The 144,179-nt window shown below is 42.2% G+C and overlaps 1 protein-coding gene and 1 non-coding gene across 2 annotated transcripts; both read right to left on the minus strand.

The window, feature by feature from the left end:
• Positions 1–2,394: 2,394 nt before the first annotated feature.
• Positions 2,395–116,553, minus strand: LOC124553495 (coagulation factor IX-like). Its single transcript, XM_047127349.1, has 5 exons — positions 116,548–116,553; positions 100,276–100,456; positions 61,281–61,476; positions 19,074–19,304; positions 2,395–2,506 (listed from the first exon to the last, which is right to left on the minus strand). The coding sequence occupies exons 1-5, from the start codon at positions 116,551–116,553 to the stop codon at positions 2,395–2,397; spliced, it is 726 nt and encodes a 241-aa protein (XP_046983305.1).
• Trnat-ugu lies at positions 94,774–94,848 on the minus strand. Its single transcript has one exon. It is a non-coding gene; the product is annotated as a tRNA-Thr (tRNA).
• Positions 116,554–144,179: the final 27,626 nt, after the last annotated feature.

Below are 144,179 nucleotides of genomic sequence, written 5' to 3' on the forward strand. Positions count from 1 at the left end.
CTGAGTGGTCAGCGTGACAGACTGTCAATCCTAGGAGCCCGGGTTCGATTCCCGGCTGGGTCGGAAATTTTCTCCGCTCAGGGACTGGGTGTTGTGTTGTCCTAATCATCATCATTTCATCCCCATCGACACGCAGGTCGCCGAAGTGGCGTCAAATCGAAAGACCTGCACCAGGCGAACGGTCTACCCGACGGGAGGCCCTAGCCACACGACATTTCCATTACCAGTGGGCCGATATGCAATACAGGCGAGACAATCTTCTTTTGCAGGGAACACACTTAACTCCTGTTGTGCAGCCATAATCACGTCGGAAACCTTTTCACGAGTCACCTGAGTACTACAAATGACAGCTCCATCAATACACTGCCCTTTTATATCTTGTGTATGAAATACTACCACCATCTGTATACATGCACATTGCTATCCCATGATTTTTTTCACCTCAGTGTATCTCAATTACTTGTCATCTGTAGAAGTTAAGACAGTCTAGGTCTACTCGTCTGATAGGAATATTTTAATCGCATGAAAAATACTTATTAGTTACAAACTACTTCAATGTTGTTTCCTATTAAATGTTTTAAGGGGCTCCGGAAAGGCTCAGAATCATGAAAAGTTCAATTTTTACTTTTTTGCGTTTTCTGAATCTGCAGACTATTACCTTTTAAACGATATATAATTTATTCAATTCCGAAGACTACAACTATTTTTAAATTTTTTTTGAAATGTGTTCTACATGGGCGTGACCCACTGTGGCGCTGTTAAACTGCTGTCAAATGGTGTTATTATTAACGTCCGTGTTCATCAGGTACATTTTAGTGATGTGAGATAAAGTATGTGTTGTGGCTAACCTGTGATGGTTCAATATATATCGCTGGTGTGATTGTCGATTGTTTCATGTTTATTTACTCTGTCGTTATCTCGAAAATATTCGTAATTAATTCTGTTTCTTGAGTCTCTGTTTTGTTGAAGTATAATAATGAGTAAAAGTAAAGTTATTAGAAATCCTCTGAAGGCTTTTAAGAAAAGGAGAAATGTTGGAAAGCCAAAGGTATGTGTTATTACTGTAAACAATAAAGACGATAACCAAGTGAGTGAACCTAACCTCTCAAGTACACCTGCCCATAGCAGTCAAAGTGGGAAAGAAAATACTTCACAGAAGAAGCTTGGTTCAATGAGTGAAAACTATGATTGTTTTATGGGCAAATCGGATGTGAATGAAATATTTGATATGTCGGTTCTCAAAGGAATTGCTAGTGAAATACAACTGAAATGTGATAAGTGTTCATACATGACCACCTTTTGGAACAGTGTTGCAGTAACTGCAACTGAAGAAAATGGTAGCAAAATCTATGAACACAACAACGAGCGATGCTTGCTTTAGACAAGGAACGCCTTCGGGCTGCAGACAGGGCTGTAAAGAGTCTAGAAATACAAGCAAGAGTAAACAGGAGGAGGAACAAGAGGAAGCTGGAGGAGGAGTTTGCAGAGGATGAAGATAATCCATCCTATGGACCTGGAATGCACTAAAAAGTTAATCCAATCTTTGTCGCTTGATTCCCAAAACTTTTATTTTCTCATACTAATTACATGTTTTCTAAGGATCTTCCAAACATATTTGTTTCAAACTTTCAGTAAATGTTACACAGTACCTTCTGCATAATTTAACACAGCCTTTTTCCAAAAAACTGTATATTTTTGAATATATAAATAAAAAATTGCAAAAAAATGTTGTGAATTTTCATTACAATTGAAAAAAAAAATCATCTTTAATAACTGAACAAAAATTTTGTAAAATCCCTGTGTTAAGTTGTAGCCCATATTCCAATAAATAATCTACCTACCTCAAATACTTTGTGAGGAAAGATGTAATTTATAAGCGTTATTTTAACATTGCCAGTATAGGGCATTCCGGAGCCCCTTAAGTGTTTTGGAAGTTCCAACACGGCCTGCTGTATGCACCAGTAGTATCGTGCCTTGTCAGGTGATGATCACAGTCTCTCTTAGTGTGGTAAATGCAAAGACATTTCTTTATATTACTGCGTCGCTCATACTTGAAAATTAGTTGTAGAGTTTTTGGTACATATAATAATGACAATGCAAGTAACTTCGTAATCTTGGAACACCCTTTTACATAAATCATAACTGAAATTGAAACAGAGCCCTTACTAACTTTTTTAAGCATTTACATTAAATGCTTACTCAGATTCCATGTGTGAGCTAAGGACAGTCTAGTGAAAACTACACCACACAAATTTACTCATAATAAAGTTTTATCATTCAATTTTGCCAAATAAGCCAAGGCAAGTATGATGGCCACAAGTTTCTCAACATAATGCTTGTGACTGCAGTCTGTTTGCCAAACTGTTTTCAGCATAATTAAAATTATAGGTGTACTCACGCATAAAATCCAACAAACTGAAAACCACTGGCACGACCCGGAATTTTGCAATGATCTGGCTGCTCCTCAAGTCCGCTGTACCCAACCTCTGATATTATACCATACAATCTGCAAAAAGATGCAAAAATACAAATAAATTACAATATGGCAACACAATTTTTCTATGTATTACTCACTTAGTCATCAGAATGTATGTGTGTGTGTGTGTGTGGTGTGTGTGTGTGTGTGTGTGTGTGTGTGTGTGGAGTGGAATTTTGGCCAACTACTGATTTTTCCTTTTAGTATATGATAAATACTGCATTGCAGAAACAACTTCCTTTTTTTAATGCGTTTTTCTGCTGAACTCTGCTGAAATTAATCCATTAAAACTGTGGTAATGCATTTTTGTATTGGGCCAATTGGTGTTACCTCGCAACACGTTTAGGCTATGTGATGTCAGCGTCTCATCACACGACGTTTTTGGCACATTTGTCTTCACCTCTGCACTGGAGCGAAATATTAAGAGTTTGTTGGTTTAGTGAACACTGGACAGAAAAATGATCTGCACTTTGATAACACTTGTTTAAACATTGGTGTGCACTTATCTCACAGTTCTATTTTTAAGAGGCTACCCAAGAATTGGAAAATGAGAATTGCAAATCACACATTTCTAATTCTCAGTTGAAAGATTCCCATTCCGGATGTTCATTTAATTACATACACAAGTTCCTAGCATTTGGTAAGGGTCTTTTGACAGCACTTATAAAAGCAAAGAAGGCCAGTGCTGACAGGTCTGAATATTACTGAACCATCAACCACAGGTCACAGTACATGTCATTGTACAGAATGATCAAAGGACAAATAAATATTATTATTGGAATTAAAATACTAACATGTATTAGTTTCAGAAGACTAGAAAACTGATAGAAGCAAATCAGTCTCGGTTCTGGAAAATGCACGAACATGTAAGGTAATTCTGACCCTACAACTTACAATATGTGGTCAAAAGTATCCGGACACCCTCAAAAACATATGTTTTTGATATTAGGTGCATTGTGCTGCCACCTACTGTCAGGTACTCCATATCAGTGACCTCCATACTAATTAGACATCATGAGACAGCAGAATGGGGCAATCCACAGAACTTACAGGCTTCGAACGTGGTCAGATTGGGTGTCACTTGTATCATATGTCTGTATGCAAGAGTTCCACACTCCTAAACATTCCTAGGTCTATTACTCTCGATGTGATAGTGAAGTGGAAACGTGAAGGGACATGTACAGCACAAAAGCGTACAGGTCAGCCTCGTCTATTGATTGACAGAGACCGCCGCCGACAGTTTAAGAGGGTCATAATGTGTAATAGCCAGACATCTATCCAGACCGTCGCACAGGAATTCCAAGCTGCATCAGGATTCAAAGCAAGTACTATGACAGTTAGGTGGAAGGTGAGAAAACTTGGATTTCTTGGTCGAGCAGCTGCTCATAAGCCACACATCATGCTGGTAAATGCCAAATGATGCCCTGCTTGGTGTAATGTGGTGATCCAATGGCAGGGTGTGGTATGGCGAATGCCCGGTGAACATAATCTGCCAGCGTGTGTAGTGTCAACAGTAAAATTCGGAGGTGGTGGTGTAAAGGTGTGGTCATGTTTTTCATAGAGGAGGCTTGCATCCCTTATTGTTTTGCATAGCACTATCACAGCACAGTCCTACATTGATGTTTTAAGCACCTTCTTGCTTCCCACTGTTGAAGAGCAATTCGGGGTTGGCGACTGCATCTTTCAACATGATTGAGCATCTGTTCATTAATGCATGGCCTGTGGCAGTGTGGCTACATGACAATAACATTCCTGTAATGGACTGGCCTGCACAGAGTCCTGACCTGAACTGTTTTGGAATGCCGGCTTCATACCAGGCCTTACCGACCGACACCAATACCTTTCCTCACTGCAGCGCTCCGTGAATAATGGGCTGCCATTCCCCGAGAAACCTTCCAGCACCTGATTGAACGTATACCTGCGAGAGGAAGCTGTAATCAAGGCTAAGGGTGGGCCAGTACCATATTGAATTCCAGCATTACCAATGGAGGGGGCCACAAACGTAAGTCATATTCAGCCAAGTGTCCGGATACTTTTGATCACATAGTGTACCTTAAAAGACAGGTTAAAGAATGACAGACCTACATTTTTAACATTTGTAGATAAAAAGTTTTTGACACTTGATTGTGATACACTTTTTGTTATTCAAAACAATGTTTCCACCTCTGTGGAAAATAATGCACACTCTAGTTCAGAAACAGCAACATACACTAAGCTACTGTGGCGATTTTTCTATACAAAATAAAAGGACTACTCTGTAAGGAAGTATTTACACTACTGGCCATTAAAATTGCTACACCAAGAAGATGACGTGCTACAGACGCGAAATTTAAATGACAGGAAGAAGATGCTGTGATATGCAAATGATTAGCTTTTCAGAGCATTCACACAAGGTTGGCAACGGTGGCGACACCTACAACGTGCTGACATGAGGAAAGTTTCCAACCTATTTCTCATACCCAAACAGCAGTTGACCGGCTTTGCCTGATGAAACATTGTTGTGATACCTCTTGTAAGGAGGAGAAATGCGTACCATCACGTTTCTGACATTGATAAAGGTCATATTGTAGCCTATCGCAATTGCTGTTTATCGTATCGCGACATTGCTGCTCGCGTTGGTCGAGATCCAATGATTGTTAGCAGAATATGGAATCGGTGGGTTCAGGAGGGTAATACGGAATGCTGTGCTGGATCCCAACGGCCTCGTATCACTAGCAGTTGAGATGACAGGCATCTTATACGCATGGCTGTAACGGATCGTGCAGCAACGTCTCGATCCCTGAGTCAACAGATGGGGACGCTTGCAAGACAACAACCATCTGCACGAACAGTTTGACAACGTTTGCAGCAGCATGGACTATCAGCTCTGAGACCATGGCTGCAGTTACCCTTGATGCTGCATCACAGACAGAAGCGCCTGTGATGGTGTACTCGACGACAAACCTGGGTGCACGAATGGCAAAACGTCATTTTTTCGGATGAAGCCAGGATCCGTTTACAGCATCGTGATTGTCGCATCTGTGTTTGGCGACAACGCGGTGAACGCACATTGGAAGCGTGTATTCGTCATTGTCATACTGGTGTATCACCTGGCGTGATGGTATGGGGTGCCATTGGTTACACATCTCGGTCATCTCTTGTTTGCATTGGCGGCACTTTGAACAGTGGACGTTACATTTCAGATGTGTTACGGCCCGTGGCTCTACCCTTTATTCGATCCCTGGGAAACCCTACATTTTAGCAGGATAATGCACGACCGCATGTTGGAGGTCCTGTACGGGCCTTTCTGGATACAGAAAACGTTTGACTGCTGCCCTGGCCAGTACATTCTCCAGATCTCTCACCAACTGAAAAGTCTGGTCAATGGTGGCCGAGCAACTGGCTCGTCACAATACGCCAGTCACTACTCTTGATGAACTGTGGTACCGTGTTGAAGCTGCATGGGCAGCTGTACCTGTACACGTCTTCCAAGCACTGTTTTACTCAATGCCCAGGCGTATCAAGGCTGTTATTATGGCCAGAGGTGGTTGTTCTGGATACTGATTTCTTAGGATCTATGCACCCAAATTGAGTAAATGTAGTCACATGTCAATTCTAATCAGTTTATCATCTGCATTTCTTCTTCGTGCAGCAATTTTAATGGCCAGTAGTGTATACAGATGTAAAAGATTGCTTCAAGAAAGCCAGACCAGATGTATAAATAAAAATGTAAATGTTTGTTTGTTCAAAATTTTAAGTCCTTGAAAGTTTTTCACCAGTTGCTTTGAAATTTTGACACAGGTTGCACTTGTAGACAAACCTGTTCCTATTTACTTTTTTTAAATACAAAAATTATATGCAAAAATATGTAATATTTAAAGGAGGAATGTTATTGTCAAAAATCTTGAAATGTTTTTGATCAATTTTCTTAAAAATTTTAATTGTTACTTTAATGAACATTCAGATGGACACACACACACACACACACACACACACACACACACACACACACACATATATATATCCATTCCACGTAGGAAAAATATATCTAAAACAAAGATGTAGTGACTTACCAAATGAAAGTGCTGGCAGGTCAAAAGACACACAAACAAACACAAACATACACACAAAATTCAAGCTTTCGCAACAAACTGTTGCCTCATCAGGAAAGAGGGAAGGAGAGGGAAAAACGAAAGGACGTGGGTTTTAAGGGAGAGGGTAAGGAGTCATTCCAATCCCGGGAGCGGAAAGACTTACCTTAGGGGGAAAAAAGGACAGGTATACACTCGCACACACGCACATATCCATCCACACATACAGACACAAGCAGACATATTTAAAGACAAAGAGTTTGGGCAGAGATGTCAGTCGAGGCAGAAGTGTAGAGGCAAAGAAGTTGTTGAAAGACAGGTGAGGTATGAGTGGCGGCAACTTGAAATTAGCGGAGATTGAGGCCTGGCGGATGACGAGAAGAGAGGATATACTGAAGGGCAAGTTCCCATCTCCGGAGTTCGGATAGGTTGGTGTTGGTGGGAAGTATCCAGATAACCCGGACGGTGTAACACTGTGCCAAGATGTGCTGGCTGTGCACCAAGGCATGTTTAGCCACAGGGTGATCCTCATTACCAACAAACACTGTCTGCCTGTGTCCATTCATGCGAATGGACAGTTTGTTGCTGGTCATTCCCACATAGAATGCATCACAGTGTAGGCAGGTCAGTTGGTAAATCACGTGGGTGCTTTCACACGTGGCTCTGCCTCTGATCGTGTACACCTTCCGGGTTACAGGACTGGAGTAGGTGGTGGTGGGAGGGTGCACGGGACAGGTTTTGCATCGGGTGCGGTTACAAGGATAGGAGCCAGAGGGTAGGGAAGGTGGTTTGGGCATTTCATAGGGATGAACTACCAGGTTACGAAGGTTAGGTGGACGGCGGAAAGACACTCTTGGCGGAGTGGGGAGGATTTCATGAAGGATGGATCTCATTTCAGGGCAGGATTTGAGGAAGTCATATCCCTGCTGGAGAGCCACATTCAGAGTCTGGTCCAGTCCCGGAAAGTATCCTGTAACAAGTGGGGCACTTTTGTGGTTCTTCTGTGGGGGATTCTGGGTTTGAGGGGACGAGGAAGTGGCTCTGGTTATTTGCTTCTGTACCAGGTCGGGAGGGTAGTTGCGGGATGCGAAAGCTGTTTTCAGGTTGTTGGTGTAATGATTCAGGGATTCCGGACTGGAGCAGATTCGTTTGCCACGAAGACCTAGGCTGTAGGGAAGGGACCGTTTGATGTGGAATGGGTGGCAGCTGTCATAATGGAGGTACTGTTGCTTGTTGGTGGGTTTGATGTGGACGGACGTGTGAAGTTGGCCATTGGACAGGTGGAGGTCAACGTCAAGGAAAGTGGCATGGGATTTGGAGTAGGACCAGGTGAAACTGATCGAACCAAAGGAGTTGAGGTTGGAGAGGAAATTCTGGAGTTCTTCTTCACTGTGAGTCCAGATCATGAAGATGTCATCAATAAATCTGTACCAAACTTTGGGTTGGCAGACTTGGGTAACCAAGAAGGCTTCCTCTAAGCGACCCATGAATAGGTTGGCGTACGAGGGGGCCATCCTGGTGCCCATGGCTGTTCCCTTTAATTGTTGGTATGTCTGGCCCTCAAAAGTGAAGAAGTTGTGGGTCAGGATGAAGCTGGCTAAGGTGATGAGGAAAGAGGTTTTAGGTAGGGTGGCAGGTGATCGGCGTGAAAGGAAATGCTCCATCGCAGCGAGGCCCTGGACGTGCGGAATATTTGTGTATAAGGACGTGACATCAATGGTTACAAGGATGGTTTCCGGGGGTAACAGATTGGGTAAGGATTCCAGGCGTTCAAGGAAGTGGTTGGTGTCCTTGATGAAGGATGGGAGACTGCATGTAATGGGTTGAAGGTGTTGATCTACGTAGGCAGAGAGACGTTCTGTGGGGGCTTGGTAACCAGCTACAATGGGGCGGCCAGGATGATTGGGTTTGTGGATTTTAGGAAGAAGGTAGAAAATAGGGGTGCGGGGTGTCGGTGGGGTCAGGAGGTTGATGGAGTCAGGTGAAAGGTTTTGCAGGGGGCCTAAGGTTCTGAGGATTCCTTGAAGCTCCGCCTGGACGTCGGGAATGGGGTTACCTTGGCAAACTTTGTATGTGGTGTTGTCTGAAAGCTGACGCAGTCCCTCAGCCACATACTCCCGACGATCAAGTACCACGGTCGTGGAACCCTTGTCCGCCGGAAGAATGACGATGGATCGGTCAGCCTTCAGATCACGGATAGCCTGGGCTTCAGCAGTGGTGATGTTGGGTGTAGGATTATGGTTTTTTAAGAAGGATTGAGATGCAAGGCTGGAAGTCAGAAATTCCTGGAAGGTTTGGAGAGGGTGATTTTGAGGAAGAGGAGGTGGGTCCCGCTGTGACGGAGGACGGAACTGTTCCAGGCAGGGTTCAATTTGGATGGTGTCTTGAGGAGTCGGATCATTAGGAGTAGGATTAGGATCATTTTTCTTCGTGGCAAAGTGATACTTCCAGCAGAGAGTACGAGTGTAGGACAGTAAATCTTTGACGAGGGCTGTTTGGTTGTCCTATCCAAAGGCCTCACCTTCAGCCCCACTCCCAGATTCAAAACCTGTCCCATGCACCCTCCCACCACCACCTACTCCAGTCCTGTAACCCGGAAGGTGTACACGATCAGAGGCAGAGCCACGTGTGAAAGCACCCACGTGATTTACCAACTGACCTGCCTACACTGTGATGCATTCTATGTGGGAATGACCAGCAACAAACTGTCCATTCGCATGAATGGACACAGGCAGACAGTGTTTGTTGGTAATGAGGATCACCCTGTGGCTAAACATGCCTTGGTGCACAGCCAGCACATCTTGGCACAGTGTTACACCGTCCGGGTTATCTGGATACTTCCCACCAACACCAACCTATCCGAACTCCGGAGATGGGAACTTGCCCTTCAGTATATCCTCTCTTCTCGTCATCCGCCAGGCCTCAATCTCCGCTAATTTCAAGTTGCCGCCACTCATACCTCACCTGTCTTTCAACAACTTCTTTGCCTCTACATTTCTGCCTCGACTGACATCTCTGCCCAAACTCTTTGTCTTTAAATATGTCTGCTTGTGTCTGTATGTGTGGATGGATATGTGCGTGTGTGCGAGTGTATACCTGTCCTTTTTTCCCCCTAAGGTAAGTCTTTCCGCTCCCGGGATTGGAATGACTCCTTACCCTCTCCCTTAAAACCCACTTCCTTTCGTCTTCCCCTCTCCTTCCCTCTTTCCTGATGAGGCAACAGTTTGTTGCGAAAGCTTGAATTTTGTGTGTATGTTTGTGTTTGTTTGTGTGTCTATCGACCTGCCAGCGCTTTTGTTCGGTAAGTCACCTCATCTTTGTTTTTATATATAATTTTTCCCACGTGAAATGTTTCCTTCCATTATATATATATATATATATATATATCGCCCTTCAGCATATCCTTTCTTCTCGCTATCCGCCAGGCCTCAATCTCCGCTAATTTCTAATTTCAATTTGCCGCCGCTCATACCTCACCTGTCTTTCAACTTCATCTTTGCCTCTGTACATCCGTCCCGACTGACATCTCTGCCCAAAAAATGCCCAAACTCTTTGCCTTTACAAATGTCTGCTTGTGTCTGTGTATGTGTGGATGGATATGTGTGTGTGTGCGAGTGTATACCTGTCCTTTTTTCCCCCTAAGGTAAGTCTTTCCGCTCCCGGGATTGGAATGACTCCTTACCCTCTCCCCAAAAAACCCATATCCTTTTGTCTTTCCTTCTCCTTCCCTCTTTCCTGACGAGGCAACCATTGGTTGCGAAAGCTAGAATTTTGTGTGTATGTTTGTGTTTGTTTGTGTGTCTATTGACCTGCCAGCGCTTTTGTTTGGTAAGTTTCATCATCTTTCTTTTTAGATATATTTTTCCCACGTGGAATGTTTCCCTCTATTATATTCTCATATATATATATATATATATATATATATATATATATATATATATATATATATAATGGAAGGAAACATTCCAAGTGGGAATAATTATATATAAATACAAAGATGAGGTGACTTACCGAACAAAAACGCTGGCAGGTCGATAGACACACAAACAAACAGAAACATACACACAAAATTCAAGCTTTCGCAACAAATTGTTGCCTCATCAGGAAAGAGGGAAGGAGAGGGGAAGACGAAAGGAAGTGGGTTTTAAAGGAGAGGGTAAGGAGTCATTCCAATCCCGGGAGCGGAAAGACTTACCTTAGGGGGAAAAAAGGACAGGTATACACTCGCACACACGCACATATCCATCCACACATACAGACACAAGCAGACATATTTAAAGACAAAAAGTTTGGGCAGAGATGTCAGTCGAGGCAGAAGTGTAGAGGCAAAGAAGTTGTTGAAAGACAGGTGAGGTATGCGTGGCGGCAACTTGAAATTAGCGGAGATTGAGGCCTGGCGGATGACGAGAAGAGAGGATATACTGAAGGGCAAGTTCCCATCTCCGGAGTTCGGATAGGTTGGTGTTGGTGGGAAGTATCCAGATAACCCGGACGGTGTAACACTGTGCCAAGATGTGCTGGCCGTGCACCAAGGCATGTTGAGCCACAGGGTGATCCTCATTACCAACAAACACTGTCTGCCTGTGTCCATTCATGCGAATGGACAGTTTGTTGCTGGTCATTCCCACATAGAATGCGTCACAGTGTAGACAGGTCAGTTGGTAAATCACGTGGGTGCTTTCACACGTGGCTCTGCCTTTGATCGTGTACACCTTCCGGGTTACAGGACTGGAGTAGGTAGTGGTGGGAGGGTGCATGGGACAGGTTTTGCATCGGGGGCGGTTACAAGGATAGGAGCCAGAGGGTAGGGAAGGTGGTTTGGGGATTTCATAGGGATGAACTAACAGGTTACCACCCCAAACCACCTTCCCTACCCTCTGGCTCCTATCCTTGTAACCGCCCCCGATGCAAAACCTGTCCCATGCACCCTCCCACCACTACCTACTCCAGTCCTGTAACCCGGAAGGTGTACACGATCAAAGGCAGAGCCACGTATGAAAGCACCCACGTGATTTACCAACTGACCTGTCTACACTGTGACGCATTCTATGTGGGAATGACCAGCAACAAACTGTCCATTCGCATGAATGGACACAGGCAGACAGTGTTTGTTGGTAATGAGGATCACCCTGTGGCTCAACATGCCTTGGTGCACGGCCAGCACATCTTGGCACAGTGTTACACCGTCCGGGTTATCTGGATACTTCCCACCAACACCAACCTATCCGAACTCCGGAGATGGGAACTTGCCCTTCAGTATATCCTCTCTTCTCGTCATCCGCCAGGCCTCAATCTCCGCTAATTTCAAGTTGCCGCCACGCATACCTCACCTGTCTTTCAACAACTTCTTTGCCTCTACACTTCTGCCTCGACTGACATCTCTGCCCAAACTCTTTGTCTTTAAATATGTCTGGTTGTGTCTGTATGTGTGGATGGATATGTGCGTGTGTGCGAGTGTATACCTGTCCTTTTTTCCCCCTAAGGTAAGTCTTTCCGCTCCCGGGATTGGAATGACTCCTTACCCTCTCCTTTAAAACCCACTTCCTTTCGTCTTCCCCTCTCCTTCCCTCTTTCCTGATGAGGCAACAATTTGTTGCGAAAGCTTGAATTTTGTGTGTATGTTTGTGTTTGTTTGTGTGTCTATCGACCTGCCAGCGTTTTTGTTCGGTAAGTCACCTCATCTTTGTATTTTTATATATATATATATATATATATATATATATATATATATATATATATATATAATGGAAGGAAACATTCCACGTGGGAAAAATTATATATAAAAACAAAGATGAGGTGACTTACCGAACAAAAGCGCTGGGAGGTCGATAGACACACAAACAAACACAAACATACACACAAAATTCAAGCTTTCGCAACAAACTGTTGCCTCATTCCCTCTTTCCTGATGAGGCAACAGTTTGTTGCGAAAGCTTGAATTTTGTGTGTATGTTTGTGTTTGTTTGTGTGTCTATCGACCTCCCAGCGCTTTTGTTCGGTAAGTCACCTCATCTTTGTTTTTTTATATATATATATATATATATATATATATATATATATATATATATATATATATAAACAAAGATGATGTGACTTACCAAATGAAAGCGCTGGCACGTAGATAGACACACAAACAAACACAAACATACACACAAAATTCTAGCTTTCGCAACCAACGGTTGCCTCGTCAGGAAAGAGGGAAGGAGAGGGAAAGACGAAAGGATTTGGGTTTTATGGGAGAGGGTAAGGAGTCATTCCATTTCCGGGAGTGGAAAGACTTACCTTAGGGGGAAAAAAGGACGGGTATACACTCGCGCGCGCACACACACACACACACACACACACACACACACACACACATCCATCCACACATATACAGACACAAGCATATCTCACCTACTGACAGACGCTGTAGAGCACTGCAGAGAGTGTTTGTAAGAAAATCACAAGAAATTGCTGGAATGAATCATCTGTGAGTTCCAAAATGCCACCAGCAGTCCACGTAAAACTCTGACTGTGCACAGGGGGGTTCAAAATAATGGCATACAATGATCGAGCAGTGCCTTGTGAGCTACACATTTTTGTAATAGATGCTAAGGGACGTTCGAGATGGTATAAAGAGATGTAACTGGACAGGAGATGATGGAGTAAATGATTTGGAGTTATGGGTCACATTATACCCTGTGGCGATCTGATGGGAGAGCTCAGGTATGACAAATGTCTTGAGAATATTACCTGCCATAATGTGTAGTGCAGAGGAGGTGGTGTTACTGTATGGGGGTGTTTTCCACGGTTAGGGTGTGGTCCCCTTATTGAGGTTAAGAAAACGCTAAATGGAGATGGCTACAAACACATTTTGCAGCACTGTGTGCCGCATACAGTAGAGGAATGTTTTGGAGATGAAGATCATATAACATCAGCATGAAAATATGGCCTCCCTGCCATAAAGCAAGATATGCGAGGCACAGTTTATGGACAATAACATTCTGAAATGGACTAGTCTGCCCAGAGTCCTGATCTGAACCTAACAGAATATGTTTCAAGCGAGTTAGAATGTCAAGGTAGGTTCAGACCCCAGCGGACATCACTGCCTTCTCTGGTTTCAGATCTTGAGGAAGAACTGGTTGCCCTTCCTTCACAGACACATCACTGAAAGTGGAGCAGAGTCCAAGCGGTCAAAGGTGAAGGCTGGACACATCCTGTATTAACATCCACTAGTAGATGTCTAGATATTTTTTATCAGGGTGCATTGTGTGGGTATTGAACTGGGGACCTAGAAACGACAGAGAGGCTTCGTCTCATCGTAGCCCTCAGTGGTCCAAAACAGCCCACAGCAGTCCACCCACCCCACTGCCGCCCCGCTCCGAACCCAGGGTTATTGTGTGGTTTGGCCCCCAGTGGACCTCCCCTCCCCGGGAACGTCTCATATCAGACGAGTGTACGACAAATGTTTGCGTGGTAGAGTGATTATGACATACACGTATGTGGAGACAGTGTTTGCGCAGCAATCGCCGACATATTATAACTGAGGCGGAATAAGGGGAACCAGCCCGCATTCGCCGAGGTACACGGAAAACAGCCTTAAAAATCATCCACAGGCTGGCCGGCACACTGGACCTCGACACAAATCCGCTGGGAGGATTCGTGCCAGGAACTGCTAGACTGCTTGGCTAGCCGGAAGGGGGGCCTTTTATCAGGGTACTCTACATTTGTAGATTTGGAAATTTTTATCATGTCGAACAGAATAAAATATTTTACTTTCTGAAATAGTGTGGTGTGAACTATAGAACGAGAGTCCACTCACTCTTTATGCGAAGCCTAAAAGCAGTCAGCATTGACAGAATAATGCCAAAGACTAAAGTCAGGAAAGGTGTGGGGCAGGGTTGTATAGGGTTATTGTAAATGATGGGCCCATTTTCAGAACTTTGCACTTATTCAAGTACAACTCTAAAATGAACAAGCTTTATATCAATGAAAAGAGGAAGTTTCAATTTTTTTTACATAATGTTTGATATCCATTTAATAAATTTAATAATTTGCAGTAATTTGTAATTAATTTGTTTTTTAATAATTATTTAACAATTATAAATGTGATAAATGTTCAATGTGGTCACCATTGGCTGCACGGCAAATGTCGATGTAGTAGCCAAACTCGTCCCACACACGCGAAAACATACCTGCTGTTATCGAGTGTGTGGCAGCAGTGATCCGGTTCCGCAGATCATTCAGAGCGGTTGTAAGAGGTGGGATGTGAACAGCTTCCTTCACATAACCCTGTAAGAAATAGTCGCAGGGTGTGAGAGTGGGAGAGCTCGGTGGCCAGACGTGTGGAGCTGTGTCCTCGAGTGCTCTGTAACCAATGTAGTGCTGAGGAAGAGAGTCATTCAAAAACTCTTGTACATCACGGTGCCAATGGGGTGGAGCTCCATCCTGTTGGAAAATGAAGTCCTGCAGATCTTCCATAACTTGAGGGGACAGCCATTGTTCCAACATGTCCAGGTACAAGATTCCCATTACAACTCTTTCCACAAAGAAAAATGGCCCATAAACCTTTGTACAGGATACGCCACAGAACACATCGATCTTCGGTCAATCTCTTTTGTGTTGCAGTGGTGAATGTGGATTTTCCAAACCTCATATGCGAACACTGTGTCCGTCGACTTTTCCACTCAGTTGGAACGTCGCTTGATCGCTAAAAATTATGTGCTGTAGAAATGCATCGTCCTCCATCTTTGCTGGCACATAACCACAAAATGCGAGATGCTTCTGTTTGTCATTGGGGTCGCGAGAGCCTGCACAAGTTGTAATTGGAAGAGCTCGTACAGCAAACGCCATCTCAGAACTTTCCATACAGCTGGTTGGGGTATCCCAAGTTCTCAACTCGCTCTATTGGTATACTTACTGGGACTGTGCACAAAACTTACTCGAATCCGTCAGACATCATCCTCTGACGCACGCAGTCGGCCTGTGCTTTTTTCCTTTGCACACACTCCCGATGGCTAATGCTTTTGCGAGTTGGTAGTCGAATACTGAATTTGGTACAAAATGCTTGCTGCACTGCAATTTGCAACTCACTTTTCGTGAACTCGAGAATGCAGAAAACCTTGTACTCCACGGTCACCATCTCACTCACAAGTCACAACTGACAGTGAAATAGAATGACATCCCTATAGCCGCGCGAACTCTACCGGCCGCTTCAGAAACTGTCACCTCCCGCCAGCTGCTGTCTGCCAAAAACTTTGAAATTTCCTCTTTTCATTGGTATAAAGCTTGTTCGTTTTAGATGTGTACTTGGATACAGATGAATTTTTGAAAACGGGTCCATCATTTAGAACAACCCTGTATATTGAAGAGGCAGTCCAGGAAGTAAAGGACGAGCTTGATGTGGCAGTTGTTTGCCACAAAAGAAAATTTGCACAATAGGGCAAATTCTGGTAGCACTGAAAGATTCATGAAAAGTTAAACATTCATGTTCTGAGCTCAGCTCTCTACGGATACAAACTGTGGACAATCGAGAAGATGACATGAGCTTTTAGAATGTGGTAACTGTTTAAGATCAAGTGGTTTGATCATTTAAGTAACATATGTCTTATGCAATGAGTCACTGAAAAACAAATAGTCTAATGAAGAATATAACAATTTGAAAAGAAGAGATGGTTGGGCACACATTATGATACGAGTTGTTGCTGATAACATTAGCTGAATGGATGGCATATAGAAATAACTGCAGGAGCTGTACGAGGGGTGTTTGAAAAGTCCGAGAGATGGCACCACCAGCGCATATCCAGGCCATGTTTAGTTAGTAGTATCTTTGGAAAGAATGCATGCCTAGTTTCAGCCATATTGTCAAAAAATGGATGAAAAAGAATTTCGTGTGGTGATTAAACATTAGTTTAAGAAAGGCAAAACGCATCAGGAAACTAAAGAGAAGCTTGATGAACATTATGGTGACTCTGCACCTTTGATTAGAACAGTTTAGAAGTTGTTTCAAAATTTTCAGTGTGGCCATATGGGCACAAGTGATGCCGAACGTTCTGGACGCCCTGTGGAGGTTACGACTTCAGAAATCATTGATAAAATTCATGATACGGTGATGGATGACAAAAGAGTTAAGGTGCGGGAGATAGCTGGTGCTGTGGACATCTTGAATGAACGGGTACATAATATTTTGCATGAACATTTGGACATGAGAAAGCTATCCGCAAGATGGGTTCCACGATTGCTCGCGCTTGACCAAAAACGGAATCGTGTGAAGTGTTGCAAGGATGGTTTGCAGCTGTTCAGGAAGAAGCTGCAGGACTTTAAGCATCGTTTCATCACTGTGTATGAAACATGGTTGCATTACTATACTCCTGAGACCAAACAACAATCTAAGCAATGGGTTACCAAGGGAGAAGCTGCACCAAAAAAGGCGAAGACCATTCCTTCGGCCGTAAAGGTTATGGTGACTGTCTTTTTGGGATTTGCAAGGGATAATCCTCATCGACTATCTGGAAAAGGGTAATGCTATTACAGGTGAATATTATTCATTGTTATTGGACCATTTGAAAACCGAGCGCCAAGAAAAATGCCAGCAATTGGACCGTAAAAAAGCCCTTTTCCATCACAAAAATCCACCAGCACACTCCTCAGCAGTTGTGGTCACAAAATTAATGGAAATAGGAGAGGAGGAGGAGATTATGTCTAATGTGCCGTCGACAACGAGGTCATTAGAGACGGAGCACAAGCTCGGATTAGGGAAGGATGGGGAAGGAAATCGGCCGTGCCCTTTCTAAGGAACCATCCCAGCATTTGCCTGAAGCGATTTAGGGAAATCACGGAAAACCTAAATCAGGACGGCCGTACGCAGGATTGAACCGTCGTCCTCCCGAATGCGAGTCCAGTGTGCTAACCACTGCGCCACCTCACTTAGTAAATCCAACTCGTTTCACATCCCCCTATTCTCCAGACTTGGTTCCCTCTGACTGTTATTTGTTCCCCAATTCGAAGAAATGACTGGCGGGACAAAGATTTTATTCAAATGAGGAAGTGATTGTAGCAACTAATCGCTATTTTGCAGACTTTGACAATTCCTATTATTCGGAAGGGATCAACAAATTAGAACAGCGTCGGACGAAGTGTATAAGTCTAAACGGAGACTACCATATTTACTCGAAACTAAGCCACACTTTTTTCCGGTTTTTATAATCCAAAAAACCACCTGTGGCTTAGAATCGAGTGCAAAGTAAGCGGAAGTTCTGAAAAATGTTGGTAGGTGCCGCCACAATTAACTTATGCCGTCAAATATATGCAGCGCTACATAGGCATGCTTTGCAGGCACAAAGACAAATACTGGCGCCAAAACCTCTGTGTCAGTAAATAAATTAAAAGAAAAGGTAGAAGAATGTAAACATTATGCCGTGTATTCTTTAGTGTTTGCTGCTATATCATTTAAATCCTATCTGCCTAATATACTACGAAACTAGAGTGAGACAATAGCAGAAGAATATACATATCATATCATGTTTATATTCGTATTATTCTTATGCTGAATAGTGATACAGTCAGAAATGAAGCACGGCAACTGAATAGATTTTTAAATCTTAGGTGGCTCTAATTTCTGTGCAGAATGTAATGTACTAAAGAGGTGTCTGTAAAGATTTTCAAACGGAGAAAATTTTTCGCTAAACTCTGGTTCAGAACATCTTCTATCATACACAGTCTATTATTTGGTTCTTGTTGATCATTATCAAAGAAAGCAGCCGTGCAAGTAACAACAAATAGCAGTCTCTTGCCATTGTTTCACTTATGAGACAATTCCTCTCCTTTTTTTATTGTAAGCCGCGATAGTGCGCACAAAAGCAAGCCATGCCGCGAGCGGTGACAGGTCGTAAACACTCATTATCAGAATGCGACAAACAGTGCATGACACAGTACAATAATGCATTTTCAGCTTAAAGTGGTGTAAACACCGGTAACAAAGAGAATGGCACTTATCAATTCAAAGCAAAATAAGCAATCGATTCAAACTAGACGAAACACGTGAAAAAGGAACGGTACTCGTATAAATACGGACGGAGCGCCCTACACATAGCAGTGGCTACTCGGTAAAGCTTAACTGCTAAGCTTACGACTCGAACCAAACTTCTGTAGCTGTATCTTCATCCATGCGACCTAAATTGTGTCTCACGTAACAATGGACCTACTTTGTTTCGATTTGGAGGTGCGGCCTAAAACTTTTCTTTCACCTCGATTTCGAGTATCAATTTTCATGTGCGGCTTAGATTAGAGTGCTGTTTAGATTCGAGTAAATACGGTATGTCAAAAAATAAAAACGGTTTACCCCAAAGACGTAAGTAGTTTTTATTTTTGGGCGGACTTTTCAGATGCCCCTCTTATGTTGGTCGGTTTTATGGAGGATAAGGGACAAACCTACCTCTCATCCAGAAAACGTGCCTCAAAAGGATAGTGTCACTCGAGCGACTCGCAGCTCATCTCGGCCACAGAGGGAGGAAGATGTGACTGCGGCAACGAGCAGTAGCACTTACTTGTCCTCGGGCTCGGTGTCGCAGAGTACGGAGCCGCCGAGGTCGCCGACACAAGGCGCGCGCAAGTCCTGGTCGAAGGTGCACATGCGGTGCTCCTGGGCCGAGCTCAGGCACACTCGCCAGTTGCCCATCCACATGTCGGTCGAGCGCACCACCTTGCTGTCCTCCCCCAGGCTGCTGCCGTACCCCAGGCCCGACACGTTGCAGTACGGTGTGAAATACATTGGCAGCCTGCAGAGGGGCACAGTTTTATAATCACAAGAAGGCAGAGTCACAAGCAAAACTGATTAAAATTATTTTGGAAATTAGTAAGCTACTACAAACACAGAGAAAAAAATTTAAAACAGTACTATGGCCCTGAAAAAACACACACGTTTTTAAAAGATTTTTCTAAAATTAAAAGATTTTGTTTTCTGCAGTTTTAAATTTGTCCAGATGTTTTGGTTTATGTTTTTATTAGACGGAACAACAGAAGCTGCTTACTACTTCTGTTATTCTGCAGCTTCTCTTTGGGTATTGTTACTATCAATACTCTTCAATCTGTTTTTGAATTATAATGTTTTGCATTATAATCTTTCCATGTTTATTGTTTTTAAATGTAGATACAGCATTTTCAACTACAGTGTTAGAGTAAGTCAATAAAAAACAAACTAGTATTTTTCTTCAAATGTCAATGGAATTGTTTGTGGCAGCTGATGAGCAACTGAAATCAAAAACGAAATCTCCAAGAAGCTTGATATTACCTTCTGTGCATTATACAGGGTGTTACAAAAAGGTACGGCCAAACTTTCAGGGAACATTCCTCACACACAAAGAAAGAAAATATGTTATGTGGACATGTGTCCAGAAACGCTTACTTTCCATGTTAGAGCTCATTTTATTACTTCTCTTCAAATCACATTAATCACGGAATGGAAACACACAGCAACAGAACATACCAGCGTGACTTCAAACACTTTGTTACAGGAAATGTTCAAAATGTCCTCCGTTAGCGAGGATACGTGCATCCACCCTCCGTCGCACGGAATCCCTGATGCACTGATGCAACCCTGGAGAATGTCGTATTGTATCACAGCCGTCCACGATACGAGCACAAAGAGTCTCTACATTTGGTACCGGGGTTGCGTAGACAAGAGCTTTCGAATGCCGCCATAAATGAAAGTCAAGAGGGTTGAGGTCAGGAGAGTGTGGAGGCCACAGAATTGGTCCGCCTATACCAATCCGTCGGTCGCCGAATCTGTTGTCGAGAAGCGTACGAACACTTGGACTGAAATGTGCAGGAGTTCCATCGTGCATGAACCACATGTTGTGTCGTACTTGTAAAGGCACATGTTCTAGCAGCACAGGTAGAGTATCCCGTATGAAATCGTGATAACGTGCTCCATTGAGCGTAGGAGGAAGAACATGGGGCCCAATCGAGACATCACCAACAATGCCTGCCCAAACGTTCACAGAAAATCTGTGTCGATGACGTGATTGCACAATTGCGTGCGGGTTCTCGTCAGCCCACACGTGTCGATTGTCAAAATTTACAATTTGATCATGTCGGAATGAAGCCTCATCCGTAAAGAGAACTTTTGCACTGAAATGAGGATTGACACATTGTCAGATGAACCATTCGCAGAAGTGTACCCGTGGAGGCCAATCAGCTGCTGATAGTGCCTGCACATGCTGTGCACGGTACGGAAACAACTGCTTCTCCCGTAGCACTCTCCATACAGTGACATGGTCAACGTTACCTTGTACAGCAGCAACTTCTCTGACGCTGACATTAGGGTTATCGTCAACTGCACGAAGAATTGCCTCGTCTGTTGCAGGTGTCCTTGTCGTTCTAGGTCTTCCCCAGTCGCGAGTCATAGGCTGGAATGTTCCATGCTCCCTAAGACGCCGACCAATTGCTTCGAACGTCTTCCTGTCAGGACACCTTCGTTCTGTAAATCTGTCTCGATACAAACGTACCGCGCCACGGCTATTGCCCTGTGCTAATACACTGGACTCGCATTCACGAAGATGACGGTTCAATCCCGTCTCCGGCCATCCGGATTTAGGTTTTCCGTGATTTCCCTAAATCGCTTCAGGCAAATGCCGGGATGGTTCCTTTGAAAGGGCACGGCCGATTTCCTTCCCCATCCTTCTCTCACCTGAGTTTGTGCTCCGTCTCTAATGACCTCGTCGTCGACGGTACGTTAAACACTAATCTCCTCCTCCTCCCGTGCTAATCCATACATCAAATGGGCATCTGCCAACTCCGCATTTGTAAACATTGCACTGACTGCAAAACCACGTTCGTGATGAACACTAACCTGTTGATGCTACGTACTGATGTGCTTGATTCTAGTACTGTAGAGCAATGAGTCGCATGTCAAAACAAGCACCGAAGTCAACATTACCTTCCTTCAATTGGGCCAACTGGCGGTGAATCGAGGAAGTACAGTACATACTGACGAAACTAAAATGAGCTCTAACATGGAAAGTAAGCGTTTCCGGACACATGTCCACATAACATCTTTTCTTTATTTGTGTGTGAGGAATGTTTCCTGAAAGTTTGGCCATACCTTTTTGTAACACCCTGTATATGATGATTCAAAACACACACACACACACACACCACTGTCCCCAGGCACTGGAGCCCGACTGAATCTGCATCCAATGTGGGTAACAAGTGGAGCTGGAGAGCTAGCAGAGTAGGGGTGGGGAGATGCTGTGCAGTCTGTGGGCGCACGCAACTCCCCAGCGCTACCCACCTATCCCTTCCCACCCCATCCCACCTCTTACTCAACCCAACCACCCACCCCAGCAGACTGCTGCCCATATCAGATGCATACACAGTCAGGCTCCGACACCCGGAAATAGTGGCCACGTGGGAGCTGCATTTGTGTGTATTTCGGAAGAAGGGCTCTGTCTGAAAGCTCGAGGGGGGTAGGACGTCAAACGGGCCGACTTGGAGCGGGAGAGGCACCACGGGACATTTTATTTTCTACTGTCCGTGCTTTTACAAATAAATTCGTAAAACTTTGTCAGCGTGACCAGGAAGGATTCAGGATTCACACTCATAGCAGTGGAAGTGCAAAAACATAACAAAATAATTTTTTTTTTAGATATGAAATTTCATCATTTTTTTACTTACTGTTGGCTGCATTTGTTGCTATAGGTACATTTTTCTTCACAAGTAAGAGAGATTCTTGGATGAATTTTGCACAGCATACAAACCATACTTACAGGTGTATGAGAGACTAGAATTTTCCAACTCTATTAAAAACTGTGGTAAAAATTGAGGTAATTAACTACAAAATTTGATTTTTTTCTAAACATAAAGTTTAAAACGCAACAGCTCATTAATTTTTTCATAAATTAAATAGATTATAGAGTTTCAGACACCTGTAAGTACGGTTTGTGTGCTGTGAAAAAATTCATCAAACAGTCTCTCTTACTCATGAAGAAAAGTGTACCGATAGCAATAAATGCAGTCAATAGTAAGTGAAAAAGTCATGAAATTTCACATGTAAAAAAAAATTATTTTGTTACGTTTTTCAACTTCCGCTGCTACGAGTGTGAATCCTGAATCCTTCCTGGTCATGCTGACAAAGTTTTATGGATTTACTTGTAAAAGTATAGACAGTAGAAATTAAAATGTCCTATGGTGCCTCTCCTGCTCCAAGTCAGCTCGTTTGATGTCCTACCCCCCTTAAGTATTTTCACGGTCTTTTCAATGTGCCTGTCTGCAATGTAACACCTCAATTTGCTGAGTGACAATCCTTCCCATATGGCTACAATTCAAATTAGAGATTTTAAAGAAATTCCTGAGGGTAGTAAATCTGAGACTGAGAGGAAACTTCTCAGCATGTACAAACATGCAATTGAAGAGTCTGTATTACTCATTGGTTCAAACAAATCATGTCTCAGAATGCTGACACATCAGAACCTTTAGTGCTGGGAAGAGCTGACGAGCTTGAAAAACAAATGGCTACTCAATTTTTACAAATGAAAATTGGGTGGAACATGTTGAGAAATGGTATGGAATAATGTTGGACGATTGTTTACCATTGAGCTAACCAAGAATTACCAACACTGACTACAAACTGGTTGCAGTCTATGCTGCTTTCAATTTTCTAACAATGTGACATGAAAGATGCTTTCCAACACTGGTGAAACTGACATTTTACTGCTGCATATCCAATAAAACTATGTTTTAAGGAACAATCATGTTCAGAGGGGAAAATCTAGGAACAGTTTAAAACAGCAGTATTTTAAGAATGCAAGAAGATTACTAGTTTGAGTATATGGCGAAGAGAAAAGCATGGATGATGGCCACTATGTTCACTGACTGGATTCTCAATTTAAACAAGCAATAATTGATTCCACCCCCTTAAAACAATAATATACAATATACAGACTTTAGGTATATGATATGTACCTAGAAGAGTAAATTTTAGTATTGTATTGTATTGTACTCTAACAAAATATGATAAGATTAAAACTACAGTAGTTTTCTTTTCTTTATTCTTTTCTTTTTGCTTCTTTTGGAACAAAGTTCTTTGACGTAACATATTTTGGCCTCTTCAGTTTTGTTGTTATTTCTGTAGATCCATTTGTGTGTGTGTGTGTGTGTGTGTGTGTGTGTGTGTGTGTGTGTGTGTGCGTGCGCGCGCGCGTGTGTGTGCGTGCGTGTCAATACAAAAATGTGTAATGATTTGACACAATATTAGCTACATAATTTATATTCAGATACAGAGATACAAGGAAACGTAATTCAGACATTTTCCAGTGATAAAATGAACACTGTTTTGGTCATTACAAGTTCAAAGAAACTTCCTTATGAATTGTACAACATAGAAAAATATTATTAATCTTGTACAAATAAAATGGAAAAACAAATTAAAACTCAAACAGCAAAATTAGAGAATGTTGGGGAAAAGCCTCTTGTCTGTTCCTGAGGGTAGTAAGTCTGAACCTGAGACAAAACTTCTCAGCATGTACAAACATGCAATTGAAGAGCCTGTATCGCTCATTGGTTCAAACAGGTCATATCTCCAAATGCTCTGATATTAGAACCTAGGTGCTGCGAAGAGCTGATAAACTTTAAAAACAAATGGCTACTCAATTTTTACCAATGCAGGTTGGGTGGAACATATTGAGAAATGGTATGGAATTGTGTTGGAAGACTGAAGAATAACTAGTTTTTTTCCATACAAAAAATTCCTTTAGCTTACTTTTCAATAATTTTTTATTACGTAGCAGGGATAAATGTTATTTGTAAATGTGATTCAGATTTTGATGCTATTGAATTTCCTGAGTCTTTGTGCAAGACACAAATTTTTCAGGTCACAGTGTATATCACTTCCTTTTCTATTATGTTTAATTTGTTCCACAGTGAGTAGGATTGTGAATTATCAGTCACACAGGGTGTCTGTGTCTGTGTGTGTGTGTGTGTGTGTGTGAGAGAGAGAGAGAGAGAGAGAGAGAGAGAGAGAGAGAGAGAGAGAGAGAGGGGGGGGGGGGATATAGGTGAAAGGGAGGAGGAAAATTAGCAACCTTCCAGTAACATTTAAAACTTTTCAGTAAAAATATGGAGAAATAGAACCCAAAATCCTTTATAATCCATACTAATATTATAAATACAAAAGTAACTGTCTGTTATGCTTTCATGACTAAACTGTCTTGTGACAGCCAGAGCGAGAGCACCAGCAGCAGCGAGTACTGTTTGTATAAAGCGTTTATTATGCATTTTGTTTACGACCTTCCACTAAGGAAGGGATTCTATTTGTGTTTATCTGCTCTGCATAGTAACTAACAGTTCTTGATAAAACTTTACGTAGTTTTCGTGTTAGATTTCTCAGTGTTTTCTTGATCGTTTAGAACAGAAAGCGCCCTAAAACCGTCTTTTGTTTGTTTCGCGGCCGTTAGCCACTAGTCACTTGAATCAGCAGTTGTCTTGTGACAGCCAGAGCGAGAGCACCAGCAGCAGCGAGTACTGTTTGTATAAAGCGTTTTTGTACTTATTTGCTGCGCTTAGCTTTTAAATAGTTTTTCTGGGAAAACCTAGCGTAGTTTTCGCGTCTCGTATTTCAGTGAGTGTTTCTTGATTATCAGAGTAGCTCATCAGAAGATTATCTTGGGAATTTGTCACCGTATAGAGTAGGGTAAACATAGTCATGTGTAGGGACTGTGGTTGTTGTGAGCGGACGCAAGAAGAATTGGCCACTCTTCGGGGGCAGGTGGAGGCTTTGTCTGTTAGGCTCATCGAGCTCGAGGCGCAGGCGTCGGCTCGTAGTGGCGTTGGGGCAACTGTGGTGAGACCTATGCCTACTTCGGTGGCCTTAGAATCACATGGAACCCCTGATGTCGCTGCGTCTTCCGGCAGTGAGCATCTTACCGGTCAGCCATCACTCCAGGGTGAATGGCGGACAGTGGTGGGCTCGCGCGTGCCTGGCCGAAAGGCGAAGGTGGGATCTGGCCGCGTGGCGGCTGCCTTACCCCTTTCCAACAGGTACGGGGTGCTTCCTAGTGGTGATGACATCGTTTCCGAGCCACCACAGGATGCCTCGCCTGTTGGGCCAGTGGCCGATTCTCCGGCAAGGTCCCGACAGTCACAGAGGGCAGGCCTATTAGTTATAGGGAGCTCCAACGTTAGGCAGGTTATGGAGCCCCTCAGGAAAATAGCGGGTAGGTCGGGGAAGAATGCCAGTGTGCACTCGGTGTGCTTGCCGGGGGGTCTCGTCCGTAATGTGGAGGAGGCCCTTCCGGCAGCTATTGAACGCACTGGGTGTGACCGGCTGCAGATAGTAGCACATGTCGGAACGAATGACGCCTGCCGCTTGGGTTCTGAGGCCATCCTTGGTTCCTTCCGGCGGCTGGCTGATTTGGTGAAGACAACCAGCATCGCACGCGGAGTGCAAGCTGAGCTTAATATCTGCAGCATAGTGCCCAGAGTCGATCGCGGTCCTCTGGTTTGGAGCCGTGTGGAGGGTCTAAACCAGAGGCTCAGACGACTCTGCGACTATAATGGTTGCAAATTCATCGACCTCCGTTATTGGCTGGAGAACTGTAGGGCCCCCTAGACAGGTCAGGCGTGCACTACACACCGGAAGCAAGCAGCTACTAGGGTAGCAGAGTACGTGTGGCGTGCACACGGGGGTTTTTTAGGTTAGAGGGACCCCCCCTTGGGCGAAACGATAAAATACCTGACGGCTTACCAGAGAGGACATTATCATCGTTGATAAAGAACGTCCGTCCTCAGAGACCAAAAACAGGAAAAGTCAACGTAATATTGGTAAACTGCAGGAGTATCCAGGGCAAGGTTCCTGAATTAGTATCTCTTATTGAAGGAAATAGTGCGCATATAGTATTAGGAACGGAAAGTTGGTTAAAACCGGAAGTGAACAGTAACGAAATCCTAGACACAGAATGGAATATATACTGCAAGGATAGGATAAACGCCAATGGTGGAGGAGTATTTATAGCAGTAAAGAATTCAATAATATCCAGTGAAGTTATTAGCGAATGCGAATGTGAAATAATCTGGGTTAAGTTAAGTATCAAAGGTGGGTCAGATATGATAGTCTGATGCTTCTATAGACCACCTGCATCAGCAACCGTAGTAGTTGAGCGCCTCAGAGAGAACCTGCAGAACGTCGTGAAGAAGTTTCGTGATCATACTATTGTAATAGGGGGAGACTTCAATCTACCAGGTATAGAATGGGATAGTCACACAATCAGAACTGGAGCCAGGGACAGAGACTCTTATGACATTATCCTGACTGCCTTGTCCGAGAATTACTTCGAGCAGATAGTTAGAGAACCAACTCGTGAAGCTAACGTCTTAGACCTCATAGCAACAAATAGACCGGAACTTTTCGACTCCGTGAATGTAGAAGAGGGTATCAGTGATCATAAGTCAGTGGTTGCATCAATGACTACAAGTGTAATAAGAAATGCCAAGAAAGGAAGGAAAATATATTTGCTTAACAAGAGTGATAGGGCACAAATCGCAGAATATCTGAGTGACCACCATCAAACGTTCATTTCTGAGGAAGAGGATGTGGAACAAAAATGGAAAAAATTCAGAAACATCGTCCAGTACGCCTTAGATAAGTTCGTACCGACTAAGGTCCAAAGCGAGGGGAAAGATCCACCGTGGTATAACAATCATGTACGAAAGGTACTACGGAAACAAAGAAAGCTTCATCATAGGTTTAAGAGTAGTCGAATCATAGCTGATAAGGAAAAGCTGAACGAAGCGAAGAAGAGCGTAAAGAGAGCAATGAGAGAAGCATTCAACGAATTCGAACATAAAACATTGGCAAACAATCTAAACAAGAACCCTAAAAAGTTTTGGTCATATGTAAAATCGGTAAGCGGATCTAAATCCCCTATTCGGTCACTCGTTGACCACGATGGCACCGAAACAGAGGACGACCGAAGAAAGGCAGAAATACTGAATTCAGTGTTCCGAAACTGTTTCACTGCGGAAAATCGTAACACGGTCCCTGACTTCAGCCGTCGCACGGACGCCAAAATGGAAAATATTGAAATAAACGATATCGGAATTGAAAAACAACTGCTATCACTTAGTAGCGGAAAAGCATCCGGACCAGACGAGATACCCTTAAGATTCTACAGTGATTATGCTAAAGAACTTGCCCCCTTTCTATCAGCAATTTATCGTAGATCGCTGGAAGAACGTAAAGTACCTAGCGACTGGAAGAAAGCGCAGGTAGTTCCCATTTTCAAGAAGGGTCATAAATCAGATGCGAATAATTATAGGCCTATTTCGCTTACGTCAATCTGTTGTAGAATAATGGAACATGTTTTGTGTTCTCGTATTATGACGTTCTTAGATAATACAAATCTCCTTCATCATAACCAACATGGATTCCGCAAACAGAGATCATGTGAAACTCAGCTCGCCCTATTTGCCCAAGAAATTCACAGTGCCGTAGACACTGGCGAGCAGATTGATGCCGTATTCCTGGACTTCAGGAAGGAATTTGATACGGTTCCGCACTTACGTTTAGTGAAAAAAATACGAGCTTACGGAATATCGGACCAGGTTTGTGATTGGATTCAGGATTTCCTAGAAGAAAGAACACAACATGTCATTCTTAACGGTTCAAAATCTGCAGATGTAGAGGTAATTTCGGGAGTACCGCAGGGAAGCGTGATAGGACCTTTATTGTTTACAATATACATAAATGACTTAGTTGACAACATCGGTAGCTCCGTGAGGCTATTTGCAGATGACACGGTTGTCTACAAGAAAGTAGCAACATCAGAAGACTCGTACGTACTCCAGGAGGACCTGCAGAGGATTAATGCATGGTGCGACAGCTGGCAGCTTTCCCTAAACGTAGATAAATGTAATATAATGCGCATACATAGGGGCAGAAATCCATTCCAGTACGATTATACCATAGGTGGTAAATCATTGGAAGCGGTAACGACCGTAAAATACTTAGGAGTTACTATCCGGAGCGATCTGAAGTGGAATGATCACATAAAACAAATAGTGGGAAAAGCAGGCGCCAGGTTGAGATTCATAGGAAGAATTCTAAGAAAATGTGACTCATCGACGAAAGAAGTAGCTTACAAAACGCTTGTTCGTCCGATTCTTGAGTATTGCTCATCAGTATGGGACCCTTACCAGGTTGGATTAATAGAAGAGATAGACATGATCCAGCGAAAAGCAGCGCGATTCGTTATGGGGACATTTAGTCAGCGCGAGAGCGTTACGGAGATGCTGAACAAGCTCCAGTGGCGGACACTTCAAGAAAGGCGTTACGCAATACGGAGAGGTTTATTATCGAAATTACGAGAGAGCACATTCCGGGAAGAGATGGGCAACATATTACTACCGCCCACATATATCTCGCGTAATGATCACAACGAAAAGATCCGAGAAATTAGAGCAAATACGGAGACTTACAAGCAGTCGTTCTTCCCACGCACAATTCGTGAATGGAACAGGGAAGGGGGGATCAGATAGTGGTACAATAAGTACCCTCCGCCACACACCGTAAGGTGGCTCGCGGAGTATAGATGTAGATGTAGATGTAGATGTAGAACTGCTGCACTGATTGTAATAAAATCTGGTGTGGAGATAGCTTGAATGCTGCGGAAGAACAAATGCTATTTTAAAAAGTGTGTAGTACTACATATTTATTTATTTATTTGAGAAATATAATTTGAAATATGGAACAATAATTACTCTTCCATGGAGAAGAAATAGAAGAAATAAAAACCTTGAGGTTTGCCGATGACATTGTAATTCTGTCAGAGACAGCAAAGGACTTGGAAGAGCAGTTGAACGGAATGGATAGCGTCTTGAAAGGAGGATATAAGATGAACATCAACAAAAGCAAAACGAGGATAATGGAATGTAGTCGAACTAAGTCGGGAGATGCTGAAGGTATTAGATTAGGAAATGAGACACTTAAAGTAGTAAAGGAGTTTTGCTATTTGGGGAGCAAAATAACTGATGATGGTTGAAGTAGAGAGGATATAAAATGTAGACTGGCATAGCAAGAAAAGCGTTTCTGAAGAAGAGAAATTTGTTAACATCGAGTATAGATTTAAGTGTCAGGAAGTCTTTTCTGAAAGTATTTGTATGGAGAGTAGCTATGCATGGAAGTGAAACGTGGACGATAAATAGTTTAGACAATAAGAGAATAGAAGCTTTCGAAATGTGGTGCTACAGAAGAATGCTGAAGATTAGATGGGTAGATCACATAACTAATGAGAAGGTATTGAATAGAATTGGGGAGAAGAGGAGCTTGTGGCACAACTTGACTAGAAGAAGGGATTGATTGGTAGGACACGTTCTGAGGCATCAAGGGATCACCAATTTAGCATTAGAGGGCAGCGTGGAGGGTAAAAATCATAGAGGGAGACCAAGAGATGAATACACCAAGCAATTCAGAAGGATGTAGGTTGCAGTAGGTACTGGGAGATGAAGAAGGTCGCACAGGATAGAGTAGCATGGAGAGCTGTATCAAACCAGTCTCAGGACTGAAGACCACAACAACAACAACAACAGCAATTACTCTTCAAAATAGCTACTTACTCTTTGACTTTTGAACTTTTATCATATTTACGAAAATGTTTTTATTGTTTGATATGTTCCACATAATGCAACAAATACAATGTTTATACAATTCTCTGTGTGTTTAATCCATATTTTCAAACTAATATCAGTCCCAAACCCATCACATTTTAGTCCTGAGTTTCATGCATCTCTTGTAACTTCTTTATTGTATTTAAATTTGCATGGACAGCTTGTCGTCATGTGGTTAGCACTGCTGTTACACGATCATGAGTTCTTGGATCAATTCCCACCCGGGTTGCTTTACTTTCCTGCTCAAGTCTGGCCTGTGTGCATTGTTGGTTGTTGGTTGGTTGGTTTGGTGAAGGAGACCAGACAGCGTGGTCATCGGTCTCATCGGATTAGGGAAGGATTGGGAAGGAAGGCGGCCGTGCCCTTTCAGAGGAACCATCCCGGCATTTGACTGGAGTGATTTAGGGAAATCATGGAAAACCTAAATCAGGATGGCCGGACGCGGGACTGAACCGTCGTCCTCCTGAATGCGAGTCTAGTGTCTAACCACTGCACCACCCCGCTCGGTGTGTGCATTGTCCTCACCATTATTTTACCATCATCGACATGTAAGCCACCAAAGTGGTGTCAAGTAACAAGACTTGCATCAAGCTCTTAAACATCACAGCTGGGTTCTCTTGGCCAATAAAGCCATACACGTTTCACTTCAGTGATATGTGAGTGCAGTCATAGATAACAGCTAGAATACAATGCTTATACATCCTCAATGTGTTTAATCCATGCCAATCCATACTCCCACACTAATATCATGAATGTGAAAGTAGCTGTTACATTTTTACGACTAAATAGGTGAACCGATATCATGGAATTTTGTGTGAGATATTTCAGACCTGAGAAGAACCATAGACTACTTCAGAAAATTGAATCTTTTTGAGTTCACATTTTTAATCATGGTATTTGTGAATGGCATGCAGACAATGCTGGTGCAATCGTTGGCGACTCTAAAGTGTCTATAGACTATTCCGTGACCGTGTTGGTCAGTTTGGCGGATTAAAGGAACCAGACTGCTACGGTCATCGGTCCCTTTCTCCAAAACTTAAAAACACCCACACAGAATAAAAGCGAACAAGGAAAAGATGACAGGCGACACAGGACAAGAGAAACTTAGACAAAGACCAGACAAAACTAACTAAAATCACACAGTGTGTGACGGTGGTTGGCCGACCATAGAGAAAAAAAAGGAAAAGCCAACCACCAAGAAACACAGTAAAAACTCAATCTAAAATCGTAGACCAAAGGCCAGACTCAACATAAAAAAACATAACACTCAGATTAAGTGATAAAAACCCCCTGCCCGAATAAAAGGCAAAACTAAGCCTGACATGGCAGTGTCATTTGTTAAAGGGGCAGGGGGGGTGTCAGGCAGTGCGAACGACTTCCCGAGCACAGCTAAAAGTGGACACTCCAACAAAATGTGGACCACCATCAAAACGGATCCGCAGCGACATAAAGGTGGGTCCTCACGTCGCAATAAGTGGCCGTGCGTTATCCGCATATGCCCGATGCGCAACCGGCAGAGGACAACAGACTCCTCGCGAGAGACCCGCAAGGAGCAGCACCACACACCGGTATCCTCCTCGATGGCCCGAAGTTTGTTTGGTGAAAGCAGGGCATGCCATTCAGTGTCCCAAAGTTCGGAAACTTTGTGGCGCAAGACAGCTCGCAAATCAGTCTCCGGGAGGCCAATGTCCAAAGTCGGTTCACTGGTGGCCTGTTTGGCCAGGCGGTCAACACGTTCATTGCCCGGGATGCCCACACGACCAGCGGTCCACACAGAGACCACAGAGCGGCCGCAATGGGCAGAGTACGGAGGGACTCCTGGACAGCCATCACCAGACGAGAGCGAGGGAAGCACTGGTGGACAGCTCGTAAACTGCTCAGGGAGTCGCTACAGATAACGAAGGACTCACCTGAGCAGGAGCGGATATACTCTAGGGCACGAAAGATGGCGACTAGCTCAGCAGTGAAAACGCTGCAGCCAGCCGGCAAGGAATGTCATTCGTTGTGGTCCCCTAGCGTTAGAGCATAACCGACACGACCGGCAACCGTCGAACCGTCAGTATAAACAACGCCAGAGTCCCAATACGTGGCAAGGATCGATAGAAAGCGGCGGCAGAAGGCCTTCGGAGGGACCGAGTCCTTCGGTCCGTGTGCCAATCCGAACCGAAGGCAAGGGCGGGGCACGCACTACGGGGGTGCATGCAGAGGGGCCCAGAAAGGAGGTGGAAGAGGGCAAACCTCAAGCCCTGAGAGAAGCTCTCCGACTCGGACCGCGATCGGACAACCCGACCGGGGCCGACGTTCTGGTAGATGGACGACCGACTGTGGGAACAGAAGACGATAATTTGGATGCCCGGGCAAGCTAAAAATGTGGGCAGCATAAGTGGCCAGTAAACGGTGCCACCGTAACTGCAGTGGAGGGACACCTGCCTCCACAAGTAAACTGTTCACAGGGCTGGTCTGGAAAGCACCAGTGGCGAGGTGTATCCCGCTCTGAAGGACTGGGTCCAGCACCCGCAATGCAGATGGGGATGCCGATCCGTAAGCCAGGCTCCCATAATCCAGACGCGACTGGATTAATGCCCGGTAGAGCCGTAAGAGGGAAGATCGGTCGGCACCCCAGCCGGTGTGGCTCGAGCGTAGCAGAGCATTTAGATGCCGCCAACACATCTGTTTAAGCTGCCGAACATGAGGCAGCCGAGTCAACCGGGCATAAAAATCCACACCCAAAAACCTACGTGTCTCCACCACAGCAAGAAGTTCGCCGTCGAGATAAAGCTGCGGCTCCGGGTGAACAGTGCATCGCTGGCAGAAATGCATAACGCAGGTCTCGGCAGCCGAAAACTGGAAGCCGTCGCTACAGCCCAGGACCGTGCCTTGTGGATAGCGCCCTGCAGCTGACACTCAGCAGCGGCAATGACAATGGAGCTATATTAGAGGCAGAAGTCGTCAGCATACAAGGAATCGGAGACAGACGTTCCCACCGCTGCAGCGAGCCTGTTAATTGCAATTAAAAACAGGCAGACACTTAAGACTGATCCCTGTGGTACCCTGTTCTCCTGAACTTGGGAGGAACTACGGGAGGCCGCGACTTGCACGCGGAAGGTACGATGCGACAGAAAATTGCGTACGAAAATCGGCAGCGGACCCCGAAGACCCCAATCGTGAAGTGTAGAGAGGATGTGATGGCGCCATGTCGTATCGTACACCTTCCGCATGTCAAAAAAGACAGCGACGAGGTGCTGATGGTGGGCAAAGGCCGTACAGATGGCGGACTCCGGGTCCACCAGATTGTCGGCACCAGAGCGGCCTTTACGGAACCCACCCCGAGACGGAGCCAGGAGGCCCCGAGACTCTAGTACCCAACTCAATCGCTGGCTCACCATCTGTTCGAGCAACTTGCAAAGAACGTTGGCGAGGCTAATGGGGCGGTAGCTGTCCAACTCCAAAGGGTTCTTGCCAGGTTTCAAAACAGGGAGGACAATGCTTTCCCGCCATTGCGACGGAAACTCACCCTCGACCCAGAGACGGTTGTAAAGGTTGAGGAGGTGTCGCTTGCAGTCCACTGAAAGACAGCGACGACAGTGGATGTGGTCTGGCCCGGGAGCGGTATCAGGGCAAGCGGCTAGGCCACTGTGAAATTCCCACTCACTGAATGGAACATTGTACGATTCTGGATGGTGGGTGCGAAACGAAAGGCTCCGATGTTCCATCCACTCTTTAATGGAGCGGAAGGCCAGTGGGTAATTCGCAGAAGCGGAACTCAGAGCAAAATGCTCTGCCAAGCGGTTGTCAATTACGTCGGAGTCAGTACAAACTGCTCCAATCAGTGAGAGCGCAGGGACGCTGACAGGGGTCCGATAACCATAGAGGCGTTGGATCTCGGCCCAGACCTGCGATGGAGAGACATGGAGGCCAATGGTGGACACATACCGCTTCCAGCACTCCTGCTTGCTTTGGTGGATAAGGCGGCGGGCCGGCGCACGCAGCCGTTTGAAGATGATGAGGTGTTCAATGCAGGGATGTCGCTTGTGACGCTGTAGCGCCCGCCGGCGATCTTTAATCGCTGCAGTGGTCTCAGGCGACCACCAAGGCACAGTCTGCCGCCGAGGGGACCCAGAGGAACGGGGAATGGCAGACTCGGCGGCAGTAACGATGCCGGTGGTGACCGATTGAACCACCGCATCAATGCCATCATTAGGGAGAGGATCAATAGCGGCAGTGGAGGAGAACAAGTCCCAGTCAGCCTTATTCATAGCCCACCTGCTAGGGCGCCCAGAAGAGTGACGCTGTGGCAGTGACGGAAAGATCGGAAAGTGGTCACTACCGCACAGGTCGTCATGCACACTCCATTGGACAGAAGGTAAGAGTCTAGGGCTGCAGATGGAATGGTCGATGGCAGAGTACATGCCGTGCGCCACACTGTAATGTGTGAAGGCACCGTCATTTAAAATGGAAAGACCGAGCTGTGCCAATATGTGCTTAATGGTGGTGCCTCGATCTGTTGCCACTGTCCCACCCCACAGAGGGTTACGGGCGTTGAATTCGCCCAGTAATAAGAAAGGTGGCGGCAATTGGGCTATCAGCGCAGCCAGGACATGCTGCGCAACATCACCATCTGGTGGAAGGTAAAGACTGCAGACGGTAACAGCCTGTGACGGCCATACCCAAACTGCGACAGCCTCTAAAGGTGTTTGTAGAGGGACAGACTTGCTGTGAAGTGAGTGAAGGACATAGATGCAGACGCCACCAGACACCCTTTCATAAGCTGCCCAGTTCTTATAATAACCCCTATAGCCACGGAGGGTGGGGGTTCGCATTGCTGGAAACAAGAGTTTCCTGAAGAGCAATGCAGAAGAAATGGTGAAGGCTGATAAGTTGTCGGAGCTCAGCTAGATGGTGGAAGAAACGGCTGCAGTTCCACTGGAGGATGATATTGTCCGTGGCTGAGAAAGGCGTGAAGGGACTGGGAAGGCAGATTACGCCGCTGGGCCACCTGCTGCCTCCGATTGAGCACCTGTGCTAGTGCTATCCACGGCGTCTGAGGGACTGACGAGATCAAGGTCCTCAGCGGACACCAGAAGCACTACCTCGTCCTCAGACACAGAGCTGGAAGGTTGCGTTGGGATGGGTGCCACCGCGAGTTCCTTGGGCTTAGAGCTCCTCTTCTTGGATTTCTCCACCAGTACTTCCCTCGCTCTCGTCGGGTGACAGCTGTCCAGGAGTCCCTCCGTACTCTTGCCCGTTGCGGCCGCTCTGTGGTCTCTGTGTGGACCCCTGGTCGTGTGGGCATCCCGGGCAATGAACGTGTTGACCGCCGGGCCAAACAGGCCACCAGTGAACCGACTTTGGACATTGGCTCCTTGGGTTTCACTAGCTGGGAGGGCTTCACCGATTCAGTCTCCAGGACGGAGGAGGATCGCGAAGCCCTACGACCGGCTGATTGTGGGCACTTACGCCGCTGTCGGTCGTCAGCCTTCCCGCTTGTGGAAACCTGGGAAGGGAGGGACCCAAGCGACCCCTTGCAAGCATGAGAAGCTGAAGAAGTTTGAAACTTCTCCAGCTTAGAAGCGGGGACGGATGAACCCGGTGTGTGTGTGTGTGGGTGTGTGTGTGTGTGTGGGGGGGGGGGGGGGGGGTGTTGCTCCCGAAGTAGATGGCGCAGGAGCAACAGGGGGGATAGTGCCCCCCACAGGCAAGAGGGCATGTGGAGTTGTACGGCTCTGTGATTTGGTTGGAATATGCTGAACTGATGGGGCTAACACTGTTGTCATTGCAGCAGCATAGGTGGAAGTCATTCGTACCGGATGTAGTCGTTCATATTTCCGCTTGGCCTCAGTATAGGTCAGTCGGTCCATGGTCTTATATTCCACGATTTTGCGTTCTTTCTGTAAGATCCTGCAGTCTGGTGAGCAAGGTGAACGGTGCTCTCCGCAGTTGACACAGATGGGAGGCGGGGCACACGGAGTATCGGGATGTGACAGGCGTCCACAATCGTGACGTGAAGCTGGAAGTGCAGTGGGAAGACATGTGGCCAAACTTCCAGCACTTAAAGCACCGCATCAGGGGAGGGATATAGGGCTTGACGTCACATCGGTAGACCATCACCTTGACCTTCTCCGGTAATGCATCACCCTCGAAGGCCAAGATGAAGCCACCGGTAGCTACCTGATTGTCCCTCCAACCCCGACGAATGCGCCAGACGAAATGGACACCTCGACGCTCGAAGTTGGCGTGCAGCTCGTCATCAGACTGCAAAAGTAGGTCCCTATGGAAAATAATACCCTGGACCATATTTAAACTCTTATGTGGTGTGATGGTAACGTTAACATCCCCCAACTTGTCACAAGCAAGTAACCTGCGTGACTGGGCAGAGGATGCCGTTTTTATCAAAACTGACCCAGAGCGCATTTTGGACAAGCCCTCCACCTCCCCAAACTTGTCCTCTAAATGCTCTACAACGAACTGTGGCTTCACGGATACAAAGGATTCCCCATCAGCTCTGGTACAGACGAGATACCTGGGCAAATACATCTCACTTTCATTCATTGCCTTTCGTTCCTCCCACGGTGTGGCCAGGGAGGGGAACAATTTGCGGTCATAAACGTTAGATTTAAAATGAGCCCTCGAACACTTAGAGACTGCTGGTGGCTGGCCACCAGCAAGAGATGATGTGCCACGCTTCATTGCGTGTCATCCACCCTGATGCCACCTACTCCGACCAAGGGCCCTCCCCACGGACGCCACCCAGCCACAGTAAAGGCCACCTGGCAGGATGGCCGTTGCCGGGAGTCCTGATGCCCCAGAGAGATGGACATCTACTCCTCGGCATACGTGGGGAGTTAATGGCGCAAGTATCAGTAGAGCGATCCCTGTGTTGTCAGGGGGCTACAGCCAACAGGGTACATAGCGGCCCCACCACAACGGACTGGCTACCGTGCTGGATTTTAGGTGACATGTAGTCCGCGGTCACCGTCAGTGCAGAAAGTGGCACTGCACATTGCATGGCGGAAAGTGCACGCAGGAACGTATCCATGCCCAAGAGATGGAGAGCAGGCAGGACTGCAATTCAACGACGAGTAAGCTGGCGAAAGTTCTCAATGCGAGATGGACACAATGCACCAAGTAAGGCCCCCTTCCCCAATCGGCTCGCTCTTCAGAAAAATTTTGAGATACGGAGGTCGAACCCAACAGGGGACCATCACATAAGGCCGAAACGGTTGAGACTCCTTTTAGTCGCCTCTTACGACAGGCAGGAATACCGCGGGCCTATTCTTACCCCCGAACCCACAGGGGGTTTCCGTGACCGTGTAAATCCAATGTTAATGTATGCGTGGTTTATGACACTGAGTTCCTACACCACCTGGCATAGCTGGAGAGTTTTGGTGGAGATGCAATAATAAAATCGGGTGGTAAGCCGAGAACAATATTTCAAACTATTACTGTAAGCCTTGCATATGTTAAGTCTGCCTTAGTGCATAGTTCTAAGAGCTCAAGCTGCAGAAGTAACTCACACCCAACAAACCTCAGACCAATCTCATATCTGCCAGAACTTGGATGTGGAATGTCAGGTGGCCTTAAGAGCTACAGAGACATTAGAACAGTCACAAGCTCGTCGCATTTTCGATGCTGAGCATCACGCATACCTTGTAGCTGCCAAGATCCTTGAAGACTCACGACAGAAAGTCATACCTTTACGCGTAGAACTTGCGAGGCTTTCGGTGAGGCTGCATTTGATTATTATCTATTAATCGACTACAATTAGTCATCACGGAAGGAAGGATCAAAAACGCAGGCATCGTAATGCATTAAAATGGTAGGGAGAAATGGTTGGTATGTGTTAGAGAACCCACTAAAATCTCTACTTCTGCGTGGATTTAATGAACTGAGGCATTTTTTAAGATAATTAGAAAATATAATGCATGGCTTTCAGATTCGACATACAGCAAAATAATAGAAACACATTCATTATGTATATACATACTGGCACTGAACGCATTTTTATACATATATCTCTACACCACTATATCCATAGCCATCATAAATTTACTTACTTACACGCCATCATTCACCATAACAAAACTGCTGATATGTGAGAGAAGCAGCGGGTAACAGCCAGTAAGTAATACAGTAGTGACACAAAGTGATGGTTTATCTCCCTTCCAATTATTTTCAACTGTGTTCTGGAAAAAATCTCAGCAATATGGAATACAAAATTGCTGGAACATATTTGATCAATGATACTGGGGAGAAAGAATAGAAGTGTTCAAGTAAATGTTATAGCAAATGACGAGTTTGCTCTATTTTCACTGTCTGAAAAATATCAATTGGATGGAGGGGGTAGCCAAGAAAAGCTGCTTACTAATCCTTGTAGGGGAAGGGGGCGACTTTCCACATATACGAAATAGATATTGGTCATATGGACAGAAAAGTCAAGTACTTGAGAGAAATAATCCAAGAGAATGGTTTACAATAATATGCTATGAAGGAAAGAATACAAAAGATGGAAACATCTAATGATATCAAGAAGAATGTTTACAATGGATGCTGCTTACCTAGGATCTTAAAGTGAAGCACTGCAACACAATGCTGAAACTAATATGCCTATATGCCAAGTGAAAGGTTAATATGTCAGTCCCCTAGGTCTGACAGTGTACCTTTCCTTTGGACAAAAATCAATGCATGAGAATAGAAGTAACAAGATTAAGACACAAATGTTTATTAAAACATTCAATACAAAGATAGGGATCAATATTCAATACAAAGATAGGGTTTTGATTTGAACATATAACAAAAGGTAACCATCTGTTTAGGGAATTTTCTAGCTGCACTGAATCTGTGTTTTTAATGATGACTAACTGAAAACCTCAGCTGCTGACAGGTGTTGTTGATATACCTCGATGTGGACAGCTGAAAATGTGTACCCCGACCGGGACTCGAACCCGGGATCTCCTGCTTACATGGCAGACGCTCTACCCATGTGAGCCACCGAGGACACAGATGAATAGCGCGACTGCAGGGACTTATCCCTTGCACGCTTCCCGTGAGACTCACATTCCCAACTGACCACAATTCTACATATGTAATGTACCTTATAGACATTTGCCCAACCACTCCTTACTCGCGCACGCTTTGGCAATTCCCATAAGAGTTTTCAGTTAGTCATCATTTACTCCAGGGAAAAGCTGCACGGTCATCAACAGTAAATGTTTTTTCGAGAACAAGTTACTGTCTTCATATGTATAGTTAAAAGCTACCCAGCCATTGACCTTCGTCTGTGTGAATGCGTACAGGTTGCCCAAACTCTTACGGGAATCGCCAAAGCGTGCGCGAGTAATGAGTGGTTGGGCAAATGTCTATAAGGTACAATACATATGTAGAATTGTGGACAGTTGAGAATGTGAGTCTCACGGGAAGCGTGCAAGGGATAAGTCCCTGCAGTTGCGCTATTCATCTGTGTCCTCGGTGGCTCACATGGATAGAGCATCTGCCATGTAAGCAGATCCCGGGTTCGAGTCCCGGTCGGGGTACACATTTTCAGCTGTCCATATTGAGCTATATCAACAACGCCTGTCAGCAGCTGAGGTTTTCAGTTAGTCATCATTTATTCCAGGGAAAAGCTGCACGGTCATCAACAGTAACTGTTCTTTCGAGAACAAGTTACTGTCTTCGTATATGTGTTTTTAATTGTGTTTGTCTTTTGACAGTTAGAACAATATCTATGCACTTTTTGCATCTTTCCTTCCTTTTTGTCCAGCTGGTATTTGCATCTTCTTCTGTTGAGACCGACTGAAGTTTCTTCATGAATGCCATGTGGGAGCATCTGCCAACTGTTCCCAAATTACTACGATTGACACTTTCTGTTCTGACTCATCTCGGAGTACTTACAACAACACACACAACTGTGCCATTGAAAAGGAAATCGAATGCTAACTTTTGATACCATTTTACTGTCTTTCTCAATGGACTTCTATATGCTCTCATCTGATGAGAAGGTCGGTACCAGTTTTTCCGTTATAGTATTCAGTAACAAATTTTGGTTTTTGACAAACCCCTCTTCCGGTTGTCGCATTTTCCATTTCACTCGAATGCACATGTCAGTTGGTTGCTGGCACATGGGACTGCTGCATTTGTGGAAAGCCCAGTAAAATCAGCTTCATGCTCAATGTGTTAATAATACTGCATTACAAGTGGGAAAAACTAGAAACATTTCGATGAAGAATTATATTGAGGCCACTAAAAATGAAAATAATCTGGAAAATTATGAGGCAATGCTGCAATATATCACTGTAGGAAATGTAACGAATAATAAGAAAGAGGAGACTGATATTTTATGGTGATTTATATGGAATGGATGCTAGCACATTAACTAAAAATATCCTCAAATACCTCTGGCAAGAGAAATTAGATTCAAGAACTCTAAGATTTACAAAGATATATACAAGTAGAAGGAACAACAGATAGTAATTTTAGAACAAATGGAAGGATGATTTTTTTCCCCTTTTTGTTTTTGTATGGATAAGGAACAAACAAAATGGCAAAAGTCAGTTCTTCATTCCTTAGTGCACAAGCTGACTATGTCTCTTTCACATAGTCATTGGGAGCACTGTTTTAGGTAACCAATGAGAGACAACATGAAGAGAGGTAATGCATTACAAAAAACAAATCTGAAGTCACTGGCTGTACTTAGTTTATTCGTGACCCCAACAGGACAAGGTATGTTGCCTTCAACCACTGACGCCACAGTTTCCATAAATGAATGAAGGTAGTGTGGATACACCAATTTTCATTGTAACTCGAAATCTAGTTAGACTGGAAGATGAGAGTTTGGTTGTAAGTTGGAGAAGCCAAGTAATCAATGACCTTAAAAAAAGTTTGAACACAGTGATCTCTTGGAACAAGTAATTTTCTCCATCATTGCATCATAACTGAAAGCAAGGGGAAAATAACTTCATTTACTTCTCAAGGAAGTACCGTTGTACCATATGGTTTTTTGATTATGACATCCACTGTGGTAAAATATCCGAGATATATTAATAGTCCCCTCTTGTCGGATGAAGGATGATGCTGTTATACAGAAAAAGCAAATCTGGTGTATGTTGATGCGTGGTATATTAGACCCCTTAATTGGGTAAGTAGGTTAGAGAATTTAAAACAAGAAATGGCTAGGATGAAGTTATATATGGTGGGAATTAAGACAAATGCAGTGGCGGAAGAATAGGACTTTTGGTGATGTGAGAACACAGATAGCAACACAAAATGAAGGAAAATGGTAATGCTGGTGAACTACAATGAGCAACATGACAAATACATTACTGTAGCCAAGATGGGACACGAGGTCAACACTCATCACAGTGGTACAAGTGTATGAAACTCTGCAGATGAATGGACTGAAACAACGTATGATGGGGCAACAGCAATTATTCTGATTTAACAGTAGGAAAAGGAAGAAATGGAAAAATAGTGGCACATGGACTGGGAGAAAGAAATGAAAATGAAGGCAGCAGAGGAACATCAAGGCAGAAAAAAGAATATGCAATAGGAACCTCTGAATGACAAATGTAGTATAGAATTTAACTGATGGAAGGAGAAAATGTAGACATGCAGCAAATGAAGAAGATAAAAAGAAATACCAACTTATAAAAAAATGGCTTATAGAGTGCAAAATGACAAAGGAGGAATGGCCAGTGCATTAATGCAAAACTGTAGAAGCATGCATATTTATGGGAAAGATGGATTACACGTATAAGAACATGCAGATGAGATGGGAGATGTGCTACCAGGAAAACATGTTAACAGAACACTGAAAGTTATAAGTCAAAACAAAGCATCTGGAGCAAAGGATATTCCCTTGGAATTATTAACATATTTATGAGAAACAAACATGACAAAAAGTATTCCACCTGGTATGCAAATGGTTGGCAAAATACCAAAAGACAGGTAAAATATTGTCGAATTTCAAGAATGTAACAATTCCATCGCTAACAAAGGCATGTCTGACAATTATGAAACAAACTGCTTTATACGTCATGCTTGCAAAACACTGACAGGAACTATTTAGAGAAGAATGGAAAAATAACTGGTAAAGCAGATCTCAAGGAAGTTTAGAAGAAATGCGGAATATGTGAGGTAATTAACTGACCTGCTAAATTAGACCAATCTCTAACACTAGTTTGCTGCAGAATTTTTGAACATATTCTCAGTTTGAATACAATAAATTTCCTTGAGACAAGCTTCCACCCACAAAAATAGGTGAGTGTCTTGAAGAGTTCTAACAAGAGAACCTCCCCATCACAACCCCCTCAGATTTAGTTATAAGTCTGCACAGCGGATAGGCCTTGAAAAACTGAACACAGATCAATCGAGAAAACAGGAAGAAGTTGTGTGGAACTATGAAAAAAATAAGCAAAATATACAAACTGAGTAGTCCATGCGCAAGATAGGCAACATCAAGGACAGTCTGAACTTGGCAGCGCCGTGGTCCTGTGGTTAGCGTGAGCAGCTGCGGAACAAGAGGTCCTCGGTTCAAGTCATCCCTCAAGTGAAAACTTTAGTTTTTTATTTTCAGACAATTATCAAAGTTCAGGCACTCACACATAATCAACTTCGCTCTCCAAAATTCCATGACATGTTCACATTTGCTTGGACATATGTAGGATTTGACGGTCTACACACGGAAAAATTTGAAAACGTTAAAAACGTATGTTTTGACAGAGCACAGGGAAAACTGTGCGACTGTGAACTGTTGCGTTCATTTGTTGCAGTTTATGTGACAAAATCTTATGTTTTCATCACTTTTTTGGGAGTGATTATCACATCCACAAGAAAACCTAAATCGGGCAAGGTAGAATAATCTTTTTACCCATTCGCCAAGTGTACAAGTTAGGTGGGTTGACAACATATTCGTGTCACGTGACGCACATGCCGTCACCAGTGTCATATAGAATATATCAGACGTGTTTTCCTGTGGAGGACTCGGTTGACCTATGACCCTGCGATCAAATGTTATCGGTTCCCATAGGAGAGGCACGTCCTTTCGTCTACTAATCGCACGGTTTTGCGGTGCGGTCGCAAAACACAGGCACTAAACTTATTACAGTGAACAAAGACGTCAATGAACGAACGGACAGATCATAACTTTGCAAAAATAAAGAAAGTAAACTTTTCACTCGAGGGAAGACTTGAACCAAGGACCTCTCGTTCCGCAGCTGCTCACGCTAACCACGAGATCACAGCGCTCCTGAGCTCACACTGTCCTTCTTGCCTATCTTGCTAATGGACTATTCAGTTTGTTTATTCTGCTTGTTTTTTTCATAGTTCCATACAACTTCTTCCTGTTTTCTCGATTGATCTGTGTTCAGTTTTTCAAGGCCTATCCACTGTGCCAACTTATAACTAAATCTGTGGGGGGTGCGATGGGGAGGTTCCCTTGTAAGTAATACGACCCAGTGCGTTCATCAGAGACAAAGTTAGCATCAGGACTGCACCAGGGAAGTGTAATAGGACTGCTATTATTCTCAATATACATAAATGATATGACTGACAGGGTGAGCAGCAAACTGCAACTGTTTGCTGCTGATGCTGTGTTGTACAAGAAGGTGTCATTGTTGGGTGACTGTAAGGGAATGTGATGAATGGCAGCCATTAGTAATGTGCTACTTGACACAGTCAGGTCAATTAAGTATCCAGGAGTAATGCTGCAAAATGAAATGGAACGAGTGTGTAAGGACTGTAGTGGGAAAGGCAAACAGTCACGGTTTATTGGGAAGAGTTTTAGGAAAGTGTTGTTCATCTGTAAAGTAGTAGTTCTTCTGGTCTTCAGTCCTGAGACTGGTTTGATGCAGCTCTCCATGCTACTCTATCCTGTGCAAGCTTCTTCATCTCCCAGTATCTACTGCAACCTACATCCTTCCGAATCTGCTTAGTGTATTCATCTCTTGGTCTCCCTCTACGATTTTTACCCTCCACACTGCCCTCCAGTACTAAATTGGTGATCTCTTGATGCCTCAGAACATGTCCTACCAACCGATCCCTTCTTCTAGTCAAGTTGTGCTACAAACTTCTCTTCTCCCCAATTCTATTCAATACCACCTCATTAGTTATGTGATCTACCCATCTAATCTTCAGCATTCTTCTGCAGCACCACATTTCAAAAGCTTCTATTCTCTTCTTGTCCAAACTATTTATCGTCCATGTGGCTACACTCCATACAAATACTTTCAGAAACGACTTCCTTGCACTTAAATCAATACTCGATGTTAACAAATTTCTCTTCTTCAGAAACGCTTTCCTTGCCATTGCCAGTCTACATTTTATATCCTCTCTACTTCGACCATCATCAGTTATTTTGCTCACCAAATAGCAAAACTCATTTACTACTTTAAGCGTCTCATTTCCTAATCTAATTCCCTCGGTATCACCCGACTTAATTCGATTACATTCCATTATCTTCGTTTTGTTTTTGTTGATGTTCATCTTATATCCTCCTTTCAAGACACTGTCCATTCTGTTCAACTGCTCTTCCGAGTCCTTCGCTGTCTCTGACAGAATTACGTTGTCATCAGCAAACGTCAAGGCTTTTATTTCTTCTCCATGAATTTTAATACCTACTTCATTTGTTTCCTTCACTGCTTGCTCAATATAGAGATTGAATAACATCAGGGAGAGGCTACAACCCTGTCTCACTCCCTTCCCAACCACTGCTTCCCTTTGAAACCTCTCGCCTCTTATAACTGCCATCTGGTTTCTGTACAAACTGTAAATAGCTTTTTGCTCCCTGTATCTTACCCCTGTCACCTTCAGAATTTGAAAGAGAGTACTCCAGTCAACATTGTCAAAAGCTTTCTCTAAGTCTACAAATGCTAGAAAAGTAAGTTTGCCTTTCCTTAATCTAGCTTCTAAGATAAGTCGTAGGGTCAGTATTGCCTCACGTGTTCCGATATTTCTACGGAATCCAAACTGATCTTTCCCGAGGTCAGCTTCTACCAGTTTTTCCATTTGTCTGTAAAGAATTCGCGTTAGTATTTTGCAGCCATGACTTATTAAACTGATAGTTCGGTAATTTTCACATCTGTCGACACCAGCTTTCTGTGTGATTGGAATTATTATATTCTTCTTGAAGTCTGAGGGTATTTCACCTGTCTCATACATCTTGCTCACCTGATGGTAGAGTTTTGTCAGGACTGGCTCTCCCAAGGATGTCAGTAGTTCTAATGGATGTTGTCTACTCCCGGAGCTTTGTTTTGACTCAGGTCTTTCAGTGCTCTGTCAAACTCTTCACGCAGTATCATATCTCCCACTTCATCTTCATCTACATCCTCTTCCATTTCCATAATATTGTCCTCAAGTACATCACCCTTGTATAAACCCTCTATATACTCCTTCCACCTTTCTGCTTTCCCTTCTTTGCTTAGAACTGGGTTTCCATCTGAGCTCTTGATATTCATACAAGTGGTTCTCTTTTCTCCAATGGTCTCTTTAATTTTCCTGTATGCAGTATCTATCTTAACCCTAGTGAGATAAGCCTCTACATCCTTACTTTTGTCCTCTAGCCATCCCTGCTTAGCATTTTGCACTTCCTGTTGATATCATTTTTGAGACGTTTGTATTCCTTTTTACCTGCTTCATTTACTGCATTTTCATATTTTCTCCTTTCATCAATTAAATTTAATATTTCTTCTGTTACCCAAGGGTTTCTACTGGCCCTCTTCTTTTTACCTACTTGATCCTCTGCTGCCTTCACTACTTCATCCCTCAAAGCTACCCATTCTTCTTCTACTGTATCTCTTTCCTCCATTCTTGTCAATTGTTCCCCTATTCTCTCCCTGAAACTCTGTACAACCTCTGGTTTAGTCAGTTTATCCAGGTCCCATCTCCTGAAATTCCCACCTTTTTGCAGTTTCTTCAGTTTTAATCTACAGTTCATAACCAACACATTGTGAGAAAACACCATATATGGGACACTAGGGCGAGCCATTCTTGGTTAGTACTGAAGTGTTTGCGATCTCCTCCTGTTCGGATTAAATAGTTCAAATGGCTCTGAGCACTATGGGACTTAACTGCTGAGGTCATCAGTCTCCCAGAACTTAGAACTACTTAAACCTAACCAACCTAAGGACATCACACACATCCGTGCTTGAGGCAGGATTCAAACCTGCGACCGTAGTGGTCAGTTCGGATTAACGAAAGACATTGAAGCAATCCAGAGGCAGGCTCTAGGGCTTGTTACCAATAGATTCAATCAACATACAAGTATTACAGCAAAGCTTAGCAAAGTAACTGGGAATCCCTGAAGGTCAGGTGACATTCTTTTCGAGGAATGCTATTGAGAAAATTAAGAAAACCAGTATTTGAAGCTGACTCCGAACAATTCTACTTTCACCAACATACATTTCATGTAGAGTCCACGAAAATAAGATAAAAGAAATTATGGCCCAAACAGAAATGAATAGCTGAGTGGAATGGGAAGGGAAATCATTAGTAGTGGTTCAAGGTACCCTCCACCATGCACCGTACGGTGGCTTGCGGAGTTAAGTATATAGATGTAAATGTAATACTGGGCTTACAACTTACGTTAGAAGATTAACTGAAAAGACCCAAACCTATACTCATGGAATTTGTAGATTCAGAAAAAGCTTCTGACAATGCTGACTGGAAATTTTGTATTTATCAGGGATGAAATGCAGAGAGCAATTAACGTGTGCAGAAACCAGGCTGCACCTAAAGAGTCAAAAGGACCAGGACCCACAAATGAGGCAGTATTTGAGAAGGGAATGATTAGTTGTAGCCTAGCCCACCATGTTATTCAATCTGTACATAGAGCAAGCAGTGAAGGAAACCTAAGAGAAATTTGGAAAAGGAACTGAAGTTCAGGGAGAAATAATAAAAACTAATGAAATTATAATTAAATCAAGACCCTACACTGCCAACGGGCGTCTAAGGTTTGTTGTTGACTTCATCTCTGACAGAATTACAAACAACAGATAGCGTCTTGAGAAGAGGTTGTAAGATGAACAGCAATGAATATACAAGATCGGTGACAGAATACGGTTCAAAGCCACTTCAGTTGTCTATAAGAAGGTAGTAATGCCTGAAGACAGAAGTGAATTGCAGGAAGACCTGCAGAATGTCGATGTTTGGTACAGGGAGAGGCAGTTGACCTGAACGTACTTAAAGATAATGAACTGCCCATAAACAGACAATAAAATACACTACTGCACAGCTCCTCTACTGACGACAAATTACTGTAAGCAGTAACTACCATAAAATGCCTAGGAGTAACAAAATGGAGCGACCTAAAATGGAATGACCACATAGGATGAACTGTAAGCAAAGCAGATGTCAGGCTGCCATTCATTATAAGAATACTAAGAAAGTGTAATTCATGCATGACAGTGTCTTGCAAAATATTTGTTCAATCACTTCTTGAGTATTAGCTATTTAGGAGACAATCTGAGCAGTTCTCTCAAATTTTTTGCAGATGATGCCATCACTTACTCTCCTGTAATGCCATCAGATGATCAGTACGAATAAGATATCTGTATGGTGCAAAAAGTGACAATCGACTCTTAATTCATGAAAAGTATGAAGTCATCCACATGAGTGCTAAAAAAAGAATTAACTAAATTTCAATCACACCGTGGATCATTAGAGATGGGCAAAACTGTTCTTTTCAGAGATTGGATCAGAACTGTTCACTCCCTGAAATGAATTAGCTCTTTTTCATGACTCACCACTCATTTACAATAGAAAATAAATGGAAGGCACATTGTCCTTTAAACTTGGTTTATTCCAGTACTACACCTGTATTTTGATCTTATTTGATCCTATTTTTAAGTAACACAGATAATGAGTAAGAATTTTGTATTGTTTATTGAAATTTCCACGATATGACAAAGTTTTTGATTATTGATTTATTTTGCACTATCGTGGTTTTTTGGGTGATCGGAAAATGTTGTAACTTGAGATTTACATTAACAATATATTTGGCTATAATGTATTAAAATTTCATTAACCTCATACAAATTCATCGCAAGCCATATATTTTTAAAGTGAACGTTTCCTTCCGAAGACGCCTAAAATCGCAAAATCCGTACCAGAATAAGAAAAAAAATATATAAATTTGACTGTAAAACGAAAGTGCTGCATATAGCCTTACGCAGAATAAAACAAGGAAAATATTGGTGTATCACATTTTGCGATACGTTTATCGGTTCGCTCGTAATTAAAGCGTAAATTCGAGTGTCCATAATAAAAATCCTATAGTAAGAGGAGTCATCAGGAACCTAATCTAATCAGTTTAAACAAACAAAAATAAAATAAAAACAATTGATGTATACATAACATAATAATGTAATATACATAGCGGTATTACTACGAAGAACAATATCCAGTAGGGACGAACTCCGATGCAGAGGCGCTGAGTCAAGCAGGTCGAGCCGCGAGCTGTATTACTGCGTGAGCCGAGACCGCAGAGACCAGAGTGACACCTGAGTCGCTTTGCTCAACGCTCTGGCTAGAGTCGAGGATGGTGGGGTGAGCGTTGAGCGGGCGAGTTCCGAGGGTGGGGGGAGCGGTGAACTCACCCGCTCCGAAACAAATCGTCCGTTCCCTTGCGAGCAGGTTGTTGCCAGTAGTTCCTATGTTATCCGCTAAGTGGCTCTCTGTCCTGCTGCTCGCATCAACTGCCCAGAGGGCAGGACGTGCGACTGAAACGATCGCCGACAGAGTGCGATGCGAAGTTAAGCTGCGCCAGACACTGCGCGCGGCAGACGACGCACATGGGCGGCACGGCATATGTGAAACACAAAATCCAATGGGGCACTGCACAATGCAGGCAGCCAAGGTAGAAGCAGGGCAGAGGCCGGCGCTGGCTGTGTTGTGTGGCGTGCACTGTGCTCTGACCAGCAGAGGCGCTGCTGATATGCTCCGTCTCTCTCTCTCTCTCTCTGCCGTGGGAAACGTTTGGAGCTACCGTTCTTTTTTTCTGAATCACTGATTGTTCACTCCTTTGAAAGATTCAACTCTATGAATTAGTTCAAGAGCGTATCCCCCATCTCTATGGATCATACAAACCTAAAGGCTGCAAACTCAACTAAATACAATTACGAATAACTTACATAGGAATGATCACATCTGTAAACTCAACTAAATACTTAGGGATTACAATTATGAAAACTGAAATTGGAACAATCACTTATGTAATGTTGTGGGAAAGCAAATCAATCGCAATCTTTAGTTTGCTCTACCCACAATATTATCTATGTGATTGTTCCAATTTAGGTTATTTGTAACTGTAATCCCTAAGTATTTAGTTGAATTTACAGCCTTCAGATTTGTGTGACTTATCGCGTAATCGAAATTTAGCTGATTTCTTTTAGTACTCGTGTGAATAACTTCGCACTTTTCTTTATTCAGGGTCAATTGCCACTTTTCACACCATACATATATCTTGTCTAAATCATTCTGGAAGTCGTTTTGATCATCTGATGACTTTACAAGACGGTAAATGACAGCATCATCTGCAAACAATGTAAGACGGCTACTCAGATTGTCTCCTACGTCGTTAATATAGATCAGGAACAATAGAGGGCCTATAACACTTCCTTGGGGAACGCCAGATATTACTTCTGTTTTACTCGATGATTTTCAGTCTATTACTACGAACTGTGACCTTTCTGACAGGAAATCACAAACCCAGTCACACAACTGAGGCGATACTCCATAGGCACGCAGTTTGGTTAGAAGACACTTATGAGGAACCGTGTCGAAAGCCTTCTGGAAATCTAAAAATATGGAATCAATTTGACATCCCCTGTCAATAGCACTTATTACTTCATGAGTATAAAGAGCTAGTTGTGTTTCACAAGAATGATATTTTCTCAAACTGTACTGACTATGTGTCAATAAATTGTTTTCTTCAAGATACCTCAAAATGTTTGAATACAGTATATATTCCAAAACCCTATTGCAAATCGACATTAGTGATATAGGCCTGTAATTCAGCGGATTACTCCTACTTCCCTTTTTGGGTATTGGTGTGACTTGAGCAATTTTCCAGTCTTTAGGTACGGGTCTTTCTGTGAGCAAGTGGTTGTATATAATTGTTAAATATGGAGCTATTTTATCAGCATACTCAGAGAAACCTGGCTGGTATACAATCTGGACTGGAGGCCTAGCTTCTATTAAGTGATTTAAGGTGCTTCATTACTCTGAGGATATCCCTTTTCTATGAAACTTCCTGGCACATTAAAACTGTGTGCAGGACTGAGACTTGAACTCGGGACCTTTGCCTTTCGCGGGCAAGTGCTCTACCAACTGAGCTACCCAAGCACGACTCACGCCCCGTCCACACTCCGCTGCAGAGTGAAAATCTCTTTCTGGAAACATCCCCCACACTGTGGCTAAGCCATGTCTCCGCAATATCCTTTCTTTCAGGAGTGCTAGTTCTGCAAGGTTCGCAGGAGAGTTTCTGCAAAGTTTGGATGGTAGGAGACGAGGTACTGGCAGGAGTAAAGCTGTGAGGATGGGGCGTGAGTTGTGCTTGGGTAGCTCAGTTGGTAGAGCACTTGCCCGCGAAAGGCAAAGGTCCCGAGATCGAGTCTCGGTCCGGCACACAGTTTTAATCTGCCAGGAAGTTTCATATCAGCGCACACTCCACTGCAGAGTGAAAATCTCATTCTGGATCCCTTTTCTATGTTTGTCATCTTGGCAGTTGTTCTTGATTGGAATTATGGAATATTTACGTCATCTTCTTTGGTGAAGGAGTTTTGGAAAAGTGTGTCAAGTGAAATTTTGACTGGACTGAGGAGGAGGAGGTGGACATTAATGTTTAGCGTTCCGTCGACAATTAGGTCATCAGAGGTGCAGCACAAGCTCAGAGTTGGGAAGGACAGAGAAGAAAATCGGCTCTGCCTTTTCAAAGGACCCATCCCGGCATTAGCCGAAGGCAGTTTAGGAAAGTCACAGAAAACCTAAATTTGATTTGGACGGATGGAGAGGGTTTTAAGGGCGCACGACGGCAAGATCTTCAGCGCCCGCTCAGTAACAGATTGAGATGAGTGTCAAGAAAAGACTCAGAACAATAAGGTAAAACAGAACGTAAGACACAGGAAACTAGCTCGGAAAAATATGTGCCTACCCACACCGAAGCGTGGGACGAAGCATGCCGCCAGCAGTAAAACGTGGACAACACGGGAAGAAAGTGGTAGAGGGAGCTAAAACAATATAGCAGATGGCAGTGGCTGGCTGACCACAAGGAAAAAGGGAGGAGCCAGTCACTTTGCAATACACTAAAACCTCCAGCCTAAAAGTTTAGGCCAGAGTCCAGACACATTACAAAACTTTAAAACCCTAGACACACACGTCTCAACATTAGCTAAAACACAGGGCAGATCCCCATCAACTTGTGCTTCTGCCCTCGCATCACGGTATAAAATGGAGTCTGTTAAAATGTGTCGGACAGAGATGTTCACACCACAAGCATCACAAATCAGGGGATCCTCCCGCCGTAATAGAAAGCTGTGTGTGAGAGGACAGTGCCCGATCCGAAGACGCATGAGGGTCACTTCTTCCCGCCTGAGCACCCGGCAGGAGGTACGCCACGGCCGAGTTGTTGACTTCACCGACCGCAGTTTATTGGCCGTCACTGCCAGCCATTCTTTCTCTCACAACTCCGTGCGCTTCTTGTGGAATGCAGAAATGACAGACTGCAAGGGAATAGGACACTGGACCACATCCTGCTCTCTGCAGGACTCCTCGGCAGCTCGATCGGCCTGTTCATTGCCTCATATTCCTACACGACCAGGCACCCAGCAGAAGGACACTTCCTTACCCTCCCGTTGGAGCAAGTACAGCTGGTCATACTGGGTGGTCAAAAAGTCAGTATAAATTTGAAAACTGAATAAATCACGGAATAATGTAGACAGAGAGGTACAAATTGACACACATGCTTGGAATGACATGGGGTTTTATTAGAACCAAAAAAATACAAAGGTTCAAAAATGTCCGACAGATTGCACTTCATCTGATCAGAATAGCAATAATTAGCATAACAAAGTAATACAAAGCAAAGATGATGATGTTTACAGGAAATGCTCAATATGTACACCATCATTCCTCAACAATAGCTGTAGTCGAGGAATAATGTTGTGAACAGCACTGTAAAGCATGTCCGGAGTTACGGAGAGGCATTGGCGTCGGATGTTGTCTTTCAGCATCCCTAGAGATGTCAGTCGATCACGATACACTTGCGACTCTTCAGGTAACCCCAAAGCCAATAACCGCACGGACTGAGGTCTGGGGACCTGGGAGGCCAAGCGTGATGAAAGCTGAGCACACGAGCATCAGCAAACGAAGTGCGCAAGAGATCTTTCTCGTGTCTAGCAATATCGGGTGGAGCGCCATCCTGCATAAACATCGTACGTTCCAGCAGGTATTTATCAGCCAGGGTGGGGATGATGCGATTCTCTAACATATCGGTGAACCTCTCGCCCGTCACGGTAGCAGTTACTTACGTTTTGCTGTCCAGCGCCTCTGTCGAGCATTTAGTGAACTTTGTGGTTTTTTTTTGTTCTAATAAAACCCCATGTCATTCCAGGGATGTGTGTCAAGTTTTACCTCTCCGTGGTTTATTAAGTTTTCAAATTTATACAGACTTTTTGATCACCCGATATATCAGCTGGACCATCTCCTCAGTCGGGTACAGATTCTGCAATGATTGTAAGGCACTAAGAGAATCGGAGCAGAGGAGAAATCTATTGCCCTGAACACGATTCATCCGCTCCAGTGCCTTCAGGATCACGTGGAGCTCTGCTGCGAAAACGGTATATTCATCAAGAGGCGAATCCAGGTAACACGATCAGGGAACACTACGGAACAGCCAAGGAAATTCTCCTGTTTGGAGCCATCAGTGTAAACGACGGTAAAACCGTGATGCACACCTAAAATGTTAAAAAACTAAGATTGGAATGTAAAATCTGGCGTACTATCTTTCTTTAAATTAATCAAATCTAAAATAATTCTGGGTCTCCAGAGGAGCCAAGGTGGAAATCTGCTCCAACCGCGACAGAAAACATGAAGACCAGCCATATCCATCGCAGAAAGGCAATCATGTGCACGAATCCCATAGGGCCACGTCGTTCATTTCCGGTTATGAAATAGCCATGCCAGAGGAAGCTGAGCAACGGTATAGTATGCAGGTGTGTACGGTGTGGACAAAGTTTTATACACCTAGCGCACCGTAAGTAGCCGTCGCCGCATATGAAGTGGCAGTTCACCAGCCTCTGCACAGAGGCTCGGTATGGGGCTAGTTCTGAATGCCCCAGTGGCCAACCGAAGCCTTTCACGGTGCATAACATCCAACATCTTTAAGTAAGAAGGCCTCGCAGACCCATACACCGTGCACCTATAATCGAGCCGAGGTCGCACAAACGCCCTCTAAAACTGGAGCAGACAAGTCCTGTCGGCTCCCCGTGTACTGCGGCTAAGACACTTTAAAATACTTAAAGCCTTAAGTGACCATCATTTCAGGTCTCTAAGATGAGGTAACCACGTAAGCTTCGAATAAAGAATGAGCCCCAGAAATCTCACCATGTCTTTAAAAGCGAGGACAGTGTCCCTCATCATCAACTCAGGAAATGTTAAAATCGAATGAGAACGGTGAAGAAGAACACACACGGACTTCTCGGTGGAAAACTTAAAACCACTCTTCTGTGCCCAGTCATCTAAACGTCTAAGAGTATGTTGCAACTGACGCATTGTCGTCGCAAGGCTTGAAGAAGAGCAAAACAAAGAGAAATCATCCACAAACAAGGAACACTGGACAGGACTTTTCACTATGGAGGTAATGCTATTAATAGTGATGGCAAAGACAGTCACACTTCAAATGCTACCCTGAGGGACACCTTCTCCTGCTCAAAGCGGTCAGACATGATGTCACCAATTCGGTATCTAAAATATCGTGGCGAGAGGAAAGACTGAATAAAAAGAGGAAGACAACCACGAAAACCCCATTCGTGAAGCTGCTCCAGGATGAGATGCCTCCAAGTGGTATCGTGGGCCTTCTCGATGTCAAAAAATACACCTAGAAGGTGATGACGGTGTAGGAAAGCTTGTTGTATAGCCGCCTCCAGGAGGGAAAGATTATCGAAGGTGGAGCGAGATCTCATGAACCCACACTGAAAGCGACTAAGGAGTTGCCGGGATTCTAACATCCAGACAAGGTGGCGGTTGACCATCCGCTCCAAAATCTTTCCCACGCAACTAGTGAGGGCAACACTACGGTAGCTACTTGGGCTCGTCAGGTCTTTAACAGGTTTTAAAAAAGAAATTAAAACTGCCTCACGCCACGAGTCAGGAAAGTGACCTGATGTCCAAATGGCATTAAAAAGTGTGAGGAGGATTTCTGTGTTGGGCCTTGTTAAGTGTCCTAGCACACTGTAATGGATACTGTTGTGACCACAGGATGTGTCAAGAGCTACAGACAATGCAGAATCCATCTCCCACATAGAAAATGGGCAGTTGTAAACATCATGAGAGGTGGGCTGGAAGTCCAGACTACACCTCTCAACAACCGCTCTATGGTGCTGGAAACCCGGATCCTGACTGGCTGTTGCAGTAATCGTGGCAAAATACGCTGCCACAGTCTGGGCAATGTCTCGCGGATCCGTGTGGAGAGTACCGTTAGCCATTACAGAAGCCGTGGGGCACCTCACTCCTCTCCCAGAAATTCTCCTGATGGTCTCCCACACAATCGAACTTTTGGTGGAATGATTGATGGTGTTCAGGAACTGTTGCCACGACCTCTTCTTGCTCTCTCGAATAATGCGGCGACATTTCGCACTCGCCACCCTAAAGGCTGCAAGATTCTCAGCAGTCGGCCAACACTGGAACCGACTCAGAGTCGCACGCCTGGTCCTGATTGCAGAATGGCATTCGGCACTCCACCAAGGGACAGGCTGCCTCTTCCAGTGGCCTGTGGAATGGATGTTTCAGCGGCGCGGTGGACCATTTTGGTAATATGATCCACCCGTGCCTCAACATTCGCACAGTGTTCAAACTGGGCCAACTGGCTATAAAGTGTCCAGTCGGCCCCACTGAGCACCCACCTTGGTGGTCTCCTTTCGGGGCCCACGCCATCTAGCAGGTGAATCCAGATTGGGAAGTGATCACTGCCGTGCAAGTCGGCAACCACTTCCCATTGAGCACTGGCGGCAAGGGCTGGAGAGCGAGGTGAGAGATCAATGGCTGGATGCGGGTTTGAACTATTGTCCTCCCGAGAGCGAATCCAGTACACTAACCACTGTGCTACCCTACTTGCTGCGCTGGATTGAGGGCTTTTTTTCATCTTGGATGGAGAGTCATCACCAGATGTAGAAGTAACTTCGAGTAAGCCCCAGGAAAGCGTGTTGGGACCTTTGCAGTTATTGTTGTATATTAATAACCTTCCTGACAATATTAACAATAACCCTCAACTTTTTGCACATGATGCAGTTATCTATAATAAAGTACTGTCTGAAAGAAGCTTCGTAAATATTCAGTCAGATCTTGATAAGGTTTCAAAGTGGTGCAGAGATTGGAAACTTGATTTAAATGTTCAAAAATGTAAAATTGTGCACTTGCAACGACAAAACGTAGCACCCTATGACTATAACACCGATGAGTCACATCTGGAACTGGCCCACTCGTACAAATACCTGGGTGCAACACTTTGTAGGGATACAAAATGGAATGATCTTACTGACTCAGTCATGGGTAAAGCAGGTGGTGGACTTTGTTTTATTGGTAGAATACTGGGGAAGTGCAATCAGTCTACAACAGAGATTGCTTACAAGTCACTTATGAGACCAGTTCTAGACTATTGCTCAAGTGTGTGGGACCTGTAACATATATGGCTGACAGGGGATATTGAACATATACAGAGAAAGACATTGTAATTCTGTCAGAGGCAGCAAAGGACTTGGAAGAGCAGTTGAACGGAATGGACAGTGTCTTGAAAGGAGGATATAAGATGAACATCAACAAAAGCAAAACGAGGATAATGGAATGTAGTCGAATTAAGTGGGTGATGCTGAGGGAATTAGATTAGGAAATAAGACGCTTAAAGTAGTAAAGGAGTTTTGCTATTTGGGAAGCAAAATAACTGATGACGGTCGAAGTAGAGAGGATATAAAATGTTGACTGGCAATGGCAAGGAAAGCTTTTCTGAAGAGAAACTTGTTAGCATGGAGTATAGATTTAAGTGTAAGGAAGTCGTTTCTGAAAGTATTTGTATGGAGTGTAGCCATGTATGGAAGTGAAATATGGACACTAAATAGTTTAGACAAGTAAACAGAAGCTTTCGAAATGTGGTGCTACAGAAGAATGCTGAAGATTAGATAGGTAGATCACATAACTAATCAGGAGGTATTGAACAGAATTGGGGAGAAGAGGAGTTTGTGGCACAACTTGACTAGAAGAAGGGATCGGTTGGTAGGACATGTTCTGATGCATCAAGGGATCACCAATTTAGAAATGGAGGGCAGCGTGGAGGGTAAAAATCATAGAGGGAGACCGAGAGATGAATACACTAAGCAGATTCAGAAGGATGTAGGCTGCAGTAGGTACTGGGAGATGAAGAAGCTTGCACAGGATAGAGTAGCACGGAGAGCTGCATCAAACCAGTCTCAGGACTGAAGACCACAACAACAACAACGGCAGAGAAAGGCAGCGTGAGTGGTTACAGGTTTGTTTAATCTGTGGGAGGGTGTCACACAGATACTGATCTGGAAGACAGATGTAAACTATCCCTAGGAAGTCTATTAACAAAGCTTCAAGAAACGGCTTTAAATGAGGAATATATTACAACCCCTTATGTATCGCTCACGTAGGGATTGCGAGGGAAAGATTAGAATACTTATAGCACGCACAGAGGCATTCAAACAATCATTATTCCTGCACTTCATGTGTGAATGAAACAGGAAGAACCCTAATAACTGGTACAATGGGATGTACTTTCTGCCCTTCACAGTGATTTTGCAGAGTATGGCTGTAGATGTACCTGTAAGTGAGAAAAAGTTTAAGAAAGTTTTTATGCTTAAAGTTTGTTGGAAGACAGTAAGTGCTCTCATTATGAAAGAACGGACGAATATCGTATGGGTAATTTGCACCGAATTTTAAGCATAAGCAAGTTTTTCACTCAAATGTCTATGATGTCATATATTCTGAACTGGGTGTCATAGAATGATATAATTGTGTAGGTATATTCAGTGGTGAACGTGGATACTATCTGCAAACTGTGCTGTGAATAGAAGTGGTAGTAAAGAAGTAATAAATTAAAACATCATGCCTGATGCTGAAATTTGACTGCGTGGGCAGCAAAAATGAAGTAAATGACAATCCTTTTCCTTCCATCATTTTGTGCTGGATGACAGCAATAAAAATTTATTAAAGGTTTGAAATTACATGGAACATTTGTTTGAAGTCACTAAGTGCTCCCATTCTCAAACACTGGCCAAATAAAACCCAGGTTTTTGCTCAGCGTTAGTTACACTGCCCCTTGGTGGGTTCAGGAGGGTAATACGGAACACCGTGCTGGATCCCAACGGCCTCGTATCACTAGCAGTCGAGATAACAGGCATCTTATTCGCACGGCTGTAACGGATCGTGCAGAGTCAACAGATGGGGACATTTGCAACACAACAACCATCTGCACGAACAGTTCGACGACGTTTGCAGCAGCACGGACTATCAGCTCGGAGACCACAGCTGCAGTTACCCTTGCCGCTGCATCACAGACAGGAGCACCTGTGATGGTGTACTCGACAACGAACCTGGGTGCTCGAATGGCAAAACATCATTTTTTGGATGAATCCAGGTTCTGTTTACAGCATCATGATGGTTGCATCTGTGTTTGGCGACAACACGGTGAATGCAAATTGGAAGCGTGTATTCGTCATCACCATACTGGCGTGATGGTATGGGGTGCCATTGGTTACACGTCTCGGTCACCTCTTGTTCGCACTGACGGCACTTTGGACAGTGGACGTTACGACCCGTGGCTCTACCCTTCATTTGATCCCTGTGAAACCCTACATTTCAGCAGGATAATGCACGACCGCATGTTGCAGGTCCTGTACGGGCCTTTCTGGATACAGAAAATGTTCAACTGCTGCACTGGCCAGCACATTCTCCAGATCTCTCACCAATTGAAAACGTCTGGTCAATGGTGGCCGAGCAAGTGGCTCGTCACAATACGCCAGTCACTACTCTTGATGAACTGTGGTATTGTGTTGAAGCTGCATGGGCAGGGGGCAGAGGTGGTTGTTCTGGGGACTGATTTCTCAGGATCTATGCAACCAAACTGCGTGAAAATGTAATCGCATGTCAGTTCTAGTATAACATATTTGTCCAATGAATACCCGTTTATCATGTGTATTTCTTCTTGGTGTAGCAATTTTAATGGCCAGTGTATTTGTCTTAAAAGGGTCAAACCTTCCAAATAAGATAACTCTTAATGAGTAATTATGACTGAATTTAAAATTTTTAAATTCAGTCAATAATCATGCGTAATATTTATAATCAAATTTTTATTTCCCCTGGAGGCCGTTACATAGGCAATCTGCAGTCATTACAGAGTTCCCAGAAAGTTGTTTAGTAATATGGATTTTTGTAAACATAGGTGTGAAATGGTCTTGAAACTGGAGTTCACTTCTGAAATGGATTAGCACTGAGACTGGCCATCACTAAGAACAGTTACTACGAGCTTAAGCAATTGCTAAAAAGTGTAGGTAGTGTATGTTAATAAAGAAATAATGGCTTCCAGTAGTTAGTACCTCGTGCCAAACTACTGAGTTTAGGATCACCTACTATCTGTGCAAGATGCACCCTAAGGGACACTCAATACATAAGCTAACAACTACAGTGAAATGAGGTCACATCATCAAACTTTTCAGTAGCAACCCTGACAAGTTTTTCATGCAAAATATGTAAAAATATATAAGCACCTTATTTTAGATAACTTAGGTGTCCTAGCTAGGACATGGATGGATTACAAATATGTTTCTTCACTTCAAAAATACCCAACAGTAAATAATATTATGAATTAACTTGCACTGTTATCATAGTTATGAAGTATTGAAATAACACTGTGTTACTCTTTTGCAGAATACAATTGTCATTTCCTGAATAAAAAACTTTTGTTAGTAAGTATGGTAATAAAAGCAAAATGAAATAATAAAATCTTAAATCTTCACAAGATAAGAAGGCAAGCTTCTTAGGCAATCCTCAAAGCAATCTCCAATTAGTCAACATAATTTTATCGAAAGGAAAGTTCTCTTGAAAAATCTAAAAAATTATGAGACAGTACTCCTGGTCAATACTTACCTTCATGAGAAATGTCAGGATTGCTAGTAGACACATCTACATACACTATCCTAGCTTTTAAAACTAGTAGCTTCTCCTTGGGGGAAGCGACAGAGAGATTCGTTTGTATTGCTATCTGGTGTCCAGCTGGGTGCAGTCGTTCACAAAACATGACATTCTGACGATGTACCATCTTCTTGATACTGTCACCCCCACTCCACCTGACACGGCATGTATGAAAGAGATGTACTTTAGCAAGGACGGTCATTCTACGGGTATGAGCTGAAGATGACAGCAAGCTAAGCTATCGAAATATTGTATTTCGTAAATGACCACACCTAGCTGAGCACCCAAGAGAAAACAATGAGTTGACTTGCTGGGAAAGATTAAGATCACACGAAGAGGGATATGCCAGGGAGTGTTAAAAAGGAAGTGGAGGCAACTCACAGCCTACAATACGAGAGATGCAGCTGTAGTGGGGACGAGGGGAGATCATTTCTGCCTGGAATTTTAAGGATGGATTGGCAGAAGAACGGGTTGCAGCCAGAGATTGGAGAGCTCTAATGTGAGGACTTCAGGAGCAACACTGAACGTTACATAGGGCTGGCAGAATAGTATGTGGGACTGTTGTTTGATTATGATAGAGCATGTTTGCAGAAATAACGTAGATATTGATGTACAGGTTAGCAAACTGTGGTAAGATTGGTGGAAAAATGACTGACTCTCTGAGAGAGAGAGAGAGAGAGAGAGAGAGAGAGAGAGAGAGAGAGAGAGAGAGAGAGAGAGGCCATTGGTGGTGGTGGTGGTGTGTGTGTGTGTGTGTGTGTGTGTGTGTGTGTGTGTGTGTGGGAGGGGGGGGGGCAGGGCAGAAGCACGGTAGAGCAAGCTGAAGGGATCCTACAAAGGTACAGAGAATGCTTAAATGATGTAAATAAAATCATGTGAAAGTCATTAAATATATTGCGAAGTTTGCTCAAAAGAAAATAAGATGGCAAGAAAATTAGTGAAAACATACATAAAGAAAATCAGTAGTGAGATAAGAAAACAGAACACGAACAATTGCCAAACAGGGAAGAAAGATCGCAAAACAAAAATAAAATATTACTGGAAAAAAAGTGTCACCATCTAATTTAAAAGGTCATTAAAATAATAAAAGGAAAGATGTTACCAAACAAAGACAGAGGACATTGCCAATTAAAGAGAGTAATCTTCCGTCATCGTCGCTACAGGCGGGTCCCCCTCATCTTGGGCTCTGGGTGACCTGGTTTCTTTTTTAACCTTCCCAACCTAGTTTCAAAAACTAGGTTTGTGTACTAACTTTTGTGTTTGTCTATCAGCAGTACTGAGTCGGACATAGTGGTTTACTGGTAAAGCACGTGTGACTGGGAAACCAGATATCATGGCATCAAATCCCGGCCAGACCACAGAAATTTTCTGTCTGCCTTTAATGTAACCTTCACCTCTCAAAGGTATGAGAAGTCTCCAAGAACAATACATTGTACTGTAGGTCCCCTTTCCTCAGGTGGTTAACAGGGGTAGATTAGGGGAACACAGGTTGCCTAAGTGACATGCAATTGAGCCACAATGCTTTATTATTATTTTTGTTATTATTAAGTACTAGCAGTTTTCCCGAAGTACTGGCCAGAAATTCTGCCTCGTAATTTTACAGTCAGTGTTATTTACATTATAATCTACAGTAAGATCCATGCACAGAAACTGTGAGTTTTAAGAAGATGAATAAATGAATGCAAACATACCTTTCCTGTTCAATGATGCCTATCGGTTGAACACTTCGTGACCAAGTCCACTTCGGATCAATTTTCACCAACATAAAATTGTAGATTAAGGGATTATTCTCATCATACAAGTGATACTCCACTATAGACCGCTTTTGCGTTGGAGGTTCAAAATCTACAGGCGTCGTGTACTCGACATTACCAGCATATGCCACTCCTGTCAGGTCAAAAGTCAATTTAAGCTCTGTGTCAGTAATACATCTGTATTAATTGAACATAGTGTTGTACTGGTTCTAATTTAAAACTTAACACATTTCAGATGAAATGTTCAAAATTCCATGAAGTTAAAATAGATAATAAAGTCGTGGAAGAAGTTGATGTAATCAAATTCCATGGATTAAATTTAACATAGACAATAATTTAAGCTGGAACACAGTTATATCGCTAACAAATAAACTGAACGGTTATGCATTTGCAATGCAAATACTGGGAAACGCTAATTACATCAACACATGAAAAGTAGACATAAGTGATTCTGCATTTGTCAGTATATGGATGTGGGGAATTTAAAATGGCATACCACAAATACTGAAGTTCCAGAGAAAACTGTTCTATACATGGTTTTCTTGTCAGAGAATGACTGATTTATTTGTTAACACCTATTTTTATTTGCACAATTACAAAGAACTTCAGAACATTTACTGGAATCAGCGTACACTGGCCATCATAATACCCGTAACATGAATGTAGTAAAAAATAAACAGTGACAGTGTCAACTTTTGGTACTTTCCTTTTATGATTAATGTGACTGCCTGAATGGTGTTCCACCCAGAAGTTTGCACTGCTTGTGGGGTACGGTTTACTTATTACTTTTGTTATTTTTGTTGTAATGTTTACAAATGTCTCAGTTAGCATGCAACCATCCCATAAGCATGTGATATATTCTGCCTAACAAACAACAAGGCATAGGCAGAAATAGTGAAACAATATCCCTAACCAGAAAATCCACGCTTGTACTAAAAATAGTAGATCAGGATGTGGATAATTGTGTACGATTGTAATTGGAAAGTTTATTTGTAATCTTTAGCTGAGACTGTTGTAGTAAAACATTCAGTTCTTACTCAGAATAACTCAATACAAAGCTATCAAAATGCCCATCAGCTGAATGGAGACTGGTAAAAGCTCATAAAATGTTTGCTCAACGACCATACCTGAAATACAAAATTGTTAAGGCTTTCGTGGCTACTTGTTTACAAACTGCCTATTGGCTTCTGTCTCGGGTTCTTCGGCCGACGTTCGTCTAATGATTTTACTGACGTTCACCACTGGCAATGGAGGGCGAAGCTTTGACAATGCCAGCCACTCATGCTGGCGAAACGTCAGTAAAATCATTAGATGAACGTCAGCCGAAGAACCCGAGACAGAAGCCAATAGGCAGTTTGTCATACCTGAAATGCTGTTACACAGTTTTTATAGCAAGGAATATAATTCATATGAAAATGGTTTGAGTGCCACACATAAATACACCTATCAAAATTATTTAATATCAAGACTCTATGTGACTGTAGAAAAATAAATCGAAAGTCCAATGAGCTCACGAAAGTTTAAATTTACTGCCATAGTTTGCATGACAAATTACTGAATGTCCATAATATGGTGCAATTTTCCAAAAATAATCTGAAATAAAATGTATTCCGTTCATTCAGTCTTTGTGGCAGATATGGCAACTGGTGTAAGATTTGAGATAAAAGTTCAATCTTTGTTGCAGAGTTTTTCGTTTTCAAGTTTCAGTGAAGCATTTCACCTGTGGTAGGCATTTTTAGATTATCTGCAATACAAAAATTACAGAAGTAGGGATAAGGAAATATCTATGGGGAAAGGTTTTATGCAATTTGCAGAAAGTGGTCATGGTGCACACCGTCCATAAAAATGAGTACACAATATGAATATATCGGCAAAATGCAATTAGTGTATCAAAAAGTTGAAAATCCCCAATGCTTATCAAGTAAGTTCCTGAAAAGAACTGGAGTGATAAAAGATTGCAGAGAAAAAAAATTAAGGTTTGATAAACTGGAATTAATTAGATTTGAAGAGAGAGGCTAAGTAGACTGCAAAAATAAATACTGAAAAATACTTTAATTACCTTACTTGTTACCATGCATGAAGGATGCCACACAAATTAGGAACAGATGCACAGTGAAGTTTCGTAGAATGGAGGCACAGTATGTATAAGTGGCCTGGTGACAAACATAGAATGCAGAAAGGTATGGTAATTGGGCCTTGAGTGCAAATAGGCAGTAGAACCAGACATATGGTGGTTGGCTAGTCTACAGATTATCCACTGCACAGGACCATGTTCATATACAGAACATGAAGTAACCTGGAAATGAAGTCTCATGCTTCTTGACAGAGCATGGGGGGATAATGCGGGAGACCCACACCGTCAAAATAGGCAAGGCCCTAGTAAAGGTGGTTTGCCGTTGCCTTCCTCTGAATGAAGTAACCTCATAAATCAAAATGTATCTTAATTCTAAAATGACAGCTCTAAAGGTTGTCATAAATACAAAACAACAAGAATTAAATTATGCCTTAAAAATAAGGGAGTTAAACAAATAACAAAAGATATACCAGCATCCTTTACAGCAACAAGACTGAACTTCTTTAACCCACTTACTAATGTTTTTCCTCATATTCAACACTACATTTACTATTTAAATTTATGAAAAATCAGCATATTTTGTCTTATGCACTCTTCTCAAAATTATCTATATACACGCCACGTGACCGACAGTGGCTCCCTCTGTACTGTCTATATAATCAGCGCTTCCTCAAGTTCTCTTCGCAGTTCGCCGCTTGACCTCCAAGGATGTCTCCCGCAGTCAGAGACGAAACGTCAGGAGAGAGTTTTATACTTCGACCACGGCCTATCAGCCCGGAAGTTTTAAGTGAAGACAATACTGGCCGTGAAACCTTACATTGTATTATCTATATACACTCTTTGTCTTTAAATATGTCTGCTTGCGTCTGTATATGTGTGGATGGATATGTGTGTGTGTGTGTGTGTGCGCGCGCGCGCGCGAGTGTATACCCGTCCTTTTTTCCACCCCAAGGTAAGTCTTTCCGCTCCCGGGATTGAAATGACTCCTTACCCTCTCCCTTAAAACCCACATCCTTTCGTCTTTCCCTCTCCTTCCCTCTTTCCTGATGAGGCAACAGTTTGTTGCGAAAGCTTGAATTTTGTGTGTGTGTTTGTGTTTGTGTTTGTTTGTGTGTCTATCGACCTGCCAGCGCTTTCGTTTGGTAAGTCACATCATCTTTGTTTTTAGATATATTTTTCCCACGTGGAATGTTTCCCTCTATTAATTTATACAAATATATTTTGATAGGAATGCTAACAAAACCTGAACACTATATCTTGTAACTCTCAAAATATTGAAAGAAATCAAGTTTGCTGTACACCACTAAATAGATCAATTTCTCACCTTTCTAATTGGATACAACATGTCATACCATTTGTTGATAGAAGCGCTGGCAAGTCGATAGACACACAAACAAACACAAACATACACACAAAATTCAAGCTTTCGCAACAAACTGTTGCCTCATCAGGAAAGAGGGAAGGAGAGGGGAAGACGAAAGGAAGTGGGTTTTAAGGGAGAGGGTAAGGAGTCATTCCAATCCCGGGAGCGGAAAGACTTACCTTAGGGGGGAAAAAGGACAGGTATACACTCGCACACACGCACATATCCATCCACACATACAGACACAAGCAGACATATTTAAAGACAAAGAGTTTGGGCAGAGATGTCAGTCGAGGCAGAAGTGTAGAGGCAAAGAAGTTGTTGAAAGACAGGTGAGGTATGAGTGGTGGCAACTTGAAATTAGCGGAGATTGAGGCCTGGCGGATGACGAGAAGAGAGGATATACTGAAGGGCAAGTTCCCATCTCCGGAGTTCGGATAGGTTGGTGTTGGTGGGAAGTATCCAGATAACCCGGACGGTGTAACACTGTGCCAAGAAGTGCTGGCTGTGCACCGAGGCAAGTTTAGCCACAGGGTGATCCTCATTACCAAAAAACACTGTCTGCCTGTGTCCATTCATGCGAATGGACAGTTTGTTGCTGGTCATTCCCACATAGAATGCATCACAGTGTAGGCAGATCAGTTTGTTAATCACGTGGGTGCTTTCACACGTGGCTCTGCCTTTGATCGTGTACACCTTCCGGGTTACAGGACTGGAGTAGGTGGTGGTGGGAGGGTGCATGGGACAGGTTTTGCATTGGGGGCGGTTACAAGGATAGGAGCCAGAGGGTAGGGAAGGTGGTTTGGGGATTTCATAGGGATGAACTAACAGGTTACGAAGGTTAGGTGGACGGCGGAAAGACACTCTTGGCGGAGTGGGGAGGATTTCATGTAGGATGGATCTCATTTCAGGGCAGGATTTGAGGAAGTCGTATCCCTGCTGGAGAGCCACATTCAGAGTCTGGTCCAGTCCCGGAAAGTATCCTGTCACAAGTGGGGCACTTTTGTGGTTCTTCTGTGGGGGATTCTGGGTTTGAGGGGACGAGGAAGTGGCTCTGGTTATTTGCTTCTGTACCAGGTCGGGAGGGTAGTTGCGGGATGCGAAAGCTGTTTTCAGGTTGTTGGTGTAATGATTCAGGGATTCCGGACTGGAGCAGATTCGTTTGCCACGAAGACCTAGGCTGTAGGGAAGGGACCGTTTGATGTGGAATGGGTGGCAGCTGTCATAATGGAGGTACTGTTGCTTGTTGGTGGGTTTGATGTGGACGGACGTGTGAAGTTGGCCATTGGACAGGTGGAGGTCAACGTCAAGGAAAGTGGCATGGGATTTGGAGTAGGACCAGATGAATCTGATGGAACCAAAGGAGTTGAGGTTGGAGAGGAAATTCTGGAGTTGTTCTTCACTGTGAGTCCAGATCATGAAGATGTCATCAATAAATCTGTACCAAACTTTGGGTTGGCAGACTTGGGTAACCAAGAAGGCTTCCTCTAAGCGACCCATGAATAGGTTGGCGTACGAGGGGGCCATCCTGGTACCCATGGCTGTTCCCTTTAATTGTTGGTATGTCTGGCCTTCAAAAGTGAAGAAGTTGTGGGTCAGGATGAAGCTGGCTAAGGTAATGAGGAAAGAGGTTTTAGGTAGGGTGGCAAGTGATCGGCGTGAAAGGAAATGCTCCATCGCAGCGAGGCCCTGGACGTGCGGAATATTTGTGTATAAGGACGTGGCATCAATGGTTACAAGGATGGTTTCCGGGGGTAACAGATTGGGTAAGGATTCCAGGCGTTCAAGGAAGTGGTTGGTGTCTTTGATGAAGGATGGGAGACTGCATGTAATGGGTTGAAGGTGTTGATCTACGTAGGCAGAGATACGTTCTGTGGGGGCTTGGTAACCAGCTACAATGGGGCGGCCGGGATGATTGGGTTTGTGGATTTTAGGAAGAAGGTAGAAGATAAGCGTGCGGGGTGTCGGTGGGATCAGGAGGTTGATGGAGTCAGGTGAAAGGTTTTGCAGGGGGCCTAAGGTTCTGAGGATTCCTTGAAGCTCCGCCTGGACATCGGGAATGGGGTTACCTTGGCAAACTTTGTATGTGGTGTTGTCTGAAAGCTGACGCAGTCCCTCAGCCACATACTCCCGACGATCAAGTACTACTGTCGTGGAACCCTTGTCCGCCGGAAGAATGACGATGGATCGGTCAGCCTTCAGATCACGGATAGCCTGGGCTTCAGCAGTGGTGATGTTGGGTGTAGGATAAGGTTTTTTAAGAAGGATTGAGATGCAAGGCTGGAAGTCAGAAATTCCTGGAAGGTTTGGAGAGGGTGATTTTGAGGAAGAGGAGGTGGGTCCCGCTGTGACGGAGGACGGAACTGTTCCAGGCAGGGTTCAATTTGGATGGTGTCTTGAGGAGTCGGACCAGTAGGAGTAGGATTAGGATCATTTTTCTTCGTGGCAAAGTGATACTTCCAGCAGAGAGTACGAGTGTAGGACAGTAAATCTTTGACGAGGGCTGTTTGGTTGAATCTGGGAGTGGGGCTGAAGGTGAGGCCTTTGGATAGGACAGAGGTTTCGGATTGGGAGAGAGGTTTGGAGGAAAGGTTAACTACTGAATTAGGGTGTTGTGGTTCCAGATTGTGTTGATTGGAATTTTGAGGTTTTGGAGGGAGTGGAGCTGGAAGTGGGAGATTGAGTAGATGGGAGAGACTGGGTTTGTGTGCAATGAGAGGAGGTTGAGGTTTGCTGGAAAGGTTGTGAAGGGTGAGTGAGTTGCCTTTCCGGAGGTGGGAAACCTGGAGATTGGATAGTTTTTTGAGGTGGAGGGTGGCATGCTGTTCTAATTTACGGTTGGCCTGTAGGAGGATGCTCTGAACAGCCGGTGTGGATGTGGGAGAGGAAAGATTAAGGACTTTTATTAAGGATAGGAGTTGATAGGTGTGTTCATTGGCTGAGTTGATGTGTAGGTTTTTCCCATATCACTGATCATTTCCCACATCACTGATCATTTTTAGCCGCTTCCCACAGGTTTTAACGCCATTATTTCTTCGTCTCAGACAGTTGTTAGCCTCATTTTCATAATCTGCCACCACAATACCACTCCTTTTAATATACTACACGCAGTTTTTTCGAAATATTCCCGAATTTCTCCGTCCTTTAACGTGTTTTGGCGGCAACACAACCACCTAACCTTTATGCACATCGTTGTCTACCAACCCAAGTCCAACATAGCCCAGCTGTAACCAACACCTTTTCGCCTTTTTTCATTCCAGATCTCCAGTTACTTTCCGGTTCACCTTTATCTCTCCCCATATATTTTTATTTTCATTTTCATTTCACCTCATGTTACACTTTCCACCTTCTAATACCATGTCACCCTCACAACACCCCCACAACGACCCCATTAAGTTTTATTTACATTCCCTCCGCAAACATGCCTTAGCCCTAGCCAGATTATGCTCCCATATTCTATTTTCTCAGGCTTGTCTGACATTTGGCATCACCCCCAAAGGCCTCACACTTAAAGTTTCCATCTCTGGCTGCAACCCTTCCTTCCATCAGTCCCTATACCAGTTCCAAACTGAACAATCCTTTGCCCTCACCCACCTAATCCTTCACCTACACATCAACTCAGCCAATGAACACACCCGTCAACTCCTATCCTTAATAAAAGTCCTTAATCTTTCCTCTCCCACATCCACACCGGCTGTTCAGAGCATCCTCCTACAGGCCAACCGTAAATTAAAACAGCATGCCACCCTCCACCTCAAAAAACTATCCAATCTCCTGGTTTCCCACCTCCGGAAAGGCAACTCACTCACCCTTCACAACCTTTCCAGCAAACCTCAACCTCCTCTCATTGCACACAAACCCAGTCTCTCCCATCTACTCAATCTCCCACTTCCAGCTCCACTCCCTCCAAAACCTCAAAATTCCGATCAACACAATCTGGAACCACAACACCCTAATTCAGTAGTTAACCTTTCCTCCAAACCTCTCTCCCAATCCGAAACCTCTGTCCTATCCAAAGGCCTCACCTTCAGCCCCATTCCCAGATTCAACCAAACAGCCCTCGTCAAAGATTTACTGTCCTACACTCGTACTCTCTGCTGGAAGTATCACTTTGCCACGAAGAAAAATGATCCTAATCCTACTCCTAATGATCCGACTCCTCAAGACACCATCCAAATTGAACCCTGCCTGGAACAGTTCCGTCCTCCGTCACAGTGGGACCCACCTCCTCTTCATCAAAATCACCCTCTCCAAACCTTCCAGGAATTTCTGACTTCCAGCCTTGCATCTCAATCTTTCCTAAAAAACCTTAATCCTACACCCAACATCACCACTGCTGAAGCCCAGGCTATCCGTGATCTGAAGGCTGACCGATCCATCGTCATTCTTCCGGCGGACAAGGGTTCCACGACAGTAGTACTTGATCGTCGGGAGTACGTGGCTGAGGGACTGCGTCAGCTTTCAGACAACACCACATACAAAGTTTGCCAAGGTAACCCCATTCCCGATGTCCAGGCGGAGCTTCAAGGAATCCTCAGAACCTTAGGCCCCCTACAAAACCTTTCACCTGACTCCATCAACCTCCTGATCCCACCGACACCTCGCACCCCTACCTTCTACCTTCTTCCTAAAATCCACAAACCCAATCATCCCGGCCGCCCCATTGTAGCTGGTTACCAAGCCCCCACAGAACGTATCTCTGCCTATGTAGATCAACACCTTCAACCCATTACATGCAGTCTCCCATCCTTCATCAAAGACACCAACCACTTCCTTGAACGCCTGGAATCCTTACCCATCTGTTACCCCCGGAAACCATCCTTGTAACCATTGATGCCACGTCCTTATACACAAATATTCCGCACGTCCAGGGCCTCGCTGCGATGGAGCATTTCCTTTCACGCCGATCACCTGCCACCCTACCTAAAACCTCTTTCCTCATTACCTTAGCCAGCTTCATCCTGACCCACAACTTCTTCACTTTTGAAGGCCAGACATACCAACAATTAAAGGGAACAGCCATGGGTACCAGGATGGCCCCCTCGTACGCCAACCTATTCATGGGTCGCTTAGAGGAAGCCTTCTTGGTTACCCAAGTCTGCCAACCCAAAGTTTGGTACAGATTTATTGATGACATCTTCATGATCTGGACTCACAGTGAAGAACAACTCCAGAATTTCCTCTCCAACCTCAACTCCTTTGGTTCCATCAGATTCATCTGGTCCTACTCCAAATCCCATGCCACTTTCCTTGACGTTGACCTCCACCTGTCCAATGGCCAACTTCACACGTCCGTCCACATCAAACCCACCAACAAGCAACAGTACCTCCATTATGACAGCTGCCACCCATTCCACATCAAACGGTCCCTTCCCTACAGCCTAGGTCTTCGTGGCAAACGAATCTGCTCCAGTCCGGAATCCCTGAATCATTACACCAACAACCTGAAAACAGCTTTCGCATCCCTCAACTACCCTCCCGACCTGGTACAGAAGCAAATAACCAGAGCCACTTCCTCGTCCCCTCAAACCCAGAATCCCCCACAGAAGAACCACAAAAGTGCCCCACTTGTGACAGGATACTTTCCGGGACTGGACCAGACTCTGAATGTGGCTCTCCAGCAGGGATACGACTTCCTCAAATCCTGCCCTGAAATGAGATCCATCCTACATGAAATCCTCCCCACTCCGCCAAGAGTGTCTTTCCGCCGTCCACCTAACCTTCGTAACCTGTTAGTTCATCCCTATGAAATCCCCAAACCACCTTCCCTACCCTCTGGCTCCTATCCTTGTAACCGCCCCCAATGCAAAACCTGTCCCATGCACCCTCCCACCACCACCTACTCCAGTCCTGTAACCCGGAAGGTGTACACAATCAAAGGCAGAGCCACGTGTGAAAGCACCCACGTGATTTACCAACTGATCTGCCTACACTGTGATGCATTCTATGTGGGAATGACCAGCAACAAACTGTCCATTCGCATGAATGGACACAGGCAGACAGTGTTTGTTGGTAATGAGGATCACCCTGTGGCTAAACTTGCCTCGGTGCACAGCCAGCACTTCTTGGCACAGTGTTACACCGTCCGGGTTATCTGGATACTTCCCACCAACACCAACCTATCCGAACTCCGGAGATGGGAACTTGCCCTTCAGTATATCCTCTCTTCTCGTCATCCGCCAGGCCTCAATCTCCGCTAATTTCAAGTTGCTGCCACTCATACCTCACCTGTCTTTCAACAACTTCTTTGCCTCTACACTTCTGCCTCGACTGACATCTCTGCCCAAACTCTTTGTCTTTAAATATGTCTGCTTGTGTCTGTATGTGTGGATGGATATGTGCGTGTGTGCGAGTGTATACCTGTCCTTTTTTCCCCCTAAGGCAAGTCTTTCCGCTCCCGGGATTGGAATGACTCCTTACCCTCTCCCTTAAAACCCACTTCCTTTCGTCTTCCCCTCTCCTTCCCTCTTTCCTGATGAGGCAACAGTTTGTTGCGAAAGCTTGAATTTTGTGTGTATGTTTGTGTTTGTTTGTGTGTCTATCGACCTGCCAGCGCTTTCGTTCGGTAAGTCACCTCATCTTTGTTTTTATATATAATTTTTCCCACGTGGAATGTTTCCTTCTATTATATTGATATCATTTGTTAATAGAGATGAAGAAACACTACGCTGCTATACTAGTAGCTGCTTGGCCCATCCCGCAGCTGGCGATGTAATAACGGACTTGAAATCTGTGACCATCTGCAAGTGTGTTGTATAAACCAGTGGTTTAAAAAGGGATATCATTACATCAAAAAATGATTGATTTTTGCTGACAATCTGATCACTGAGGTGGCCATCAACACAAAAAAAAAAAAAAAAAAAAAAAAAAAAAAAAAAAAAAAAAAAAAAAACCCACACGTTTAGCAATCTCAAATTCCTCAAGTAAATAGAGTTTCTGTCCCTTAAGGCCGAAATGCAAGATATACATAGCATTGATAGTAGGTGGGCAATGGCAGGATGCTTATAGATGTTACGCAAATGGCAAGTGCTATTTTATCTGCCCTCTTCTCGGGAGCAGGTGCTCCTGAAACCTGCTTTTAAACATTCTTCCTGTTTGTCCAATGTACTGAGCACTGAGTTGGGTACATTGTAATCTGCAAACCCCTGACTTATTAATACAGCAACATGTCAATGTATTTAATTAACTGTACCAAAAATGTCATTTGCATTGAAGTCATGGATGGTCCAGGCAAACAAAATTAGATTACAATTACAGTTGTTTAATAATCAGTTATTTTTTTATATCTACAGAAAGCCAACCACTAGCCATTCATACACATTTCATCCTGTCATCTACACTGTTATAAATTTAGTTTTTTTCTGCTCTACAATTGATTGCATCCTTGGATTACCACTCAGGGAAGATGCTGTCAGTAAAGAACTGAATAACTTAGAATTTATAGCACGTAGAAATGGTTACAAAATTTCTTTAGTTCAAAAGCTGTGTAAGGAACAGAAATTGAAATTAAAAGCTTAGTCTATAATCAAAAACCCTAAAACAGAAGTAAAGATGGTCCCTCTCCCTTTCCTAGGCAATTTTTCTTGTGACCCAGCCAAGCATTTTCAGCACATAAACACACTTATAACCTCCACTAGTGGTATCAATATATGACAAATTTCTTCTTAATGAACAGGCACAGAGAAGTATTTATGATAAGCCAGGGGTTTACAGATTAAAACATATCAAATGCAATGGTGAATATGTTAGAAGATGTTTAAAACCACACCTGCTCCCATAAAGAGAGCAGATGAAACAACACTCACCGTTAACAAAACATCTAAAGGCATCTGGCCATTGCCCACCTACTATTAATAATATGCAAATTTTGCATTTTGCCCATAAGGGATGAAAACTCAATTTACTTCGGGAATTTGAGATTATTAAATGCACATTTTTTGGTGTTGATGGCCTCGTCAGTGATCAGCTTATCGGCAAAAATCCCTCATTTTTTCGATGTAATGGTGTTCCTTTTTAAAGAAGTTTAGTCTTGTTGCTGTGAAGTATGCTAGTACCTCTTTTTTTATTTGTTTAACTCCCTCATCTTTAATGTATAATTTAATTTTTGTTCTTTTATATTTATGATGACCTTTTCATAAGGTATATTTATCTTATTGGATAGATGCAAGTTAACTTTTATTTATAGGCTGTCATTTTAGAAATTATGTACATTTTCATTTATAAGGCTACTTCATGTTCTGTGCATGAATACGGTCCTGCACAATGGGTAACATATAGACTATCCGACACCATCAGACTGATTCTATTGCACTACTGTCACTAGAGGCCTGATTCAGTATTCTAGGTTTGTCAATAGGGCTGCTATTACATGTTGTGCCCCCACACCAGACAGTTCTGCTGTGCTTACGTTCCTAATTTATGCGGCATCCTTTGTGAATGACGAATAAGGTAATTAAAGGATTTTTTGGTGTTTATTTTCACAGTCCACTTAGCCACCGTTTTCAAACCTAAAATTCCCTTTTATCTAACCTTAAAATTTTTTTGCTGCAATTTTTCATTATTCCAGTTCTTTTCAGGAAAACACTTGACAAGTATTGGGGATTTTCAGCTTTTTGATACCCTAAACAAAATTTTCCAATGTATTCACACTGTGGAATAACTTTTATGCACAACGTGCGAAATGACCAGTTTCTGTAAGTTTGGATGAAAACTTTTCCTGTAGAGTACGTTCTTGCACAAGATGGGATCGGGACATTTCCTTATACCTATTTTTGTAATTCTGCATTGTAGATAATCTGAAGATGACTAGCAGAGATGAAACACATCACTTAAATTTGAAAATAGAAACCACAAATCTCAGTCTGAAAGACCTTGATGCATGTTCTCAAGGTGGGACAATGACAGCATTAACTTTCCAAGAGGGAGCACCTTTGGGGGCATTTGAGCACACTCCAATGATCATCTGGAAATAAAAGTAATATTGTGTCACTATGTTGAAGTGTTATTAGGAAGAGTCACATGCACTGTTCTCTAAGACTATAAAGTGTCTCTGAAGAAACTCTCCTTTAAATAGCAGTACATGAAGACATAGTCCTTACAGCTCTACATCCACAGTCCAGAATAAATAAAAAGCTGAGGTAAAGAATATCAACCAGTTACAGCTCATGAGAAAATTAGTCAAACATAAATGGAACATTACAAGTCTTGCTTGAACATTCATCCTCAAAAAAGGTGAAACAATTCTGAACCAATGACGAAGCTTTTGCCTGATAAAAGTATCTCGTGTAGATCACAGGTTTCCACTGCGAGTGGGGCCATGTAACACTTGCCTCAGAGGGACTAATTTTGGCAGGGTGTGGCATTAGCTTCCAGGTGGCCATTCAAATGGCTGTAACCATAGCATAAAAAACTCTTATTTAATTTATTAACTCCACAGTTTTTTTACCAGACCCATACAATATAAAAAGGGAGAGTGGTGTACAATACAGATCTGGTATTCTGCTGCCCAAAAAGAATGTTAATGTCCAAATCTCAGCAACTGGCAAAGATGCTAAATGTGTTGTTTCCTTACGATGATGATGTCGGATGATGATTTTAGGTGAGGGGCACTCAATATCATGGGCATTAAGTGCCCTGACGAAAAGTCACCTTCCCAATCTCACGGGTGGGGATGAAAGCTATCCCCAAATGTGGAGCAGTTTATAATGCATTAAAGTCTGCCTTCCTTCCTTACCAATTGAGGGATGAAGCCTGACAGTTCACAAAATTTCATCACTCCTGTAACACTGGAATCAGTATCGGTGAGGACAGTCGGCAAATCTCCAGCAAGAATGAGGGCTGCCCTGATATCAGCATATACACTACCGGCCATTAAAATTGCTACACCACGAAGATGACGTTCTACAGACACGAAATTTAACCAACAGAAAGAAGATGCTGTGATATGCAAACGATTAGCTTTTCAGAGCATTCACACAAGGCGCTGACATGAGGAAAGTTTCCAACCGATTTCTCATACGCAAACAGTAGTTGACCGGCATTGCCTGGTTAAACGTTGTTGTGATGAATCGTGTAAGGAGGAGAAATGCGTACCATCACATTTCCGACATTGATAAAGGTCGGATTGTAGCCTATCGCGATTGCGGTTTATCGTATCGCGACATTGCTGCTGGCGTCGGTCAAGATCCAATGACTGTTAGCAGAATATGGAATTGGTGGGTTCAGGAGGGTAATACGGAACGCCGTGCTGGATCCCAACGGCCTCGTATCACTAGCAGTCGAGATGACAGACATCTTATCCGCACTGCTGTAATGGATCATGTAGCCATGTCTCGATCCCTGAGTCAACAGATGGGGACGTTTGCAAGACAACAACCATCTGCACAAACAGTTCGACGACGTTTGCAGCAGCACGGACTATCAGCTCGGAGATCGTGCCTGCAGTTACCCTCGACGCTGCATCACAGACAGGAGTGCCTGCGATGGTGTACTCGATGATGAACCTGGGTGCACGAATGGCAAAACGCCATTTTTTCAGATGAATCCCGGTTCTGTTTACAGCATCATGATGGTCGCATCCGTGTTTGGCGACATCGCGGTGAACGCACATTGGAAGCGTGTATTCGTCATCGCCATACTGGAGTATCACCAGACGTGATGGTATGGTGTGCCATTGGTTACACGTCTCGGTCACCTCTTGATCGCACTGGCGGCACTTTGAACAGTGGACGTTACATTTCAGATGTGTTACAACCCGTGCCCCTACCCTTCATTTGATCCCTGCGAAACCCTACATTTCAGCAGGATAATGCACGGCTGCGCGTTGCAGGGCCTGTACGGGCCTTTCTGGATGCATAAAATGTTTGACTGCTGCCCTGGCCAGCACATTCTCCAGATCTCTCACCAATTGAAAACATCTGGTCAATGGTGGCCGAGCAACTGGCTCGTCACAATACGCCGGTCACTACTGTTGATGAACTGTGGTATCGTGTTGAATCTGCACGGACAGCTGTACCTGTACACACCATCCGAGCTCTGTTTGACTCAATGCCCAGGTGTATCAAAGACGTTATTACGGCCAGAGGTGGTTGTTCTGGGTGCCGATTTCTCAGGATCTATGCACCCAATTTGCATGAAAATGTAATCACATGTCAGTTCTAGTATAATATATTTGCTCGATAAATACCTGTTTATTATCTGCATTTCTTCTTGGTGTAGCAATTTTAATGGTCAGTAGTGTAAGACACACTTTGCCAAAATATGCTGAACTGAATGTGGCACACCACAAACCTCACAGAGTGGTGGATCCTCCCGCTGGACGAGGAAGCCGTGTGTTAAAGGCCTATGTCCGATGTGCAGCCTGGTAAGCAGAACCTGCTTCAGGTCCGGCTGCGACGCTGACACGAAGGCCGCCCTGCCTATGTGGCCGATTTGAAAGACCGCAGTTTGTTTTCCGTCACCTGCAATCGCTGACAGATGATGTGCCTGTCACAAAATGAGATGACGGTGCACAACAGGATGAGACATTGACGGACAACACCTTCCTGACATGCTTCCTAGACTTCCTTGTCAGCCGTGTAATTTTCGTGTGTCCCAATGTGGCCGGGTACCCAGCAAATGACTACCTCCTTGCCACAGTGTTGGAGGCACTGTAAGAAGTCACGGATGAGCTGAATCAAATGGTCTAATGGATACATTTGGCGAAGTACTTGTAGTGCAGTAAGTGAATCGGAACACAATAAACCGGGTGATGTATGTGAATTCTCTCCAGTACCATCGTAATGCCATATAACTCTGCATCATAATTTATAAACTGTTCCTAAAGACACACTTTGAAAACCCTACCACAGAAAACTGCAGAACTGAGAACATTCTCTTGCTGAAAGTCAACTGTATAAATAGCAATAAAACTGTGGAATATACTTAAAACGGAAGCAAAGTTGTAAAAATGTAATCTAACAAAGAGATAGAGGGGCTGGCCAGTACTTACCTCAGCTCAGTACAGCCGATAGATACACAAAACAGAAGAGAAAATTTACATTCCTATCTTTCGGAACTTTGTTCCTTCATCAGGGAGGACAGAGGGGAAAAAAGGGAAGAAGATATAGATGACATCTTTGTGGTCTGGACTCATGGTGAAGAAACACTCCTTAATTTCCTCCATAACCTCAACTGCTTTTCGAATCTGAATTTCACCTGGTCCTTCTCCTAAACCCGAGCCAGCTTCCTGGATGTTGACCATCTTGTTGAAGCTCACACCCACACCTCTGTCCACATCAAACCCACAAACAAACAACAGTACCGTCACTTTGATAGCTGCCATCCATTCTACATCAAACGCTCCCTTCCCTACAGCCTAGGTATTCGTGGCAAACGTATCTGCTCCAGTGACGAATCCCTCAACAGTTACACCAATAACCTGACCAGTGCTTTCCTCTCCCGCAGCTATCCTGCAGACCTTTACCTGAATAGTGTAAATTCGCGTAGTCTCCTTTCGCCGCCGAGCAGTGTGTCAGCAGTGCGCAAGTAGCAGCATTACTGCATTTACTAAGCAATCTTGTACTTTAATAACCGTTTAAATTTTGTCGATCTGTTTGCGCTCTCTGTAGATTAGTTCAGACGTTCTTTGCAAAACAGTTTTTAGCATGGATAGGGACTGCAACTGCTGTGTTCGGATGCAGGCTGAGTTGGCATCCCTTCGCTCACAGCTTCAGGCAGTGTTGGCTTCGGTCACACAGCTTGAGGCTGTTGCCAATGGGCATCACTGTGGGGGTCCGGATGGGGGTTTGTCGGGGACGGCCAGCTCGTCCCACGCATCCTCCGATCGGACTACGACTGTGGTTGCCCGGGATACTGCCCGCATTGAGGCTGATCCCTCACCTGTGGTAGAGTGGGAGGTCGTCTCAAGGTGTGGCAGGGGGCGAAAGACATTCTGAAGTGCTGGACGGAAGGCCTCTCCAGTTTGTCTGACGACCCGGTTCCAGGCTCTGTCTCAGACTGATACTGATCTTCGGCCTGACATGGCTGCTTGTCCTGTTCCAGAGGTTGCCCCTCAGTCTGCAAGATCCGGGAGGTCACAGAGGGTGGGCTTACTGGTAGTTGGGAGCTCCAACGTCAGGCGAGTAATGGGGCCCCTTAGGGAAATGGCAGCAAGAGAGGGGAAGAAAACCAATGTGCACTCCGTGTACATACCGGGGGGAGTCATTCCAGATGTGGAAAGGGTCCTTCCGGATGCCATGAAGGGTACAGGGTGCACCCATCTGCAGGTGGTCGCTCATGTCGGCACCAATGATGTGTGTCGCTATGGATCGGAGGAAATCCTCTCTGGCTTCCGGCGGCTATCTGATTTGGTGAAGACTGCCAGTCTCGCTAGCGGGATGAAAGCAGAGCTCACCATCTGCAGCATCGTCGACAGGACTGACTGCGGACCTTTGGTACAGAGCCGAGTGGAGGGTCTGAATCAGAGGCTGAGACGGTTCTGCGACCGTGTGGGCTGCAGATTCCTCGACTTGCGCCATAGGGTGGTGGGGTTTCGGGTTCCGCTGGATAGGTCAGGAGTCCACTACATGCAACAAGCGGCTACACGGTGTAACGTCTAGAGAAACAAAAACAATATATTATGTAGTAATTAGAGAATTAGATGTATCATATTGTGTCATTGTATAAAATTCTGTATTTTTTTTTTATTATTTATTTCTGAAAACGTCTGCGTCGGCGAGTAATAAAACCGACACAGAAGATAAATGTTAAACAGAGATTAAAAAAGGAACTAGTATATAATACGTGTTGAATATGAATGTCTTTGTCGTCTTAATTTGGAAGTTGTGCGAGTAAGATCTCCTGTTGTTGTCGTAGAGAACGCTAGTGTAGCATTCTTTTGTCGAGACTAAGCAATGTACGCCATTACGTGTGAATTCACAAAGGTCTGTAATCACTCAGATATTTAAAGGTTTTAATAGAGTTGTTTAAATGAAAACTTGTATTATTTATTGTTAAGCTTGCTTGCATATTATCCCATCCTGTTGAGACATTTTTCAGTTATATAAATATTATCTGTGGTGCTGAGCGGCGTGGAGAACGAAGAGCCGCTGCCGCGGCGTATTTAAACGACTTACAATATAGTCGAGCATACCGCAAGGAAGCGGTAAAATAATAGTAAAATAATATTATTTCTTTTAGCTCCCAGACTGGCAGTGAAGATCAGCAGATTTTATGATGTGTTGCAGATTGACGCGGGCTGCTGATAGGATATAATTTACAGTGCAAATAATTTAATGTACCTTCAGAATCTGATAGGAATCTTGCTGTGCTCCGTTCTGATCTGGCAAACTTTATAGTGACAACGTATTTTTTAATGAGAGTCTCATGTTCTTGGGCTAGTCGTGGTATGAAATAGCATTTTAACGAGAAATAAAGTCCACTGCGAACTTGTGTTTTTGAACGATCACACGGACTGTAACATCAGTGCTCATAACAAAGTAATTTCAACTTTTAATCACTATGAAGTAGGGAAGATATATTGATTCTTAGCATGAGTTGCAGTTACGAAAAATCTTTCCTTAAATTGTAGGCCAGATACAGAACAATAAGACTTCCATATATACATTTTATTCCGCTAAAGGGTAATGATGATAAAGAAAAGCAAAGCACAGCATTGCTAAAAGTATTTCACGTAACTCTTTTCGTAAATGTGTTGTTACAAAGAGAATAAATAAACCAAAGAGCAACAATTTTACAATCCGCGAGAGAGTTGGACGTGAAAACGGGTAGCAGGGGTTGTGTGGCGTGGGCTGGCCGGTTTTTTAGGTTAGATGGCCTTGGGCAAGTACAGAAAGGGCAACAGCCTCAACGGGTGCGGGGCAAAGTCAGGACATGCGGGGACCAAGCAGCAATCGGTATTGTAATTGTCAACTGTCGAAGCTGCGTTGGTAAAGTACCGGAACTTCAAGCGCTGATAGAAAGCACCGAAGCTGAAATCGTTATAGGTACAGAAAGCTGGCTTAAGCCAGAGATAAATTCTGCCGAAATTTTTACAAAGGTACAGACGGTGTTTAGAAAGGATAGATTGCATGCAACCGGTGGTGGAGTGTTCGTCGCTGTTAGTAGTAGTTTATCCTGTTGTGAAGTAGAAGTGCATAGTTCCTGTGAATTATTATGGGTGGAGGTTACACTCGACAACTGAGCTAGGTTAATAATTGGCTCCTTTTACAGACCTCCGACTCAGCAGCATTAGTGGCAGAACAACTGAGAGAAAATTTGGAATACATTTCACATAAATTTTCTCAGCATATTATAGTCTTAGGTGGAGATTTCAATTTACCAGATATAGACTGGGACACTCAGATGTTTAGGACGGGTGGTAGGGACAGAGCATCGAGTGACATTATACTGAGTGCACTATCCGAAAATTACCTCGAGCAATTAAACAGAGAACCGACTCGTGGAGATAACATCTTGGACCTACTGATAACAAACAGACCCGAACTTTTCGACTCTTTAAGTGCAGAACAGGAAATCAGTGATCATAAGGCCGTTGCAGCATCCCTGAATATGGAAGTTAATAGGAATATAAAAAAAGGGAGGAAGGTTTATCTGTTTAGCAAGAGTAACAGAAGGCAGATTTCAGACTACCTAAAAGATCAAAACGAAAATTTCTGTTCCGACACTGACAATGTTGAGTGTTTATGGAAAAAGTTCAAGGCAATCATAAAATGCGTTTTAGACAGGTACGTGCCGAGTAAAACTGTGAGGGACGGAAAAAACCCACCGTGGTTCAACAACGAAGTTAGGAAACTACTGCGAAAGCAAAGAGGGCTTCACTCCCAAGTTTAAGCGCAGCCAAAACCTCTCAGACAAACAGAAGCTAAACGATGTCAAAGTTAGCGTAAGGAGGGCTATGCGTGAAGCGTTCAGTGAATTCCAAAGTAAAATTCTATGTACCGACTTGACAGAAAATCCTAGGAAGTTCTGGTCTTACGTTAAATCAGTAAGTGGCTCGAAACAGCATATCCAGACACTCCGGGATGATGATGGCATTGAAACAGAGGATGACACGCGTAAAGCTGAAATACTAAACACCTTTTTCCAAAGCTGTTTCACAGAGGAAGACCGCACTGCAGTTCCTTCTCTAAATCCTCGCACAAACGAAAAAATGGCTGACATCGAAATAAATGTCCAAGGAATAGAAAAGCAACTGGAATCACTCAATAGAGGAAAGTCCACTGGACCTGACGGGATACCAATTCGATTCTACACAGAGTACGCGAAAGAACTTGCCCCCCTTCTAACAGCCGTGTACCGCAAGTCTCTAGAGGAACAAAGGGTTCCAAATGATTGGAAAAGAGCACAGGTAGTCCCAGTCTTCAAGAAGGGTCGTCGAGCAGATGCGCAAAACTATAGACCTATATCTCTGACGTCGATCTGTTGTAGATTTTTAGAACATGTTTTTTGCTTGAGTATCATATCGTTTTTGGAAACCCAGAATCTACTATGTAGGAATCAACATGGATTCTGGAAACAGCGATCGTGTGAGACCCAACTCGCTTTATTTGTTCATGAGACCCAGAAAATATTAGATACAGGCTCCCAGGTAGATGCTATTTTCCTTGACTTCCGGAAGGCGTTCGATACAGTTCCGTACTGTCGCCTGATAAACAAAGTAAGAGATTACGGAATATCAGACCAGCTGTGCGGCTGAATTGAAGAGTTTTTAGCAAACAGAACACAGCATGTTGTTATCAATGGAGAGACGTCTACAGACGTTAAAGTAACCTCTGGCATGCCACAGGGGAGTGTTATGGGACCATTGCTTTTCACAGTATATATAAATGACATAGTAGATAGTGTCGGAAGTTCCATGCGGCTTTTCGCGGATGATGCTGTAGTATACATAGAAGTTGGAGCATTAGAAAATTGTAGAGAAATGCAGGAAGATCCGCAGCGGATAGGCACTTGGTGCATGGAGTGGCAACTGACCCTTAACATAGACAAATGTAATGTATTCCGAATACACAAAAAGATGGATCCTTTATTGTACGATTATATGGTAGCAGAACAAATACTGGTAGCAGTTACTTCTGTAAAATATCTGGGAGTATGCGTGCGTAACGATTTGAAGTGGAATGATCATATAAAATTAACTGTTGGTAAGGCGGGTACCAGGTTGAGATTCATTGGGAGAGTCCTTAGAAAATGTAGTCCATCAACAAAGGAGGTGGCTTACAAAACACTCGTTCGACCTATACTTGAGTATTGCTCATCAGTGTGGGATCCGTACCAGATCGGTTTGACGGAGGAGATAGAGAAGATCCAAAGAAGAGCGGCGCGTTTCTTCACAGGGTTATAAGATCCAAAGAAGAGCGGCGCGTTTCTTCACAGGGTTATTTGGTAACCGTGATAGCGTTACGGAGATGTTTAATAAACTCAAGTGGCAGACTCTGCAAGAGAGGCGCTCTGCATCGCGGTGTAGCTTGCTCGCCAGGTTTCAAGAGGGTGCGTTTCTGGATGAGGTATCGAATATATTGCTTCCCCCTACTTATACCTCCCGAGGAGATCACGAATGTAAAATTAGAGAGATTAGAGCGCGCACGGAGGCTTTCAGACAGTCGTTCTTCCCGCGAACCATACGCGACTGGAACAGGAAAGGGAGGTAATGACAGTGGCACGTAAAGTGCCCTCCGCCACACACCGTTGGGTGGCTTGCGGAGTATAAATGTAGATGTAGATCTCCCGAGCAATACATTCCTCCCCGTCCAACAACGATGTTCCTACACCCAGACCACACAGAAGCATCCCCCTCGTCACCCAATATTATCCTGGCCTCAAATACGTCAACAAATTACTCTGCCAGGGATATGACTTTCTCAAGTCAAGCCTTGAAATGAGATCATCCCTTGACAATATTCTCCCCACACCACCCAGAGTTGCCTTTCATGCACACCTAACCTCGGTAACATCCTTGTCAAACCCTACAATTTTCGCAGACCACCTTGTCTACCCAGCAGTTCCCACCCCTGTAACCGACCCCGCTGCAAAACCTGCCACACGCATTCCCCCACAACCACCTACTCCAGCCCCACTACTGGTAAAACATACACAATTCAAGGCAGGGTCACATGTGAAACAACACGTCATTTATCAGCTGCACTGCACAGCCTTTTACATTGGTATGATGACAACTAAACTGGCTGAGTACACGAACAGGCACAGACGAACTGTCCGCCTAGGACATGTCCAGTACCCAGTAGCAGAGCATGCCCTCCAGCATAATTCGAGGGACCTAGGAACCTGCTACACAGTACGTGCCATTTGGCTTCTCCCACCCAACACCAGTCCCTCAGAACTGCGGAGATGGGAACTTGCACTCCAACACATCCTTTCATCCCGCCATCCCCCTGGACTGAACCTACGTTAACCAACCTCACTCCCATTTACTCTTCTGTCTTCTCTTTTTTCCCCTCTCCTCTTTAGCCATTCACGCATCTTTTCTTCCTACAGAGTTGTGTTTATCTTTATACTATATACCTCTTTACTTCTGTATGCATCCTCTTTGGTTTGAAGCTGGCACATTACTTACAGCAGAATATCTTTGGCTTCCCTCTGACGACCATGCCTCCATCCTTACTACCCTCCCCGTTTACCTTTCCCTGTTGCTTCATAACCTGGGTTGTAACTGAATCCACTTTCCCTTCTTCTCTTTTTTCCCCCTCTCTCCTCCCTGATGAAGGAACAAAGTTCCGAAAGCTAGGAATGTAAATTTTCTGTTCTGTTTTGTGTGTCTGTCGGCTGTACTGAGCTGAGGTAAGTACTGGCCAGCCTGTCTATCTCGTTGTTAGTATTTGTTTCACATCTTTATATGAGATTTTCCATTAATCATTTAAAAATGTAATCTGGAGTACAAGTTTTCTTTACCACATCAAGCTTAAAATCACTTTGGGCCTCTGAAGACACCAAGGTGGCAACACGTTCCATCCCTGGCTGTGTATTCAGGAGTCTGATAGATCCAGATCCTTGAGACAGTCAAATAGCACATATCCCAAATGGCTTGGTTGCATGGGGTCGATTTCTGAACAGCCATTCGAAGTTGGTTTGGACCACTGCACCAAATGACAAAGATTAAGGTGACACTGATCTTTTTAGTGTCTGTTGACCCAAAAGGAGTGTGTGTGTGTGTGTGTGTGTGTGTGTGTGTGTGTGTGTGCGTGTGTGTGTGTGTGTGTGCGTGTGTGTGTGTGTTGGGGCTTATGGGTGCTCAACGTCGAGGTCATCAGCGCCCTGACACACATTAAAGGGAACGAATGTGGACAGACCTAATAAAACTGAAACACACAGGCAAAGAAAGCAGGAAAAGAAGGAAAATGCGACATAACAAAGTAGAACGTAAGGAAAGGGAAAACGTAGCAACAAGAATGCCACAGTAAATTGTCATTGGTTGGCCACTTACATAAAATATGGGCGAGCTTGTCACACAGTGAGCAAATTAAGATCCTCTCCCTAAAATCTTTGTAAAAACATTTGACATGGCACAGAACTTTAAAACTTTAACCGTAAGTCGCTGGTTCCGGAGTGGTGGTTCACCAGCCTCTGCACACAGGCCGTTCCGAAAGGCTCCAGTCAATATCTGAATGCCCTCATGGGACAACATCTAACATCTTGAGGTAGGAAATATGGGCCGATCCATAGACCAAGCTGCCACAATCTAAACATGATCGAGCAAATGACCAATGAAGCTGCAGGAAGTGGGATCTGTCAGCTCCCTATGCTTTTTTGCTATGGCATTCCAAAATATTCGACGACTGGGAGCCCTCGTTTTGTAGGTCTTTCAGGTGTGGGAGCCAAGTTAATTTTGAGTCAAATAATAAACCCAAAAAGTGCACATTTTCCGGAAAATGTAGAATACTGTCCTCCACTGTGCTCAGTGCTCAGTTAAAACTTCGACGAGCACAGTTAAAATTGACACACAGTCGTGAGAACTGAAAACCAGTTGTCTTGGCCCAGGTTTCCAGCCTCCTAAGGGTCAGCTCTAGCTGCCTTGTCATTATTGGAAGATCAGACGAAGAGTAGAAGGTTGCAAAGTCATCCACAAATGAACTTTTGAGAGGGCTCCTGACTGTAGAGGAAATGTCACTGATAGTAATGGCAATGATGCTGGATTTAGGGTACTCAACAGCATAACAAACAGCACATTTGAGGTCTGTTCTCACATGCAAAGTAATTTTGCTGCATCAGTTTCTGAAGGACCCATATTAGCAGTTTTCCCAATGTACAAAACAGGAGAAACAAATGTTATAATTATAGACCTATCTGCAGTCTCTCTGGCATGTCAAAAATATTGGAAAAAAGATGTACAACCATGTAACAGCAGTCTCTGATAAAAATACCTTGCTCGCAAAGTGCCAGCTTGGGTTTCGCAAAAACAAATCCCTCAGAAAAGCACTTTTTCCATTTATTGAGCAAATCCTTAGGACTTTTAATAATAAATATCATCTTTCTGGTCTGTTCACTGATCTTACGAAGTTTTTTGCGTCAATCACCCATGTCCACTACAAAACAGGAGCCATTTCGTATTACAGGTACCCAGAATCAGTTTCAGTCTTCCCACAAATATGACGGAGGTGCTCAAAATTTCTAGTAAAGATGCTGATAAAGTTCAGTCCCTCGAAACTGTGATTTGGTCTGGTGTACATCAAGGCTCAGCTCTGAAGTCCCTTCTTTTCCTCTTCTGTTTATCAATGATCTGCCTCTGAATTTACCTAAAGCCTTACTTGTACTGTTTGCAGATGACACAAACCTGTTTCAAAATCTGTTGATTTAAATAATGAGGGATGAATTAACTGATTCCATTAATTTTTGCATTGTACAATAAAAGACTGTTATTAAATACAAGCAAAACTGCGCGTATGCTATTCAGTACATCAAAAAGTCACACGTGTGGACAGCACCAACACATTTGAAAAAGTCATACATGAAAATGCAGTTTTTTCAGGGAGTCATCTTAGGTTCTACTGATCAGAGATTATAGGTCAAGTATTTTGAATAGCCCTTGACCTAGCGACCATTTGCGTACCTATTGGAAGAACATGTCTACTATAACAATCCTACGGTACAGTTTTAAATTTTGAACATTACACACTTCCTGCAGACCAAGCAAAATGAGCAAATTGGTTGCTTCTTTTGCATTAGGTGTGGTCTAGGATGGATCTTAGGTGGCTTTCAAACAACTATTTGTCCATGTGTGGTTAGTGAGAAAACTCAAAGCCATGACATTTGACTACGAAAAGTACCAATTGCAGCTACAGCCAAGTCTATAATATCTGTTCACGGCAAATTGTAAAAATTTTTACCACATATTCTTAAGATAATGATCTCAGTGAACCTCAAAACTTTTTCTGATAGCATTATCCGTTACCGAGATCCAGACGTCCAAAGTTACCATGTTTAGGAATATAATATCCAGTGTGACGTGTAACTGTAGTTTTAACTGACTTGAACACATGGCAAGGGTTCTACTAGGGATCATCACAAGGGTTCTATGGCCACCAAACTACATTTTTAGGCAGCATCTGTTCACCAATAAAACTCTATGATGCGCTGTCCCCGAATAACAGCACTTCATGCTCATACAAATATACCTAAAGTATTACTACAGTGAGAAAACATAGGCTAAAGTGTCTTAACACTCTTGAAAAGCTCATAAAATGACTGTCAAAATTTATTTAAAGCTAGAAAGACTGCAAACTCAATAAAATACATCTAGTGACATTTTTACTCTTTAGAGACACAGATTATAAGCTGGGCATTCTGGATGAATTGTAACTCACGAGCAAAGCATTAGAAACATATAAAGCAAACAGTTTTGTGTTAACTTTATATTAAGCATACTTATTTTTTGTTTGTATGTGTCAAAGTATACAAACAAACTGTCAAAACTTTACTGGCCTGTAGAATTTGTTTTATATAAGCAGCAGACCCTGCTGTACCATGTTAAGAAGGGAACTAGAGGAAAAATGCTCCTGTTAGAGCACAAAAATGTCGAATATGTTCCACTTTAAAAAGTCACTGATAGAAAAGTGGTGAACTGGCTGCTTCAATCCTCATTCTACCTTCCTCAACAAAAATTTTGTCATGCAAACTTATTTGTGTGTTTTTGTACTGAAAGAGTGTAGCAGAGAGACAGGGAGAGAGAGAAAGAGGAGACAGTGATGATAGCAGAGAGAAAGTGGCAGCGAAAGAGAAAGAGAAACGGATTAAGACAATAGCAGTGAGAGCTAAATGAGGAGGTGGTGATGGTGGTCAGTGAGAGACAGTGACAGCAAAACATGGAGACAGAAGCAGTGGGAGCAAAAGAGAGAGGAGGAAGTGGAAATGAAAAGTAGAGGTGAGTGGAGACTAAATATGCTTGTGTGGTCTGGACCATTCCATTCTGGCAAAATTTAACATGTTAGGTATAAGGGAGGGCAAATATTGGACTGAAAATTTAGGGCCCCGAGTGTAGGCGAAAGAATTAAGTGGGATCCCTGGAATTTTTGAGCTGCCAAGACATGTTGGAAGCAGTGGCAGCGGGAAAGGACAAAAGGAGACAGTGTGATTGAGAGGACACAGTGGCACTGGGATACACTGTAAATCAATGGAGAAAAAGGAGACAGAGGGAGAGACATACATAGACAGTAGCAGTGAGAAGATGCTGAATACGTAGGCTCAACTACAGAGAGAGTGGGTAAAATGATTTACAATGTTGAAAGAGCACAAATGTTTGCAAGCCAAAATTCTTGGTGAGGAAAGCAGAATGAGGCACCTGGTTCCTCACTTTTCTATCGGAGTCTTAGGAGAAACATATTTTGTCTTTTTGTGCTGCAACAGCAACATTTTTCTACTGATAAGTTACGAGGGTGGTTCGAAAAGTTCTCAGAATGAAAAAAAAAAAAAAAAATTTACATCACCGAAACTTTTTTATTTTTCAATGTAGTCTCCTTATAGATTAATGCACTTGGTCCGACAATATTTCAGTGCCTTGATCCCATCTCAAAAATGAGTTTCCTCCAGGCCTGCAAAATAGTTAACTTCGGCTATCAATTCTTTGTTTGAAGTGAATCTTCATCAACCGTGAAAAATTTTCAGTTTCGGTAAGAGACGGAAGGTTAAAGGAGCCATACCAACTGAATAAGGCAGGTGTGGCAACAATTCATACCTTAGTTGGTGTAATTTTGCCACAGGGACAGCACATGTATGTGGGCGCGCATTGTTTTGATGGAAGATAACTTTCTTCCTTGCTATACCTGGCCTTTTCCACATATCTTTTGTTGCAATTTGTCCAGGAGGTTAGCATAGTATTCTCTAGTAATTGTTTGTCCAGTGGGGAGATAATCTACAAACCGACTCACACAGATCTGTATCTCCAGGCGTCAAGCTGCCATCTCCCAGCACAAACAACTGGTGTTCTCAGTACTTTAATACATCGAGCGCATGTAATATCGGATGGTAAAAATCTCAGATCACAAAATATGCCCACAGGCAATGTCTTTTTGTTGAGGCATTCCAAAGCATTATTCATAAACAAAAATATTGCTTAGGTTGTGGAGATACCTCCTCTGAATACAAACTGGTTTTTACTAATCATTGCATGTTTTTCTAGGTGACTGACTATTCTGGCATATATTAGCTTTTTGAGAACTTTAGAAAATGTAGTCAAAAGAGAGACAGGCTGATAGTTTGTAACATTTGAAGCATTGCCTCATTTGTAGAGGGGCTTTACAATATCATATTTCATCCTTTCAGGGAAGATACCTTGTTTGAGAGAGGCATTGAACATATGAGCTAGGACTTCACTGAACTCATTGCAGTAGGCTTTTAGTAATTTGCTAGAGATGTTTTCAACACCAGTTGAATTTTTTGCTTTTAAAGAAATAATGGTGATTCTTACTTCCTGTACTGCCATAAGGGCTATAAGCTATCTGCTCTATGGAGTTTGGGAAATGACCTTTCAGTATTTTTAATGCTTCTTCTAAGGAGCCATTGTGTCCTGCTTTCTCAGCAACACTTACAAAATGCTCTTTAAAAATTTGGAGAGAGAGAGATAATGCAAGGATTTTTCTTCTTCTTCAAAGAAAATAAATAAATAAAAAAGGCTGTAGAATTTTGGATACAAATGTAATAGCCGTCAGAGAATGGTTGAAAGTTTTTGTGTTCAGTTGATTTGAGTTTTGGTTTAAACGTTTTGTGGGATTGATGGACAAAAGAGTGGAAAAGAGCATTGGATGGTATTATTGTTATTATTATGATAAAAGTCCTCTGTTGCAGTGTTACTCTGTTATTTTATCTATTAGTGTAAACAATGAGTTGTTTTGTATATGTACTTGATCATGCAACAGGTTTTTTTTTTTTTGCTGCTTTGATTTCCTGTATGTGGCGACATAAAATGTTCTGCCTGTTTGTCCTACGTATCTGCTATCACAAGTGTTACACTGTAATAAGATATATACCTGCTTTCTTTTATATCTGTTTTATATCAGTTTTGTAGTTTATTTTTGGATAGAATTATCTGTTGTGTATGCCATGTTTATTACCTGTGTTTTGAAAAAATCGGTGATTTTATGTGACTTTTTGTTTGCATGTTATTGTATGCCATCTTCTATTTCCTCTTATATTTTCCTGACTATTCTGTGTAGTTGTTATGGTACTGAGAGTTTATGTTTGGTTCTGTTGTGATGGTGTCAATGGTTTTGCATTTTCTGCTTTATTTTACTTTTAATTTTGTTGTTTAGTTTTGTGACTGTTACTATTGTACCCAACATATTGGGCTATCTGGATTATTATGTCCAGTTCTTTTCGGTAGTTTTCTTCATTGGGTGAGGCTGTATTGAGTCTACGGAGTATGTGTCAAAGTGCTGCTTCCTTTTGTTAGTTGTGGGTGATTCAAGGATTAGGGGTTGGTAATGTCAGTTGCTGTGAATTTACAGTAAATTTACTGTTTTTCATTTTGATTGTTATATCCAGAAAGCTAATTTGGTTATTCTGTTCTCTTTCCATTTAAATATTATTATTTTTATGTATCGTGTTGATGTCAGTATGCAATTTTTCAATTTGAATCAATATATACACACATCAAAAAAAGTTTTGCATCTCCTCAGTTCTGAGAGTTCCGGAACCTGTACAGAAAATTGGAATAGAGATCATCATGAACATCATTTCAGCCCTTTTTATTGCTCATGAAAACCACACATTGCATGTTGTACCACCATACAGCGCGACCTTCAGATGTGGTGGTCAAGATTGCTGTACACAACGGTACCTGTAATACCCAGTAGCACATTCTCTAGCACTGATGCATGCCTGTATTCTTCGTGTCATATGGTTCACAAGTTCATCAAGGCACTGTTGGTCCAGATTGTCCCACTCCGGTGTACATTCCTCAGAGTGGTTGGAGGGTCACGTCGTCCATAAACAACCCTTTCCAATGTATCCCAGGCATGTTCGATAGATAGGGTTAATGTCTGGACAACATGCTGGCCACTGTAGTCGAGCGATGTCATTATCCTGAAGGAAGTTGTTCACAAGATGTGGACTATGGGGGTGCCAATTGTCGCCCATGAAGGCAAATGCCTTGCCAATATGCTGCCAATATGGTTGCACTACCGATTGGAGGATGGCATTCATGTATTGCACAGCTGTTACGGCACTTTCCACGACCACCAGCGGCATACATTGGCCCCACATAATGCCACCCTAAAACAGCAGTGAAGCTCCACCTAGCTGCACTCACTGCACAGTGTGTCTGAGGTGTTCAGCTTGACCAGGTTGCCTCCAAACACCTCTCTGGCGATTGTCTGGTTGAAGGCATATGTGACGCTCATCGGTGAAGAGAATGTGATGCCAATCCTGAGTGGTCCATCCGGCAAGTTGGGCCCGTCTGTATCTAGCTGCACGGTGTTGTGGTTGCGAAGATGGACCTCGCCATGGATGTCGGGAGTGAAGTTGCGCATCATGCAGCCTATTGCGCACAGTTTGAATTGTAACACAACGTCCTGTGGCTGCACGAAAAGCATTATTCAACATGGTGGCATTGCTGTCAGGGTTCCTCCGAAGCATAATCCGTAGGTAGCGGTCATCCACTGCAGTAGTAGTCCTCGAGCGGCCTGAGCGAGGCATGTCATCGACAGTTCCTGTCTCTCCTCCATGTCTGAACAACATCGCTTTGGTTCACTCTGAGACGCCTGTACACTTCCCTTGTTGAGAGCCCTTCGTAGCACAAAGTAACAATGCGGACGTGAACGAAGTGCGGTATTGACCGTCAAGGCATGGTTGAAGTACAGGCAACAAGAACTGTGTACCTTCTTCCTGGTGGAAAGACTGGAACTGATTGGTTGTCAGACCCCCTCCATCTAATAGGCACTGCTCCTGCATGGTTGTTTATATATTTGGGTGGGTTTAGTGACATCTCTGAACAGTCAAAGGGACGGGACTGTGTCTGTGATATAGTATCTACAGTCAACGTCTATCTGAGATGCTGAAGGAATTAGATTAGAAAATGAGACACTTAAAGTAGTAAAGGAGTTTTGCTATTTGGGGGGAGCAAAATAACTGATGATGGTCGAAGTAGAGAGGATATAAAATGTAGACTGGCAATGGCAAGGAAAGAGTTTCTGAAGAAGAGAAATTTGTTAACATCAAGTATATATTTAAGTGTCAGGAAGTCGTTTCTGAAAGTATTTGTATGGAGCGTAGCGATGTATGGAAGTGAAACATGGACAATAACTAGTTTGGACAAGAAGCGAATAGAAGCTTTCGAAATGTGGTGCTACTGAAGAATGCTGAAGATAAGGTGGGTAGATCACATAACTAATGAGGAAGTATTGAATAGGATTGGGGAGAAGAGAAGTTTGTGGCACAACTTGACAAGAAGAAGGGACCGGTTAGTAGGACATGTTCTGAGGCATCAAGGGATCACCAATTTAGCATTGGAGGGAGGCATGGATGGTAAAAATCGTAGAGGGAGACCAAGAGATGAATACACTAAGCAGATTCAGAAGGATGTAGGCTGCAGTAGGTACTGGGAGATGAAGCTTGCACAGATAGAGTAGCATGGAGAGCTGCATCAAACCAGTCTCAGGACTGAAGACCGCAACAACAACGTCTATCTTCAGGAATTCTGCGTGCCGGGAAGATGCAAAACTTTTTTTGATGTGTGTAGTATGTTATATTCGTTTGCTACTATTTTTGTGAAAATGATCTGTTCAATGTAGTTTATAAAAACATTTGCTAAGGCCCCTGACAATTGGGACCCCATTGGTAATCTATCTTCATGTAAATAAAATTCATTACTGAACTGGAAGTATTAATTTTGTTCTGTGTGTGTGTGTGTGTGTGTGTGTGTGTGTGTGTGTGTGTGTTGGGGCTTATGAGCGCTCAACATCGAGGTCATCAGCGACACACATTAAAAGGAACGAATGTGGACAGACCTAATAAAACTGAAGCACACACTCAAAGAATTTTGTTCTGTTAGAAGCTTTATTTATGTATCTCCTTAATCTGTTCATCAGGGAGTTGACTACATGTTTTCAGGTTCTTATCTACGATTTCTACTGTTTCTGGTACTGATTTGCTGGAATACACGTTTTCTGTATCAAATGGGGGGAGTGGTGCTGTGTCTGCCATTTTTATATTTTTTATTTGTTGTAGTGTAGTGTTTTTAATGGTTCTGTCTTCTTGTACTTTTAAATTTTCAGACAGTAATTTTAATGTGTATCCTGCAAGCTTGTAAGTGGGGGATTTTCTAAAATCCAGTACTGATATTACTGGAAGATTCAGTTTGTGGATCTTGAGTTGGCTTTGGAGAAGAGGAGCAGTGGCCTTTCAGTTATCTGGGATCTGTTTGTTGGGTCTGATTTTAATTTTGTGATGCCATTTTGTGAGATGAACTATTGTGTTTTTTCAATGTCTTGTACTTTGTCTATAAGTACACCTGTGTTCCCCTTGTCTGCTTGTCAAATGACGACGTTTTGATTTTGAAGATTTTTCTAAGTTTTTTGAGTGTCATAGATTCTGTGTGTGTTGCCGTGTTTTCATACTGGTTATTATATTATGGATTTATTTTTTACTATTTCTCCAGTTAATCCACTGTTGACACCATTGTTTTCTCTCCCATCTCGGTAATTTCCAAGTATTATTGCCTATTGAAGTCACGAGGTCCAAACGATGACATATCGAACAAGCGATCCTAAATTGATCCTGCAACTCTGGTAGCGGGCGTTATGAGTATGTATACGGTGGTCACTGTAGCAATGACAGAAGAAGGGTGTTACAAAAATACTTGTAATTACAAAGGAGATGACTTACCTTACTTGTCGTTGGTGTTGTCATCATGTGAAAGTCCATGTGATGTGTAAGCTATAGGAACAATTCCCGTTTTGCCATAGTCTGGGTAAACTCTGCCAATATCGTGCAAGAATATGGGTAGAGCTTCACATGCGTTAACTTCTTCCTGCAAACACAAGTTGTGGAAACAGTGGTACTGAAACAAGTAAAGTTCATCTCTCTATCCTGGACGCCCTTCTCTTTTAATGGAAAATTTCACAGATTTCCATAGCCGCTCGATGTTTTGTGTGTGCACACTAGGGTCATCCAAAGACATGAACTCTACAGAGCTGCTGACGAACTCTTGGTCAAATCCTTCTGCTTTGAGTGTCTTGTAGGACTGAAACCCGTCTGTAATGACTTTACTACCAGGCAGTATTAAGTACATAATTGGACGCACTAAAGTGACCTTGTCTCTGGGTAATACTCTGACAACAACACTTCCAGGACTCTTGTTCTATTCCACCAAATACCCAAATATGATAGATTTCACTCTTTGGAGGTTGTCCTTTCTGGTTCTTTCTTCTTGCTATGTGAGATTTGTCCACTTCAACAACTCTACGCGGTCCACCAACTGGTACACTGTTTGTCACTACCACATAACACACTTCCTTGCAAAATCCGAAATAGTCGCACACGGTATTAGCAGATAAGTCAGTTTCTGATGCTGTCGCTTGCAAGGTGTAGCCTCGAATCCAGCAAGATAGAAGAATTACGCTGGTCTGGATGGATAATGTGGAAGAGTCGGACCATGTGTTCTTCCTACCACTCCATTTTCCGCAATGATATTGTAACGGTATGTCAGCATCGAAACTCTTCTAACAAAGTTTTACCACCACAGTCTACACAGTCCCTCATTTCCTCATCTGGTAGTACTCCATATTTGTGACAAAAGTCAAACAATTTTCTATGCTGGATAAGCATGGAATTAGATTTTTCTATGTGAGAGAATCCGCCGAATAAACATACATAAAAAACACCAGACATACCACTCTCTACCGACATAAATCGTCTGGGTTTTCCTAGAAAATCACAAGTAATTCGCAGGGGTATGTACTTTAGAGCAACTAAGGGAACGACGGAAAGCAGACAAAAATGACAATCACAAATAATTGATCATAACACCTGCCACCTGAGTCGCATGATCGATTTAGGATTGCACGTTCGATACGAATCGTTTGGACCCCGCAACTTCGATATGCAACCATTCTTGAAAATTACCCCCACCTCCCCTTGTCAATATACTTTATGCTCTTATAATTAGATTTTCTATATAATCTTCATCTATTTCTGACTTTACATTGTATTTTAATCCTTTCTCTGTCTTTATTTACTGTTTATTTGTGTCTGCAAGGTTAACTGATCTTGGGTAGAATTTGTGTGTGTGTGTTTTTGTTGATTGTGTGTAGAGATATTGTGTTGTGATTGGAGTTTTGAGTTGACTAATCTTTCTTCTATGAACTGTTGCATTCTTAATATAGCAGTTTTTACTTGACTTTGTACCTTGTTGACCAGATGGGAGCAAGCCGCTAGTTTATAAATGGTATTTGTAAGCTGCAAATGTGTCTTATATAAATGGGAATGGGATCACTGCTGTCAGCTGCAGTGGGACATTAAGCAGAATCAGCAGCGATGAGCAAAAATATGTACCGGACCGGGATTTGAACCCGGGTTCTCCTGCTTACAAGACAGGTGTGGTAACCACTGCACTATCCAGGGCACAGCGTTATGGTAACTGTGCGAACATCTCGGTATACCTCAGGGCAGATTCACACTCCCACTGTGTGCCACCTATAACTCTTAATTTAGCTCTTATTTTGTAGCGTATAGGGATTTTATTTCAAATTTTAAACACATGTTCTGAGCAGCATGCCTTGCTTTTTGAGCATTGGGTGAACTGTTTGTAATCATTACATTGATGTATTTATGTACAAGATCATTTAATTTCCATATGGTGTTGGATTTAATGTATTGTATGGTTCATGAACGTTCAGTTGAAGTCTTTTCTATTTCTGGTATAGACCACATGGAAATACCTGGCTTGGTGCGCACACACACACGCCCCCCCCCCCCCCCCCCCCCCCCCGCCCACACACGACACACGAGAGAGAGAGAGAGAGAGATAAACATAAGAGAAATGAACAGACATTTCAGTTTATGTTTTGTTAGGTTGGCAATGTGTATGTAAACAAACCACACAGGATGAGATACACAGTGAACTCAAAATCAGAATAAAAATGTTCAAAATATAAAGACATGCTTATGTTTTGTAAACCGAGAGATAGTGCAATGTCCAGCAGGTGACTAGAGGAGAGAAAATGCAGAGGCCATTACAAATGCGAAGAATTGTGTAAGTAATCACTTATTTCCATAAAAAGCGAGAAGTGGACTGTTTTATAATCTACGAGTAATATATCAAAACAAAAGTGTGCCATTCCTATTATTATATGTCCCACTGAAGATGCCTTAAAGTGAAAAAAGGTGAACCGCGTCCGGGAGAACAAAGTACAGTGCAGCAAGAGAATGTGTTTTTATTTACAAAACATTGATTTGACAGATGTTTGACATTATCTAGTTTATCATGTATATGATGGACTATATATGAATTGTATACATACATTGTACTACCAGTGCAAAAATATTCTTGCCAGAGCACAAAAAAATGTTAATATGTTCCTCTTACAAACACTGACAGAAAAGCAGAGAACCAGCTGCCTCAATCCTCATTCCACCTCCCTCACCAAAAATTTTGGCAAGCAAAAATATTCACACTCGTAACATAAACATTCTAAATCTTTTTACCCAGTCTCTTTTTGTTGTTAACCCTTCATGCTCAGCATATCCCTCACACTGTTGGTGTCTATAGATGTGTGTGTCTCTCCCACCGTCGCCTCTCACTTACATCGATTCTTTTGTTTTTCCCACTGCCACTGTCTCCACCATACCTTGGCAGCTCAAAAATTCTGGGGGAGGTACAACTTACTATTTTGCCTATACACATGTTTAAAATTTTGGTCAAAAATGCTTCCTCCCCTATATCAACATGTTAAAACTGGGAGGGTCCAGACCTCAAGCCTACGTACTGTCTCCGCTCATCTGTATTTTTCATTTTCACTGTCTCCTCTCTCTTTCGTTCTCACTGCTTTTATCTCCATCCACCACTCTTTCTCATTTACTGCCACTGTCTCACTGACCAATATTTCACCTCTCTTTGTTTCCAATTGCTATTGTCTTCATCCATCTCTCACCCTCTTCCACTGCCAGTTTCCTTGTTCCACTGCCAGCGTCTCCTCTCTCTTTCTCCCCCACCATCACCTTCCCTCTGCTACTCCCTTTCAGCACAAAAATGCGTGAATACGTTCACATACCAAAATTTTTGGTGAGGGAGGCAATATGAGGATTGAGACAGCTGGTTCCCCACTTTCCTGTCAGTGTCTTTTGAATGTAGAACATATTCACCTTTTTTGTTTTCTGACAGGAGCATTTTTCTACTGGTTCCATTCTTTTCCTTGTTGCAGCAGTGTATAAAATGAATTCTCTAGGTCACTACAGTTTTGACAACTTATTTATAAGCTTCAACTCCTGTATATACTTTAACACATATAAACAACGAGTAAGTATGCATAATACAAAGTTAATTCAGAACTGTTTGCTTAACATTTTTTCTGGATTCTTTGCTCACCAATAGCCAAGTCACTGAAAATGCCCGGCTTAATTTTTTTGACGATTTGTCATGAATAGAAATTAGTTAAGTGGCCATCCCCACAATTACTACTTTTGGTACCCAAAAATAATGGTTTTTTTGAGTGTATCTTGAAAATGGATACAAATTTTTGAGAACAGGAAAATGGTGTTTCTAGATAAATGTTTAAACAATGCACAGTTAAAATTTGAGCCATTTGCTATGGTTAATTATTGACATATATGTGGCCCACAGGGCAAAAATCACCCAAACACTGTTTTTGTGATTTCTACGTAAGTCCATTCTGCGTAAGTACAGTAACTCAAACTCTGGCTCTTGGTAATCGATAATTATATTGAAAAAAAGTTTTAAAGTTCCCCAAGAAAATCATCTGAAGATCATATAGTAAAAATGTCAATGATCTGTCACAAATATAACAAAGGAAAATCCAGGATGGAATGTAACAATATTACAAAAAGGATAACTGCTACTCACGGTATAGCAGCGATGCTGAGTCGCAGATAGGCACAAGAAAAAGACTGTCAGACAGTGAGCTTTCGGTCAACAAGGCCTTCATGGAAAATAGACATACCCACACACACTCATGCAAACACAACTCACTCGAGACTGGTCTCAGTGGCCAGTTGCCATGTGTGTGAGAGTTTGCATGAATGTGTGTGTGTGTGTGTGTGTGTGTGTGTGTGTGTGTGTGTGTGTGGTCTATTTTCAACAAAGGCCCTGTTGGCCAAAAGCTCACCTTCTGACAATCTTTTTGTTGTGCCTATGTGTGACTCATCATGTCCACTATGTCATGAGTAGCACTATACTTTTCATAATATTGCCATGAATCTAATTGTGGAAGTGACCATCCCCACGACTAATACTTTTTGTAACCAAAAATTATGGTTTTTTGGGTCTTCTCAGGAACCATGAATAAATGGTGCTTTCATAAGCTGCCTGAAGTCCATCCTAGACCACATCTAATGCAAGGAACCAACCAATTTGGCCAGTTTGCCTGGGCTGCACGAGACGTGTAATGTTCAAATTTTGATGCTGTACTGCAGGATAGCTACAGTATGTCTGTTCTTCCAACAGGTACATAAATGGTCGCTAGGCCCCAAGGTCTATCTAAAACATTCGGCCACTTATCTCTGTAACCAAAATAACCTGAGATAGGACCCCTGAAAAATCGTATTTTTGTGTGCACGTTTTGGAATATATTGGTATTGTTTAGTATTGTGCACAGAAAGTGGAGTATTACGTTTCTTTACAGCCGTAATTGAGCAAGGAGACGAAGCCTTCCGTAGCCATAGTTGAGGCAATGATCAGGTAACTAAGAGGTACAGAAGGACAATATTAAATACTCAGTGAATAAATCATGACCAACTAAGAATGAGATTTTCACTCTGCAGCAGAGTGTGCACCGATATGAAACGTTCCTGGCAGATTAAAACTGTGTGCCCGACCGAGACTCGAACTCGGGACCTTTGCCTTTCGCGGGCAAGTGCTCTACCATCTGAGCTACCGAAGCACGACTCACGCCCGGTCCTCACAGCTTTACTTCTGCCAGTATCTCGTCTCCTACCTTCCAAACTTTACGGAAGCTCTCCTGCGAAACTTGCAGAACTGGCACTCCTGAAAGAAAGGATACTGCGGAGACATGGCTTAGCCACAGCCTAGGGGATGTTTCCAGAATGAGATGATAGAGCACTTGCCGGTGAAAGGCAAAGGTCCCAAGTTCGAGTCACGGTCCGGCGCACAGTTTTAATCTGCCAGGAAGTTCCGTGACCAACCAAACTGGAACCCTACAATGTCCAGCTTGCAAGGCATGTCCGTAATGTTCACACAGAGATTCGAATGCAGTCCCTGGCCCCTCCACCACTGCACTCCCACACCCTCTCTGCCTGCCAGCCACATAGGACCAGTCCCCCACAGCCAAGTGGAGAGTGTGCACCACTAGTGAAAATACTGGGACATCCAGGATGTCAACACTTCACCAGAAGATGACAAGTAAAGTGTGTTTCAAAAGTCTGGGAAGACATTCAAAAATTTATTGCAGCTGAACAAATAGCATTACAAAATAACAATATACATAACTGAAAGAGCAAACTTGTAAATTTTTTTTCTCATTGCAGGTGTAACACACAATTTCAGGTATGGTCACTAGTAGGTATTGTAATCAAGATGGTGCTTTCTGGAGCTCAGAAGACTTTCTGCATGCTAGAATTTGACAAAACAAAGACTGCAACGGGTGTCTAACAAAAATAAAGGATGAAGTATGAGAAAAAAATCATCAACCAGAAAGGCAATCTACAATTGGGATTGAAACTGGGTGTTTGTGTGTCAAGAAGAGAAGTGGTCAGCCAGGTGTGAATGCACAAGGAGTCCAGCAAAATCTCTATGCAGAACTCCAAATGAATCAGAAATGTCAACAGTGACTGTGTGGCATGTTTTGCAGTTAGTGCAAAAGTTATATCCCAAAACAAAGACAAGTGATTCGAGTTTTGCTGTGCACTGCTGGTCGAAGAGGATTGTTTAGTGGATTCGATAACTTTTTTGGACGGGGCAACATTTTGTATAAATGGGAAAGTAAACAGGCACAATTGTAGTATTTGTGGAACAGAAAACCACATAACATTGTTGAGCAAGAGCAAGATTCTCTGAAGATGAATGATTATTGTGCCGTACCTTGCAAGAAATTTCATGGGCCTTTCTTCTATGGAGAACATACTGTTACTGGCGTCCTTCATTCAGATGTTGCAGAACTGGTTAATGCCATTGTTGCAAACAGACTCAGAGAACTTTGTCCTTCAGTTAGTTGATGCACTCCCATATTTTCACCAAGACGTAAGGGCATATCTGAACACCGTGCTACCCAATCGCTTGGTCACGGTGGAGCAGCAGACCGATGGGAGCTAAAATGGTCTCTTAGGTCCTTAGACATTACTCCTCGTGAGTTCTTTTTACGGGGTTATATAAAGGACCTTGTTTAAGTTCTACCTCTCTCAGGTGGTGATGTGCGATTGAAAAGGCGAATTGAACAAGCAACAGCCACAGTCTGGGAAGATATGTTGGTCTGCTTGTGGCCCGAGTTCACTTATCACACTGACGTCTGTAGACTCACAAATGGTTCCCATATGGAACAAAAGTGTTCCCAAACTTTTGAAAAACACTGCACGATGTTTGCTGAAACTTCGCGCTATCTTAACACTGTCACTTGGACGGAAACCTCAGAGCTTCTTACGATTAGAGGGATAATCGTACAAAAACAGTTCTAAGTAATCTTTGTAGGAAATAGATTTTAAAGAGATTTTCTATCACAAAGAGAGAGGTGTCCCTCGGTGGATGCCTGCAGACACAATTCGTGGCAACCTCATCGCAGCTTTTGACTTTAAACGTCAGATGACAGACTACAGTGTCAGTTACAGTCCTTAATTACAAAGTCACAGGATGTACTTTAACTCACCATGCCCCGGATTTCTGGCACCATTCAGGCAAAGTGCAGCTGACAGAATGGCCGTGGGTGACACGATGGTGCCAGTGCAGTACACTCGATCCGGGATCTCGAGCAATGCGAGCCAGGGCAACTGGCCTGGATCCGCCTCGACAGCTGGGCTGCGCTCCATATGCTGCTTTGCGATGATTGCCTGTCGAATGGGAAGACTTAATTATACTTATTTCCTTACCGAGCTAGTTAAAGTATAAAAGACAATCAATCGTAGTAAAAATAAATAAATAAATAATGTAAAAGTGAGACACTGAAAAGAAAATTGTGCACACTAACAATGAAGCCATAAAATCAGTTAATGGGGTTTTGTATTTAGAATACAACTGAATGTACAGCAAAGGAAGAAATAGAAGGGAAAAAATTGATTTTGGTAAATTATAAGTACATATACAAAGTGTTACAGGAGGAAAAGTAAATATTTTAGGAAGTTATAATGCAGACTAATCCAAATAAAAGACTCCATATAAGGTGTACAACTTTTATGAGGGCACGGCTTTCCATAGCCCTAACGATCAAATTCATTGTTTATTTTTGTTTGTGGACTTGACCTTTTGGCAATTGCCACAGGCAAAATTAAATCTTCTGGTGAATATTACACTTAGATAATGTACCACCTGATGATAGGATGTGTAGGTGCCTGTCATGCTGTTAGAACTTGCTCATCATTATAGCCTCTTCGAATAAGCTTGTTTTCAAGAAAGCCTAGATAAAGGCTCCCCTGTAAGATGTCCGTGATTGTTACGCCACAACGTATCCAGTATTTTTTGAAAATGTGTCTCCAAAAAGGCATCTGAGTTTTCATCTACTGCCGATGTGAGTTGTGGGTGCTGTTGCTACCCTCATAAGTGAAAGTGACTTCATCAGCAAATTGTATTGACGAGATAAACAAAAATGATCATATTTCTTGGTCATGTAGATCCCTGGAACTGCCCCCTTCAGATTTTTGACTGCGTGTATGAAAGGAAAAGTCTACAAATAACAGGTAAACACAGAGATGAATTGATTGCTCAAACTATTAATACTGCTGCCATCATAAACGAAAACCAAGAAGAGCTCAAAAGGGCTACATGTGGTTTAGTCATGAGAATTTGCACTGAAGTAAGAGATTGAATTTATGAAACTTCGCTTCTGACTTAATTTCCATTTTGTGACATCTGAACTATTTGTCTGTCTTGCAGGCTGACAGCCATACTTTTGTAAGAAATAAATTAAAAAGATATTGTATGGAATATTTTATTTGAATTAATCTGTACCACCACATCTGAAAATATAGCCTATTGTTGTTGTTGTTGTTGTTGTTGTTGTTTTCTTCAGTCCAGAGACTGATTTGATGCAGCTATCCTTGCTACTCTATCCTGTACAAGCTGCTTCATCTCCCAGTACCTACTGCAGCCTACATCCTTCTGAATCTGCTTACTGTATTCATTTCTTGGTCTCCCTCTACGATTTTTTCCCTCCACGCTGCCCTCTAGCGCTAAATTGGTGATCGCTTGATGCCTCAGAACATGTCCTACCAACCGATCCCTTCTTCTAGTCAAGTTGTGCCACAAACTCCTCTTCTCCTCAATCCTATTCAATACCTCCTCATTAGTTACGTGATCTACCCACCTTATCTTCAGCATTCTTCTGTAGCACCACATTTCAAAAGCTTCTATTCTCTTCTTGTCTAAACTATTTATAGTCCATGTTTCACTTCCATAGATGGCTACATTCCATGAAAATACTTTCAGAAACGACTTCCTGACACTAAAATCAGTACTCGATGTTAAATTTCTCTTCTTCGGAAACGCTTTCCTTGCCATTGCCAGTCTACATTTTATATCCTCTCTACTTCGACCATTGTCAGTTATTTTGCTCCCCAAATAGCAAAACTCCTTTACTACTTTAAGTGTCTCATTTCCTAATCTAATTCCCTCAGCATCACCCGATTTAATTCGACTACATTCCATTATCCTTGTTTTGCTTTTGTTGATGTTCATCTTATATCCTCCTTTCAAGACACTGTCCATTCCGTTCAACTGCTCTATTAAGTCCTTTGCTGTCTCTGACAGAATTACAATGTCATCGGCGAACCTCAAAGTTTTTGTTTCTTCTCCATGGATTTTAATACCTAGTCCGAATTTTTCTTTGTTTCCTTTACTGCTTGCTCAATATACAGATTGAATAACATCGGGGAGAGGCTACAACCCTGTCTCACTCCACTCCCAACCCCTGCTTCCCTTTCATACCCCTCGACTCTTATTACTGCCATCTGGTTTCTGTACAAATTGTAAATAGCATTTTGCTCCCTGTATTTTATCCCTGTCACCTTCAGGATTTGAAAGAGAGTATTCCAGTCCAAAGCTATCTCTAAGTCTACAAATGCTAGAAACGTAGGTTTACTTTTCCTTACTCTTTCTTCTAAGATAAGTCTTAGGGTCAGTATTGCCTCATGTGTTCCAACATTTCTAAGAATTCTTTACAGATGAATGGAAAAACTGGTAGAAGCCGACCTCGGGGAAGATGAGTCTGGATTCTGTAGAAATGTTGAAACATGTGAGGCAATACTGACTCTACGATTGGGGATATGAAAGGGAAGCAGTGGTTGGGAAGGGAGTGAGACAGGGTTGTAGCCTCTTTCCGATGTTATTCAATCTGTATATTGAGCAAGCAATCCATGGAGAGGAAATATAAGGTTAAGGTTTGCCGATGACATTGTAATTCTGTCAGAGACAGCAAAGGACCTGGAAGAGCAGTTGAACGGAATGAACAGTGTCTTGAAAGGAGGATATAAGATGAACATCAACAAAAGCAAAACGAGGATAATGGAATGTAGTCAATTAAATCAGGCGATGCTGAGGATATTAGATTAGAAAATGAGAAGCTTAAAGTAGTAAATGAGTTTTGGTATTTGGGGAGCAAAATAACTGATGATGGTTGAAGTAGAGAGGATATAAAATGAGAATGGCAATAGCAAGGAAAGTGTTTCTGAAGAAGAGAAATTTGTTAACATCGAGTATAGATGTAAGTGTCAGGAAGTCTTTTCTGAAAGTATTTGTATGGAGTGTAGCTATGTATGGAAGCGAAACGTGGATGATAAATAGTTTAGACAAAAAAAGAATAGAAGCTTTTGAAATGTGGTGCTACAGAAGAATGCTGAAGAGTAGATGGGTAGATCACATAACTAATGAGGAGGTACTGAATAGAATTGGGAGGAAGAGAAGTTTGTGGCACAACTTGACTAGAAGAAGGGATCGGTTGGTAGGACATGTTCTGAGGCATCAAGGGATCACGAATTTAGTATTTGAGGGCAGCGCAATGGGTACAAATCGTAGAGGGAGACCAAGAGATGAATACACTAAACAATTTCAGATGGATGTAGGTTGCAGTAGGTGCGGGGAGACGAAGAAGCTTGCACAGGATAGAGTATCATGGAGAGCTGCATCAAACCAGTCTCTGGACTGAAGGCCACAACAACAACATGTGTTAGGGGATGAAAGTTTCTATGGAGTATCACTAAAAGAATGCAAAAGGCTTGATTAACAAAAACTTGGACTCCAGCTACCACAATTGCTTTTTGGTCAGAAGTACATTCAGAAGAGACAATGCTTTTGTGGCCTAATTGTCATGAAAAGCTTAGAAGTTGTTGCAGTCTGTGAACAATATAAAATTCGTTTAAAGAGAAACAAAAAATCTATGCAGAGTATACAGTCTGCACAAGTGAAGCAGCGAGCACTTACAATGTGGGGTACTATAATCTGCACGCCACAAGCATCACTCATTGGAGGGTTCTCTCACAGTAGCTACAGGCCACATGTCGTAAGATTGTGCTTTATTTTCAGGAGAGTGAGAAGGACTTCTTTATACCTGAGCGGCCAGAAAGAGGCATGTCACTGCCTCATAATAGGTTTCACCAATGACAACTTATTATCTATCGCTTTCAGCGACTCATCTTCTCACCGCTGCATGACCTTGAACCTCAAAAGTGAGGACATAGCACATAGGGAGACATGCTTATACAGCTGCTATGCCCACTAATTCATTTGCCTAATTCCCTTGATTGTTTCAAGTGCACAAGAAGTCGGTGGCCTACGCCAAAAAAAAATAAACAACCAAAGAAATTAAGTGCCAAAACTGAAACCCTTTTACAACAGAGGAGAGAAATGAAAATCCAAGCCGATCGTGACATGGTAGCGTATTCCGAACTATGTATGGCAGTGCGAAGAGAAATGAAAACTGACATACAGAAATTCACTGAAGACACCTTACGAGCAAGCTTGGAGAACAAGACAAGTTTAAAGTCAGCCAAAAGCAAACTCACAGTCGGTAAAAAGCAGGTTATCGCACTCGATGGAAATGTCAGTCGAATCACTGAAAAGGGAGGAGGTTTTGAAGTTCATCAGAGACTTTTTATAGCAATTTGTATAGCAATCCACAGGAAAATTTGAGTGTATCTAAATTAAATGATGTACCTAGTGTTCCAGATATACTCCCATCAGAAGTCGTGTGTGCTCTAGATAGCATGAAGAAGGGAACAGTGCCGGGTCACGATGAGCTCAGTGTTGACGTCCTCAAACTGGCAGGAGAGGTAACAATAAATCACTTGGCAAAAGTATTTACTTCCTGCCTGCACTATGCTTCAGTCCCACTATTGTGGAACAAGGCTAAGATTATTTTGATACACAAGAAAGGAAGTATTCACAATATTAAAAACCACCGTCCTATCAGCTTGCTCTCAATTTTGTACAAAATTTTCACAAAGGTCTTGTGAAACCAAATTAGTTCCACCCTAGACTCAGCCCAACCTATAGAACAAGCAGGATTCCGGAGCAATTTTAGCACTATTGACCACATTCTGACCATTAGTGAAGTGATAAGCAGAGCGAATGAATACCAACTGCCTCCTTGTATTGCCTTTGTTGACTTTGAAAAGGCATTTGACTCCATTAGCCATGTAGCTGTCCTCCAAGCTTTGAGGGAGCAAGGAGTGGGAGCAGCATACATTGAAGTGCTCAGGAAAATCTACGAGAATTCTTCAGCTTATGTTAACATTGGCGAATCAACTCAAGAATTCCGCATCATGAGGGGTGTCAAGCAAGGCGATCCCATCTCCCCAAAACTGTTCTCTGCTGTATTGGAAATGGCTATGTCAAAGCTGAGCTGGGAAGGTAAGGGAATTAGAATTAATGGGCGCTAAATGACCATTCTGCTGTTGCTCTCATGATGGAACTACTTGGAGAAGCTTTATTCACTTCACTTCTTCACATGACATTTCTCCAACTGCAGGCTCTTGTGTAATGTACTGTCTTACATCACGCATGTTTTTTTAAGACCAGTTGTTTTTTAATAGCGATATCAGCTAACATATTCAAGCGTAAGCACAGTCTCTAAATGTCTAGCTCATTTCTGAAAAACTCAGTTGATTTTTTCAAATTTGTTTCAGCTCTGTTTACTAGAAGCAAGCACTCTGGTTCAACTGCAATGACTTGTGAGAGTCCAGTTGAAGCAAACCACTCAGTGCAAGATTTCGCTGTTTCACAAACTTCAATGTAAATAGCTTTGTAGTATTCCTTAGGGGTTTTGAAAGTGTGCGGTAAGCTGGGTTCATTGTTTTCATACTTCCTTGGTATACTTCGATTCTGAGGAAGTGAAGGATCATCAACTTGTGAAGGTTTTTCTTTTAAATACAATTCCCAAAAGTGTTCAAAACTATCACGCCTTCCATATGATATACAAATCAAGCCCTCATATATTTTTTCCAGATCAGCAACACTTATATGAGGGCATTAAATTTTTTCACTGATATCATCTACTGGGTTCATTGCATGGCAATAAAGATGTAAAAAGAAATAAGTCTTGAATTGTAACATTGACTCAAGATAGCCTGCACATTTGTAACATGCATCTGTTTTGTTCTCTGCAGAAAATGTTTCAAAAACTCTAGAAGTTCTTCAAAGTTTTTCAGTACTCTCAAGATACTAGAAGCTCGCATAGTCCATCGAGTTGGGCAAAGGGGTCATAGACTAGCTTGGTCGTTGGCACTCTCACAGCGTATGCTTCTGAAAAGTCCCATCCTTTTGTTGGATTCCCTTACGGTGTTTATTAAGTAGTTGGCTAAAGCCATAATATCGCTCATAGACGTAATGTGGCAGAGACTGTCTACAACTGCCAACTCTAAACTGTGAGCAATGCAGTGCACATGACATGCTTTTGGTTGTACATCCAAAACTAACTCTTTTTAGTCCTTTGAACTTGCCTCTCATATTCGAGGCACCATCATGGCGCTGTCCACTTAAGTTATCCATTGACAAATCAAGACGAGCAAAAACGTCTTTTAAAATATTAAACAAGAGTTTGCAATTCAGTGTTAGGGGTCTCGTATAAGCCAATAAAGTCTTTGTTGATGATTAAGGAATCATCAACAGTATGACTACAAAATGACACTTGTTCATGAATCTAAGAACCACTAGTTTCATCAACCATAATAGAAAAATGTTCAGTCTTCTTGACTGAAGCCAATACCATCCTCAACACAAGACTTTCCTAATAGATCAATGATCTCGTTTTGAATATTGTGGGACATCCACTTACACCCAGCATGCCCTAACCAATCTTTAAACTCAGGTATGTCTTTCTTTCGGAGTTCCAACAATTGAAAACAATTTCAGTTTACATCTTCATCCCCTCTAATTGCTAGTCCTTATTGGCATAGAAATTGCACGATAGTATAAAGAGCTAATGGCCTTTCTTCATATCACTATCTAACTGTTCATTCAATTGGGAGGCCACACTTGGGTTAGTGATAGAATTAGTTTCAGAACACCTTCTTCATGCATAAACGTATTTTCATGAAGACGGAATTTTTCCAAAGCCTTTTTCCAGTTAGAAAAACATATGGAAGAAAATGCATCTTCTTGTTTTGAAGAAAATTGTAATAGATTTTTAGCATCTGCCTCTTTTTCGGTAGATGCTTCATATTCTAGCCATGTATATTTGATCAACCAAAACTTCTGAAATGATCTTCCCTTACTGGATTGTCCAGGTTTCGGCTGTAAACGGTTCTCGCCTGAAGATGACGAAGCAACTGGCAACAATAATTGTTGGAGGTTGACTTGCAGTATCATCAACTTCCAAGCTTGCCTTTTTGGTAGCAAATTTATCCATTGCAAACTTAATTCACAATACACTAACAGACTAAAGTAAACAAACAAAATATAGTCATATAAAATAGTCCACTAAAGTCGGAACACTAAACACGTCTGCAGCATGCACTTAACGAAACTATCCACGCTGAATGACCACGACAACAGGGTGGGCTTTATATAGCTGCAGCGTTGTAATGTCTTGAAGCGTCAGGCGATGCGAGGAGGAGGGTTCCAGGCACTTCTGCTCCAGTCCTTTTGATGTCACCAAGGTCACATCGCTGGCCCGCCGGCGCCAGACTTTACCCAAAGGTTCACGCACTGGGACAAATGCTAAATGTGCCCGCAGCACCGTAACACTATCATGATTCACACCACTTTCAATTAACCTGCTTACTACCATAATAATTATTTGTCTTAACTCATTACTGAATGTATTTTAAAAGGTATCTATCGTTGAACAAGGAAAATAAAAAATTCCAACATAAGTTTGTGATTTTACAAAGCATAATATAACTAATCCTTCCCCCCATGAATCATGGACCTTGCCATTGGTGGGGAGGCTTGTGTGCCTCAGCGACACAGATAGCAATACGGTAGGTGCAACCACAACGGAGGGGTATCTGTTGAGAGGCCAGACAAACATGTGGTTCCTTAAGAGGGGCAGCAACCTTTTCAGTAGTTGCAGGGGCAACAGTCTGGATGATTGACTCATCTGGCGTTGTAACACTAACCAAAATGGTCTTGCTGTGCTGGTATTGCGAATGGCTGAAAGCAAGGGGAAACTACGGCCGTAATTTTTCCCGAGGGCACTTAGTTTTATTCTATGGTTAAATGATGATGGCGTCCTCTTGGGTAAAATATTCCGGAGATAAAATAGCCCCCCATTCGCATCTCCGGGCGGGGACTACTAAGGAAGACGTCATTATCAGGAGAAAGAAAACTGGCGTTCTACGGATCGGAGCGTGGGATGTCAGATCCCTTAATCGGGCAGGTAGGTTAGAAAATTTAAAAAGGGAAATGGATAGGTTGAAGTTAGATATAATGGGAATTAGAGAAGTTCGGTGGCAGGAGGAACAAGACTTTTGGTTAGGTGAATACAGGGTTATAAATACAAAATCAAATAGGGGTAATGTATGATGAGATAAAAGAAATTATTCAGACAGTGAAGGGAGATGAAAATTTAATAGTCATGGGTGACTGGAATTCGATAGTAGGAAAAGGAAGAGAAGGAAATTTAGTACGTGAATATGGAATGGGGGTAAGGAATGAAAGAGGAAGCCGCCTGGTAGAAGTTTGCACAGAGCATAACTTAATCATAGCTGACACTTGGTTCAAGAATCATAAAAGAAGGTTGTATACATGGAAGAAGCCTGAAGGTACTGAAAGTTTCAGATAGATTATATAATCGTAAGACAGAGATTTAGGAACCAAGTTTTAAATTTTAAAACCTTTCCAGGGGAAGATGTGGACTCCAACCACAATCTACTGGTTATGAACTGTAGATTAAAACTGAAGAAACTGCAAAAAAGTGGGAATTTAAGGAGATGGGACCTGGATAAACTGACAGAACCAGAGGTTGCAGATAGTTTCAGGGGGAGCATTAAGGAACTATTGACAAGAATGAGGGAAAGAGATATAGAAGAATGGGTAGCTCTGAGGGATGAAGTAGTGAAGGCAGCAGAGGAGCAAAAAGGTAAAAAGAAGAGGGCTAATAAGAATCCTTGCATTACAGAACAGATACTGAATTTAACTGATGAAAGGAGAAAAATCAGAAATTCGTAAACGAAGCAGGCAAAAAGGAATACAAACGTCTCAAAAATGAGATCGACAGGAAGTGCAAAATGGCTAAGCAGGGATAGCTAGAGGACAAATGTAAGGATGTAGAGGCTTATCTCGCTAGGGGTAAGATAGATACAGCCTACAGGAAAATTAAAGAGACCTTTGGAGAAAAGAGAGCCACTTGCATGAATATCAAGAGCTCAGATGGAAACCCAGTTCAAAGTAAAGAAGAGAAAGCAGAAAGGTGGAAGGAGTATATAGAGGGGCTATACAAGAGCGATGTTCTTGAGGACAATATTATGGAAATAGAAGAGGATATAGATGAAGATGAAATGGGAGATATAATACTGTGTGAAGAGTTGGACAGAGCACTGAAAGACCTGAGTCGAAACAAGGCCCCCGGAGTAGACAACATTCCATTAGAACTACTGACAGCCTTGGGAGAACCAGTCCTGACAAAACTCTACCATCTGCTGAGCAAGATGTAGGAGACAGAAGAAATACCCTCAGACTTCAAGAAGAATATAATAATTCCAATCCCAATGAAAGCAGGTGTTAACAGATCTGAAAATTACTGAACTAGCAGTTTAATAAGCCACAGCTGCAAAATATTAACACGTATACTTTACAGACGAATGGAAAAACTGGTGGAAGCCGACCTCGGGGAATCAGTTTGGATTCCGTAGAAATGTTGAACACGTGAGGCAATACTGACCCTATGACTTATCTTAGAAAATGGATTAAGGAAAGGCACACCTACATTCCTAGCATTTGTAGACTTAGAGAAAGCTTTTGACAATGTTGACTGGAATACTCTCTTTCAAATTCTGAAGGTGGCAGGGGTAAAATACAGGAAGCGAAAGGCTATTTACTATTTGTATAGAAACCAGATGGCAGTTATGACTCGGGGGGCACGAAAGGGAAGCAGTGATTGGGAAGAGAGTGAGACGAGGTTGTAGCCTATCCCTGATGTTATTCAGTCTCTATATTGAGCAAGCTGTAAAGGAAACAAAAGAAAAGTTTGGAGTAGGCATGAAAATCCACGGAGAAGAAATAAAAACTTTGCAGTTCGCCAAAGACATTGTAATTCTGTCAGAGACGGCAAAGGACTTGGAAGAGCAGTTGAATGGAATGGACAGTGGCTTGAAAGGAGGATATAAGATGAACGTCAACAAAAGCAAAACGAGGATAATGGAATGTAGTCTAATTAAATCGGGTGATGCTGTGGGTATTAGATAAGGAAATAAGACACTTAAAGTAGTAAAGGAGTTTTGCTATTTGGGGAGCAAAATAAATGATGATGGTCGAAGTAGAGAGGATATAAAATGTATACTGGCAATTGCAAGGAAAGCGTTTCTGAAGAATAGAAATTTGGTAACATCGAGTATAGATTTAAGTGCCGGAAGTCGTTTCTGAAAGTATCTGTATGGAGTGTAGCCATGTATGGAAGTGAAACATGGACAATAAATAGCTTAGACATGAAGAGAATAGAAGCTTTCGAAATGTGGTGCTACAGAAGAATGTTGAAGATTAGGTGGATAGATCACGTAACTAATGAGGAGGCATTGAATAGGATTGGGGATAAGAGATGTTTGTGGCACAATTTGACTAGAAGAAGGGATCAGTTGGTAGGACATTCTGAGTCATAAAGGGATCACCACTTTAATACTGGAGGGCAGCGTGGAGGGTAAAAATAGTAGAGGGGGACCAAGAGATGAATACACTAAGCAGAATCAGAAGGATGTAGGCTGCAGTAGGTACTGGGAGATGAAGCTTGCACAGGATAGAGTAGCACGGAGAGCTGCATCAAACCAGTCTCTGGACTGAAGACAACAACAACAATATAACTAATAATTTCCTTAAATTATTGGGGTGTTCTGCCGCCCCCCCCCCCCCCACCCAAATGAATTTTTGAGGGGGCTTGGGCCCCCTCATGCCCAATGGAGTCAGCACCTGTGACAACAGGTGCAGATCCCGGGAAAGTTGGGTGTGGGGGGATACATGTCTTGGATTAAGTTATGAGACAGCCACCCCCACTGCCAAGAACATTTTACTCTGTGTTTACATTCAAGCAGTTTAAAAATGGCAAGGCATTCTAGTAAATAACCAGCAATTTTTAATGCAGGATACTTTTCAGTTGCTCACTTAAGGATCTGCCCACAAAGATGCAACTGCTGACTGATCGGCTGCAGTGAACATTCAAGCCATATCAAAAATGACAATGCACTGACCTACAATATCTCCAGCCAAGAATAAATCCGACCAACAGATGTGCAACCCCCACCCCCTCCTCTCTGTCTCTTCTTTTTCTGTCCCTCCGGGCACGTGATTCCTGCCCGTAGGTGGGAACAACTGAAAGAAACTTCATTCACACTTATTTAAATGCTCACAAAGCCATAGTTTACAAAACTGTGTTCATAGTCATAGAGCTAAGTGAAATAGTAAGTGCATGTTATGATTTCATGTCATGTAAACTACAATTCTTTTGCCTTATGCTAACGTGATGTACGAAACATTAATGCAAGCAAATTATTATTATTATTGTTAAATTCTAGGCATGTTGTTGTTGTGGTCTTCAGTCCTGAGACTGGTTTGATGCAGCTCTCCATGCTACTCTATCCTGTACAAGCTGCTTCATCTCCCAGTACCTACTGCAGCCTACATCCTTCTGAATCTGTTTAGTGTATTCATCTCTTGGTCTCCCTCTATGATTTTTACCCTCCACGCTGCCCTCCAATACTAAATTGGTGATCCCTTGATGCCTCAGAACATGTCCTACCAACCGATCATTCTAGGCATAGGGATTTATTTAAAATTTAAAGTTACAACGTATTTTATTTGGGGCAAGGTGGGGAGGGGAGACAGCGAGAAACCATCCATTATCTCAAAAACCCAGTCTTGGATCTGTGCCTGATGTCAAGAAGACCATGTCTTATTTTGTACCTCCAGCCACGCAGTCTCTGAACACCCAATAAATCCCTGTCTGCAATGTGTTTCAGTAAATAGACGATAATAGGTTTCAAAGTTCAGTTACTGGGAGATGGAGGAGGAAACAAACAACATTCAACCATTATAAATGTAGTTGGGGGGGAAAAATCAGGTTGAGATTTGCTACAGGTGAACGTAGCAGGGATTAGTCTTACCCTACAGCTCCCTATAGCACCAAGGAAGTTATTTCCTGATGTGTTTAATCCATTTTATCGTCCTGTCCTTTTTTGTTCAGTGTTTCATCCATATTCCTTCCCTGACCAATGCTGCAAAGAACCTCATTTCTTACCTTTCCAATCCACTGAATTCTTACAATCTCTCTGTAGCACCACATCGCAAATGTTTTGATTCTCTTCTTTCCCAGTTCTTCCATAGCCCACAACTCATTCCAAACAATGCCATACTCTACAACGCATTCTCAGAAATTTCTTCCCCCAATTACGCTCTACATCTGATACTAGACTGATTAAAATTACTTGATACTTCCAATTTCTTGTCTGGTTTTATCTGTTAATGTGTACAGATCCCGAATCCTGAATCTGGTCTTTTTATTTCCTATTTCATCACACATGATAACTACACCATCACACACACACACACACACACACACACACACACACACACACACACACACACAATGCTAACAAAATGCACTCATTTCATACAGGGCACTAACCAAACACTACTGGATTCTTCCACAAGATATGGTTCAGGGTCATATGTAGTCATCTCTGATACCGGCTTACATTAGATAAGCTTTGCACAATATTGCATGAAGCCAAATTTCAGAAGGCTACAACTAATCATTACATCTAGGTAATTAGATTCATAAATATAACACCTGTGCCACAATGTGATGGTTTAAGGCGGTGGTTAGTGTATAAACCTGATGTATGGAAGATTGTAGGAGCGAATCTCGAAAAATGCACTAATCAAAAACTTTGACAACATTTTTATTCAAATAACTGGTTTAAATGTAATTTTTGTTATTTCTAACACTTTTCTTTATTATTTTCATCATTGTATTGACTGTTTTATTTCCTCTTTATTTTTCTTGCTATATTTGTTTTTGTTGGAATCCGCTTGTGTAACCTATAACCCGCAACCAAGTGCCAACCAGGGCTGCTCATCAGTTGGTAATGTGGCAGACCATATAGCCAGTGCGAGGGTAGTTTCAGGTAACTAACGACAGCGAGGAATTACAGTTTGCTTTTATTGTTGAAACTGAAGTTTTGCTGTCTTGAGTTTGTTCATAGAGGTTAGCCTTAAACACAATGAACAAAGTGATCACGATTTTAGTTCTGCCACAGATTGCCGTTTTCTCAGATACACTCAACATCACAAGGCGGTGGTTAGGTTAGGACACAAGTTTAAATTGAAGGCTACAAAACACGTCATCTGTTGCAGTTCAATCACTGGTCACTTAAAATCAGCTACTAACAGTGCATCTCCCATTTCCATCATCCCTCACAGCAGCTGCTTCTAACATTGCTCTGCATTACACATTAACAGCATTTGTGAAGTGACCCACTGGGTTTGTGTGATGCCTAGAACACGGTGGTAGCCGGCAGCAGATGTGGCAACACTGATGTGACAAGTAACAGATCTCAACAATCAAATAATTTTAATCAGATTATAGTAGCTTTTTTCTTTTTTTCCTTCTTTAACTAAGTAATGCCCTCTCTGACTCTACTAGTTTACTTCTTTACAGGCTCCTTGCTTTGATCATTGTTCATTATTTTGCTTCTCAAATAGCAATATCTTCACTTCAGCCACTAATGTGATCCCCAGTTCTGACGTTAAGCTTGTTGCGTAACTCATTTCTGTTACCTCTCCTCATTATTTTTAATCTTTCTTTGGATTACTCTATGTTCACTGGGTTGTTCATTCCATTCAACAGGTCTTGCAATCTTCTGCACTTTTATGTTTCAACAGAAATTATGAAAGCTGGAGGGAAAAGTGATACAATATGAACATGCAAGAATGTTTACAGATGGCCTGCAGAGAAAGGCAATCCCCCAAAAGCTCTAAAATACACTCTAGATTTTCCTTCATAAAAGTGGGGACATGACAAATTATATACTTACCAGTCTCCTTAAAATACTGTACAAATATTGGAGAAAAAAGATTTATTTCAATGGGGCAAAACAATGAGCTGGTTATCAGAAGTTTATATAAACAATGGCTCATTTGAAGGTTTTGGATGGAGCACTTTATCTGAAACTGATGGAGTTCCATAAAGCTTCTGACTCCATTTCAACAATATCTGCAATGACAGTCTTTGAAAACAAGGGACTGACTCAGCAACATTAATATACTGATGCTGATCAATCAAAATACTGGTCACTTTGAGATTGAATGCCACCTTGCGGGATTGTGAGCACACAACACAGTAATGAAAGTATACAAACGGAAAAGAAACAAATGGAGAATCTGTCTAGTAATGATATGAGCTCCAAAGGGGAAACACAATGACATAAGCAATTCTGACAAAGGGCAGGTTCTTGCATCCCCACGCAAGGGGATGAGCATCTTGGAAACAGCAGACAGTAGAATTTGAAGGGACCGTTACAGTTGTGGAGTTTGTCAACATTACACTGGAAACCACCTGCATTCCTCGATGGCTTCTCTGACAGTGAAGGCACCTTCCAGCAAGACAATTTGGCAAAACTAGAATCATGCTACAGCTGCTTGATAAGCATGACAGTGAACTCAAGTTGATGTCTTGCAACCAAATTCAACTGGTCTGAACTCAATCTGGGACACAAACAAGCCCATAATTTGCAGGAATGGTGTGACCTGCCTGTTGATATCTGATGCCACATACCTCCAAAAACCTACCAATGGCTTGTCAAATACATGCTATGCAGAATCACTGCTATACTGCATTCTAAAAGTGAACGAATATGCTATTAAGAAGTTGGACACAATGTACTGGCTAATTAATGTGTAAGCACATCAGATTTCACCAAGACAGTGAGAAATTAAGAATGGAAACAAATTTGAAACAAGGAGATTCCATATTGTGAAAACTGTTCTCAGCAATTCTATAAAAAAGTTTCAGATTTTCAAACTGGGAAAATTAAGGAGGACTAGGGTAAGTCAATTATTGTCCACAACTGAGTTATTGTTTTTTGTTCATTTTGGTAGTACTGTTGTTTTACATTGATGACACATGCTTTGTTTATTTGTTGTTATATCTCTGCAATTTTCAAGCTGCTAGGTTAGTTTTGTTATTGCTGTCGTGCTGTTAATCATGGCTGCTCTGCTGCCTATTTGCACCAAAGAAGAGCAGCGTTCAGTGATCCGTTTTTGTGGTCGGAAGGCATATCACGGGCTGAAATTCATCGAAGACTTTTGGTACAGTATGGGAACAGTGTTTTGGCACAACGGAGTGGCTACAAATGCATTGAAAAATTTCAAAATGGTTGCACAAGTGTTAAGCATGAAGGAGCCGGACTACCGTTTACCACAACAAATTAAGAAACCATTGAACATTCATGTGAAATGATTCTCTTAGACAGACTATTAACTATTGATGAAGTGGCACATCATCTCCAAATTAGTCGCAGTTCTGCCTACAAAATCATCCACAACAGGCTTGGGTTTAATAAAGTCTGTGTAAGATGTGTCCCAAAACAACTCACACAGTTGCATAAACGTGCTTGGATATCCACAAAAAACATTTTGATCACTATTGCAACAAAGGGAACAACTTCTTGGACAGGATCATTACTAGTGACAAAACGTGGATCCATCATTACGAGCCGGAGAGCAAACAGCAGAGTATGGAATGGAAACATCCAAATTCGCTGTGCATGAAAAAGTTCAAGACCCAATCATCTGCAGGAAAACTGATACAGCTTTTGGGGTGCACAAGGTCCAGTACTGGAACATTATGGGGAAAAGGGTGCAACAATAAACATTGTACGTTACAGTGAGGTGTTTACTGCCAGGCTAAAGCCTGCAATTTGAAGCAAACACTGAGGATTGCTGTCAAAAGGTGTTGTGTTGTTGCACGACAATGCCCGTCCGCATTGAAGTACTGGATCATCTTCCATGTAGTCCCGAACTTGCCCCTTCTGACTATCACTCGTTTGGTCCACTCAAAGTGGTATTAATGGGGCCATCGATTTGCCTCAGACGAAGCAGTGAAGAAACAATGCATTCCTGGCTCGCGGCTCAACCGAGACCCTTCTTTTATGAGGGCATCAGGAAGCTTGTACGATGGACCAAGTGCGTTGAAATGCGAGGAATATAAAAAAATGATGTTCTTGTGAGTTTCCTATTTGATTACAATTAAATTTTATAAGAACTTTGTGGATAATAATTGACTTACCTTCATATTAATGGAACATATTTGAAAGTTTGTTGGTGATATTCAACAACAAGTAGATGAACATAACAAAAGTAGGCCTGAAAATCAGTTATTGTCAGACTAAAACACTGGTTAAGCAACACAATGAAAGGAATATTACAGAAATAAACAATGAAGTCACATAAGTTGTTGATGAGCTTTTATGCTGAGGACAGTTGAAATCAATGACTTGAGGAGAGCAAAGGAAGGAAACAGAAGGGTGGAAACGGACTTATGCAGTTTTCCAAACTAAGACTCACATGTGTCTGAAAAAGAAGACTTACAATCAGTTTGTATTAATACATTTTACTCGTGTCAGTAAGTAAGAGAGAAATGTGAGAAAAACATCACGTAACTGGGATTGCCAGATGAACAACAAAGACAGAGAGAAATCCATGCTGGTAATTACGGTGAGAGACAGGAAGATAACAGATGGGCCAGGGAATCAGAGATGTATTGCAAATGAAAAGGTTGTGGGCGGTCATTTTGCCAGGAGAATGGATGTTAGTTGGAGTGAAGGAGTTCTCTGTTAGATTCTAAGAGATGAGGAAACCCCAAGACGATGGTTGATTGGAGGTGGGGCAGTGATATCAGGAAACATGAAAGACAGATGGGTACTGCGTATCTAGAGGTTGAAATGCATGGAGAAGTCTGGAGAGGGCCTTTATCCAACAGTGTAGGTCAGATGACTAATGATGATGAATATTTTAGGTGTTGCTTTTCATAACCATCATATATTTATTTATTTATTTATGCATTTATTTTACCTGGCAAGATTAGGGCCTTCAGGCCCTCTCTTACACCTAACCAGGCATACTCAGATTCAACAAATTTCAGTGTCTACAGAAAATTAGGACATATAACATGTTATACAGTATTAATGTTAAAGAAAAAAAATAGAGATTATAAAAGTAGTACAATGATAATTATAACAATCAAAAAATAATTATAACAATCAAGAATAATAAAAATAATAATAATAATGACTATGTATATGAAAGTAAACATATTTTTCTTTTATAAGTGTCAGTCCTATTGCTAGTTGGGAATTTTCTCGTTATATTCTTGCAGCTTGTGAGTTATTCTCATCAAGCAGAGACATAAGACGATGGAATGGGGTGAAAGAGATATAGAAGAGGTAGATAGGTTAGAGGAAGAGAAATAGAATGGTAAAATTCGAAGCTATGATGGAGAGGAGAAAGAAAAAGATGAGGGGGGGGGGCACAACAATGGTGGCTATACCGTCCCTAATATGTAAGTCTTAAGTTCCCTCTTGAATGTTGAGTGGTTTTGGATAAGACGCAGATCACAGGGGAGCGCGTTCCATAGTCGTATGGCTGAGATGGAGAATGACACGGAGAAAGATTTTGTGTTATGTAAAGGTACAGCCAAGATGCTAGACGTATCCGATCTGGTATTGCGGTTGTGGAATGATGATAGGTGTTTAATGTGAGAAGATAAGTATTGGGGGCACCAGTGGCTAAGAAATCGATGAAGTAAGCACATCGTGTGGAGATCGCGTGCCTTATGTGGGCGTATCCAACCTAGCTGGGAGTATGAAGGACTGATATGATCATACAACCGTATGTTGCATATGTATCTAACACAAGCATTCATCACTAGCTCGAGGCATCTCGAATTTTCATTATTTGTGCCATGTTGAACTACATCACAGTAGTAAAGATTAGGCAAGACTAGTGTTTGGACTAATTTTTGTTTAACATGGGTTGGAAATATTTTTCTAAATTTTTGAATTGCATGTAGGGAGGAGAGCGATTTCCGGCAAGCTGTGACTGTTTGTTCTTCCCAGTTTAGGTGTTCATCCAAGATTATTCCAAGGTCTTTTACTGTTTTTTGGTATGGTAGTTGGGTACCATTGAGGAGTATTTGAGGGACTGTTTCGCGAAAGTACCGACTGATTAACTTTGGATGAGATATAAGTATGACCTGGGATTTCTTGGGGTTTAGTTTCAGACCTAGGTTCTGTGCCCATCGAGAAACAGAGCAAAGATCTGCGTTCATACTCGCTACTGCGTCAGCAATGTTCTTGGGGCTTGCACTTATGTACAGTTGGATGTCGTCGGCATATAGATGGTAGTTGCAGGAGTGAATCACTGAAGAAATATCATTAATGTACAGTGAGAAGAGTAATGGACCAAGGACGGAGCCTTGGGGAACTCCAGAGCGCACGTTTTTCCATGATGACTTTTCCGACCCACAAATGACTTGTTGACTTCTGTTTTTGAGGTAGCTGTCGAACCAGTGTATTACGCTGTTTGAGAAATTCAGCTGCTTCATTTTAATCAGTAATATATCAAAGTCAACAGTATCAAAAGCCTTGCTAAAGTCAAGCAGTGTTAGGATGGTAGCTTCACGTCTGTCCATAGCATGTTTAATGTCATCAGTTACTTTGATTAATGCAGTTGCTGTACTATGGTGCTTTCGAAAGCCTGACTGATATTTGTCGTGGATGTTATGAGTTTTGAGGTAATCCGTCAGCTGTTCATGGACGATGTGTTCTAGGGCTTTAGATATTGCAGGAAGTATGCTGATCGGCCTGTAGTCACCTGGCGACTTAGGGTTGTCAGTCTTGGGTATAGGTTGAATTAAGCTTTGCTTCCACTCAGTAGGATATGTGCTACTGACAAGAGACAGGTTGAAGATGTCTGTGATAACTGGAGTAATAGTGTTTATGACGTTCTTAATCATGCCAATGCTCACTCCATCATTTCCTACTGCCTCGGAAGAGATTCTCATAATTGCCTTGTGTACTGTGCCGGTAGTGACATGTTTTAGGAAAAACTTGTCTCTCGAGAGATTGATATCTTGGGGCTGGTAATTTGTCGCTGCGTGGCAGTTTACGGCTGTTGAGAAGAAATTGTTTAATTCTTCTGCAGACGCTTGATAAACAGCGTCAGATCTTCGCTTCCCTATACCGAAACTGCGCAGCTTTTTCCACAGTGCAGCAGGTTTTGATATGCCGCATACGACAGAGCGGGCATGTCTGATTTTGGCATTCCTCACGCTTTGCTTGGTTCTATTTCGGAGTTTCCTATAGGCTTCGTACGCCTCGGGAGTTGGGTTACGCTTGAAGGCCCTATGTGCAGCATCACGTTCATTCATTAACTGGCGTAATGCAGTGGTGAGCCACGGAGCGGGAGCTCTCTTTACCTTGACAGTGCGTTGAGGAGCATGTTTATCATACAGTGCAATAATTTTGCGACATAATTCCCGAATTTTTCCGTCTAAAGTCGGTTCATTGCTTATATCATGCCAAGGGATGTCTGAGCAATCCTTTTGAAGAGCGTCATGGTTAACATTTTTTAGGTTTCTGTAGGTTACCAGGTGAGATTTTTCTTTGGTAGTATGTACTGAGTAATTTAAGAAAATCACGTCATGAGCAGAGAGTCCTGGAGCGGATGTCTGATTGGCGCGAATTATTTTATCTGGTCGCTTTGTTGCTATTATATCTATGAGTGTATGGCTGTGTGGCGTGTGATGAGTTGGGTCCAGCGGTGTTAAACTCATATCATTGGAGTGGAACAGTCTCCTAAGTTTTTCTGCAGAGGGAGATTTTAACTGTAAGTCGATGTTTGTGTCGCCCATAATGATTATGTGTTCATACAGTGTCACGAGCGAGGACAGGGCAGACTGAAAGGAGGACATAGCACCGACGTTTGGAGGTTTATAGATTACTCCAATTAGCAGTTTCTGATTTGATGTATTTATTTCGAAAAACAAGAACTCTGCTTCTCCTTCGCCCTTTGCATCCGATGTGCATAGTATAGTAGGTCTCAGATCAGAGCGAATATAGGCACCCACACCACCCCCGCGTCGTGTTTCACGATCTGCCCTTAGGAGAGAGTAACCAGTGATTCGGATAGCGTCGGAAGAAATGTTTGGTTTCAACCAAGTTTCAGAGACGAGGATAATATGGAACAGCGATTGGCAGAACAGGTCACAGAACTCGTCGAAGTGAGCCGTTAGCGACTGAGCGTTCGCGTGGGCCACAAAGAGCCCGCCGCCGGAACCGGTCCGTCCCATTGTGGCCGCCCGGTTGGTACAATAACTACTCCAGATGTGCAGGATGCGAGCACAAAAGTTGATTCATAGACTGGAAACTTTAATAATTAAGCAACAAAATTGGAATCCATACCAATTCAAAAGAAAATTAATAACTTACTGTATTAGTAATTCATCCCACAAATTATCTCTATTTCTTCATTTAAGGGGTGAAACTTTCTGTTAATTACATGGCAAGGAGCATCTTAACAAATAGTCATGTTCTGTAAGTAACTCATTATTTACTAATAAAAGACAATATTTTCCTTGAAAAATATTGTAGTCAAGTATAAGCTACTAATAATAGTTAACCTGCAGCTACATAGTATTATTAGTAACACAGTATGCAGATTATGTTTACATGAAGCCCCTGTCTTACGTTAATGTATACCTTGACTACTTCAACATCCCCAAAAATTCTTCTTATTGGTGGGATCTATGGAAGACGGTGAATGAATGAATAAAAATCACTGTGTACCAAAAAATGAGTGGCATGTAGAATATACAAGACTGTTAACATGACAGCAGAGTTGCAATGTATCATCACATAAATTTTAAATATTTTTTCAATAGTTCATAGATTCACACAATGTGACCACAAATCCCAGCCACTGCCAGTATAGTACTACTGCACTCACAATGATCACTTTTAAATTACTTTTTGTTGAGGGTGCTCAATCTCATGATTACTTGCACCCTTACACACATTACGTGTGTGTTTGTTAGGGCTTTAGTGCATAAAACATCCAAGGTCATAAGCATCCAAATCATGACCTAAAACTGGACATTTTCTATAGAGTACACTTTGTGGTCCTTGAAGTTGAGCATAGTCAGCATTTAGATGGATAAAACTATACTGAATAATGACAGTGAACGTGGAATGCGGGCTAAAAGCAAAGTAACAAACAAAGTTGAAAGTTAAAATGAACTATTACAACAAACATCCCTTTTAAAAGTGGATATCTGGAAGAGTTTCTAGGACAACTAGTGTGTACAGCTGATATGTTTCTACACAGATTAGAAAGAAAAACTGATTCTACAAACTGTGCTGTAGCTGATAAAATCTCTGCTAGTTTAGTGGATAAATACACATTACAGTATAAGATGTTAAAAACTGACACTGGGTTAGAGTGTGGCACACCATTCATTACAGAGCCACTCCATGCCAAGTGGTCTAATTTCCGCAAAGATCCCACGAAATCATCACGAATTTTTCTGCAACTTGATGCAAACCATTTGCCCAAGTCCCAGTGAACATTGGCAAAGTTTTACTTTCACAAATTTATTACTAGTAAGGATATAGCCATTTGTATGACATGTTGCAACTTTCAACAATGAATCCCAGAGTTTTCAGCAGGTTTGAGACGTAGTATCTACCGCAATGTTTTCTTGAAAGAAACAAACCTATGCCATCTCATTTTGCGCTCTTAAGTAAACAAATTTTTAGAAAAAGATATGAGCGGCTATCATATAGATAATTTGAAACAAAACTGCCTGAAAAAATGAAAGGTTGGCGGGAGGGGAGGGGGGGGGGGGGGGTGGGGGAAAGAAGAAGAAGAACCATGTGAAGTGAAGTTTAGCTTTTTACCTCCGGAAGTAATTGAGGTAAACCTGAAACTTTGCACGTAATAACTTACCAGTACAAGTTTTAGAATTTAAAATTTTATTCTACTGCTTTTCAATGGTTTACAGATTGAGGGCAAAGTAGATTCCTTCTGTAAAAACACGGAAAATGGTATTTTAGTCCACTTTTACAAAAAAGAGATCACTACACACATTTTTAAACAGTTTTCATTAGACATGAACATGTTCCAAACCACACAAAAAACTAGACTTGGTTCAGCAATGCGAGCATGTAAGGCCCTAAAAAATGCCAGGATGGAGCTGCATTAAAAATAAACCTATATACCACTTACTGGTACTCATATTAAATTATTAAATTTCATGTTTCATTATGGTCGATAATTGTTTAGGGCTCTCCAGGGGAGGTAGTATAAGTCCTGATGATTAGGAAGTGAGATCCAGTCAGAAAAACTGTGAAAACTTCTTTTATATAAAAAAGAAAAGAGGAGGGGCTCTTGACATGATTCCCCACAATATATTTCAGCCTGTTTTTCTCCTATAATAACTACAGAATCAAACTGGTTATAAACTTGTAAATTTCCTTGCGCATTACCAAGACACTGGAGATCACGGTAGCAAAACAGTCATGTAACAGCTACAACACACATTGTATGAACTGCCTTCATGTTTTACACCACTGTCATAAAGCGTAAATTTTTGTGACATTCATAGCACTCTGCCTCATTTTTTTTTTTTTTTTTTTTTTGGAAAGGATTCATTCTAGAGAATTTTGAGTTTGTCTTTTTTGTGCAATGATATAGACATATCAGCTTAATTTCAGTTTAAAGTATATCATATTTTGCATTTACACAGTGTGCAGTCTGTGTGGAACATTAGTGTACTGATAAAAGATTGTATAGATGTGTTCAAAAGAAGAAAAGACAAAAATGCAGTAAATGAAGCAGGCAAAAAGGAATACAAACGTCTCAAAAATGAGATCAATAGGAAGTGCAAAATGGCCAAGCAGGGATGGCTAGAGCACAAATGTATGTAAGGATGTAGAGACGTATATCACCAGGGGTAAGATAGATACTGCCTACAGGAAAATTAGAGAGACCTTTGGAGAAAAGAGAACCACTTGCATGAATATCAAGAGCTCAGATGGAAACCCAGTTCTAAGCAAAGAAGGGAAATTGGAAAGGTGGAAGGAGTGTATAGAGGGTCTATACAAGGGCGATGTTCTTGAGGCGAATATTATGGAAATGGGAGAGGATGTAGATGAAGATGAAATGGGTGTAGATGAAGATGAAATGGGAGATACGATACTGCATGAAGAGTTTGACAGAGCACTGAAAGACCTAAGTCCTATGTAAAGAAAAGCTTACCAGGCTTGCGAACCTGAGGTAAAGAAACCCACCAGTGGCTACTGTTGAGCAGTTATTGGACACTGATCGGGATGCTGCTTTTCTCACTTGACAAGAAACCAGTTGTGGTTAAACCACCATGGACCACAGCACCACTTTTGTACAAATTTTCATCTGTACACTGATGTTCCACATAGACTGCAAAATATATAAACAAAAAACCTGCTATATTTTAAAGTGAAATCAAATAGCACATCAATACCACTGCACAATAAAAAAGACACACTCAAAATTCTCTATAACATGAATCCTTTCCACAAAAAAGTTGGGAAGACTGCGTAATGCCATCAAAATATACACACTGTGACAACGGTGTGAAACTTTAAGGCAGTTTATATGATGTGAGTTGCAGATGCAACAGTTTTACTACCATCATCTCCACACAGTTAACTTCTTAAGTTCATAACCAATTTTCTTCTGTAGTTACTACAGCAGAAAAGCAGGCTGAAATATGTTATGCTGAGTCATGTGAAAAGACCTCTTTCCACTCCTAGTTATCAGAACTTTTGAGATTACCTTCCCCAGAGAGTACTAAACAAGTTATAGAACGTTATTTTGTCTTTTTTTTTTTTTTATCGTCATCAGTCTACTGATTGGTTTGATGCGGCCCGTCATGAATTCCTTTCCTGTGCTAACCTCTTCATCTCAGAGTAGCACTTGCAGCCTATGTCCTCAATTATTTGCTTGACGTATTCCAATCTCTGTCTTCCTCTACAGTTTTTGCCCTCTACAGCTCCCTCTAGTACCACGGAAGTCATTCCCTCATGTCTTAACAGATGTCCTATCATCCTGTCCCTTCTCCTTATCAGTGTTTTCCACATATTCCTTTCCTCTCCGATTCTGCATAGAACCTCCTCATTCCTTACCTTATCAGTCCACCTAATTTTCAACATTCGTCTATAGCACCACATCTCAACTGCTTCGATTCTCTTCTGTTCCGGTTTTCCCACAGTCCATGTTTCACTACCATACAATGCTGTACGCCAGACATATATCCTCAGAAATTTCTTCCTCAAATTAAGGCTTTTTCCTTCAAGAAAACATTGCTGGAGAGGATATATCTCAAAACTGTCACAAACACAGGTGTGCATTGTGAGAGAAAAGTGGTGCAGCATCGTCACATAGTAAATGACAATGGCTGGAAAGACAGTGCCCAGTACATAGCCTAGTTAAAATTATCTCCTCATGATGAGATGGGTGAAGATACGTCAACCTGAGGGGTTTTAATCACCCTGAGCAATTCCTGTAGAGGGAGAATCAATGTTTGTGATAGATATACAATGTTCCAACTTATAGCAAAACTGTTCTCGCCTGAGGGGTAGAACTGTTAAAAGCTCTGGAATGTAGAGTTACAATAGCATCAGCAGTCTCATTCCCTGAGACACCCAATGTGTCGAGGAACCCATATGAATGACAGGTTAGTGACAGGATTTCGTGTGTAATGGCTTTCCTGGAGACGTTGTGCTGAAGCGTGGTTCATGTACACTGCACAGAGACTCTGGAGAGCACTAAGGGAATCAGAGCACGCAACTGATTTAGAGACGTCATGTTGCTGGGCGTACAAGGTGGCCCGATACAGGCCGAACAGCTCTGTAGTAAAAATCGAGCTCCTATAAGGCGATATCTGAATACCGATGAAAATTATAAGAGAGGAATGTGGTTAAATAGATAAAATGTAGATATACAAAAAGCTAAATAAGTTCACAAGTTTTTCTCTCGCATTAGCACACAGTCACTTAATGGTACAAAATTGAAAACTTAACACAGTTACTTTAAGAGATAGTATTTTACTGGGCTAGGAAAGCCACAAATAGTGATAATGAAAATGGTAGTTGGATGAGCACTTATATAACTGCACGAGCCAACCATCCTTTGAACACACAAAATATCCTGGATAAAGTTTAGGTAGGTGAGAACAACAAAGTTTTAAACATGTGCCATATTTGTCTCTTGTTGTTGTTGTGATCTTCAGTCCTGAGGCTGGTTTGATGCAGCTCTCCATGTTACTCTATCCTGTGCAAGCTTCTTCATCTCCCAGTACCTACTGCAGCCTACATCCTTCTGAATCTGCTTAGTGTATTCATCTCTTGGTCTCCCTCTACGATTTTTACCCTCCACGTTGCCCTCCAATACTAAATTGGTGATCCCTCGATGTCTCAGAACATGTCCTACCAACCGATCCCTTCTTCTAGTCAAGTTGTGCCACAAAGTTCTCTTCTCTCCAATTCTATTCAATACCTCCTCATTAGTCACGTGATCTACCCATCTAATCTTCAGCATTCTTCTGTGGCGCCACATTTCGAAAGCTTCTATTCTTTTCTTGTCTAAACTATTTATCGTCCACGTTTCACTTCCATACATGGCTACACTCCATACAAATATTTTCAGACATGGCTTCCTGACACTCAAGTCAATACTTGATGTTAACAAATTTCTCTTCTTCAGAAACGCTTTCCTTGCCATTGCCAGTCTACATTTTATATCCTCTCTACTTCGACCATGATCAGTTATTTTGCTCCCCAAACAGCAAAACCCATTTACTACTTTAAGCTTCTCATTTCCTAATCTAATTCCCTCAGCATCACCCGATTTAATTCGACTACATTCCATTATCCTCGTTTTGCTTTTGCTGATGTTCATCTTATATCCTCCTTTCAAGACACTGTCCATTCCATTCAACTGCTCTTCTAAGTCCTTTGCTGTCTCTGACAGAATTACAATGCCATCGGCGAACTTCAAAGTTTTTATTTCTTCGCCATGGATTTTAATACCTACTCCGAACTTTCCTTTTGTTTCCTTTATTGCTTGCTCAATATACAGATTGAATAACATCGGGGATAGGCTACAACCCTGTCTCACTCCCTTCCCAACCACTGCTTCCCTTTCATACCCCTCGACTCTTATTTGTCTCTTAGTCACTTAATACTGAGGGGAGACCTATTAATAACCCAGCTTCTGGCCTCTCATAATGGACAGTACACTCAGTTAAAAAGTGGCAAAAAGTAGATTAAACCCAGGCAACACAAACTGGCTGGTCTTGTTCACTCCATGTAGCTGGCCAGAAGGGGGTGTGTCACGAACGTACCTTTCCTTTTATCGACCGAAACTTATTTCCCCTGAAGCCCAACCACTCTTCCTACCATAGGCACATTATGGGCCTTCTCAGCAATGATATTAGATGCAGTGGGATAGAAAAATGGATCACATTTGGCAGGATGTGTGCCTCCTCAACTGCAGCATCGGCTAACTGATCCCCGTAGATTCCTATGTGGCCCAGTACCTCCTCACTCTACTTGAGACAGGCGTCCTGGATGTTTTGGGCTAATTATCTGCTGTGTCCATACGTTGCATGGTCCGCAGACCTGTGAGTGAAATGGAGAAGATCAGGAATTCCAACCCCTGATCATGTCTCATCATCTGATCCATAGCTTTCAGAATTATATACAGGAAGGCCAGAAACTGTCTGAAAAGCTTGTAAGAATGGTGGAGGGAAGGTTGTGCTGAGAAGTAATAGTTACAGGGGGGGGGGATTATTTCGCCTTTCCCAAGTTATTTGGCGTTGAAGTTAGCCAATCAGGTCACCAAGTGCGTGTATTGAAGTTTCAACTAACCAAAGCTTCAGTGCTAATTAAGTAACTTGGAAACAGCACAATGTATAGAAATTTTTCCTGAGCAATTGCTTCTCAGCACAACCTCCCCCTGCAACCACCTTACGAGCTTTCCATCACCCTACATAGTTCAGTGCGAAAGACACTAGATTAATATGAACATTAGTGTTCAGAGTCCAAATATTCTGATTGCAAACCAAGCAGAACAAGGCTCTTTGGTTAACTTGTCCAAACGCTGATGCCAACACAGTTTAACTTTTCATAACTGGGATTCACAGTCCTGTGAAATTTCTTGAAAGATATCATGTTTATGCCACTGTCTGTCAAACTTTTTATTTCCACTATCGCCATTTTGGCCGTAGGCCATTATTGAGTGCAGATGTTTTGGCTTTAGGCCATGTCTACTTCCAACAAGCTGACACATTTATATGTCGTCGTCATTTTCTGTTATATACATTGTAACGTTGCTAAGTAGTGCGAACACACATGTCCATGGACAATGACAACATGTAATTGTGCCACCTTGTATAAAGTAGACATGGCTTAAAGTCAACACAGGGCGGTGGTTCGCGTCTTGACCTTGCTAATTTTTTTCCTAACATTGGCGTTTTCATTAGGTTCTGATACTTTACTATTAGTTTAATATAAGTATATACTATAATATTTGATGTTATGTAAATATAAGTTCATCTCTTTCTGATGGGTGACTTTCTTCGATTGGCTTAATTTAAAGGACAGCTTGCGCTATTTGTATAAAGATATTTTGCTACTTTTTCTTTTACGCTTCGTAATTCACATGTTTCAAAGATTCTGCTACTGGGCAGGAACAGTGACCAAGCAAGGCTGACCTTGGGGTTTTACTAAAATGTGGGAATGATGAAATAATGTTTATTTTATGCAGAGAAGTATTCCACATTTGTACCGCACTGTACGAACTTTTATAAGCCTGTGTCCTTATTGATTGGACATGGTACTTTCCTTTTTGTGGACGATGGAGGAAATTTGTGTTTTAATAGAGATAATGTGGGAATTTTACGCTCGCCCGTTGAGTAAACAGTGTGATTTACGAACTAGAAATAATCTCTCAACTACCGCTGGAATGCATTGCTATCGTGTATACCACGTCGGGGCCCACGTACCGTATGCAGAAGTCGCATCGTTCCTGAGCGTTCAGTAGCATGTTGAACTTGGCGCACTCAACGTTTAATGTCCGACAGCACGGTCCATGTGCCGATGGCTTAAGGCTGAAATTGCTATAGTGGAAGTAAAAAGTTTAACAGTCACTGGTGTAAACATGATGTCTTTCAAGAAACCTACTCAGTCTGATATCCATTCAGATGCCTAGAAATTTCACATATGGAGTTTCATTTCCGTTTCCACAGATTGGTCCACTGAGACTGTGAAAGCAAAATTAGACTTACAGTGCAAATAGAGGCATCTAAGAAAACGTTCTTCCCATGCCCAGTGCACAAATTGAATGTGAAGAAAACAATACATGGTACAATAGGAAGTAACCCCTGCCATGCTCTTCACAGTTTATTGCAGAGTAAAGATGTAGATCTATACTTTCGGTACCTGTGCCATTATAATTAGTTTGGAATTGCATAATATGTGTTTCTGTTAAAATTAAAGACCGAAGCAGCTTGCTGTGGATCAGTTGAAAGCATGTCCCACTATTGTCCTGACCGTATCTAGTGTGGCCATGTTAGGACATTTGTCAGTGTACTTGTGCCATCGCAGATTTTGTAATTCTCCAGTGTCCCAGGTACACCATTTGCGTAGGTCAAGATGAAAAAGTTTTATCAAATGCTTGCTTTAATGGTTAAAAGGCACAGTTCCACTCAGTACACACAAAATTGACACTAATAATCATCATCATACACCGATAGGACACAGTTTTTGGAGTGTCACAGATGATAATTTAAAACTGAAAACATTGTAGTGGCCAACGGCCTTGCCGCAGTGGTAACACCAGTTCCTTTCAGATCACCAAAGTTGGTTGCTCGGATGGTTTGGAGGCGGGAGAAGGGACCAAACTACGAGGTCATCAGTCCCTCGAAGTTAAGTGCTGTTGAGCTCGGCTAGCATTTGGACAGGTCGTCATCTGGATCTATCGAGTGCTGTCGACAAGCGGGGTGCCCGGCCTTTGTGAGGACAACTGGGGAGCTACTTGACTGAGAAGTAAAGGGCTATTACAAATAATTGAAGCTATTTCATAAATTCACTGTAGCTCCATTCATTGACATATGGTCACGACACACTACAGATACGTAGAAAAACTCAAAGTTTTGTTCGGCTCAAGCCGCACTTCAGGTCTCTACCACCAGAGCGCTCGAGAGCGCAGTGAGACAAAATGGCGACAGGAGCCGAGAAAGCGTATGTTGTGCTTGAAATGCACTCACCATCAGTCCGTCACAACAGAGCAACGACACTTCAGGACGAAATTCAACAAAGATCCACCAACTGATAACTCCATTCGGCGATGGTATGCGCAGTTTAAAGCTTCTGGATGCCTCTGTAAGGGGAAATCAATGGGTTGCAACAGCTCATGGAAGACGATGCGTTCAGAGTGAAACTTGTTTTCAGTGATGAAGCAACATTTTTTCTTAATGGTGAAGTGAACAGACACAATGTGCGAATCTGGGCAGTAGAGAATCCTCACGCATTCATGCAGCAAATTCGCAATTCACCAAAAGTTAACGTGTTTTGTGCAATCTCACGGTTTAAAGTTTACGGCCCCTTTTTCTTCTGCGAAAAAACGTTACAGGACACGTGTATCTGGACATGCTGGAAAATTGGCTCATGCCACAACTGGAGACCGACAGCGCCAACTTCATCTTTCAACAGGATGGTGCTCCACCGCACTTCCATCGTGATGTTCAGCATTTCTTAAACAGGAGATTGGAAAACCGATGGATCGGTCATGGTGGAGATCACGATCAGCAATTCGTGTCACGGCCTCCACGCTCTCCCGACTTAACCCCGTGCGATTTCTTTCTGTGGGGTTATGTGAAAGATTCAGTGTTTAAACCTCCTCTACCAAGAAACGTGCCAGAACTGCGAGCTCGCATCAACGACGCTTTCGAACTCATTGATGGGGACATGCTGTGCCGAGTGTGGGAGGAACTCTATTATCGGCTTGATGTCTGCCGAATCACTAAAGGGGCACATATCAAACATTTGTGAATGCCTAAAAAAACTTTTTGAGTTTTTGTATGTGTGTGCAAAGCATTGTGAAAATATCTCAAATAATAAAGTTATTGTAGAGCTGTGAAATCGCTTCAATCATTTGTAATAACCCTGTAGTGGCACCGGTCACAAAAACTGACAGTGGCCCGGGGGGCAGTGTGCTGACCACATGCTCCTCTGTATGCGCATCCAGTGATGGTTTAGGGCTGAGGATAACACTGCTGCTGGATGGTACAATTGGGCCTTCAAGGCATGTTTGGATGGTGTTTGTTTTTTAAACAGCGTATTAATGACTCTTAGAACGATTTAATCCAGCTACTGGCTGCTGGAAACACATCTGCAAGTAGGAGACCCAGGTTCAAGCTCGGGTGTGGCATAAATTTTAATTCATTTCTTCAGTTTATATCATGACAGATGCAATTGTTTCCCCTTAACAAAAGTTTCTGTACCATAGACTGTCTGAGGAGGAGCAACCAACAAACATTTCTAAATAGCTAAAATGAATATATGTATTTCAAAAATAAATTGTAGTAGTGTGCTTCATAACATGTAGCACAAATAAAATCTAATCACCTCAATATGATACAGAATTTAAAGCATTAAAGTTTTATCTAGGATTGCACATATAAAGAATGTGTAGCCAACAATTAAGTGTTCCTTGTGTAAACATGGAAAACAGTATTGACAAATATTTATAGTTTGTTTTGGATGTATGTTGGAAGCAAAGAAACAATGAAAGCTTTGTTCACCATCATCAATCAAGAATTAACTGAAGGGACCAACACTGCAAAGACAACACACAACCAAGCTGTCTGCTTCCAACCTAGCCTAGACCATGTTACATTTAAAATTTTGTATTCACTTTCGTTGGCTTCGGTAACTCACAACCGACCTGTCATCTTTCAACCTAATCTGCAGCCCAATAGGCATAATCCTACTCTCTAACCCATCCGTTATTTATTCAGCTGCAGCACTTTTTCTTATATGAAGTTAACGAATGTTGATCAACAGTCTTTACTTTCAGAGACAGTTTATAGTTAATTGTTAACACTGTGGCAGTTCCTATATGTTTAGCACAAACAATACTACTATAAAATACTGTAGAAAAGAATGAGAAACCCAAAGATATTCTTAAGTCTGGAAACACTTCATATAACATATGATCAAAAACAGTACCCTTCAGATGATACTTCTTGAGCCCAAATTAATCAGCAACAAGTATGCCATACAATTCCAGTATCATAGCTGGTAAATAAGCCAAAGATACTATGTTTGAGTACTGTACACTTGTTTTGTACCATATGTAGAACAACCAAATTCTGGCCTGAGTAAGAGCTTGACACTATGCCAAATGAAAGGTGACGCATTACCACTTCATCCTATTTGTAGATGATGAACAATATATTTGACGAAGTACCCAACCGCAGTCGAGAACGCTGGCATCACTGTATCAAAGGAGCTCTAGAACGAAAGGTTGAATTAAGCAGCATTTGCCATTCACTCGACTGCATTTATTTGTCTTAGAAACAATCAAACCCGCACACCCTGAATATTTTCTTTAAATTTTGACATATGGTATCTTATTCTGGGAAGACTAGCCACAAGCGAATAAAGTCTTTGTGGAACAGAAGAGGGCCATCAGAACTATGAGAGGAATCCATCCTAGAAGCTCTTGCAAAAATTTATTCAAAGAGCTGAGAATGCTCACCATGGGAGGCCAGTACATTTTTTCCACCAGTGCTTTATCAACAACCATACTATTTACAAAATAAACAGTGCATATCATGATCATGATACAAGAAGTAAGCAAAATCTACAGAAAGACATAAAAAATGTAAGCATAGTACAGAAAGATATACATTATTCAAGCATAAGGTATACCTGCAACAAACTTACAGTTCATCAAGTTAGTGAATAACTGACTGAATTCAGAAAACATGTATCTCGTGGAGAGCTCTTTCAATTCTTTACAGGAACTTTTTGACATTGTGCAATTCTTTGTAAACTGTGTTAATATTAAGCATTACTGCATCACTATATGAGCTTATTACATAGTACTAGAATCTCCCTTTTTAATAGAACACTTCATATTGAATTAGTGTGTAACACTCAAAATCTCACTACATAAGCTCTAGGCTATCACTTTTCATGTAGCTGCTTAACATATGATGTAGACAGTAAGGCTTATTATCATTTATGTATGATTATCACAAATAGGGGTAATGCACGAGTAGCTTTAATAATGAATAGGAAAATAGGAGTGTGGGTAAGCTACTACAAACAGCATAGTGAACGCATTATTGTGGCCAAGATAGACATGAAGCCCACGCCTACTACAGTAGTACAAGTTTAAAGGCCACCTAGCTCTGTAGATGACGAAGAAATTGAAGAAATGTATGATGAAATCAAAGAAATTATTCAGATAGTGAAGGGAGACAAAAATTTAATAGTGATGGGTGGCGAATTCCGTAGTAGGAAAAGGGAGAGGAGGAAACGTAGTAGGTGAATATGGATTGGGTGTAAGAAATGAAAAGAGGAAGCCGCCTGGTAGAATTTTGCACAGAGCACAACTTAATCATAGCTAATTTGCACAGAGCACAACTTAATCATAGCCAACACTTGGTTCAAGAATCATAAAAGAAGGCTGTATACATGGAAGAAGCCTGGAGATACTGACAGGTTTCAGGTAGATTATGTAATGGTAAGACAGATTTAGGAACCAGGTTTTAAATTGTAAGACATTTCCAGGGGCAGATGTGGACTCTGACCACAATCTATTGGTTATGAACTGTAGATTAAAACTGAAGACACTGCAAAAAGGTGGGAATTTAAGGAGATGAGACCTGGATAAACTGAAAGAACCAGAGGTTGTAGAGAGTTTCAGGGAGAGCATAAGGGAACAATTGACAGGAATGGGGGAAAGAAATACAGTAGAAGAAGAATGGGTAGCTTTGAGGAATGAAATAGTGAAGGCAGCAGAGGATCAAGTAGGTAAAAAAGACTAGGGCTGGTAGAAATCCTTGGGTAACAGAAGAAACATTGAATTTAATTGGTGAAAGGAGAAAACATAAAAATGCAGTAAACGAAGCAGGCAAAAAGGAATACAAATGTCCCAAAAATGATATTGACAAAAAGTGCAAAAAGGCTTAGCAGGGGTGGCAAGAGGACAAATGAAAGGATGTAGAGGCATACCTCACTAGGGGTAAGATAGATACTGCCTACAGGAAAATTAAAGAGACCTTTGGAGAAAAGAGAACCACTTGTATGAATATCAAGAGCTCAGATGGAAACCCAGTTCTAAGCAAAGAAGGGAAGGCACAAAGGTGGAAGGTGTATATAGAGGGTCTATACAAGGGCGATGTATTTGAGGACAACTTTATGGAAATGGAAGAGGATGTAGATGACGTTGAAATGGGAGATATAATACTGCGTGAAGAGTTTGACAGAGCACTGAAAGACCTGAATTGAAACAAGGCCCCAGGAGTAGACAACATTCCATTAGAACTACTGACAGCCTTGGGAGAGCCAGTCATGACAAAACTCTACCATCTGCTGAGCAAGATGTATGAGACAGGCGAAATACCCTCAGACTTCAAGAAGAATATAATTCCAATCCCAAAGAAAGCAGCTGTTGACAGATGTGAAAATTACCGAACTATCAGTTTAATAAGCCACAGCTGCAAAATACTAACATGAATTCTTTACAGACGAATGGAAAAACTGGTAGAAGCCAACATTGGGGAAGATCAGTTTGGATTCCGTAGAAATATTGGAACACGTGAGGCAATACTGACCCTACGACTTATCTTAGAAGCTAGATTAAAGAAAGGCAAACCTACGTTTCTAGTATTTGTAGACTTAGAGAAAGCATTTGAAAATGTTGACTGGAATACTCTCTTTCAAATTCTGAACGTGGCAGGTGTAAAATACAGGGAGCGAAAGGCTATTTACAATTTGTACAGAAACCAGATGGCAGTTATAAGAGTCGAGGGACATGAAAGGGAAGCAGTGGTTGGGAATGGAGTGAGACAGGGTTGTAGCCTATCCCTAATGTTATTCAAACTTTATATTGAGCAAGCAATGAAGGAAACAAAAGAAAAATTTGGTGTAGGTATTAAAATCCATGGAAATGAGATAAAAACGTTGAGGTTTGCCGATGACATTGTAATTCTGTCAGAGACAGCAAAGGACTTGGAAGAGCAGTTGAACGGAATGGACAGTGTCGTGAAAGGAGGGTATAAGATGAACATCAACAAAAGCAAAATGAGGATAATGGAATGTAGTCGAATTAAGTCGGGTGATGCTGAGGGAATTAGATTAGGAAATGAGACACTTAAAGTAGTAAAGGAGTTTTGCTATTTGGTGAGCAAAATAACTGATGATGGTCAAAGTAGAGAGGATATAAAATGTAGACTGGCAATGGCAAGGAAAGCGTTTCTGAAGAAGAGGAATTTGTTAACATCGAGTACAGATTTAAGTGTCAGGAAGTCTTTTCTGAAAGTATTTGTATGGAGTGTAGCCATGTATGGATGTGAAACATGGATGATAAATAGTTTGGACAAGAAGAGAATAGAAGCTTTCGAAATGTGGTGCTACAGAAGAATGCTGAAGATTAGATGGGTAGATCACATAACTAATGAGGAGGTACTGAGTAGAATTGGGGAGAAGAGAAGTTTGTGGCACAACTTGACTAGAAGAAGGGATCGGTCGGTAGAACATGTTCTGAGGCATCAAGGGATCACGAATTTAGTATTGGAGGGTAGCGTGAAGGGTAAAAATCATAGAGGGAGACCAAGAGATGAATACACTAAGCAGATTCAGAAAGATGTAGGCTGCAGTAGGTACTGGGAGATGAAGAAGCTTGCACAGGATAGGGTAGCATGGAGAGCTGCATCAAACCAGTCTCAGGACTGAAGACCACAACAACAACATCACTGCAAAAATCTGACATTCTATATCTAGTGATACAATCACATCTAGGCTCCATAAAACTAAAAAATAAGTAAATAGAGACTGCAATACTGTGCATACATAGTTTGACCAGTGACAATGAGCATTGCAGCCTTTTGTCAGTCTACGTAATTGACACGGCATTTATGCCAGTTATATGACCAAAGCTCTGGCCACATTTTGAACATTTAAGGCAGCAGACAGTTTTCATTATCACAGTTTTGTGCCTCAGGAAAACTAACCCCAGGCACAACTTTCATACTTAGTCTCTGATTAATAAAAGAACATTTATCAGAAAGGAAACAAACAGAATACCACAGAGGTACACAGACTGATTGGACGAAATATGCAATTCAAAGCAGAAAAAGAAACACTTATCATAAGGACATTGAAGTTAGTATCACAAAATTTACATTATCTGCACAGCTCGAGTGGAGACTGCAATACACAGTTATGAGCATATGTATGAATCAGGATTAAATAACACACTTATCCCAAAAACAACTACCAGAAAGAAAAAGAATACTGGAAAAATCCCTGTATCTGCAGTGGAGATAACAACATGCACTATGAATTCAAAATAATACACAGGCCGATGTTGTTGTTCTGGTCTTCAGTCCCGAGACTGGTTTGATGCAGTTCTCCATGCTACTCTATCCTGTGCAAGATTCTTCATCTCCCAGTACCTACTGCAACCTACATCCTTCTGAATCTGCTTAGTATATTCATCTCTAGGTCTCCCTCTACGACTTTTACCCTCCACGCTGCCCTCCAATACTAAATTGACGATCCCTTGATGCCTCAGAATATGTCCTACTAACTGGTCCCTTCTTCTAGTCAAGTTGAGCCACAAACTCCTCTTCTCCCCAATTCTATTCAATACCTTCTCATTAGTTATGTGATCTACCCATCTAATCTTCAGCATTCTTCTGTAGCACCACATTTCGAAAGCTTCTAGTCTCTTCTTGTCCAAACTATTTATCGTCCATGTTTCACTTCCATACATAGCTACACTCCTTACAAATGTTTTTAGAAACGACTTCCTGACATTTAAATCTATACCCGACGTTAACAAATTTTTCTTCTTCAGAAACGCTTTCCTTGCCATTGCCAGTCTACATTTTATATCCTGTCTACTGCGACCATCATCAGTTATTTTGCTCCCCAAATAGCAAAACTCCTTTACTACTTTAAGTGTCTCATTTCCTAATCCAATTCCCTCAGCATCACCCGACTTAATTCGACTACATTCCATTATTCTCGTTTTGCTTTTGTTGGTATTCATCTTATATCCACCTTTCAAGACACTGTCCATTCCATTCAACTGCTCTTCCAAGTCCTTTGCTGTCTCTGACAGAATTACAATGTCATTGGTGAACCTCAAAGTTTTTATTTCTTCTCCGTGGATTTTAATACCTACTCCAAATTTTTCTTTTGTTTCCTTTTGCTTGCTCAATATACAGATTGAATAACATCGGGGAGAGGCTACAACCCTGTCTCACTCCCTTCCCAACCACTGCTTCCCTTTCATGCCCCTCGCTCATGACTGCCATCTGGTTTCTGTACAAATTGTAAATAGCTTTTCGCTCCAAGTATTTTACCCCTGCCACCTTTAGAATTTGAAAGAGTATTCCAGTCAACATTGTCTCTAAGTCTACAAATGCTAGGAACATAGCTTTGCCTTTCCTTAATCTTTCTTCTAAGGTGAGTCGTAAGGTCAGTATTGCCTCACGTGTTCCAACATTTCTACGGAATCCACACTGATCTTCCCCGAGATCCGCTTCTACCAGTTTTTCCTTTCATCTGTAATTCGTGTTAGTATTACGCAGCTGTGAGTTATTAAACTGATAGTTGGGTAATTTTCACATCTGTCAACACCTGTTTTCTTTGGGATTGGTATTATTATATTCTTCTTGAAGTCTGAGGGAATTTCACCTGTCTCGTACATCTTACTCACCAGATGGTAGAATTTGGTCAGGACTAGCTTTCCCAAGGCTGTCAGTAGTTCTAATGGAATGTTGCCTACTCCCGGGGCCTTGTTTCGACTCAGGTCTTTCAGTGCTCTGTCAAACTACACGCAGTATCATATGTCCCATTTCATCTTCATCTACATCCTCTTCCATTTCGATAATACTGTCCTCAAGTACATCACCCTTGTATAGACCCTCTATATACTCCTTCCACCTTTCTGCTTTCCCTTCCTTGGTTAGAACTGGGTTTCCATCTGAGCTCTTGATATTCATGCAAGTGGTTCTCTTTTCTCCAAAGGTCTCTTTAATTTTCCTGTAGGCAGTATCTATCTTACCCCTAGTGATATACGCCTCTACATCCTTACATTTGTCCTCTAGACATCCCTGTTTAGCCACTTTGCACTTCCTGTCGATCTCATTTTTGAGATGTTTGTATTCCTTTTTGCCTGCTTCATTTATTGCATTTTTATATATTCTCCTTTCATCAATTAAATTCAATGTTTCTTCAGTTACCCAAGGATTTCTACCAGCCCTCGTCTTTTTACCTACTTGATCCTCTGCTGCCTTCAGTTTTTCCATTATACTCTCCCTGAAACTCTGTACAACCTCTGGTTCTTCCAGTTTATCCAGGTCCCATCTCCTTAAATTCCCACCTTTTTGCAGTTTCTTCAGTTTTAATCTACAGTTCATAACCAATAGATTGTGGTCAGAGTCCACATCTGCCCCTGGAAATGTCTTACAATTTAAAACCTGGTTCCTACATCTCTTACCATTATATAATCTATCTGAAACCTGTCAGTCAGCATCTCCAGGCTTCTTCCAAGTATACAACCTTTTGTGATTCTTGAACTAGACAGAGGCCTATATCACACAATATAATTTAACAGGTATGGGAAGGGGAGGTTGGCAAAACTTATAGGTGACAGCATAGGTGGGGGTGGTGGGATCACTCATGGGAAAATTCCGGTAGTTGTGGGTGTTAGAGCTGTACCTTTTTTAGATTGAAGTCAGCTGATAGGTATTCCTGCTTAAGGGAAGTCTCTCTAACAAAGAAACCACTTTCTACAAAGCTTGGGTATCCGATTAATGAGGGAATTAGTATATTTCATCAAAATATACAAGGTATTCGAGATAAAGTTAGTGAACTGCTTATAGATGTTGACTCTGAAATTATTGGTATATCTGAACACTTCTTAAATAAGGAGATAATTCAGAGGCTTCCTTTACCAGGATACAGGTTGGCTGGCAGCTTTTCTAGGAGCTCTTTGCGGTGTGGGGGAGTAGCCATGTATGTGAAAAACGGTATCCCATTTGAGTCAATTGATGTTTCAAAGTACTGCACTGAAAAGGTGTTTGAATGTTGTGCAGGTGTGGTTAAATTTAGTGGAGCTAAACTTCTTACTGTTGTTATTTATAGATCTCCAGACTCCGATTTCACAACATTTTTGCTAAAGCTAGAGGAGGTTCTTGGTTCACTTTATAGGAAATACAAAAAGTTAGTTATATGTGGTGACTTCAATATTAATTGTATAAGTGATTGTGCAAGGAAAAGGATGCTGGTAGACCTCCTTAATTCATATAATCTTATGCAAACCGTATTCTTTCCAACGAGAGTGCAAGGGAACAGTAGAACAACCATAGACAATATTTTTGTTCATTCGTCATTATTAGAAGGGCATTCTGTTAGCAAAAAAGTGAATGGCCTTTCAGATCATGATGCACAAATTTTAAGTCTAAAAGATTTTTGTGCTTCAACACATGTTAAATATAGTTACCAACTTTTTAGGAAAGCTGATCCAGTTGCTGTACAGACTTTTGTAAACCTTATCAAGGAACAAGATTGGCAAGATGTTTATAGTGCTGATACAGTAGACGATAAATATAATGCTTTCCTCAAGACTTTTCTCGTGCTCTTTGAAAGTTGCTTTCCGTTAGAACGTTTAAAACAGGGTACTAGCACAAACAGGCAGCCTGGGTGGCTGACTAAAGGGATAAGAATATCTTGTAGAACAAAGTGGCAATTATATCAAAACGTTAGAAACAGTCAAAATCTAAATGCAGCAGCCCATTACAAACAGTATTGTAAGGTGCTTAAAAAAGTTATTAGGAAGGCAAAAAGTATGTGGTATGCAGATAGAATAGCTAAGTCTCAGGATAAAATTAAAACCATATGGTCAGTCGTAAAGGAAGTGGCTGGTCTGCAGAGACAGGTCGAGGATATAGAATCAGTGCGTAGTGGGGATGTCCGTGTTGCTGATAAGTCGCATATATGTACAGTACTTAATAATCACTTTCTGAATATAGCAGGTGAACTAAATAGAAACCTAGTCCCAACAGGGAATCATATAGCGCTCTTAGAAAAAAGTGTTCCGAGACTGTTACCTGAAATGCTCCTCCATGATACTGACAAGAGGGAGATTGAGTTAATAATTAAATCACTAAAGACCAAGAACTCTCATGGATATGACGGGGTATCTAGCAGAATACTGAAGTATTGTTCCACGTATATTAGCTCAGTACTTAGCCATATCTGTAACTTTTCCTTTAGCAGTGGTCGGTTTCCTGACCGATTAAAGTACTCGGTAGTGAAGCCACTTTATAAAAAGGGAGACAGGGATAATGTTGACAATTATAGACCTATTTCTATGCCATCGGTGTTTGCTAAAGTTATCGAGAGGCTTGTATATACAAGGTTACTGCAGCATTTAAATTCACATAATTTGCTGTCAAATGTACAGTTTGGTTTTAGAAATGGCTTAACAACTGAAAATGCTATATTCTCTTTTCTCTGTGAGGTTTTGGACGGATTAAATAAAAGGTTGAGAACGTTAGGTGTTTTCTTTGATTTAACGAAGGCTTTTGACTGTGTTGACCACAAAATATTACTGCAGAAGTTGGAACATTATGGAGTAAGGGGAGTAGCTTACAATTGGTTCGCCTCCTACTTTAAGAACAGAAAGCAGAAGGTAATCCTCCGCAATATTGAGAGTGGTAATGATGTTCAGTCCCAATGGGGCACTGTTAAATGGGGCGTTCCCCAAGGGTCTGTGCTGGGGCCACTGCTGTTCCTTATTTATGTAAATGATATGCCTTCTAGTATTACAGGTGATTCAAAAATATTTCTGTTTGCTGATGACACCACCTTGGTAGTGAAGGATCTTGTGTGTAATATTGAAACATTATCAAATAATGTAGTTCATGAAGTAAGTTCGTGGCTTGTGGAAAATAATTTGATGCTAAATCACAGTAAGACTCAGTTTTTACAGTTTCTAACCCACAATTCAACAAGAACTGACATTTTAATCAGACAGAATGGGCATATTATAAGCGACACGGAACAGTTCAAGTTCCTAGGCGTACGGATAGATAGTAAGCTGTTGTGGAAAGCCCATGTTCAGGATCTTGTTCAGAAACTAAATGCCGCTTTATTTACCATTAGAACAGTATCTGAAATAAGTGACATTTCAACACGAAAAGTAGTATTTTTCGCATATTTTCATACGCTTATGTCATATGGTATTATTTTTTGGGGTAATTCTTCTGATTCAAAAAGGGTATTTTTGGCTCAAAAACGGGCTGTTCGAGCTATGTATGGTGTAAGTTCGAAAACCTCTTGTCGACCCCTATTCAATAGTCTGGGAATTTTGACATTGCCCTCACAGTATGTATTTTCTTTAATGTCATTTGTTGTTAGCAATATTAGCTTATTCCCAAGAGTTAGCAGCTTTCACTCAGTTAATACTAGGCAGAAATCAAATCTGCATGTGGAATGCACTTCCTTGACTCTTGTGCAGAAAGGAGTGCAGTATTCTGCTGCATCCATTTTCAATAAGCTACCACAAGAACTCAAAAATCTTAGCAGTAGCCCAAACACTTTTAAGTCTAAACTGAAGAGTTTCCTCATGGCTCACTCCTTCTATTCTGTCGAGGAGCTCCTGGAAGAGATAAAAAATTAAGCAAATTCCAGTGTTACATTCTTGATTTTCTTTATTTAAACTAACGACTTGTTTCATTTTATCTGTTTCTACAATCGTGTTATAATTTCATGTATTGACTCGTTCCATGACCATGGAGACTTCTCCTAAATGTGGTCCCACGGAACAATAAATAAATAAATAAATAAATAAATAAATGTAGTTGAAGTGAAGACGGCGATAAATAGTTATTATATATACATAAAGAATAAACCTATGCAGTTATAGCAACATTATTTTATATCTTTGCATGAAGTTAATCGGATCACACCATCTCATGTTAGTTTTGCCATGAGTGACAACAGTTTTGAGCTGTCATCATTGGGTACTCTTGCTGCATGTCAATTACATTTTCTGATTTCCTTGAAACTGATACTGGTACTACAAAAGTGTCCGATTCCACCCGTGTGCTTTCACGCATGACGTCATCAATATGGCAGATTCGGCTATTCTAAGTGTCTCCAATATGGCGCCAATGATGTCACTACATACACACGACAACAAACATGAATATAAGCATAAATAAGACAGTAACATCTTCCTCCTAAAATACAATCAAACTAACGGGACAACTGCGAGAAATTGGTTTTTTTTTTGGGATACCAAAACACCAACGCCCACAGCAAAAACTACGGAAATTGGAATCAGACATTTGCAGTCGAGTGAACGGCAAATGCTGCTTAATTCAACCTTTCGTTCTAGAGCCCCTTTGATATAGTGATGCCAGCGTTCTCGACTGCGGTTGGGTACTTCGTCAAACATATTGTTCATCATCTACAAATAGGATGAAGTGGTAATGCGTCACCTTCCATTTGGCATAGTGTCAAGCTCTTACTCAGGCCAGAATTTGGTTGTTCTACATACGGTACAAAACAAGTGTACAGTACTCAAACATAGTATCTTTCGCTGACGATACCAAAACACCAATACTTACATATAAAACTACGAAAATTGGAATAGGTAATTTCCCTTGACCTTTATAGGTCAACCACAACTATTGATATGAAAAAAACCAACATCTACAACTACGAAAAAAAAAAAAAAAAAAAAAAAAAAAAAAAAAAAAAAAAAAAAAAACACCTCAAAAATTCAAAAGTCAAACATCTCTAAATAAATTGAAAGACATTCAATACACAATATATACACAGAACATTACAATAAACAGTCCCAAAAAAACAATTAACACAAGACGACATCTACAAACACAACCAACTCAAACCCCACACCATAATTACGTCACACACAACACCCTTACGTCATGGGTCAAAGCAGACGTGTGGAGTCGGACGCTTCCATTGACCCCTGATGGTGAATTCTTTTTGGGTGGGTAGTGTATGCAGGTTCAGTTTGTGTAGTTATGTTCGAGGAGGGTGGGGAGCAACTGTCCTCTACGTCCCATTGAATACGCCCTTGATCTCAACAAGAAAACAAATACCCACTTATATAAGAGGCATTCAAATGAAACCCGGTCACTAGTGTAAAGTAACGGTAACGATTTTAGAAACTCAAAACTGTAATTATACCCAGTACACATACTAAAAAATAATCACCAAAACTGTTAGCACATTTATCCCATTGCAACCCTAGCTGGTCGATTCCATCCTTGAAGAAGCTAGTAGGCTGCTGTCGGATCCAGGCCTGGACCGAGTCACAAACTTCATTGTCCACTGCGAATTGATATCTGCAAATAGCTTGTTTTAGAGGTCCAAACACTGACGGATCTCGGCCACGGTGATTCTGTGGTTGTCCGAGACCAAAGCATTCACTTCAACAACCATTTCTGGTGCAATGACACGATGAGCCTGTCCAGGAAGAGCATCATCTTCCAGTGACTCGCACCCCTCAAGGAATCGTTTGTGCCATTCCACAACACTTTAATGACTCAGGCTGTACTCACCGTACACAGACTTCATCCGTCGATACATTTCACAGCCTCTTAACTCCCTCCACTGCCAAAAATCGAATCACTCCTCGTTGTTCCTGCTTAACTCGCATGCATGTTCGATAGTGGGCGATAACTTGTGTGACTGCCTTCTCTTTGGCATTAAACCAGACTGGCGCTATACAACATCAAAAGGTGCACACACATCAGTCTCTGGAAATATGGAAGCGTCCGATCCCGCCCGTCTGCTTTGACCCGTGGCATCACAAATATCGTGGAAACGACCATAAACCACGATTCCAATATGGCGCATATAAAGTCGGTACGTACACATTGAGGACGAAAATACATCTAAAAACACACACACTTTCCACAAAAAGCCTAAAGGCACTAACGGGACAAGTGCGGGAAATGGGGTGTTTTTGGGTGGGGGCAAACTGAATATTAACAAATTTAGACACCCATCCCCATACAAAACCACACAAAATGACGAAAAAAACCGACATCACAAAACTCCCCAAATACCACTAAACACAATATCTGGAATCAGACACTTCCCTTGACCTATACAGCTCAACAGCAGCTCCCAATCCCATAAATTAGGATCAAACCCTTCCCTTGGCCTATATAGCTCAAAAACATCTCCCAATACCAATATCAACATACACATCCACACATTGGGATCGAACACTTCCCTTGACCTGCGCACTGTTAATTTTATCCGTCATATCCATTCCTGAACAAAAACAGCAACCGATTAATTTTACTAAAATTACCACACGATGTACAGCGAACAACACCAAATTAACCTTCACACAAAATCGTTAACTCACTGAAACGAATTTCACTGTAAACACAACCGACACTTGAACAATTCTGGATAATGTGCAAAAGCAAACTGAGCCCATTACACCACACAAACGAAAACCCTGAACATACCACCAGAGAGCACAAAAAACCGCAACACGACGACATCTACAAACACGCCACAC

The sequence above is a fragment of the Schistocerca americana genome, chromosome 11 (assembly GCF_021461395.2).
Source record: "Schistocerca americana isolate TAMUIC-IGC-003095 chromosome 11, iqSchAmer2.1, whole genome shotgun sequence".
NCBI lineage: Eukaryota > Metazoa > Arthropoda > Insecta > Orthoptera > Acrididae > Schistocerca > Schistocerca americana.

What these genes read in the sequence shown, in the direction of transcription:
- LOC124553495 (XM_047127349.1), bottom strand. An exon ending in GGCATCATTGAACAGGAAAG is followed by an intron (nt 19,305 to 61,280) that starts GTATGTTTGCAT and finishes GCCCCTCTGCAG; the next exon opens with GCTGCCAATGTATTTCACAC. An exon ending in GACACCGAGCCCGAGGACAA is followed by an intron (nt 2,507 to 19,073) that starts GTAAGTGCTACT and finishes ATCTTTTTGCAG; the next exon opens with ATTGTATGGTATAATATCAG.